Source organism: Strix aluco, chromosome 3 (genome assembly GCF_031877795.1).
Source record: "Strix aluco isolate bStrAlu1 chromosome 3, bStrAlu1.hap1, whole genome shotgun sequence".
In the NCBI taxonomy this organism is placed as follows: Eukaryota; Metazoa; Chordata; class Aves; order Strigiformes; family Strigidae; genus Strix; species Strix aluco.
The window spans coordinates 24,913,662-25,024,720 of NC_133933.1; the positions used below are offsets into that span (position 1 = coordinate 24,913,662).

Consider the following 111,059-nt stretch of genomic DNA (forward strand, 5'->3'; position numbering starts at 1 on the left):
GGTGCTGAGCCGTGCGGCGGGACGGGACGGGACGGGCAGGGAGCCGGCAGCTGGAACCAGGGCTCTGGCTCAGCGGCTCCGGCTCGCAGTCTCCTGAGAGTCGGCGGCACAGCGGGACAGCCCCGCCCAGCCCTCGCCCTGCCCTTCTCCAAGCTGTGAGCAGCAGCAGAGGGAGGCTCCCTGTCCCGCAGAATCACGTCCGGCGGCCGCTGCCCAGCGGGTGTCCTTGCTCGTCCAGGTGACCTCCTCCCTTGGGGTGCCCAACCTGCGGGGTGACACTCAGGGAAGAAGGGAGCACGGCTCCTCCCGGCTCTGGCCGAGGAGCAGGGACTGAAGGTTTTCCCAGCTGGGGCTTTGGACACCAGAAACCTCAGCATCGTTTCTGGCAGGGCTGGACATCAAATGTTGTCCTCTCAGCACCATTTGTCCCATGGCCTCTCTTTGACCACTGCTCTCGGGACATGAATGTTTTGCTCTTCAGATTAGCTTAAGCCTGCATACATGGCATCATAGGGTTGAAAATAGAACTGTTAGGGTTTGGGTGGGTTTTGCTTTAGCTGTTGTTCGCTTTCAAGAAGTCACTTTGGTGCACATGGTTTTGCTTTCCTGATCTGTGTTTGGAAGAGAAAAGTGTCCCTGCAATCATAGCAGACACCAAGCATCAGGCAGAAGCCTTGCTGCATGCACCCTCATCTCTGCTCGATGTCCTCACAGAAGCTGGGGGAGATATGGTGGTGGAGTCTGGAATGGGAGATGTATGTCAGCTCCCCAAACACAGTGACAATGTGTCTGGTGTAGGAGTGGAGTTTCTGATGAGACCAAGTTGGTGCTGTGCCTCTGTCTGGCAGTAGAGCTGGTGTGTGTTTTGGTTATTCCTCCACTTCCCGGCATGGTACATAGTAATGGAAACTTGCAAGATTGTGTCTCAAATGCGTTGATATTGTGCTCAACCAAACCATAGGACCACAAAATACATACAAAAAAGACAGAGGGGAGTAGCTGTCAACTTCAGAGGGGTTTTGCTCAGGACCTACTTCATCAGAGCTTCCTCAAGTCTATTTTGTGCGGGCGGGAGTACTGTCCAAAATGTGACTGATGCAAACCAGCCAAAGGAATCTCCTCTGGAGAGCTAAGGTGGTAATTTGGCCAAATAGTCACTTACCACTCGAGGTCGTCTCTTGCCATCAGTTAATTCCAACCTTTCCAGTTTAGGTACCTCCAGCTTTGCCTCCAGTCACTCCCAAGAATGTGGCAGACTCTCTGGGGCATCCTGAACAACTGACAAGGCTTTCAGAGGAAAGAAGGCAAAATGAGCTCACTTTGGTTTAAAACAGAACTGGCTCCAGTGGATCGTGGCTGTCCCTGTCTAATCCCATTGTGGGATGAAAAGGTTTGCAGGCTCTCCCCAGGACAAGGAGAAAAAGAGAAACCAAAAAAGAAAAGAGGCGTGGGGAGAGGAGAGTGAAAGCTGCATGGAAAAGAAGAGGAGAAAGAGAGAAGAAGGTTTTGGGGATGGACCAATGAAATGATGCAGGAAGGTCCAACAGGTCAGGAACCCCAGGTGTGTACCAGGCTCTGCTGCCCATCTTTCACCACTCTCAACACTCCTCTAAGTTAGTTGAACTCACTGGCAAGGGATGGCGAGGGATGGCGCTGTGCAGGGTCTGGAAATAACTCCATGGCAGTGCTGCAGGGGCTCCCAACTGAGCCCTGCTGCATGGTACAGGGGCACTGTGCATCTCTGCACATGTTCAGGGCACTAAGGACATTACCCATGGGGATAAGGTGTCAGAGCCACCCTGTAGCCAATGCCAACAATAGCTGTCTCTTCTGGGCCATAAGCAATTCCTCATAAACAGTGTTCTCCAAAGAGAGGGCAACAAAACCCTGCCTCTTCCTGCCTTTATGAGTTTATCGAAGCTTTCTGATTCTGTTGTTGCAGGTGCTGATTCATTTTCACCAGCTAAACCACTGTGATTCCGGGGCCCCCGCAGTTGGTGTTTACAATAAAATGATCTTTTCTCTCTTCTGACTGAGTCTGCCACAGGATATTCTGCAGTGGGGAGCTGTTGTTTTGTGATGAATCCTCGAGGAGGAGTTTGGGATTGTCCCTTGTCCCAGCATTCTTTCCAGTGGGCATCAGGGCTGAGTTGAGGTGCTTTAGGAGTGAAACCAGCACAGAGTCACACAGGGGGGTGGAGATTGGAAGGGGCCTGTGGAGGTCATCTGGTCCAACATCTGCTCAAGCAGTCTCACCTAGAGCAGGTTGCCCAGCACCATGTCCTGGTGAGTTTTGGGTATCTCCAAGGAGCAGCACCATGAGGTCAGAGTGAGGGCAAGACATAGGCAGGGCATGGTGGCCAGGAAGGGCTGAAGGTCCTTATGCATCCACTGTCACCTGCAGCCGTCATACTTGCACACTGATTGTTGGGCATTTTATTCAGAATTCCCTCACTCACAGCAATGGTATAAACCAAACTAGCACTCTAGGTAGTATAAATACTCCCCTCAAATGATGCACCCCCTATTGATCACATAGAGCTGCAACAGGAAGATTTCATCCAGTTTGCTCAGAATGACTCAACTAAATGTTCTGTTCTCTACAGAAATGTCATTTTTAAAAGGAGCTTAAAAAACCTGAGGTCTTGGGAACTGCACTCCATTCTTTCCCCTTGGCGAGAACAGGAATGCTCTACACTTGAAGTGAACCACTGTCAGGGTGTGCATACTTTACTTGTTAATTGTCCCAGACACTGGCAATAAGAAGTGATGCACAGTAAATATCACTTCTTTCCTGCCTTTGAGAACTTACAGTCAAATTAAGACATGGCAAGGGGAAATAATATGTAACAGAAACAAAGCTATAAGGGTGCTGAGAACTCAAGCTAGTGCTGGGTGAATACAAAATACAGGTGCTCTGATTGTCTGTCATTTCATACCCATTGTGCATTTTGTATGAGTGGCTTTGAAAACAAGAATCAAGGGAGAGAGTCTCTGGCATGAAGGCAGAGAACTGATGTATGAATATGACTTTCCCCTGAGAAAGAAAAAATTACTGTTGCCCTTGGCAAGCAATCAGGAGGATGCATCTGGTACATTATTAGGAGATGCGTACATGGTATAAAATGAGACTAGATATATGTGAGACTTTGAATAAGATGGAGAAGCCAATCATGGGTGGAGCAGTTGCAGAGGAAGACCTTCATAACACCATTTTGCACAATGTTATGTGTGAAGACAAGGAGGAGGGCGGGACAGGGCTGATTTCCTGTTAGATTCAAGATTTTGGGGCTCTTTCTGGTCTTCACATCTGGGGGTCTGCTGAAACCTCTGTCATGTGAACATGGAGAGATTTTCATTGAAATGCTGTACCTTTGAAGGCAACACAAAGCATAGTCTTGTACTTACAGATATGGTACAAAGCATAGAAATAACAGACTTTGAGAATGGCCATAGTAACCAGACAAGACACAAAGAGTTTCTAAATCCCAGTAGCCCAATGGATAATAATGCTGGAGGTGGGTTCATGCTCTAATTTGTATTCAAAGCCTGAACACTACAGAGACACAATTCGTAGTACCTGGAATTCAGAACAGGCCCACTATAAAGATATGGCTGGAGGTTAACAAATAGATGTGATCTCTTATCACCTTAATATTTCAGATAAGTCAGTTCAAGGTTTAATTTTCTCCCAATAATACACAGCACTCTATGGGAGGAAGTGAAAATTGCAAAAATGAGTAAGGAAAGATTGTTCACTCTTTCTTATAACACAGGAATTAGCAGGCAACACATGAAATTATTAATCACAATAAAGGAAAGGAAGAACATCTGCACACAATACATAATTAAACTGTGCACCTCCTTGCCACAGGATGTTTTGAATATCACAAGTATGAACGGGCCGAAGAAGCAATTAGACAGAATCAGAGAATAAAGGTCTCTCATGGGCCATTAAGCTCTGGGAAGCAGGAACAGCCTCCTGAATCCCTGAACTAGTCAGTAGATATAGGGTACAGCGGGGGAAGGAGCATCACATTTCTTACACTTTTTTCCTACACATCTTTCACTGTTCAGACTCAGAGACGGGAAGCTGAGCTAAACGAACCTTTGGTATGACCCTGTGTGGCTATTCTCATGAATTATACAATACATGCTACGGATGCAATTCACATTCATGCAGAGCATCAGCTTATGGCCTTGCAAATTCTGCTGAATATTTACAGTGAGAATTTAAGCAGAACCTAAGTGGCTGAGTTCATGCATTCACATGATCCCATTTCACCCTATCTGAATTTATATACTGCCTCTTCTGTGACTGGTTTTTGGCTTGGGTGCAATTTGATATGCAATTAGTCAAACATCTTCTCCTGCGATATCTGTCCTGTTGTGAACAATTAGCGTTGCATAAGGGAATATGTTCTGAGGCTCGAATCCCAGGGATTCCTGTCAATTTGCATTGACAGCATGCTTACAAGAAAGGAGCTGACAGGTCCAGCTGGAATTGAGTGTTAGCAGACACAGAGGCAGCCACACACCAGCCCACAGATGGTCCACCTCTTGCTCACATTCTTAGCTTAGCCTGCCTTGAACATCCTTTTGTTTTTATATTAATGTTATGCAAGCTATTGAATGTGTTTGAATGTCCAATGTTCCAGCTATGGGCTAAGGCCACAAGCAGAGTTCTTCGATATTTTAATGTGCAACCCGTGTGAAGGAAATTATTGAGTACTTAGTTATACACAGGACAGTTTCTTCTTGTCGGAGAAGAGAGGACCAGCTGGTAGGAGGCTGACCTGATGCTGTTCCCAAGGTGGTCAGATTGTCTGAGAACAAACTCCACTTGAAGAAGAGACAACTTGACTTTGCAAGGAAGATCAGTTTGCTTCAAACAGTGGTTCTCAAAAAAATCCTTATTCATGGTGATGAGTTTTTCTCCACATTAAAGCCTGCTCTGAGTAACTGGGTATCTGACAAGCCCTTGCAGAAATTATTTATTTAAAAAAAAAAAAAAAAGCAAAACCCCTCCCAAATCTGTTCTCATCTAGAACTAAATTTTCTGGGGAGAGCAAGAAGAGGTCGTTTTTTAGTGATCAGAGCTCATGTGTTGGAAAAGCTATCAGATGCTGTATTTTCTTGGCTTTGTAAAGCCATTTAGCTGTGTTCTGGAAGTAATTGGCTTTTAGTACTCTGGCTAATCAGATCCCTTCTTGGTTTACCCTGAACTAATTAACTCTCTTCAAATTATTCCCAGTGCAGCTGATCACCTGAAGACCTCTCATCCCTGTGCAGCAGCTGCGGTCCATTGCTGATAAGAGGAGACATTCTCCATCACAAGATGTCTTCCCAAACAGAACTAGATCAAAATGCTAAGCAGCGTCATAATATTGTACCAAATAACAGCCTTTTCTCTACCTGTAATTTTTTCCTCTCCAGGGGACCCTGCCTACAGTTCTGGATGCTGCTTTTCTATTATAAGGGCTGCAATGTGTTACCAGGAAACACGACTCCACGCACATGTGACAGCTCAGCTTGATCGAGCATCTTTGCCCTTCAGTGGCTGATCTGTGTGTGGTAAAAGACTACAGCCCTACATGGGTTATAGGGTGCAGAATGCAGTATCATTTTCCAAGTATGAACGGCATCCCAGGGTTATATGTCATTGTGCTCCTCTGCACCTCTTAGGCAAAGGCTTGGATGCAAAGAATGGTTAAATTAGTTGAGATCATAAGAGGAAGCCAAAGCCACACACCAGTATTAAAGCACAGGATTTGTTGGTTCTAAGACCTTTACAAATGCCGGGCACAAGCAAACACCAGTTATTTAATTCTGAAAGATATAATGAAGTGGGATGTTCTCTGGACAGAGTGAGCTGAGACAATCAAAGGAGTTTGAGTTAAGAATGCTTATGAATGCCATCACGGGGGTTATGTATTCCCAGTGTCATAGCTGTGAATGTATCACCAGCAATTCCCTCAAAACATTCAGAAGAGTCACAAAGAAGCTATATAAGTTCATTGTCCAGGAAGCTTTTGCTAATCTTTTCATCTCTGATGCTAAAGGAGAAGCTGTAACCTGCCCATGTTATTACTTGTACCCGAATTCCAAGCCTGAGGCTCAACATCATGTAAGAGAATATGTTTAGCAAATATTGGCTGAAGTTGTTTGCTGGTCAAAGCGGCCTCGGGTGGTGTCCATCCAGGAGACTCAGTTTCTCTCTCCACACAGATGGCCACAGAAAATCACTTGTCATCCTTTCATGTTACTGTTGGTCATTATTTACATGCCCAGCATTAGAGTCGTCAACATTAGTGTCTCCAGCACCAGAATCAGTCCCTGTTAAAGCCTTGACACTGAACCCAAACTTTCAGAAGGGGCTCTTTCTCTGTGAACCATCCCAAAATGCAGATCTGAACAGCTGCTGCAATCAGAAGTGTGTGAAATTCATCTTTGGATCTGCATGTTGCAGCATGGGCTGCAAATCTGTCCGTTATTAACCTTCCAGATGGCGAGCTGAGGAGACATCCTTCAATTGATGGGTGTACAGTGAAGTTTTAATTAACAGTCACTGACCTTTAGGAGCAAGGCATAGTGATCTATGTACTATGCCAGACTTCATAGATATCGTAGGAAACTGCTGGAGCATTGGAAAATACCTTCTTCTGAGGTATTTTAAGGTAATTCTAATTAGAGATAATTCTAATTAGATTTCAGCTATCTACTTCAGATTTGAACTGTTGCTTACGTGCTTTCCTCTCAAGTATCTTAAACACCTTCTCAGACCTTCAGCAGACCACATCAGGGTGCTTGGGTGGTCCCCCAGTGTAGATTGCTCAGAGTCTCCAAATCTGTCCTTCAGATTTACTTGTCGCAGAACACCCATAAGAAGTTAATCAACTAATTAAGGTTAAACAGAGAGGAATCTGAGGGGAGAGCTAATCGGGAGGAATTCTTTAATCTTACATTTTGCTTTTCTTGCTCACATGCTTCCATTTTGTGTCATCTAAAATTTCAGTCACAAAAATTACTCTTCTGCACTGAGCTTCATGAAGTCATTAGGTTTGAATGATGATCTTGCTAATACTCTACTGTTTCCATATTCCTGTGTATCTTGGGTATGAAAACAAAATCACTTTGCAGACAAAGTTAGTAAGCAACACCTTCAGCTCCTCTCCTGAAGATGTTTATATCATTTTGTCATGATCTCTTGTCATTACATGTCCAAGTGAAGAGCAGTTCTCGACTTCTTCTTGAGTCAGACTTGTAGTGAAAACCCAGATGCCCAGGAAACTACCAGTGATTTCTGTGGTAAATAAGTGGGTTGGCTCAAGGTCCTTGTTCAGAGGGAGCTAGCATTTTCATCATGTTTGATGTGGCCAGAGTGTGTCTACTTGTTCTTGTGTGGGTGAGTATGACATAACTTGTCTGGTGTTCAGACCTGTCTGAAGCCTGGGCTAATGAAATAGGCCTGTATTATTAAATTCTGCTGAGAGATAACACCATGCCTCCATGCTAGCTTGGAGCATGAGTAGAGTGGGTTTACTCCTGCCTAAGTGAGGACTTCGAAGACATATGGTACAGACCTCTCCCAGTACACTACGGCATTCTCCATAGCTGCTGGTGATCCACTCTGCTGTGTCAGAGGCAGCATCCAGGCTGCTGGCTGAATGATGTGACCCAAGACTCACACCTTTAGAAACAGCCATGTGTCTTCTTGAGTAGGCCAACATAGTAAAGGGTAGTTCAGAGGATGCTTTATTTGATTTTATTCTCCGACTCTATTCAAAGCTGCCTCTTACTCCACATCTTCCACACATGTCAACCACAGGGTCTGAAGTTTCTCAAGGTCAGTGATTCTTTTTCTTAGGGTTTTGCTAATAGAAGTGTCCAGACCGCAAGAAACCCATTGGGAGTACACCAGTCTTGCTATAAGTGCTGGGTTGCATGCCAGGTCTGGTGATCAATGCCAAAGAGGAGAGAGAATTTCTGCACATGAATCTGATCCCACCTGTTGCACTCACAAGGAGGCATGAGCACTTTGAAGTATTTGGTCTACTGTGAACAGCTCCACTGATGTAATTTACCTTGCATGTTAGCTATGTGACCCTTGAAGATGCAGCCACACTAATTTGACAGTTTTAAGTACATGATTCCTCTTGGCTGCAAATTTCTTGGATAAAGCAGATGTAATTTGCACAATGCCATGATGTAAAAAGGATACCTGTTCAGATTACATCTAGTTACTTTGAAATTGCAGGAGGCAATGTGAAAACTGGAGTTTGGGACCATTACTTGATCCCTAGAGCAGTAACTAGCTAGAAGGATCTGAATGGATAAGATTTCTGCTGTCATTTAGTCATATTCACCAACCTTTGCCCAGAGAGATTTTTGATCTATGGCGAAGGCCAGGGGATAATTAGAGTTCTGCTTGCTCAACTTTTGAATTGTTATGACTCAGCATGGCCAGTTCAGCTGAACTGAGTTCCCCTGCTCTTTAGGGATTCGACTAAAGAAAACTTAAGCATATTATATAAAGGCAAAGTAAAACACATTATCAATTGATATACTAGGCTTTTTCACCATGAAAAGGAATTAATAACATGGAAGCTCATCCAGTTATCTTTCTATTGAAGTGGTTGTAACAAACAACGTTCCTGTTATAAATACAAATTCATCTCACCGTACCACTGTGGCATTCTCTGTTTAATCTATTTAAATATAAAAGACTTGCTCTGTGTCATATAATGCAGTCACACAGATTTTGAAAGGAAATGAACGGTCTGAGTACTGAGCTATTCAGATTCCCTGCTACAACACAGAAAAACATTCATGTACACAGTGAGTATTCTCATAGCAATGGGAACAGTGATACACACCACAAGAAGCTGGAAATGTATCTCCCAGTCCAGAAAATCTGCAGGACATTATCTAAGAGAAGACCAAGATCTCAGCACTAAGGGAGGATGAGATCTTCATTATTTACTGTAGACAAAATATTAAAGATGAAGAGGGAAAAAGTAAAAATTTTCCAAGATGCCTGATGACCCTGTATGGATTTAAATTTTGGACATTCTGTTCAAGAAAATACCTTATTCTCTTAAAGCCCAACTAGGTAAGACTGTTGAGATACATATGAAACAACCTTTTTACTCTTTGTGCTGAATTCACAGTAGAATGTGGGGCAGTGTTTTCAGAAGTTATTTCAATAAGTGTTAGTGAACTGCACATGCATAATGGCATTCTTTTCTGCCTGGATGTGAGTAATGATTTAATTTTTATGTGTCTTTTTAGTGCTGCTGGATATGACAGCTTGTAAGGTTTAAAACAAATCCTTATTTAAGTCAATATAGAACTACATATGTGTTTTGTTTAGATTTGGGGTTTGAGTTGTGGGTCTTTTTCTATTATGTGTTTTAGACAGTGAGGAGAGAGTCAAGAGAGAATCAGCAGCTTGCTGGCTTCTCTCTCACAATAAATGCATGTCAGACTGCTTCACAGAAGATGACACATCCACTTTGCTGTGATAGATCAAATTCTTCAGTGACTGCACCCCAAACAAGACATAAACCCAAATATTACTGCAAAAGAACGCCATTCTGTAGTTTGTTGAGTTTTCAGTATCAAACTTACCATTCCATAATTGAGTTTGTTCATTTTCCTAAGAGAATAAAGCACTTTCAGATTTATCTCAAGACTTAGTTATTTGTAGAAGAAAATGAATGTAGTGAGCTGATGTCAGAACTGGTGTCTTTCAAGCACGCTTCTATGTTGTTTTCATCAGAAACTGGTGGATCATTTCTATGAAAATGAGCACATAATCATTCCTCCCACAGCTTTCTTTCTCATCAGAGTCAAACTTTATAGAGAGCAAGACATTTATGCAAGACATAAGCATAAACACTATAATGTGATTTGTTTTTAATGTATTTCCTCCTTCTGCAGTTTGGATGGGATTGCAGATTATTTCTCCTACAAATACTGTACAGTGGTCAAGTATTTTGTCTGTTATGCATAGAAGCTTTTACTTTACTGGTGGCTATGCACAGCCTTTAACTTTCCAATTTGTAATACTAGGCAATTGAGCATGGCAGGAAGCCTTGGTTTTTAGATTCACTTTACATGGAAATGCCCACTCATGGATTCTCTGGACAGGCAGCCGACTCTCAGACTTTCTTGGTGCCCACAATGGCAATGCCCACTGGGGTTCTGCTTTTCACTTCACAGCTGGAGTCTTCCCTCAAATCCTTAAATAGGTTAATCCATCATCACTGGAAAGCAATAGGAAATTAATTATTGCAGTCTCTGATAAACAAAGCTAGCAGCAAACTTTCCAGTGGAGAGCAGGGCCAGTCTACATACCAAGAGAATTCAGCCAGGAGAGACACAGTCTCAGGGCGTTAACCAGTTCAGCTTCTCAAAGTGCAGGAACTCTTCTGGTTTAGAATTATTGACAAAAATTGCACCTGAAAACCAAGAAAGAGCTTATGATGACTCCAGAATTATTATCACAGGTGGATATGTAATGTATCAGCCAGAGGTGATAGAGATACTGCAGAGGCTGAAAAGCAAGCCGTTTAGATCAGAAGGCCTATGATGCTGTGTTTCAGACACATGCTTAGGACCGTGCTTCCTACAAAGGCAGTCACACCTAGTAGGATACATTGGCATTTTGCTTTCAAGTTTCTGTGTTCAACTTGTCACATCAGAGTCCAAACAGATCTAAAGTGAGAGCTTAGAAGGCGCCAAAGATAATGACCAAAGATCAAAGATCTAGAAAAAAAATACATATAAGAAAATACTGAAGGAACCAGGGATGCTATTCTGGAGAAGATTAAAGTAAGACATCGTAACAGTCTTCAGTTACTACACAGGGAGCAGTTGCAAAGATGCTGGGAATGATCTGTTTTCCACATCCACAGTGAATGGCATGAGCTTCTATGGGAGATCATGGAATCACAGATCAACGATCCAGAAACGTTGCAGAGGACCTCTTGGGGTTCTTTCCAGGCCTATTTTCTATGATTGCTAGGAGCAACATGCAGGTGTATGAGATCATCCTCTTTCCTATCAGTAGTGTGTAATAAGCTACTATTTCGCATCTTAGGAGTTGGCTTAATGATAGTTTTCCAGTGAAGTAACTCTAATCACTTCTGGGGAGGTTTCCGATTTGCTCTGCTATTAGGAAGATCAAAAGCAACTTTGTATTTCTCCTTCCTTAAAGCCATTCAGGACATTACTTGATCAGAGCTGAAGTTAAATTAGTGCTAATGTGAGTGAGCAGCACTATGGATGCTGCTTAAGAAAATGCTAGGACTATGAACATCTTTTTTCTTGAAGAACCAAAGTAAAGGCCAAATTCAGCAGCAGCTAAAACCTTGCCATTGTACAGTTGAAATTACAGATCTGTGGGCAGTGTTGAACGGAGGTGTCATTCCTCAACAGTTTTAAACAGCAACCATGGCAGTGATGAGATGAGGCAGATTTGGGTAACTGTCTAGGAACTAAATCTGCTCTGATCTACTTGAGTGTAAATCCACTTACTTCAGCTGCATAGCTCCAGAGAGTGAGTCCAGGGTGAGAAAACAGAATTTTGCCCCGCTGTACTCCCTTTTTGTAGCTGTGTTTCGTTTCTTTACGATTTGTAAAGACTACAAGACACATTCTTGTAGTCAAAGCAGAGCACGGATAAGGCGAAACAGTAAATTGTACATTCTCAGCCGGGACTTTTCTGTTTGTAATGCTCGTATGTGTACTTACCTCTGATCAGACATCGGAGGTATAATCATCAATATGACCTGTGCAAGTACAAACAGGGGCAAGCAGAGAGCCTAAAGATTTCAATAATGATCCTTTAACTACTGAGGTCAAAGGCAAATCCCCATGAATTACAGAGGATCTGTGATCTTGGTTTCCAGCAGATGCCTAAAGCTGTCATGGCAAACCTGCCTTTGCTTGGATAGCAGTGACAATAAACAGACTTCTGAAGGCATCAGGAAAAGAAAGCCTCTCTCTACCAGGACAATTAACCAGTTGTTTCTTCTTTTGTGCACGTTGGTTTTACGCGTAGAAGCCTTTGCATGTTTTGTGTGGCACCAGTGGCAATGGCTGGGACATTTGTAGCTCTGCCCCAGCCACAGCCAGGGACTGATGAGGGAGACAGAGAGAGATGGGATGCCTGGGGTGGGAGGGGGCTGGAGGGACATGGGAACAACATCAGTCCCCCTGCTCACAGAACAACTTGTCAGATAATTATAATAATCATTTGGGATGTATTCTGAGTAGCCCATAAATTCTTATGAATGAAATTGCCCTAGTCAGCACCGCAGCATGTTGGCATTAAATCACCATGGTATATAATCCGGAAGGTAAAACCTCTAAATCTTTTGAAAGGTTTGTTCTTCTGACTAGTAATTTAACAATCTTGTAAGAAGCTGAGATATAAGAGCTTTCTGGCAGAGAAATAAAGAAGAGGCAATGAAAAAAGTGTCATGTACTCTTCTGAATCAATTGTAGTGTCTAGCTTATGTTTCTAATGAATTATGAAAGGTGAGATGACTTCTCTCTTTTTCCTTTAAGCTAACTTGGGACCAGACACTGTGATTAAATCTGTAAAGAGCCCTGCTCCCTTACATGTACTTTTTTGTGGGATATGCAGGGGTTTTGACAGGATAAAAAAAATATAAAATCAGGATTTTCATATAATGCATGTTGCATTTGTTTTCCATGTCCTGAGCATTCTTATGGAGATGACTGAATGATTATCAGTATCTGATGAGCAACTTACTTTCAGTGTTCCCTTACATATCTCTCAGACTTTGCCCAGTTTGGCTTTCTCACTGGTTTTGCAGATCATAACCTAAAAGCTTGACCCAAAGCCCAAAGAAATAAATAAGCATATTTCTTTGACCCTGAATTACTGAAGGACTAGACAACAGGCTAACTTGGTACAGCTCCTGGGTCAGGCAGGTTTTAGTTTTCCTTTTCCTATGCTGATATTTTTCCTCGGGGAATTCAGTAAATGTTGCCTAGAAACACCTGTGCCTCAGGAAAATCTGAAGCACAGCAAAATAGCCATAGAATCAGGTATGTGCAACAGCCCATCTGCTCCCACCAAAGTGAATCTGGGGAAACAATTCCCATAAATATATTTGCACTAATCAAAATGCTGTTCAACTGTTTTTCTCCTCAAAGCTTTTAAACTACAGCTTGCATCACCCACAAATTTACTAGTCAACCTTAAAAATTTAATAAGCGCAGTGCATTAGTATAATATTCTGCTTGCTCCTGTATCAGTATAAGTAAAGGTTTTAATTACTAAAATTATGCAGTTATAAAAATAATTTAATGGAATTATTCTTCCCATTTGCATTCATGGGCTGCTTGTATTCAGGCATTATGAGACGTGGTAAATTGCACTGAACTGTGGTGGAATAATTCTCAGCACTGTAACTCTGCCTGAGGACTGTGCACCTTAATGGTTTCAATTCCTAGCAAAATCAAACCGCAGGGAAGTGCCTTCAGTATATTGTAAGGAGGATTAAACATAACGTATGGCTTTTGAAATCACTATCCTTTGTCTTTTGCTGATGGACCTATGACCTACACACAGGTAAAATTATTTCACCGTCATAACCTAAGAGGACTGGTTTCTGCTTTCAGTGAAGTCCTTTGCATAACATCTTTTGCCATCGCTAGTGCAGAATGTGTGCCTTGCAGGGGAAGGTTCCTGGATGATGCCTTAATTAAAGTGCATCCTCTCTAATCTGAAATGATGTCTGTTTATTTCAAAACTAATTACTTCATTATGCTTTCCTCAGCTAAAAATCTTTGGTGGCTGAATGAGACTGCAAACTCTTTGGGGCAAAGACCACATGTTATGAGATAATGTTATGTTTGCTAAATAATATATTAGGAAGGAAGCTTGTGAATAAAATATAGGCTGAAGTTTTGTGCTTCAATTTTGGATATAGGTAAAATTTTACAATTTATCCCACATTTCCAGTCATAAATCATCTTTTTCCTCAGATTCATAAATAAATCATCAGCTGAAATACAATCTGCTACCCAAACAGTCTCAGATGCTAGGAAAATAATTTCTGACTCGACTATGATGGACTGAACAAGAACTCCTGGATTCAAATCAGTTGCAACAAAATTTCGCATATACAATTCCTCTTTTCTTCACAAGCTTTGTGCATGGAAGGAACTGCGATATCCTCTGAGATTATTTTGAAGGCATTTTTTCTAAAAGTTACAAAGGTAACTTCCTAACCTAGAACACCCACCCCACACCAAATCTATTCCTGACCCTTCTGTGACAGGTAAAGCTAAATGGTCAACTAGGGAAATTTATTTACTGCTTGATAATATTCAAAATGGGCAAAAGAGAACAGGCTTTTACACATTTTTAGTGTTTCAGAAGGACTAGTTTCCCAAAGCTGAAGAAAAAGTGATGAGACTGATAGTGAGAAAAAAAAAAATTCAGAAGGAGCAAATGTGATGGAGAACTGTGAGCTCTTTCAAGAAGAGCTCATTAAATAGCCAAAAAGCTGTGATTCCAGTGCAGGAAAGATGACAACGTTGCCTGAAAGGCCATCCAGACTCTGTGAAGAAAATGCAAGCAGAAATTAGGAATAAGCAGTGATGTACAATCAATAAAAAAGGGTAACATATAACAATCAATTATAGATGAGAACTCGTGAAGTGTGGGGAATGGAGAGGGGACAGAAAGGCATGGCAGTGAATTCTTTCAGTTCCTTTCTGACTGGGCATAAGGCAGTTTGGGCTTTTCATTAGGAGATTTGTAGGGAGCTACTGCTGTGCAGGACAGTGATAGCTCCCCACAAAGCCAGCATTGGTGTTGGTAGCTGTCATCACCCAGCATGGAGTAAATCCTTTGAAAAGGGTCATGAGCTACTATGAGCTTCTCAACAGTGAAAGCAAGCCTGAAGTTTGTTGCTCCAAAGAAGAGAAGGAACCACCTTCCAAGAGGACTGTCCATTTCTCCCTGCCCTTTCTCACAGGCCTGAGCAAAGACTTTTCCACCTCTGCACAGGCTTCTCCCTCCCTTTGCAGAGGAGCTCAGCGGAACTGAGCTGGTGGCAGTGGCTAGCAAAAGTGGAAACTCAAAAGTCCCCATCTCCTTGCTGCTTTCAGGGCAGGAGCAAGCTCAGCCAAGGCCATTTCTGCCCAGCAGTGCTTTTCCCTTACTACTGCAACAGTGGGGAGCACAGTGGTGGCTTGAGCAGGTCCAGACCACATGGACCACCATTTCAGGCAGCTGGGACCAGGCAGCCTGTCCCTGTCATCTGGGGGTCCTGCTCCTGCTCAGCCTCTCCTTGTGCCAGTTGGCCCTGGAGCTGCTGTTCAACACTCTTGGAGTGAGAAACATAGAGAGCTCTGTCTGCTGAGCTTACTTTACAGAATCTCGTGAAGTGGTTCAAATGTGGTATTGAAATATTTCCATGGGAAAAAGTTCAGTTACAAAGGGACTCTTAAGTCCAAATGAAAAAGGCTCAGAGAAATCATTGTTTGGGACCTGAAGTTGACAAATTCAAGTTGGACGGTTGAGGTTCTTATTTTCACATGAAAAGTAACTAACGGTTTGAACAAACTGCCACAAGACAACCGGGTGCCCTTCTGGAAACTTAGGTTTAACCGGACACTAATACACTTCAGCATACAGAATATACTGGGGCAACTGAGAGAAATGTAATGGTGAGGGACACATAGAAGGTCTGATCAGGTGAAGATCTAATTAGCATTAAATTTTGAAAGCTTGTCACCTGAAGCTCTTGACATCATCGCCACCGTACGTGGCTCCATCCATGTATACAATACCTGATGTTTTATGCACCAAAAACATGTTGACATTGCTATACCAGAGAAATTAGTTTATGTTTCAGCTTGTGTTCTACACTTTAAAGAAAGCAATCACCTCATATAAATAATATAACCTTAACATCTAATTACAAAAAAGGACAAAGCGTTCAAATGGCACTAAACTTAATAAAAAGGAATAATTAATATTATGACAATTAACCTGTTGATGAAGACTAGACCTGGATGGATTCACTTTTCATTAGCAAGCATGAAGAATTAGACAGTGCCCATGGGGATCCAAATACCTGAAAGTCATCTTAGTCAGAAAAACAACAGGAATCCTTCATCTGCATAGCTAAGCAGGGTTTCAGCCCTTGCTCAGGGGAGCTGTTGTCTGTGAAGGGTGCAGTAGACCTTGTGTGGAGAAAGCAAGAATGTGAAGAAGAGAGGAAGGCAGCATCATTTCAGAGGCTTTTCCAATCCATGCTGTTGCCACAGGCAAAGTGTCATTGGCAGACTGCTGCCCTCTCCTCCTCCAGACTCTCTCATGTCTTCTGGTCCCAAACAGATTGTCACAGGGTAACTAACCTCAGTTCCAACCATGCCTTTATTTCTCACCCCCCTCTCCTGCCTTCAGTTGTCCAATGGCTCTTGACCCACAGATTCACAGAGAGGTTGTGGATGCCTCTTCCCTGGCAGTGTTCAAGGCCAGGTAGGATTAGGCTTTGAGTAACCTAATCTAGCGGAAGGTGTCCCTGCCCGTGGCAACGGGGTTGGAACTAGATGATCTTTAAGGTCCCTTCTAATCCAAATCGTTCTATGATTCCATGATTCCCCTCCATGGACTACAGAGGGGAGGGACTGCTACGCATCCTGATACATACCAGAGGGCTGACGTGGATTTATCCTGACTTTCTTTAAGGTCCCTTCCAACCCAAACCATTCTATGATTCTATGATTCTTGCACCACCACTTTTAAGAACTGCTGATGTTATTTTTTATTTATTTTTTGTTGTGTTTTGTTTAGGAGTTTTTTTGCTAAAGGAGAATAGCTAATCCAACCTAATCTGGTTTAGTCTTCCCTTTAAACTAATCCTGTTGATTTTCCTGTTGAATTTCAGGGTGGCAAGGGTATGCAGTAATGGTGGTCATGGTTCTTCTAGACAGCTTTAGATTTGTTGTCTCACCTGATGAGAGCTGACAGATATTCAACTACAAAAATGCAGCACCAAAAAGGAAGAAGGATAACATGCAGGGAGAAACCTGAACAAACCCGAAATGTTGCCTGTACTGAGAGCCAAATGAACAGCTGATACAATTGGCACAACTCAGTGGTAATGTGGCGATAGCTGAATCGAGTTATTTTTGTGACTACATGAAAAAAAACCCAGAAAATAAACATGGAAATTAAAGATGAGAACAGTCAGATCCAAATCTCTGCTTCTTCAAAGTCTGCTAATGCCGATCACTGTCTAGTAGGATTTTTTCTGGTCCCCTTCTTTTGACTACACTAATTCACGCTACATGGCTGTTGCTTTACATTGTGGATTTTTCTAAAAGTTTTGCAACCTGATACGGTGGTCTTTGATGTGTGCATCAGAACAGATGCCCAAGAACGTTACAGAAATTCTAGTGTAACAAAGACACAACTATATTTTTGTAGCTTTTGCATGGCTTTGCTACAAAATGAACTTAAAACAAACTGCTATATCTCTATCAAGAATCATAAAAATGCGTAGATATGGAATATATAAGATGCATGTAAATCATTTCTTACCAAATTCATATTTGATCATGTGTTATGATCAAATGAACACGTTAGTAATGCATTCTGGCATGGCATTTGGTTAGGACTCAAAATAAAAAAGTCTCAGCAACTTAGAAAGCCATTATGTAGTGCTATAAAATTGTGACATTTTGCCTTTTTCTGTTATTCTGCTTTCCGTACTGTAAAGGTACGGGTGTTTGCACTGGAAAGGTTCTCAAACAGCAGCTCTCTTCATGCCACAGCCTTTCAAAGAATGTGTGTGAACACATCTGCTCCAGCTCTTTCATTCTCCTCTCTCACGGGGACTCCACTCTGATTCCTCCTTCTTCTTTCCTTGTGTCCTGAAGGAATATATAAAGCTGCTCTTTATGTGAGGAAAAAGGTAGAGCACATTTTTTTACTTTTCTACATGGTTAGTTAAATGCTTCTAGCCAAATACACTGTGTCTATACACACCCTGCAGAGACATGAGACCCAAGGGCCTGAATCCCCCTGGGCCGTGGATTTCTTCTGCACGTGGGTGGAAAGCTCAGCTGCTCAGTTTGGACAAGGGAAGGCACATCCCTTCTGGTTTGAAAGACACCCTTCTTATCGGAAGCATCTTGCTAGCTTACGCACTCCTGTCAATCCAGCACACGGAGGTACACCGCTTCCTAGGCAAGCGCAAGATCCCTGCTGCGGAGGCTGAGCTCACAGCCTGAAACACACCCCCAAACCCCTGGGAATTTTTACTAAGAAATAGTGAAGTGCCTTTGAGTTAAATTGCAGCTGAGCAGGTGTCTGGAGATTGCAGTTTTGAATTTAAGTACCCTTTGGGGGAGCTGAGTCCAAGGGACTTGCTTGTAGCTGTAAAATCAGGCAGTGGCAGGAAGGAATTTGTGTGTTGATGTCCCTGTGCAGTTCCCTATGTAATGGGCTGTGTCGCCCACCCCAGAGGTGCATGGCACTCGGATGTGTGCTTCCTCATTCCGCTCTTGGCTGCCTCTGCCCAACTGGTGAAAAGGGCCGGAAGGTGTAGGATTTGGAAACTTTTCCAGTGGGAAAATGGATGGGGCTGAGCACCTTAAATTACACAGACCAACCTGCAGTGAGTAATGAATTTGTGAGCTGGAGGTGAAAGACACTGGATCCTCTTATGCAGAAAGAACTTCAGGTATTATAATGCAAAGAAAATGAACTGTGTTAAGTGTGCTGTGGGCATAGAAAAATTTATCGTGAGTTTATACTTAAAGGTGATGAATACCATTCATGCTTAGAACGGTGTTTCAAATCAAACACTGCATATTGCATTTTGTATTTGCTAGCCTCTTCTTATCCAGGGGGATGAAAAGAAGAGCACTCATAACCGATTTAAATTGTTTCAGGTCCTGGAATTGTTTCACTTCACATTCTTCTGCTGGAAATTACTGTCTAATGGAAAGCAAGGGCCAAATGTAGTCACAGGACGAGCTGCAAGTACAATTTGGCTATAATCAGAAAAGTACAAAAATCTCCATGTGTTCAGCTGAAGAACAGACCTCCCAGTAAGTGAGATGTAGTCCAGTTCCCCAATTAGCCAGGTATGATTTTTTTCTGTAATCTCCTCTAAACTATATTGAAGAAAATAAAAATGAAGTATAGTTTTCTGTTAATTAAAACTTTTGATTAGTTATGTAGGTCAGTAGGAAACAAAAAAGTAGTTCAAACTCCACCCTCCCTATGCTGCCAGTTTTTCTAATGAAATGTAATTAGCACTAATTGGTAAAACTACACTGATGGCTGGTTATTAATGTTTATGTATTGGTCCCAGATGTGGTTTTATGGCTGTCAGTGCTAATGGCTCAGTGAAGGAAAAAGAATTCTCCTTTCATATTCCTGTCATTTTTTTCAGGGTGCCTCCCCTCCCTTCGAACAAGAGTGGTTAATGTTTAGGGAAGGGAAAGCCTCTTCTTAAATCCTGAATTTGTGAGAAATTGAATGCCTTCAACTCCCATTTGAATTTGGTAGGAGTTGAAAGCAACCAGCACTTAGCATCTGCAGAATCAGGACTCAACAATTTTAGGGCTGCTTTTATTGAGCCATCATAATTGTTAGTGGTTCAGAATTTATCAAAATAATTATCCTCCTAATTGCATACCTGTTCTTGAAAGCACACTTATGAGGCAAGCCTCTCTTCTAAGCAATCACCTTAAAGTATTCTGTTTAGAATAATTGCTTTCCTGCAGTCCCTGCAATTACTGAGTGGACGGCAATCACCTTCTTCAGGCAGATGTAGGTGAGAAAGCTGGCCTTTTTAGACAGGGATGAAACGAAGTGATGAAATCAAGACTTCCAATACAAATCTACCCAGAGAGGTGTGGGGGGTAGCCTCGTGCAGAGTCAAGCAAAGGCAATATCACGATGAAGAGGAGGGTCTCCAGGCATGCTCTGGTACAGACCAGAACACACTTGGAAATAGATTGGAAAATACTCAGGAACTCATTCACTCCTGAATATTAAGACATCAACATTAGCACTTAAGAAAATAAAAACCTTTATTTGAAAAGCATCTGTGTATTTGTACATGGTTTAATAATTACGACTCCCCAGGTCATCCATGCACACCTTATTTTTGTGAAATTCCGGCTCATTAATATTTCTAAGCTAAAACAGAAATATAGCATACTCCAGGTATGAAGAAATTGCCTGAATGTCTTATCTGATTTTTAAGGGGGTTTAACAAACAAGTAAAATCAGCAGTCACGTGTTTATTTGAAAATGCTTGAAAATTTGAGCCTGTTAAGAATACAAGAAATGCCACATATCTTAGGCTATTATCTACTGTAAGGAGATGACAGGGTCACTATTAAATCTTAGCCCTTAATAGTTTTGTGCCTTACAAGGCATTCAGAATTCCCTTTACCACCGCCCTGCATTTTGTTGGATGATTCTTGAATTATTTTTATTAATTTTACATGCAGAATTGTGTTTAACAACATGATACCTGTGGGTTGAGGGGTTGGGAAGCAATAGTTCTTCCTTGTGGCCGATGAAAAAGGAAGCTGGTCTGCAGCCAGGAGGTCTGGAGGATGTATCACAACAATATGTACTTAGAGCCTGGAATGATATTCTGCCAGCAAATCTCAATGCTAGTCACTGGCATTTTATATCTTAAAATAATTAATTGCAGACTTCTGTGTTAAGCTGTTCTTTTCCCCATGGACTGACCACCCTTATACTCATTCAGCTGCAACTAACCTGCCCTGGTGTCTTTTTTACAGTCTCACACTGCCACAAATAAATTCTCTCATTAACCTCAGCAAAAATCATAGCTACATCCTTTTCACCTTTGCTGGAATCTAACTAAAAGATGAAACTTATCTACCAAACAGCCACATCACTAGGACAATTCCTTCTGACCTTGTTTTTGAGCAGGTAAAATATGGAGAAGGAATATCTTAATGAGATAAATAAAAAATCCCAAACACTTAATCCCACAGAGGCACAGTACCCAACATTTTGGGTTACATTTTTGCTAGCAAATGAAAGGTGCCCCTGACCACTCTCATGCACTGAGGCCAACTGGAGTGTTAGGTAGCCCACGCTAATGCTGTCATAACAATTTAGCAATACAGAAAAATGAGATTTGGTGGCCTAGAACTGTTTAATGTACTTATGTAGATGTAGCTTCAGTGTCTACAGTGTCTGTACACTGACAAAAAATACAGGTTTGAGCTCCTTCAGACAAGGGAATTTGGTTTCCCAGCTCCTGGATGAGAGCTCTAACCGTTAAGGTGTCCAGCAAACGTGGGCAGAACCACATTACTCTGACCTAGTTGGCAGAGTTTGCTCCATGGAAAGCCAGAGCTGCTTGGCATCAAGGAGTGCCCCAATGGGGCAGGTCACTCGCAGTCCCATGTGTGTCTCCTGGTCCTGGGCAGGCTCAGACACTTGAGCTACTGAGCATGGGACACTGCTGGAATAACTGCAGTATTGGGTGTCCAAAGGCTTCAGGTAAAAAGGCAAGAACCAAATGAATTTGGGCATATCCCAGGCTAAGAAATAGCTGTTTCAGTTATGGGAGGAGAGCTGTATCGCAAATTTGGACTTAAAAGCCTCCCTTCCATCTGACTCCTGCCTTAGATACTGAGCAGCTCTTTGGGTGTGTCTGCCCTATTTTCACTCACAGGTCTTGGTTCCACATTGTCCACTCTGCACTCGTGTTAATTCACTCTTTTTTGGAGCGAATGAATTTGTTCCCTTTGAAACAACACTTGTCTGCACTTCTGGAAATAGTTTATTCCAGACACAGTCCCAATAAGCAGTGTGAATGAGACTACACCAGGTTTGGCTTCTGTTGTCCCCTTTTTGTCCTAGCTTTGCATCCTTGAGCATCCTCAAGCACTTTCCCATGCTGCGGCACCAGCCATGCAACACCGACCATCAGGTTCACACTGCAAGAGCAGCACTCGGAGTAGCAATAACACAGGCTCTCGCATTGCCTTGGATGCTTTGGATGGCACTTCCTACACCTTTACACCAAGAGAAAATGATTATATAGTATTAAGGACCCAGAGTCTAACACTGTGTGGAGTGGGTATGGTCTTCATGTTGTCTAGTCCTGAGCAGAGTCAATGTTACTGCTCTTGTCACTTGGCTTGGAGCGAGGGACCACTTTTGGGGTTGGATGCATTTAGCTGCATTTTTCAACCTAGCCTTTTATCCATCACAGACCTCAGAATAAGATAATCAAATAAATGAGTGCACATGGGAAGGTAAAAATAAGAGAATGAAATAGATGGGTGTGTATGGCAAGATAAAAATGAAATCCTGTGACTTCATATATAAGCACAACATTTTACTTCATATATAAGCACAACATTTTACTCGTGAAGAAGATTATGAAGAGAAGGTCCCACAAACAGCCAGAAACAGCCCTCAAACAGCCAGAATCTAGCTGGGATGTGCACCCTACACTTGCTAGAAGCAGCCAGGAGCCTGCTGTGCGCACCAGCTGAAGGGGAGCTGAAGCCCTCTCCCTCTGACAAGGGTGAAGCTGGCCAGAAATGCCTCCTCACCACATGGCAGCACCCATGACCCACCGTGAGGAAGTGGAGACCTCCCTTCGCTACCGGCACCACCTCGATCTTTACGTGCCAGAACAACAGCAACCTGCTTCTGGTGGGTGCAGATGAGCGCTGGCACTTTTCGCCTTCATTCTGGGGGACGGCTGCTGACAAGAGGCATTTTTAGCTACAGTGGCAGTGCAGGGAGATGGAGGCAGCTCTGAGAGGACATATGGAGAAAAAAAAATTCAAGTCATCTCTCTGAGCTGTTTCCAACCCATCTGCACCAGTGCTGGTGAGGGGTTATCCCCACTGGAGGCAATTTAGGATTAGTCCCTACAGGTTTGAGGCATGGCTGTAAACTTGCTTAAAATAAATAGTGGAGGGGCAACCAAGAGTGGGAAGGCACAAAAATCACAAAATCTGTGGCAGGCGAAACACTGAGGGGGATCGTCAAGGGACCAACCCTCCCGTATTTTACAGTCTGTGCTGTGTAACGGCAGCTCAGAGCTTCTGGTCCAGTCTGCTGATCACTGCTCTGGCCCCACTTCAGCTCAGGAGGATGCACAAAAATTGATTACAGATGTCAGTTTTGGTCACTGAGCTGTTGTATCCCTTCAGGCAATCCACCCCTTCCAGAAATGAAGTCCAAGCCAAAGCAGAGCAGCTCCTTCCTCTCTGCCTCTCTGAGGTCAGGCTTGCCTCAGGCTCCATCCTCCTCCTCTTCTTGCCTCTCCTCACTCTCTCTGGCCTTTCCTGGGTTGCAGGAGCCCTTCCCTGCTCTTGGCTGACAGGGATGCCCGCCAAACTCTTTCACCCACTGGGGGCCAGGCCCCCAGCCCTTCAGCCACCATCACCATCTTGCATCCTATATCCCCATGCTGCTTGGCAAGAGGTGAATTTTTACAATTCATTAAGATTTTGAAGAAGAGCTGCTGCGCAAGTGAACATTGATTTCCCAGTGCTGTTTGGAGCGGTGGCACTCCCACTCACCAGGGGTGGCTGACAAACACCCAGAGCCCTTGGTTGTCCTTCCTCAGGCTGAATGGCATCAGGAGCACAGCCACACACACATGGGGATAGGAGCAAACGGCAGAAACAAGGGTTAAGTAATACCCATCAACACTGACAGACATTACTTCATTCATCTCTTCCTCCTTGGAAGGTCAGTATATATCTGGGTGTATTGCCCCCATCCATGCTGAAGGCAGACTTTGCATCCAGCGCTTTGCATTTTAATCACTGCAAAACAGGAATAGCACTAGCTTGCTAGGGACATTATCTTTTGCTATTTTGATTTCAAAAATTAAAGCTATCAAACCTAAAAATGAAGATCCTTCTATTACAGATAATAGGAATTGCTGCGTTATTTCGCTGTCCTGCCACTTGTAGTAGCCAACAGCTTATTGCCTCCAAAGAATCATCTCTATCATGTAATTGTGCCTGTGTTGTATTTACTCGGCTTAAGAGAGCTATTACTAACTTGAACTCCCTCTTTGGACTGGCTTGGGAGGTGAAAACTCACCTGGTCAGGAAATGATGCTTGGGTGAAAAGGCTCTATAGTTTCCAAATTTTCCTATTTAAAAGGAGCAGAAAAGGTACCTCAGAGATAAAACACTCTCTTAGCTGAAAATTGGCCACATACTTTTCCTTTCTTAATGGAAGACCTGTATTTCACTACGAGATACCCATTTCCTCCAGGGGAGAGTAAAGAGATAAAGAACTACACTTCTTACACTGCTCTTTGAACTGATACACGATGCACTGATTTGAGCTAAAATCCCTCTTGAATAGCCTTAAGTTTTAACTCAGAGGAGACAGCATCAGGTAGCTGAGGCACTTGAAAGCATCTCCAACTGCACGTATACCTTTACCAATATTGACTATGAACTTCGAAGCACCAGGATGTGCTATTTCCACACACTGTTTGCAGGAGCCCCTGTATCTTTGGGTAGGGGGTTGCACTGAGTTCAGGCATGTTTTGTCACAGATCCGTCTTTTCTTGTCCCTGGTTTTCTTCCCCTTGCTGTGTCCCGGGAGCGTGCTGCACACCTTAATCTGCTTCTCAAACACCAGCTCTACAAGCTCCTCAGCCAGCGGAGACCCTCTGTTGCCTCTGAGCAAGGGAAGGCCTGCAGCGCCCAGCTGAGGGTAAAGGGCAATACCCCGAAGTCAGTGCGCGGTGAGAGGCACCAGGACACACGGAGCTGTACACCAGCTGTTTAAGCCACAAGACAGTGTCTCCGATTCAGTGATTCGTGGCAGTTAATGTCACAGATTGACTAAATCCAGCTGGGTGCCGCTTTCCAACAGGCAAGTTGCCTCAGCCGGCAGGCCTGGGCGTGCTGCCTTTGCTCACGGCAGCTGATGGGCGACAGCACTCTGTAATCCACCTTCTGACCCCCCAAACCGCGAACAGTGCGGCGCTGGCACCAGCACTGATAAACCGCCTCTCACATCTCGCGTCATGCCCCCCTGGGGAAGCATCGGGCGTCTTAAAGATGCTCCCTCAGCGCTGCCCCCCACGAAGCCCCTTTTGAAGTGACAACGATCAGAGCCCCCCCAGGAGCGAGAGCCTCAACTCCGCCTTTCTCTGCCATTGCAAGTGTTTGGGTGCCCCCGGTGCGGGGCAGGGAGACCCCCCCCCCACCCCCCGCCCCGCCCGGGCGCCCCGCCGGCAGCCCCCCCCCCTCGCCGGCTTGCCACCCGGCGGGACACCCGCGCCGAGCCACTCCGCGCCGCGCCACGCCACGCCACGCCGAGCGCGGAGGGGCGCCGCAGCCCTGCCCGCGGCTGCCATGCGTGTGCGCCGCGGCGGGGCTGCCCGCGCTGCCGCTGGGCGCCGGCGGTCCCGCAGCGCAGGGCTCCCCGCGGCGGCGCTCCGCTCCGCGGCCGCGGACGGGCGGGCCGGGCAGGTGCGCGCTGCGGCTCCCCGCTGCCCCCCTCCCAGGTAGGGCCCGGCGAGCCTGCGTGTGCGGCGTGGGTGTGCGCGGGGTGGGGGGGGTGTGGGGGGGGTGTGCGCGGTGTGTGCGCACCCGGCCGGCCCCGTCAGGCTGCCGAGCCGCAGCGGCGGAGGCGGCGGCAGCAGCCGCGGAGGTGCCCGCCGGCGCTGGCGGGGCGGGGGGGCCCGCAGGTAGCGGCGGCAGGGGCGGGGGGTTGCGGCGGGGCAGCGCGGGGGCGCACGGCCGGGGGAGCGGCGGGGCCGGGAGGGCGGCGGGGCGGGCGGGTGCGTGCCCCGGGGCGGGCGGGGGGGGGGTGGGGTGGGGGGGGACGGGGACGGACGGACGGACGGACGCGGGGCGGTGCGGGAGCGGCGGGGGGCGACCCGCGGAGCCGGCGCTGAGCCCCGGGCAGCGGCGAGGCGGAGCGGGTCTCTCGTTGCAGGCGGCGGCGAACCGGATGCCTTTGGCGGGCAGAAGATGTGTCATGGGAAGCAGGAGAGCGGCGGCGGGGCCCCCCCGGCGGCGCGGCGGCGGGCGCTGGCCGCGGCGCTGTGGCTGCAGCTGGCGCTGAGCCTCGGCCCGGGGCCGGCGGCGGGCGGTGAGTGCGGGGCCCCGGCCCCGGCCCCCTCCTCCGCCCGGCCCCCGGGCCCGGCCCCCCCCTCCCCTGCCGCCCCCGCAGCCCCGGCCCCGGGGAGGGGGGAGCGGGGAAACTTCCTCCCCCTGCGCCCGGCGCCCTCCGAGGGAGCGAAGCGCCGCTCCGTCCTGACACCCCCCCCCCCCCCCCAGCCCCCCCGTGCTCGCAGCCTCCGGCCCCCCGCGTGGGGACCCCCGGGGGGAGGGAGCCTCACCCCGCGCCCTGCTAGGGAGCAGTAGCTCTGTGTAAGTACAGCACGATTTTGAAACGGCGTGATTTTTGTAACTGAAAAGCGGGGTGGGGGGGGGAAAAAAAAAAGAAAGCGCCTTCCCCCACCGCGGTCCGCTCGGACATCTCTCCGGTGGCTCTTAGTGCTAAATCCCCATGCAGCTGGGAGAAGCAGAAATTTGGGGAAGAAGCAAGCGATTTGGGGCTGAAAATGCAACGTCCTTCAGCACTCGCCTCGTGGAGGAGCGACCCAGACTTATTTGGCCTTTTTCATTTTAATTACATTTTTACACTATCATTTTAAATTATTGAGCCTGTGAGATATTTTCAGCAGGTACGTTTAATTACAAAATTGCTCTAAATTGATTCCATAATTAGACTTGGATTGCTGGAAAAGTCTTAAAGTAAACTGCTTTGCTGTAAAATGAACTTAGCTGTGATAATGAGAGCAGCTTCACATTTCTACTCCGGCATGGTATTATATATTTGTGTTGGGGGAATAAGCCATTTTATGATTGAATCACATCACTAATGGCAGGCAGAGTCCAATATAAAAATTGCCCAGGCTTCTCATGCCAAAGACTTATGCCAAAATTTCCTAACTTGAATGCCTAAGCCCAGGCAGCTCTGATCCAGATGTGTTTTGTGTCACTGAACGTAGACTTACAGAAATACGGCTGAAGAGGACCTCAAAAGGTCGTCTTGTCCATCCTCCTCCTGATGTGATTCACTCCTAGTTTTCTATCTGGAGACGATAATGCCATTTTCCAATAGAAATCCCGTGACTGCAAATGTGATTCCAGCTAAACAAGCTTTTAAACTGTTGCAGTCCCTAAGAATCCCTCTTTAGAAATCAATGGCTTTTTTTCCTGCAACTGCGTTACCCTTGGTTTCCTGGCCGGCTCGCGTTTCAGCGCGGTGGTGCCATTCTGCCTGTCCTGTGCCTTCCTTGCAATTGGACTTGTGTGAGCCCCTGTCCTTCTCTAACCTCCTTCTTATGGCTCCATTCATAAAAATGAGGCTGTTCCAAGGCCCCCTCCTCCCTGAGGCTGTGTGTATCCCACAGTTTGATTGTCGGCATTTATTTAGCTGATTAGTGAAAGAGGTTCTTCAAAATATGGTTTATGTCTCCCTTGAATGTAGTAGGTTTCATCGCAGCCTGCAATAAATTCTTGTGTGATGTTGATTGTTATTAACACCGCTGTCTTTCACCTTGGTAGTGTAACTAATTCTGTATCAAATTCCATTTGTAAGGCATTTTAGGATCTTTCAAGAATTATTTTTTTCGGCTCCAGAGTCTAGGAGAAGGCAATACACTGAACGATTGTGCATGGGTAAAATAACCAGTGAGAAGTATTCGTTGCTGTTCTTAAGTTATTATTGCTGTTATTTTCCAGTGTGGTTGTACTCGGGAGTTAGGCACTGTATATATACCGGTAAATGTACAGAACTTTCACGTGGTAGAATGTATGGTGGTTGGGGTTTTTTCACCCTGAGTCATTTGAGTGGTAAAAATAATGAGCTTTGTAATTAGAACAGAGGACTGTAAATTAGGATGTCTCCTATTTTAGGCTCTGTCGTATCTGTGAGCGAGCTTACTGTGCTTACACAGCTTGCTGTGAAGGCTCAGCTTTTGGCTCCCCAGCCTGTGACCCAGAGTTTGAGAACTTGTAAGCAGCCTTTGACATCAACCAACGTTGTACTTTCCTGGGAACTTTGAAAATTCCGTTTCTGTAGGACTCTTTATTTTATGGATTTGCGTATCCAGACAGAAGGCACCCAGCATTACTGACTGCTTTGGAAAATGTAGCCCCAATCTCTTTCTATCTTCTCATTATCTGTTAAATAAGGATAATCATACTTCTCTCAGAGATTTGAAAAGAGCTTTGATGACATTTAATGAAAATACTATGGAGGTGGAAAGATTTTGTTTCAAAAGCTTTAGAAAAACAGCAGTGACAATATGCTGAAATAAAAACCATCTCATATTAAAAAATGAAAATGAATAGTTTAGGGTTATTTTTTCTATATTTTTTCTATAAAGCAATCCAAAGCTTACATTTTGGATCCCATTTATAGCTTCTTCCCTTCCTTAGCTGATACCAGGATTTGGCTCCTCTAATAATCCTGTCATGACTTGTGTGACTTCTTCTATTTTATATCTGACTAAGCTCTATTGATTGTCACGTTCTACCATTTCACCCCAAATCAATACTACTTATAACTCTTTTTTTTTCCTTGTCAATAACCCTACAGAGAATAACTCTGTTTATTACATTCTGACTTTCTCAAAAGTGGATCTAGCAGAAAATTTGCTGTAGAAGTGAACTCAGATGAACAAACCTTTCAGCTGTCAATATATCTCATTCCTCCCTGATGTATTTAACCCTGCTGATACCAAATCTCTCATACTTCAGCTTGTGGCTTTCATCTAATCATCTTTGTTTATCTTGCTTTTTGCTGTAATTCCATAGTGTAGGGGGAAAAAAAAAATAAATATGAAAGTAGGAGTAGGGTGGGAAGGCTAGTAAGTGGAAAAATGAAATGCGCAAGTGGATGGTGCTGATGACAAGTTGTTTTGGAGTTTTAAGGCATTGTACGGAGTTCGCTGTTAAACCTGTAGTATGGAGATCATAGCTGTAAGAATATATTTTTACATATATTTCAAAATCCTGGAATTATATTAAAATTTTGGTGGAGAGGGGGAATTCTAAAAGGAGGGGGAGAAAAAAAGTTCAGTAAGATTCTGGTTTTGAGATTTGTTATGTGGCCTTAGAATTTTGTCATTGTACTGGTGTGTCTCCTGGGCACATGTCTGCTTTATTGTCCTAGGTCAGCTGGGTGAGCTCTGTTCTTCCACAGTGTCCTCTGCATGGCCCCATGGAGAGGCTCAGGGATGCAACAGCTCTGTAGGCTCGGATGGGGCCATGGACTGTCACCTCGTCTTGCCTCCTGGCCTCAAGCAGGATCAGGTGTGCTCATGTTCTTCTTGCAAGACATTTGTTTAATCTTCTTCTTAGAAAGTCTCCACCTCTCTTTTAAGCACCCTCTGCCAGTGCTTCATCAGCCTTTACGCTAGAAAGTTCTTCCTAAGGTCTAACCTAAAGCATCCTTGCTGCTGTTGAAACCTGCTATTTCCCATCTTGTTCGTAGCAGACGTTCAGCAGAGCTGCTGCTCCTCAGCTTTCTGGCTGTCTTTCATGTTCTGTTCCATCTCTTTGGTCTTCTGCTGCAGAAATGCAGACCCCAGTTCCTCCAACGACTGGATGGCTCCAGTTTCTCTAAACTTTTCCTAAGTCTACATCGTACCTTCTAGACTGCTGGTCATTCAGACCATGAGTTTGCTCCCATGGAGCCATGTCTCTGCCGAATACACTGCCCAGCACCTCGTCAGTGCTGAACAGAGCTGAGAAATAGCTGCCCATGCCTTAGAGGCTCCGCTCCTGCTCAGACGTCCTGGGTACCTTTGCTGTCATTTTATGACATACGGTGTATATTCAGCTTCTGATTCCCTGTAGCTGCCAGGCTTGTTCCTGCAGGGCTGCTACCTGGCTGGTTGTTCCCATCCCACATTACTGCTCTTTTTGGCGTTGCAATCAATTTGCTGGGTTTCCCTGTCCTGCAGGCAACATCCTTCATATTGGTGTGCGCCTTTAAGATGGGAAGTACTATACATCATGCATGATGGTAAAGAAATCTGGCATGTTGTGAAGCCTTCAAACATTATATTGAATGTTAGTGATACTATGCAGAACAGTGGTGGGGTTTTTTTTCTAGACCAAAGCTGAATTTTTACTGCTCTGTGATTTTATTGCATTTGATTGAAGTCTTGGTTATGCCTTGGTTATAGTATCTAACCACTGCCTTTGGATGTACTGGCTACCAAAAACACATCCCTCCGGTTTCTGAGGGTGGTGGACTTGTTTCCTTGGAGTAATACAAGTTTTTGTGTATGCTGATGATGCAGGTCCACCACAGGGCTTACTTTTTGTCAACCTCCAGTTGGTTTTGGCAAGAGAAGCCAGCCAGAGAGTCCCCCTAGCTGCCTTGCATGCACTTTTGAGATTATAAAAAAGGTTTTCTGAAAAATCAGGATGTTTTCTGATACCCTCTCGGTAAGTCTGTAGTTAATGTTAACTCACTCCCTCTCAGTGCGTCTGCTTTGCTTGTCAAGCAAAATAGACATTTCAGCCTCGAGTTCTCTGTATATTTGATGAAATCATCAGTTATTTCGCAAGATTGTTTTTAACCTCCAGCTTATTGGAGAAGCATATTTTTCCCACTGTGACACGATCTTATTCTCAATCCCACATCTGTCTCATACAACCTCCATTCTCGTCTCTGCAGACTTAAGTTAGCAGTTAAGTACCATTTTGTAGCCGTTCTGATTGCAAGTGGCAAGGCCAGCGACATCGTAGGATGGCAGCTCATCATTTGTCTTAGCGGCACATCCTTCTGCTTACAGCCTTGAGAGAGGTGGGCATATTTGATAGATTAATTTTAAATCGGTTTCTTAGCACCCTGCAAGAGGGAGCCTTATCCCTGATTTACCATGGGATTTGGAGACTGGGGTTAACTTTTCTTCTCTGTTTTGCTCCCTTACTCCCAGAATTACACTAATCTTTGATCTCTGTATTAGGGATGATTACAACTTTAGAAGAATAAATTAATTATGCTTTGCTTGATTTTCTCATCTGTAAAGCAGATAAGTGATCTATTTCATGGGCATGTTATGAGGTAGTTTGAGAACCTCCCAAAGAAATGTTACAGGAGTGAGAAATAGGGATTTTAACAAAGTATAAACTGAAGTTTACCAAAATAGAAGGTTCTTTAACATCCATGATTTTTGTTGTTGCTATGTGGATTAATAATTAAATATTCTTAACAGAATTAGGAAGATGTTATCTTTTTTGACTTTTACAGCTTCTTATGGATTTTTTCTACAGCGTTGATCATGTACTCTGTTTTTTTCCCAAATATTGTCTACTTCTGATTGTGATTCTTTTTTTTTTTTTTTTACAGCAAAATACACATTATTAAAAGTAGAAAACCTCAATTGTGCTGTGCATTTCAGTGAGGTTTTAGGCATGAAAAAGGTAACAAAGTGTGGCCCAAATTAATATTTGCTATATGCCAGTGCAAATGTGAATGAAAGACTGTGCTGCACTTAGTGGTGAACATAACTTAGTCAGAAAATGAGCTCGAGGGATAAAGCAGTGTAGTGTGTACCATTTGGTTCAGTAAGTGTAAAAATGTGCCTTGCTAGCATATTAAGGGGACCAAAGGTACATGTATGTTACCAAATTCAGTAACTTAACTGTGAAACCAACATCTCCTCACTTGGTTTTGCATCTTCTCAGCTACTCTCTTCGATGTGGCACAAGCATAGCATTATGGAACCAATTACAGGCTGTACATCTATTAGATTTCACAGTGGAGTGGTTTATAGCAGCAGTTTTCAGTGTCCACGCTTACCTTCTGACTGTTGTAGCCCATTGCTTCTGTCAAGTTTGGCCGCCTGGTTTTCAGAGGGTGCTCCCAGTGGCTTTTCCTGAACAGCTGGGCTGCTGATAGGATTTATCTAAATCTGGGTGTGTGTTTCTCCATGTACTGAAAACAGTGAAGAGGTTGTTGGTGCCATCTGTGCTCACTGAGCTTCTGGGGGGAAAATGTGTCGGACGTGTTTTCACACTCATGATGGGTGACCCCTGAATCGTATCAACATTAAATTGGGTAGTGTCCATTCTGGGTTGCTTTTCTGCTCATTATTAAGGGATTATACAAAGCTTTTGCTGTGTAGGGAAGTTCCAGAATTTATCAGGAACATAATGTGTTAAACAAGCCTTGTTTTTGTCAGTATGACCGACTTTAGAAAGTAGTGTATGCTTCATATATATAGGCTTTTTTATATGTATAGGCTTTTCTGCAAGTGTCACTACTTACTTTTGATAAGCATATCTCATTAAACCCATAATTTGACAAATATTCTTGCTTGTGTTAGGTTAATAGTAATGATAGTGATAAAAATGTGACTTTTTTCATATAACCCTTCTCATCCATAGAGTTCAAAGCACTTTATAAAGGAAAATATGTTATGTACCTTCATAGATGGGGAGGTTACTATAGAAAAATTAAATTACTTAAAGACACATTTTATGTAAGAAACAGATCTTGCCATAGACAGGGAAGAGATCCTCTGGATCTCTTCTCTGGAGGAAGTGCTCCAGCCACACTGCCCAAGTCCAGAAGGCAAAGGCAGGGACTGGGAGAATGAAGAACTGCTCGCTGTAGGAGAAGGTTGGGTTCGAGACCATCTAAGGGACCTGAAGGTGCACAAGTCTATGGATGAGATGCATCCACAGGTCCTGAGGAAACTGTCAGATGAAGTGGCTAAGCCACTATCCATCATATTGGATAAGTCATGGTGGTCTGGTGAAGTTCCCGCTGACTGGAAAAGGGGAAGCATAACCCCCATTTTTAAAAAGGAAAAAATGGAAGACCCAGGGGACGACAGGCCAGCCAGTCTCACCTCTGTGCCTGGCAAGATCACGGGAGCATTTTCCTTCTGAAAACTATGCTAGGGCACATGGTAAATAAGGAGGTGATTGGTGACAGCCAACATGGCTTCACTAAGGGCAAATCGTGCCTGACAAATTTGGTGGCCTTCTATGTCAGGGTTACAATGTTGGTAGATAAGGGAAGAGCCTGGCATTATCTACCTGGACTTGTGCAAAGTGTTTGACACTGTCCTGCACAACATCCTTATCTGTGAGTTGGAGAGACATGCGTTTGACGAATGGACCACTTGGTGAATAAGGAATTGCCTGGATGGTCACACTCAAAGAGTTGTGGTCAACGCTCAATGTCCAAGTGGAGAGCAGTGAGAAGTGGTGTTCGTCAGGGACTGGTGTTGGTACCGGCGCTGTTTAACATCTCTGTTGGTGACATGGACAGTGGGATTGAGCGCACCCTCAGCAAGTTTGCTGACAACACCAAGCTGTGTGGTGCGGTCGACACGCTGGAGGGAAGGGATGTGCCATCCAGAGGGACCTGGACAGGCTGGAGAGGTGGGCCCGTGCAAACCTCATGAAGTTCAACAAGGCCAAGTGCAAGGTCCTGCACATTCGTCGAGGCAATCCCAAACACAGATACAGGCTGGGCAAAGAGTGGAATGAGAGCAGCCCTGTGGAGAAGGACTGGGGGGTATTAGTGGGTGGAAAAATGACTATGAGCCAGCAATGTGCACTCACAGTCCAGAAAGCCAACTGTATCCTGGGCTGCATCAAGAGAAGCGTGGCCAGCAGGGTGAGGGAGGGGATTCTCCCCCTCTATTCCACTCTCGTGAAACCCCACCTGCAGTGCTGTGTCCAGCTCTGGGGCCCCCAACATAAGAAGGACATGGACCTGTTGGAGTGGGTCCAGAGGAGGCCACAAAAATGATCGGGGGGGCTGGAGCCACCTCCCTTATGAGGACAGGCTGAGAGAGTTGGGGTTGTTCAGCCTGGAGAAGAGAAGGCTCCAGGGAGACCTTATAGCGGCCTTCCATCGCTTAAAGGGGGACTACAGGAAAGATGGGGAGGGACTCTTTATCAGGGGGTGTAGTGATAGGATGAGGGGTAACAGTTTTAAACTGAAGGAGGGTAGATTTAGATTAGATATAAGGAGGAAATTCTTCACTGTGAGAGTGGTGAGACACTGGCCCAGGTTGCCCAGAGCAGTGGTGGCTGCCCCCTCCCTGGCAGTGTTCAAGGCCAGGTTGGACGGGGCTTTGAGCAGCCTGGTCTAGTGGAAGGTGTCCCTGCCCATGGCAGGGGGTTGGAACTAGATGATATTTAAGGTCCCTTCCAAACCAAACCATTCTATGTTTCTATGATTCTATGATCTTCATCCAGCACTTTCTTCTGTAAATAGAATTTAGGGAAATTCCTAATCCACATTTGTGTGATGCAGCCTTTATAATAGGATTTTTTGGCTGTGCGTCTCTTCTAACTGAAATGAGCAGCAGATTTCCTATTCACATAAATTGCTACTTAAGCAAATCACAGAGGGAGTTTTTCCAGTGTGGTTTATTTGCCTCACTCCTTTATGTCTGAGATAGCACACAGCTTTTTTCCAGACACTGAAAACATCTTCTTCGGAATAATAAAAAATAAGAAAATGTTATAAGTTAGTGTTGAGCACTGAAAAATGGTATCATGCAGTTTCTCATAGTGCAAAGCATTTATTAATAGGAATGATATTTCTGCCTTGCTCGATCATGTGGTTTGTGATCATAGTTTACATGAAAGGGTAACTAGAAAAGCATTGCATGTGATTTTTAAATAACTCTAATACACTTGATCAGTTAGAGAGAAGAGCATTGCATGACCAGGTAACTCCATGCAGACTGTGACATGAGTGCCACTGCCTTATACTGCCCATTGCAGTTTAGAAATCAGTGGATATATACTGCACTCCTGTAAAAAATGAGTTCATCTTACACCTATTTGCTCATGAAAACATAAGGTGCAATGTAAAGGACCTAGACGGATGAAATAAGTATAGTGCGTGGTACCTCGCTGTTTCATTTGCTTACTGCAAATGGTGGTGAAGCTGTGCAAAATGCAGACCTGGGAAGCACACCAGGGCTAAGGGTGCAGCAGAGTTTCTGTGTAAAGCCAAATTCTGCACTTAGTAAAAATTTACAAGATCTGGAAAAAAAAAAAAAGTTTGCTTGGCGACCGAAAAGGAAAGACAGGGCTTACAATAGATTGAAGAAGAAAATAGGTTAGGTTACTAAGGGTTAGATTATGTAGAAGTTGGGTTATCAAGGGTATCGTGAGATAGTGTCCTAAAAATAAACTCTTGTACACTGCTAAAGAAAAAGCAGGATACAGCACGCACATGAATCAGGGGAATTGTTATATCACTGGACTCCCATTCCGGAGACCTAGAGAATGCGCTAAAAAGAAGAGGTTGTCTTTGAAAATGCAGAGCCTTCAGATCTTCTCTTTTGGTACTGCAGAAAGGCAGCAGCACGCATAGTTGTTGATCTGTCAGGAGACTGGAGAGCACCATACAGATTCAAGAGAAAAGCTTCCATACGTGCTGGGAGGGAGGAGAAGATGCTCAGAAGTGGAAGCCTGTAAACGTGGCATCCTGTTCTCTCTTCTGTCATTAGCACGAGTGAATGCATACACTAAAAAAAGTATGGAACAAAAAAATTGTTTCCGTCTTTCTGGAGGTGGGACAATAGACTTGAGAGCAGAGTTACAGAAATAGGACTGGAAAAGACCTCAGAAGCACCTGTAGTTTGTCCTTCTGCCCAGAACAGGACCCACATATGTACCTCAGGGAAGTTATCATTCAAGACTTTATGTTGGAAACTCTACAGTCTCCCTGAGTATCTGACCCAGTGCTTCACTCACTTAAGCATTAAAAAGGTTTTCCTACAGTCTAATTCGAATCTTCTTTGCTGTAATGTAGGACCTTCTGTGGTTTTACATCTCTAGTGTGGCATTCCCAAGTGATACTTCCTCCACTGTGCTGCCTGTGGGCGCAAATCCGCCAGAGCTGTGTCTTTGGCCATCCTGACTGCTGCTACCACCTCCCTGGGTCAGGATGGGAAGAATCCTGACTGCTCCAGCCCGGCAAAGTGTCTCTGAAAAGTTAGATCTTAGTTAACAGTCTGGGAGCTAAGGTTTAGCAGTAACTGCCCTATTTTCATATGTTGCTACCAACGTAGAAGGAGCCATTGTGATTCTTCATGGTGGAACTTTGATTCTTCTAGCTTAGTTAAGGTCACAGCTAAGTCTGTGTTTAACATGAGATCACATATCTTACCAGCAGCTATCAAAAAGGTCAGCTTTGACTTGCTAGTTTGGAAGGGCTTGCAAAGATAAGTCACAATTGGAAAGAATCAGGAATAAATCCCAGAGCCTTCCTATAAAAGATGCTTGTTTACACAGTGTGTTCTCCTTTGGGATATTGGACCAACTCTTTGTACTTGATTGTGATGTAAACAGTATGCTTATTGCCACACTAGATTGCACCCAAGTGAATTTGTATTTTACTTCTGTAGACTGAGTGAAGTTGTATATACTGAATAGCCCATGGTAATAGATTAGATCCACACAAAAAACAGTCAGTAGCTTAAGACTTCCATGTGTGTTTGCAAATAAACAGTTTTAACTGGAATTTTTAGAAGCAGCTACTTACAGCTGTCACCACCAGTGCCTGAGTTCCCATTCCCAGTAAAATGGGTACTGATGGTGGATATCCAGAAAGATTGTGTCATTCTGGAATCTGGATTGGCCCAGAGAGAGGTGGGGGATATTAGGGAGTGTGTGGGGAGGACTTGCTTTTTTCGGCTAAAATTAAAGTTCAAGAGGTTTAGAGCAATGCAAAGAGCTGAATTAGCAAGAGGAGGACTGCGATGGTGTGAGGATTGAAGTCAACAGGACTACTTGCTTCAGTAAATCTTTTAGCTGTAAGAACTTCATGGTATATAGTATGTCTTTTATCTATTACTAATTCTCTGTAAGCCTACCATGCTATTCCTGTGTTTGTGTAATAATGATTTGTATTCTGAAAGCCATGGGTACTTAGGAGACAAACAGTCATTTTTCTGTATCGCTCCACTTAGTTGACATTTTTAGGGATATTTTGTACACATCATATTACTCAGAGAAAACACAAACGATCCACTTAGAACTGAAAATAAATAATAAATAATTTGGTCTCCTGAAAATTGGACTTATAAAATAGCTTGATTGCAATTACCAGCTTTGCAGTAATCTTGAAGGAATTAAGATAAAATGGCGTTATCATGAGCAATAGTAAAAAAGAGAATACACAGACATTTGTCTTGGTCTTGTAAAATGCAGAACACCCTTCTTGCCTCTGAAGAGGAACCATGACCCCCAAAAAGTACAGTCACAGCCATTCTGGGGGAGCAACACACTGCTGCAACTGCAACACTAATACCCCTTCTGTCCCTCCTGAGCTTCAGAGATAATCATCCTGGGCAGTTCTTCCCATCACTGACTCATACAAACACACACTCTCTTTTTTACCCTCCTTTTTTGCTCTCTTCTCTGAGACCTGAGGTTCTTCGATGAGGCCAGGGGAGAAGTACGGAGGTTACAGCCTCTCTTTTCATTATATGTAACTCCAGGTTAATACCACCAGGAGTTACACGGGTGAGCTGGTTGCAACAGCACATCCCTCTCACCCCCCATGGCAGTAGCTAGCCCAGCTCCCTTTGGGACACCTGGTGTCCCACCTCCCTTTGAGCTCCTCAGCAAGTCCTTCAGTCACAGTGGCAGGCAAGAAACAAAACAAATAAGCCCTACTTCTGTCTAGAAGCATCAATGGTGTAGATCTATCAGAAGCAACAAAATCCTTAATTTCCAAATATTATCCTGATTACACCCCTCTTTTATGTCTTGTGTTCCCCTATGTAAGTTACACTGCCGTAGTCTGGTCTTTTGACAGCATTCAGATACCTCTCCCAGCGCAGTACCCACGTTTTAAAACTCTCCCTCTCTCTCTGCTATATGATTCATGTCCCAAAGAGCAGGGTTGTTGTTTCAGGCTTTAGCCCCTTCTCTTTTTGAAGAATGACACTCAGAAATGGTTGCCCAGATGGAAGAATCCATCTTTCAAATCTAGCAGAGCCATTCACTGCTGATAGCCTGTGCATCATCTGTCACTGTTGCTCTTATCCAGTGCATCTGTCTTAGAGACCAGCACAAGAAAGGTACAATCTAGGTCTGATTTTGCCAAGACTAGGCTGGTTTGCAGAGGCTAGGATATTTTAGTCCAAAGGAAATATCGTAGCGAAAATACTCACCAAACAAAATGCATGAATTATTGCAAAGTATGCATAGATGAAGCCCAACTCCTTTATATCTATGATCTCTTGAAACTGGGTCATGATGGGACACACCACTGCACACCAGCTGTAAGAGGTGCAGTGGAAGAAATTGCAGGAAAGGGCATATGGACTAGCAGGGGCATCTGGTTATAAAGGAGGGATGAAGGAGGGGTACATAACTGTCTTTGTATGCCCCCATGCACTAATGCACCTAAGCGTGTCCTTATTAATCTTAGAGAGAGAGAGATGTGCATATATGCTGATAAGAGTAAGAAACTAAAAAAAAAAACCAGCAAAGAAATTCTGAAAAATATACTACTCTCATTGACAGTCATTTCAAGGTTCTTATGCTTGTTCTTAACATTTACAAGGTTGTTTTTTACGCTGCAAAATGGATGAGCATGGATAAGCATTGCCTCTTACACTTCTCTGGGTGCAAGAATGATATTGGATTCATGGGAGGGATGGAGAGCAGAATAGTGTTGGGTATATTTAGATTCTATTTCATTTTTATTTCATATACAGTAACATTACAGAGAAGGACTTCATTCCTCATTTCAAAGAGAAATCCATTAGATAAATTGCATTCACTGTGGGGAGAGGAATTTTATCAAAACCAGGGTGAAAGATGCCTTTTTGCAGTAGCCTTGATGTGATAGGAGGTGTGTTGCTGGGATGCTACTAATGAATGCATTTTTTAACTCTGAGTTCTGCATGTGGTGGAGTTTTCTTGGTTCTTCAAACAGGCTGTCTGAGAAACCTTGTACTTGGAGCAAGTAGATGTGTGCAGTTCAGAAAGTTAGTATGTTGGCCAGGCCACGTTTACAGTGATCTAACTTGATAAAGCAGACTGAAAAGAATTGTAAATATTTTTTTAGAATGCTAGCATTAATAGAATATAAAAAAATATAAGGGGGCACTCATTTAAAGTTGCTCAGGATTATGTCAGCTAAAAAGATTTTGCTGCAGTGCATTAGTATCGCAGATAAATGATTCATTACATTTGCCAGTCTGGCCTGTTTAAAGGTGTGATTTAAAAAAGCAAACTTCCAGAGCAAATCTTTATAAATCTGATCTGAACTCTGATAATTATTTTTTCCAACAAAACAGTGTAACAGCTCCCAGTTGCAAATGTGTAGTCATTTTAGCATTTGCTGTTTATGGTCACTTTTTGCCATACTTAATCTCAATTTAATTTTTCGGTTGTTTTGATGGAGAGGAAAAAGTCCTTTGATAGTGTATCTGTACATATAGTGTTAGAAAAAATGATTTGCCATATGCCATTTTTTTTCTGTCTTTGCAGTCAAGTGATTCTGTTATCATAAAATCTCCTCTGAAGTACAAAACCAAAGCAGTACGGGGAGCTGCAGCAGCGTTTCAGGAGCCAATGAGACTGGCAGCTTACTGTGAATGTTAACACGATACTGCTATTTGTTAGCTTGGAAATACCATTTGCTGTTTTTTCCCTGATCCGAATGTCTTTGGAAATAGGGTGATGCAGGGATTTTCCTATTCATCAGCTTTCCATTTTTTCCTGTGAATTTCCTTTCTCGCTCTGAGGCAGTCATTCAGGCCATGGGGACTCTGATTGCTAGCAGCGCTGCCAAATTTCCTACAAGAGCAAATTTGGATCTGCTGTTTTATCTTCTACACTTGCCCTTGGGAATGAAGGAGGTAGGGGTGAGTGGGGATTGTATGAGATGATTTGGCCTTATGAAACAGTTCTAAAACAATGCCTCAGTTTACATGTAGGGGTGAAAAAAATCTCGTATTTCTAGAACACAAGATGATGCTGGTCCTTCAGGTTGGATATACAGCCTCTCCTTTCACCATCTGAAGACTACTCGTTCTTGCTCCCTTACAGCCTTGTCAGTCTATACTTATCTCCTCCTCTGACCTATTTTCAAAAGTACTTACCTGAAAATAAAACGAACAGGTGAACTGATGCCTTTTCTGGGAGATTCTCTAGGAAGCTACAAGGCACTTAAAAAAATGTTTAATGTGCTTCTTTTGTAATTTGGCTCCTGTGCAGCCTTCTACAGATCATCTGGTCTATCTGTCTGGATCAGCTAGCTTTTAAGAAAATTCTTCACAAACACTTTATAATCATTTGCCTTGATCTGAAATGCCAAAAAAAAAAGACAGTAAAAAAAAGACAGGGATGTACAGATGGGGAAAAAAGGGATGGAGGGATGTGTTATTCAGAGGGTTTATGTAGAGCTTCCCTTTCTTCCTAGTTGTAATGGTAATTTCAGTCTTGATTCTCTTATTGAACTTGACTGTATTAGTTTTGTTTATTCCAGCTGTCCTACTGAGTTTTGAAACCAAGGGCTGGTTGGTGCCCAATTCCAGCATGCTCATGTCCTTACTATCATTTCATGGTCTGTGGTAGGAAGGGAGTGATTCTGTATGTATAAGCCTAATGACCTGAATTTGTAAAGATAAATAGCAACACTGCTACTGGCATCACTCACTATCATTTTTAGCTCATCTTTCCATACCAGATGCGTCTTTTGTTGAACAATCCAATATTGCTGAGGGGTTTTAACCTTCATGTTTCTGTTTTTAATCAGACTTCTGCAAGGTGTTAGGCATCTGTTCAGTTTCTTTTCATAATGGGCTCACTCCTTGAGAGTGAGAAAGCTCTCTGCTTTTCTTGTATGGTATGGGTCCTTGCTTATATTTCTAAGGACAGACACTTCGCAACTTGGACTGTTGCTAGAAACAGCCAAAGTAGAAAAGGTGATTGGCTTAACTGAAGCAGCAACACAGAAGTCTTTGGATCGGGTTTGTGCTAGTCAAAGCATAAATATTTTCTCCATTTCCCTTCAGAATGTTAATTATTTTATATTTAAAGAATAATTTTCAGAGGTGAAACATTTGGTAGTACTGATACAATAAAGAAAGAATCACATTTTCCTGTGGGTTAACTGATCCATATTCAATTTGGAAAATTACACTGATTTCTGAAAGCTTTTGCTCCTGGTCTTGTAGAGTGCTGCAAAGCCTAGCAGGTTGCACAGCCTCTGCAGTCCTGCCAGGGTTACCTGGGAAATGAACTGGTCATTAAAATCCCCTGCAGCACCCAAGCAGTTCCAGTTTCTAACGCTGAATTTCTAAGTAAAGGTGAGTGGTGGTACTGTCAGATTTGAAAGAAAAAAACATGCTTACATCTTTTAAAAAACAGTTAAATGACTTTGGAAGTTAACTGTGATAGAATTGGCTTAGGCACTGAAGTAAACTCAAATAAGTCCATAAACTTTCAGTGAAGCAAAGGCCCTGATCTACTGTGAAGGTGCAGGACAGACCAGAGAGGTGCTACTGCCTCTGGGATACCTGCTAAGAGTATGACCAAAGGTAAAACCTGCATTCAGATATATGGGGTTTAGGTCTTAGACTGTAACTAGAAATGGTGTTGCAGGATATTTGATAAGGAGATTACTGATTGTACATTAAGTTAAGAAAAGATTTTTTTTTTTTTTTTAATCACAGTGGGAAACTGCACATACAGAAACCTTTTACTGGAAAAAAACTTACCAGTGTTTAATTTGAATTATTTCTTAAGAAGGACATGTGATGGTGAATGTCAACTGAGTGATACTAGTATGTTCTCTGTAATCAAGCCTCAGTCTGCTACATATCGAAGATTTATCTGAGCCAAAAAGGGAAGTGAGGGCAGTGAATAAGGAATACGGGGGAAGAATGTGCCTTGCATTGTCAGGGGATTGCAAACTCAGATAAGTAAGACACAGACATTTTGTCAAAGAAGTCGGGTATGTAAGTTTAAAGCTTGCTTTAGGCAGTTTTAACTCAGCCAGCACTTCCCAGCAGCTGATAACCTAAAGTGACGCTGACCTTGTCAGACTTACAAGGGTAAGCTTTGCACAGAGATGAATTATTTCTTGATCAGTTGCTCGAGTATATGAGGCATAGTCCAGCATTCCTTGTATTGATTATGGATGTTTGTTTTATCCCAGAGCAAACATACTGATTGCAGATAGTGAAAGTAGAATCAGTCTCTCTGTATATTTGAGCTCTTCTGTATTCATTATATGATATCCTGGGGCACAGTGATGCCACTGAGCTTATGCTATGCCCCTCTCTCCTTGCTTTTTTGACTCATTCATTTTTAAAGCTGTAATGCATGAAATGGGAAATACTGGTTTTGTTCAGTAACTACCTGCACAGACAGGGTTTTTTGCCAGGTTGTCTTTTTCCTGGCCTTGCTGCGTTCATGTCCGGGGGATGCTTCATGACCTTTGCTTGTGGACATGCAATTGCAATTGCACAGGAAGTTTTCAAGTATCATAAATGGCTGCTTTGAGGTTGTTGGTGTTTAAAGACACAGTGGAGGCAATTTAGCCACGTCATCACCATTTTTAATCCCTCCTCTGTGTAATGAATCACTGTACCTCTTTGCTAAATCTGTCAGGGTCCGTGGGTGTTAAATGCTGCTAGGATGTAAATCCTTTTTCTTGTGAGGAGCTACCCAGACTCAGGAAATAAAGGACCACGGTGGGAACATTGCTCAGCTGCACCCTCCCCGTGCTAATTGTAGTGGTTTCTATTAGCTCTGGAGTCACACCATAATCCAAGCCATTTTCTTGATAGTCATAAATTGTGACCCAGTGAACAGAGCCTTTTGGTTAGTTGGACTAGCAGAATGCTGTCAGTGCCAGAAGTCCCACAGATATTCTCATTTTAGGCTTAATATATTAAAATGCCTGTGATTAAAAAAAAACCCACAACAAAAAAACAGCACCAAAAATGTTATCTGATACCTTAGGGAATGTGACAGCTGAAGTGTCCCTTCTAGGTCTTCTGTTGAGTGACTTGCTGGGTTCAGAGATACTTTTGCACATGCTACTTCGCCCATCTGTTCTCCCTGCTTTCTCAGATCCCCTGAGCATGCAGAGAAGCAAAACTCAGAAGACTTCTGTTCTCTCTGCTCTTCAGAGAAAAGAAATTGTGTCAACTGTAATACACTGCTAGGACGCAAAAAACCTGAGCTGGCAGAAAAAAAAAACCAGATAGTATCCCTGATGTGTAGGGCTGGTTTCAGAAAGGCTCCCAGCCACCTTGGTTTTAGCAGTGGTCACTGAGTTACAGACCTGGATGCTAACAGTTTTGGACAGCTGCATTTTTTGTTTGTTTCTTTCTTTGTTAGACATTTAAATAAAGGATGTCATACTGTGGTGAGAAATTACTTAATTTATATCTTTAACAGCATGGCCTTTAAGGCAATAACATGTTGTAAGACTCAAGCTCTTTGTGAGCTAAATCTCTGTTGACAACACATGATTGATTCAATTTTGCAGATGGGGCAGATTTCCTTGTTGTGTCTCAACCTGTCTTTTGATTACTTGTACACAGACCTAGCCACTGACAAACCAAAAATGTTAATATGGATGAATGCTCACACATACGCCTTACACATATGTGAACGCCCACTCCTTTATGCATTGCTTGAGGAAAAAATATAGTTGCACACAATAATCCTGTTCTTTATACATGTGTAATACAGAATGCAAAGTTATGCAGCCAGGAATAGGAGCTGGGGTTTGAAAAGCTGACTTGTAAAAAAATTGAAAATTACTATTGAATGGTTCTATGTTCAAGAGGGCTGAGTACAACAGGGATTTGCACTTGGTCATCGATCCTTCTTCCTTCAATAGGTCATCACTTGTTAGCTCCAGATCTGAAGTTGCTTTCACCTGAAGGCCTTCTCTTACTGTACTCTTATGGGATACCTATCTGTCCTATAGTCCCAGGTCACTTGACACTAATTCCTAATAATTGCTGTCAGTTTTGAAGGAAAAGCCAGTATTGAACAGGCAAAGAGAGTGAATTGTTCTCCTGTCCCAGACAGTTTTACATTTAGCAGCCAGTTGTTCATACAAGGCTGCTGCTGTGGCCTCTCCTATGTATTTTCTGAATGTTACCTGATTCAGTGAAGACCACAGGATTTATGCTCTGGATTGCATTAGAAGTAAAATGTCACAGTTAAGTAGAGGAATTCAGTTTCCAAATTCTCCTTGTAGGATCATACTTCTAGAGATACTGTAGAGACATTTAAAGCATTTTAAAATAGAAACTTTATCTCACTTTTCCATTTTCTTTATGCCAATTTAGAAATTGGTATTTCTGTTCAGTAGACTTCAGTTGTAGTAACCTAATGCCATACACAGAAATTTTTCTGCCCTACCTGATCTGTAACTTATAAAACTGAGGAGGGGAGACCCTTCTCTCTGAAGACTATATTGTGACTGCAGCTTATTTGGACAACAGATGGCTTGTGTTTCTTTTAGGTTCCACAGTTTGTCCTCTAAGCATTTATTTTCCCTTTTAATGTAAAATCTTTGACTGGGGCTGAGCCCTGACACATGAGGTGGCACCCCAAGATCAAATGTTATTAACATAAAAAGTAGTGGAGACCACCAGTTTAATCAAAGGACTTCATTTTCAGAGGTAGTCTACCCCAAATTTCTAGTAAAAGTCCATGAAAGTTGTGGTTTTGTACCATCTTTCGAAACTGGATCCTGACCTAAGACAACTTAATCGCATGGTACCAGTAGTGGGGAATGACTTCTGGCTGCTGTACTGAAATCTCTTTAAAATGTGACCATCTGCCCAGTGTTCTGCAAAGGCAGGAAATGTTAATTACAGAATATTCTGACAGCTCTGGATTTATAACAGAGCTGAATTTCGCCCGTTATGTTTATAAAATGAATGTTGATCAGAATTTATGTGGATGAAAAACTACATAGCTGAATAGCGCTTTGTTTTTGGAACTGTTTTGCCTTTGTATAAGAATATTAGACAAAAGGAATATCTTTTAAAAAAAATTCAGTACAAATTTGCATGAAAATGGTACTGTTGCTGCAGGGTTTATTATGAACTGTTACATAAATAATCTGCTTTTAAACAGACTCTAAATATCAATTTATGCAATGTAGCAGTTAGAAAAGTTAGTATGTATTTTAAGACTGACAGTAGCTTACTGTGTTCAACATCTTTGGTTTGTACAGCAGAACATTTTTCACTTAACAACATATTTAAAAAAACAAAGCAAATACCAAAAGACATACTGTGTGCATGCACTGTATTTAAATATAAAGTTCAAGTTGCATAATGAATCAGATACAACCAGGGAAATACTAAATCTGACAATTTGTTAACAAATGTTCTGTGCCTATATGTTATAAAGGTTATTTGTCAATAGATAATGCTGTATACACTACGAGTTGAATGAACTGAGACAGAAAGGTTTCTAAATGGATAAATTTTAAGAACTGGAAGAGCTACAGTCTGATCCCCTTAGCCAGGCCCATGAGAGGACTCATCACTTCTTCAGCCACGCTGTTCAGTTCTGCTTACTCTATCTGCAAAACTGCTCACAGACTTGGGTGCCTGCTAAACAAGGGCAGTGCCTGTATCGTCTTGCTCTTTTAACAGTAGTGGCTCTTAATGTTGGCCTCTTGCTTTTGAGTCCAGCTACTGACTCTTGGCTTTGCCCTCTGGGTGCTGACTCTGAACAGAGAACCTCTACCACAGCCTCTGCACGAGGTCGTGTACCCCTTGCTACTGAAAACAAATGTGCCATATGAGTGGATTCACTTCTTATTAGACCATTAATGAATCTTGCCCCAAATGTCATGTTTAACAGCAAAATTACAGGTTTTTAATATGCAGTGAAATAATCTTAACATTGCTTCAGGCTTGGGTTTGTGGGGTTTTTATGCAATGTACTTCTGGAATGGAGTGGAATATTGTATTCTACCTACTCATTCTTCAGTTCTTCATGTAAATATATACTCAAGCATTTGCTGGAGGCAATGATTTCTTAAATCAAACAATTTATATTTGTTTAAGCGTGGATCTTCTATGCACTCTGCCAGAGCAGGTGACAGTTCCTAAGACTGATTATTCAGGATGAACACCTCTCCCTTACTCAAAGCCTACATGAGTGTGTCTTCTGTAAATGTAGGAAAGCATTCCCTCTCATTCTGAAGTGGTCACCACTCTTGCTCACAGATATTGTCCCTGCTGTGGCCTCACCGCCTGGATTCTTCAGGCACTGCTTGTGCCTACGGGTACCCTTGGAATCCATAGCCGTAGTGTTGGCTTTGTCTTATTCTACAGCTTATATGACCACACCGAGAAGCTGCTGTGTGAAGTAAAGGCAATGCCTGTCCATAGTTCTACCTCAAATGAGCTGAGCCACTGTGATTCCACTGCATGTTGGACTTGTCATATAGAAGGAGCTGAGATGTCTCTGTGCACCCCGGTTCACTGGGACACAGTGGTAAGAATGTCACCTGTATGCCCCCTGCAGGGTGAGTTTATTTCAAGGGTGGAAAGCCATGGCTTCATGTTTGAAATCTGGAGGAATAAATAGCTGAAGTAATTGTTACCAAATTGTATTTCTATGCAGTTTTGAAATAGATTTATGTTTTTTCAGTGATGTGCTAGCATTGCCAGCTGGGAAGACTCCTTAGGCAAAAGATCTAACTGGCTCGAAATTCTAATGGTACAGAATAGATATGTAGAAGATGATAGTTTCGTCCTTCTGGCATGTGTCTGTGTAGGCTGAAGAAACTAGTGGAGGTGGTCTCCTGCCTCAGTTTCCTTAATGCCCTGTATATATTTTGTACAACATTTTGGTTTTATACACAATCATTCACACATCTGGTTTCTTTCTGTTCTGTTTCTGACTCTGGAAAGTTCTGCCTTGTATAATGGGTCTGGAGTTGATGAGATATTAAAGATTTAAATTGTGAAATATCTGAAATAAAGCACATTTTTCTTTAGAAACATCCTCAAGACTTAAGATTCAAGCTATTCTTTGTTTTGAGTGCCTCTTGAAGACTAACCCTGTCTATATCACTGTCTTCTAAATCTCCTGGAAGGAGGATCTGATCACCTGTAGCTTCCAGTCTGTCCTTGTACTACGTACAGTCCTTTGAGATGCATTGAGGTCATCGGTAATCAATCCTGCATTCATTTTCCAACAAAAGAATTAATCTGACTGATTTTCAGTAGAATTTTGCATTGAGAGAACTGCAGAAGTAATGTGAACCATGCACTTTGGCTTTCACATTTTTAACCTCAGTTTGCCCTTGTGCATCTGTCTAATCTGTAAGCATGTGCAATACTAGAGCTTTTTGTGCAAAAAAAGTCAAAAAAGCAATGACTGACCATATGTATTGCCCCTTTCCTCTGTCTGCAGTGCATTAAGCAAGAGTGCAACATAGCTGAATTTTTTCTTGATACTTTTTCCACTTGTTCCCATTGGGAAAATTCCTATAGAAAAACCTAGATTGTGACATGAGTCTTTTGTTTCTTTCTGGTAACAGTAAGTTTTGAGATCACAATCGTATTCCATACATGAGAGCTCTGCAGAAGAGGTGAAATTCTGACACCCTTTGCACCTGCATTTGTTGTAGTTACAGGTCTTGTCTTTTGCATCTCAGTCTGAGGAACACTGAGAGATTACAGCTGCTGTGGCTGTAAAGGGGCAGTTGCAAGGTGAGGGTGGAACCTTCTCACTTCGAGATTTGGAAGATCAGTTTGATTTTGGGTCCTGAAACAAATGTAGCATGCTGAGTCTCTGGGACTGTGTTGTTCTTTCCCTTAGTTATAAACTCTGGAGCTTCCTTGCCTGCCTCCATGCATAGTGTGATATGGTAGTTGAGCCAGAAGATGAGAAAGATGTAGTGTGCTTTGGCCGTGACTTCAAGTCATAAGTGACTTCACAGTGAAAGAAGTATTTATTATTACAGAAGCCATGTGGATATCAAGTAAAGAATCCAGAAGACACTCCAGACTGTAACAGACTACCTACCACTTGTCTTTGATTGAAAGCAATATTCACAATATAGCAAAATCTTTAAAATACTTTCCTTTTCAAGTATTCACTTCTTCCTTGGCCAGACCTGGGAATCAAGATAGCTCAGTGAAAGTTTCATCTGTGTGCTTGAAATGATGGATGTACAAAATAGAGGATCGGTTGTGTTTCATAGAAGACCTCATAAAACCTTGTGGTGTTCACTGGAAATTTATCTTCTCTTGTTGTACAGGAGAGAATTGAATCTTATCAAACTACACCAGGGAGATGTTTCCAAAGCAGAAGACTAGCTGCCTGTTCTGATCCTATGTGAATGTCTGAGAGGAATGTTTTAAGTCAGGGTAGTGGAAGCTGCGCTCTCCACTTTAAGTCTCATGTTTGGCTCATCAACACTTCATAGTCAGCTGTAAGAAGTTCCCCTGCCTGGCCTAGTCTAAAGTACCTTTTTTTTGCTATTTATGAATCTACATCCAAGTCTGGTGTTATACAGGCACACATTTTAAAGGGGAGTTCATTTTCAGATTCTTACAAATCCTATTAGTCAGCTTGGGACCGACGGGATGGAAAGCAGCTCTGCAGAGAAGCAGCTTGGGGTCCTGGTGGACCGCAGGCTGACCATGAGACAGCAGTGTGCCCTTCAGCAAAGACAACCAACAGCATCCTGGGCTGCATTAGGAAGAGAGAGAGTCTGGGGCATGTTTCATGTGAGGAAAGGCTGAAAGAGCTGAGACTGTTCAGCCTGGAGAAGAGAAGGCTCGGGGAGGTCTTACTGATGTATAAAAATAACCTGAAGGAAGAGGGTGAAAAAGACAGGGTCAGGCTCTTTTCAGTGGTGCCCAGTGGCAGCACAAAAGACAACAGGCACAAACTGAAATGCAGGAGTTCCCTCTGAACATCAGGAAACCCTTTTTCTCTGTGAGGGTGACTGAGCACTGGTTACCCAGAGAGGTGGTGGAATCTCTGTCTTTGGAGATATTCAAAACCTGACTGGATATAGTCCTGGGCACCCTGCTCTAGCTGATGCTGCTTGAGCTGAGGCGTTGGATTAGATGATCAGAAGGTCCCTTCCAAACTCAACGGTTCTATTGTTCTGTGACATACCACATATTAACACACATCAGAGGAAGCCTCCCTATCAGACTTGTCTATCAGTCCTGTCAAGGACACGCTCTGTTATATAGACATTATATAGTTGTGGAATGACTGAATATGATGCGCAGAACTTGCAGCAGGTTGGGTGCAAGGCTGAGGTGTGTTCCTAACATAAAGAAGCAGCTAAATATCTGAGACCTGCTACTGGAATTTTTTAAGTGTATCCAACAAGATTTGCATGTATAATACACACATGTGGACATTTTTGCTTATATTCAAGACCCTGAATGATTCCAGCCTAAAAATATGGCCTAAGAAATATTTAATTCTGGCAGCATGTAATCGACCATTCCTCCGCTTTCTTTCATATCTCTTCTAACTTTAGTCCAGAATAAATGTACTTGATCAAGGTGAAACAATTTAGCAACCCTTTCAATACAGAGTTAAAGGTCTATAGTGCAGTGTAAGTAAAGGGAATGACCATTAGAAAATAAAAAAAACTCTAGAGACATTATGTATGGCAGTGCTATTGTGGTCTGTTATTACTATTATCATCACTGTTATTTCTATTATGACTGACATAGTTGTTTTTAACATAGTCTGGCTACTATCCTCAGCTGACACGAGGAAGAGTTTGTTGCGTTGGTGTCTTTATGAACACACAACATGACCGTATGCTGCCTTGGCGCAAGTAGGACCAAACTGCTAAGGCACAGCTCACATTCTTCAATGTCCTTGTGTTGTTGCTTTCATTATAGGAACAGATGGCTTAGCAGGAGTGTTCCCGGTTTAAACAAAGATGCAGAAGGTCATATGAACTGGCTTTTATTGGAATATGCTGGATATTACAGTTAGGTGTTGTTTAACAATCAATCCTAAGTATTTCTCCTCCATTGCAGAGATAGGATCAAAGGTCTCTCCAGTGTGGAAAGCATACAGGGCACAGAAATTAATTGAATGGTTTTAAGAAGTAAGATGCAAAATGACTGATGTCATAGACATATATGCATTTTGAGACATTTCTTCCCATATCTGATTCTGAATGTGTAGAGACAACATTTTTGTTGTATAGCAATAAAATGACTGCTCTGTTGGCAGTGTCTCATAGTTGCTTACATAAAAGCCACGATGGCCTTGAAACCTTGAATCTGGACAGACAGATAAAGAAACAGTTATATTTTAAGCTCCTGATTCAGTGTCCTTAGTTCAACAGTGACAAAGAGTTGCTGACATCTAAATAGGTATTAAATGACCTCACAAATGTAAAATGGATTTTTCGGTTGCTCAGGTGTCTGCATCACACATTGTCTCCTCATGACCTTTCACAGTCTCAGCAGAGATGCCAGTTATGGATGGGATCTGGGAAGTTGAACTGTATTTGGTTGTAGAAGTTAACTACTTGGGGCTGGAGAGGTACTGTTGGGGTCATGGAATAAATTTGCAGTCCCCCTCTAACTAAGCGTACTGTTATTTTACTTGCTACCACTTTACATCCATGTCAAAAGGGAAATCCTTTTTATGCATTTTAGACTATATTCACTGATATTTTCTCACTGTATTTTGGCCTTGCATGTATGCTACTAGATGTAGGCTAATCTATGTCGACGTGCGATTGATTGCTGTACTTGTTCCTGAAACTGGGGGGGCAAATGCTAAGAACAGATCTGCAAAGTGATTTTATCTCATTTTCTCCTTTATTGCTTTTGCGTTAGATTGATCTACATTATTTTCTTTGTTCTGACATGTATTTCTTGGTCTCTTAATTTTCTGCATAAAGCTTAGTTACTCATTGATCCATATATATATATCAAAAGGTGAAAGAGGTCCATAAAGAGACGAATGACAAGAGAGAGAGGAAAGATGCTTTTGAAAATATATTTCTAGTTTGATTAGATTTTGCTCCTTGTTCTAAATATAAGATCTTTGCAAACTTTTAACTCCTGCAACCTTGTTAGTTTGTATTCCCAATCAATTGAATCTTCTGGCCAGCATGCCATTAAATGGATATTTTCTAGTTCACAATTGTAGTAGAGACAGTACAGCAGACTTTGTGAGGAAGGCCTTGTGTGACTGAGAGATGGTCCATTTTTTATAATTATCTTAATTGGTCTAGCAAAATATATTCTTTTCCCTACAAATGTTGCCTTGGTGTATCCTGAAGGCAATCACAGATACAACAGTATTACTGCTGCTCTGAAAGTCACAGCTGAATATGTCAGTGGGAGTCAAAGTAAAAGGTGCAATAGAAATGTTATGAATTATTATTAAGATACATGAGAAAGCTCTGCAGGGAGGAACTGGAACATCTTGGGAAATGGTCTGCAGTCAGCCAGCTGGGAAAGCTGGAGACAGCATGTTAATAGAAATGTTGTTTTTAAAAATCACTATGACATCAACATTTATATCAAGTGCCTTGTGCTGGAGCTGGTTATATAACCATGATTATATTAGGTGTGATGAGCAGCTGTGTAGTGGAGAGGGGCTGTGCTGTGCTGGGGAAGGTGGAGTTGGTAGTGATGCCTGTAGCTAAAGCTGCTTCAGTAGAAATCCTTGTTTTCAGTGCCCTATAACTTTATAACCATTTAGCTGAAATTCTTTGTGCTTGTTTTATCTCTGGCTTCATAGCTTTGGATTTCAGGAAATGTTAGAACAAGATTTTTAAACTACCTAATTGTGCCCAATGTGTTACTTTTTGCATTAATTATCAGAGTTTGCAATGCTCAAAAGGCATTTAGGTGCTTGCGAAAGTATCTCAGTATTTCTACGCTGCATGTTATCCTGCCCCACGCATTTGGAGCTTCAGGTTGCAGGAGAAGGTGTAGCTTCCCCTTTGTAACCTAGGGGAAGGAGTAACTGGGCTTGAGTCTGAGGCAGAAGCTACCCTTTTGCCCAGAAGAGTGTTGGTCAGAATGGAGCCACATGAAGGAAAGCATGAGTTTGCCTTCTTAAAGTCATACTCAGTTAAAGACATACTAGAAGAGGTTGAAAGGACACTGGACTGCAGAAACCCTTAGGTTACAGAACGCTAAAGTTAGGCTTGCTCGTATAGCCATTCTTCTAGTCCTCTTATGTCTGAGCCCACTATAGACATTTGTGGTCTTTCTCAAGATTATCACTTATTTTAACCCAGGTTGCCTGTGTAGAGTTATTTTGGATATGTGAAAGAAAGATAGCTTCAAATGATCAGTGTTACCAGTGTGCAGTGCAGTAGGATATTTACTTCAGTTATAGAAAAAAATCCAGAACGAAAGTCCCCTAGCATACAGGAGAAGCATCTTGAGAGAGTATGGTAAGTACTATGCATCATCTAGCAATCAGTCTGGTATTTGCTTGGCAACATTTTCCTCTGTCAGTAGGAAGAGAAAGGGAAACATCCCAGTTCCAGCCTAAGTAAACTAAAACATAAGCTCTTGCCATTGTGAAGTAGAGCCCCTCTGGCTAAATTTATTGGTTAGAAGAATGATAGTTAAGGATAACAACATATAAAGTCTTTGTATGGCAAGCATCTTCTCAAAAATGGCATAAGCAATTCAGGAGTAGTTTAGGGACTAGAACAAGTAATGAATATTTCAATAAATGAACTGTTGGAGATACCAGATACAAACATACTATATCCTTTCTCATTCTCTAAACAATATATGCTTTAAAGCAGATTTCTTCTGAAGAGCCACGGAAGGAATAGGATATAAAACACAGATGCTACTCTGCAGTAGCGTATTTTTAATATTTCATATTTTTAATGACATTTTGAAGGTCAGCTGTCTAGGGATCATGAGAGGGATTGTGCAAGATGTTAAGAGGTCTGAGAAAACTCTGCTGTCTTTTCTGAAAAACTGCTTTCATCCATCTGCTCGTCAAGGCAGCCATGATGCATATAAAACCTGTATACACACAGGCTTCGTACTAGGAAACAAGCTATATGATTTCTTTTGCAAAATCCATTAAAAAGTTTACATCTAGATAGTGAAAATCTGATACTATTCTACTACCTTAGTGTATTTATATATTAATATCTGGTTGCAAAAGGCTAACTCTCTTGAGTAACCTGAATTGCTTCTAGCTACTTAACGAGACTGAAGAGTTGCTGCATTTTCAGATGAGGCAACCGTTAATCAAAGTTGTTCTCATCCCAGTCTGATTCTTGTCCTTCCTCTGCATGCTTTCCATATTGAAAGGAGCCAGTTATGCTATAAATTACGTCTTTTTACAAGACCTTACACTGAAATAGAATTTGGTCTTAAGGCAAAGCTGCTGCTTCTTGGAACTCAATTTCTTAACTATAATTATTTTCATTAATTTCTCTGTCACTTTTAATAGTTTTTTTCTTCTCTAGCGAGATATCAGAGGCTCCCTCTGGTGGCTATGTTAACTTAATTTGGCTTTTGGTTTTTTTGGAAAGAAAGATGAAAAAAGCAAAGTACCCAGTAAGATTGAAAGCCCAAGCCCAAAGAAGCAATAATAATAATAATGCAGCTGTTGTACAGAGGCAGCAATGTAGATTCATGCTGAAGAGGGAAAAGGTAATTTCTTGTAGGGATAGCTGAAGGATTTGCAGCACAATATGAGCTAAAGCTCATATTTAACACGTGTACACCGTTGCTATTGAGCAGTATGCTCAGATAGGAGCAGGACATGAGATCTACTGAGTGAAAACACAGCCTCTCTTTTTGAATTAGACCTGTTATCTCACTTAGCATGGGAAACTACTTTGACTTTTGACTTTTTTTTTTTTAATAGGATTGTAATGTACAGAGGTTTTTCAAATAATGATGGAGTCTGTTGCGCTCAAAAACGCATCATTCAATTCTCATTAGTTACTTCTTTTGTGTTCATTTTTTCCCAGGCTTTCCAAGCATATGTAAAATAATTCAGCAGTTCAGTTCTGCTGTTTGTTAGGAATCCATCTGGCAAATAGTCTGGATGCAAGAAGTTAAAGCTAATTCATTTCATTTCATGGGCGAAGCGTGTGCACAGTCTGTTGCCGCAGCTCAGCTGCCACACGCTTCCTAGGTATGCCACAATAGATTGATTGTACAGACACCAGCTTAAACAAGGCTCCAGGCAGCCTCTGACAGCCTAAGAGACAGGATTGACATCTCTTCCAGTTGCCAAAGCAAGGACTGGTTTTAAGTAGTGCCGTTCCCATTTGTACACAGAGAGCTTACGCTGTCCGGTTCATCCATTTTCTGTAGGTCATGAACAAATACTTGGAAAGTTTCAGTTTGAAAGCTGCACTCCCTGCTCTTCACATTCTGCCTCTCCCCTTCCACTCTTGGGTACTGGAAGCTGCCCACAAATGTAGCAGTCATAATTTACAGCAAAATCCCTTTAAATGGCCCACTGGGTTATACACTTGGCATATTTCTGCTGGTTGGTGGAAGTTTGAAGAAGCATAGTATCTACAACATAAATACAACTAAAATGGAGAGATGATTGTGTGTTATTACTGGATTTATATACAGTCCTGATTCTTTTGAGGATTTTACAGTTTTGCTGAAGTCTGTAATGGTATATGAGACAGATTAAAATACTTCAGAAGCTTACCCCCAAAAGAGAAAATGTCATACAATGTCATTACCAAAAAGAATATACCTCTTCATTACTGTTATAAATCACACTAAAACAATTTCCTCCGTCTTTTGGGGATGCTGTATTTCAAAAGTAAGTGTAACAAGATGTGAGGTTTGGCATCAGATTAAGTTTACCTGATTAGTGATTAAATGAATTTTTAAAAATGCTGAATTCATCCCAGTTTGGACTATCTGTACTTGTACTTCCTCCATACCACGTAGAACAGCTGATAAAGTTGAGACAGCATCCCTTGCCACCTAAGAGAAAGCTGCGGTGTTTCAAGCCAAACATGCATACAGAGGCTTTGAGAAGTAGCAGTTTCTTCAAGTTTTCCATAGGATACAGTCATTTTACATCAATCTTCACTCCATTTCCAATTAAGCTTATGTATGTGGTGTACTGTATGCATAATTGTATCTATGACATAGGAAACATGCTGAGTTTTAAGATGTGCAAGGACATATGTATGTATAGTTATTTTCATTAAGATAACTGAGTTATAAGGCATTATGTCTAGTAAGGCATCAAGTAAGCTATAGGGTGGATTGTTTTATGAAGTGCTGGGCATGTGAGAGGAACTTAGCTTTTGTATTTCCCTCAGAGAATCAGGCGCAATCAATAATGTTGCCTTGTTGGCATTTTTTCTGAGAAAGTCCCTTTTCAACCAAGTTTAAGAAGTTTAAATTTACAATATAAATGAATTAGCTAGGCAGGAAGAAGGGTGAAGTGTCTAGAAGAATCCTTCAACCTTCTGTTTCAATTGAAGCTAAAGCCCAGGGTAAGTTTATATATGTGAATGTGTATATGTGCATCTGGTGTGTAGGCTCTGTCCTTCATCACAGCTGCTTTCTGAGTGGCACGCAGGGTACGCAGGGTTGTGCTTACTGAGTCAAGCCTAATCCTAGCATAGCAAAACATTCAGGTTGCTTCTCCAGCAGACCACTTTTACAAGGGCTAGTAAGGACATTGGTTCTTCCTTAAAGGCTGAGTAATAGCTGGGCTAAGGGGGAAGTTGCCAGTCCCATGTTTAAGACAGGTACTAAACACGAGGTTGGCATTTATCCCCTTACAGTACTGTGTATATGTCCTTTAGCCTTTCATTTAATTTTAACTTTAACAAAACAATATAGTTATCATTTCCATATCTGCACCTAGTTTCAACATGATGCTGATAGGGCACAAGATGCTGCACTTTATGAGAGCAGTAGATCTAAACACATGGAGGATAGGCATGCTTTGTGAGTGGCAAAGATCTTTAGGTCAAGCCATACGCTTCACACATAGAGATATCTCAGTGTGGGAACTTGTCACTACCTGTGGCGGTCACTCCTGACTGATGTGTGATGATTGATGCATCTTTGATGAGCAGCATGTGGGCTATGAAATGGCTTGAGTCAGAAATCAGGAGCAGAGCTACTTCTTTTCATATTGGGAACAAGTATTTCTTAACAATAAGACAAAACAGATCAATGGCAGTCTCTCTGTTTTTAGGTACAGCAACATATTCACAGAAAATTAATTGTAGGTGAAGTAATTCCAGAAGGTACCTGTGAGGTTTTTCCAGGAATGTAAAAAAATAATTAAAAGATGAAAATTTTCAGGCCACAGTTAGAGTAGACTATGTAAGAGACCACAAAGTGTGACATGATGCTTTCTTGTCTTTGGATTTTATAGTCTAAACTCAAAGGCCTCATGGGGAACAACCCTCAAAGTGGAAAGCAGCTGTGCCTGGCAAAGGATAAATGAAATAAGTGGTGTTTTGAGAAGGGGTTTAAAACACAACTGGACATGAATGGGGAAAAATGGACGGATAGGGAGGTGTTATAAAAAGGTAAATTCAAGCCTGAGAAAAAACAAAGCAGCCAAAAGTATAAACTGGAGAGAATGTAGAAGAAAGGTAGGGCACAGAAAGAACTGAGAATAGGGATGTATGGTGAGGAAGAACAGGATGAGGGGCTTGAACTTCACAAAGAAAGGAAAGGAAAGCAGCGAAGGGAACTGGGGCTGTGCCCTCACCAACCAGGGCACAGTCCCACATGGTCTCAGCAGATCTGAGGGCTGGTAGTGGGCTCCATCAACAGCCCCAGAAACAGCCAGGGGATGAACCAGGTCCAGGGCCCACCCAGTCACAGCAGCAGGAGACAGGGCTACAACATGGATCCAAGGTCCACCCAGAAGACAGGGCCAGGCCCAGGGATGGAGACAGGCACACCTACAGCATAGCCCAGGCAAGGTCTGGGAGTCCAGGCTTGAGCCACCTGGGGGTCCTGGGCCACGGGCAGAGGGTGTGAGTGGGGGTTCCAGGTGAGGTCAGCCAGTGCCATTAAGGCCCTCAGGGTCCTGGCAGAGATTGACATGAGAGCAGAGACGTTACTGGGAATAACAAGGAGACATGGGATCTGAGACAGTTCTAGAAAGGCAGTTTTGGCACCAAACACTAGATGCCAAGCCATGGTGGGTGACTCCCGTCAGGTAGAATGGAAGGGAAGAAAGGAAAAGATTTTAAGAGAGATTTTTGGAAAGTGGCATCCAACAGAGCCACAGAAGAAAGCTGGGTGAGAATAGAGGAGATATGGAAAAAAGCGTTGTTATTGTTCTCGGGAGGACAGTAAGACTGGTAATGATGAAGAGCCAAGGGGTGAGATGGTGTAATGGTCAGGAAACTGGTGCAGAGACCTTATCAATGTTCTTCTTCTACCAGCATTATCAACAGCAAAGTTCAGAGTTTTATCGTGAAATTGTGTTTGAGTTATTGGAGGCAAAAAATACCCATGAATTTTATGCATAATAAAACAATGCTGTTAGTCTTGCCTAATCCAGCAAGGCCTGCAAGAACTGTCTGACCTTCCTAAAGCAGTTCATCTCTAGTCTCAAATGAGGTTCAAGATGGTGTCAGATTATGAAAAAAAATCTTTCTAAGGTGGTCAAAAACTGCAAGTGGCAGTGTATTTAGGCACATTCAGCTCACTTTTAACCTTAATGTAGTAAGACATATTGGACTTACTGGCTGGCTGGGATTTGGCTTTCTACTCACCACTATGCCATTAGCCCATGCTGTTTATGACCTACTTCTGTTTGTTTCAGTGGCCCTCATGTAAACTGGTAATATATATGCCTGGCTTCATTATAAGGTAATCTGTCGTCTGCTTACGGGAGTAAAAAATAATTTATAATCATAAGATTAGTACTGGCATGCTGTAGTCACAATAGCTACTGAAAGGCCATGCCTACTTAATAAGCTGCTTAACTAGCTCAGTATTTTGGGCTACATTTATAGAAAGAGGCTGTAGATGTAAAATGTAGATATAATAATTAGGAAGAACATAATTGTCTAAATAACCCAACTGCTTTTGCAAGTCAGGAAGCTTGATGTGTTGCTTTTATCAGTGGAGACTGCAATTCACTGAACACTGGAAGGCAGGCTCGAAAATCTGTGCAGTTATAAAAAGAAATGGCTGAGCCAAATATTTTGTAAAAACAAAGTAAGATTTGAAAAGAGAGACCCTGAATTAAATCAGGCAACCCATTATGTGCATGGCTGGAGTCTATGATGTAAGGAGGGAGCCAGACTCCTGCATTTATTTAAGGCTGCTTACTATATAATTCAGGGTAGTGAGGTGAACTAAGGATGAAGCATTAGCTTCAGCATAGAATTTTTATTCTGATCACTGGAGCCTAAAGTTATTAAAAGAACAAACACAATTATGACATCCTAAGGGACTGGCACACATATAAATCTGGATATGCTTCCTGTTTCTTGCAAAGCATATGTATGGATCTGTGTATCGCCTGCTTTTTATTTTAACTAGGTTTGCTGCAGCTGTTGCTCTGAAAAGAACCATTTAACACTCTGGGGAAAAGGAAGCTGAAGAAATCCTCAAATTAATATCTATTAAGAAAAATAAGTTTTAAATAAATTGCTTGTTTGTGTGGTTAAAACTCTTGTCCCTTGAATAAGAACAAAGAACCATCACTTTGCTAGTTCTAGACCTTTCCTAGTTCCCAGCTAATCAACTTACAGCACCATAAAAAAAATTTAATATCAGCTTATTCTTCCTCTTCCTCTAGTCCTTCAAAATGATGAGAATCTATTTTCATGATAGGTAGGGATGTGAATACTTTCTGAAGAACAAAAGCCCATAGCCTTAAAATTTAACCAGTATATGTGATTTTCAAATTGGCTTTTATGAAAATATTTTGAGCATCAGGTAGCTCAGCATTACCTATTATCTGTGCACATGAATGCCATAACTCTCAATCTTCCAACTGACTAATAGAGATGTGTATATATTGTATAAAGTGTATTAGATTTCACCTGACAGTCTCAACTTCAGTGTTGTCAACGCAGCATACATTATGGAGTCTGTAGTTTTTAGAGGTGTCAGCAGAAAAAAAAATCAGGTTCTTCTGGTCCAAAAGGATAGGCCATTAACCCTTGGGAAGGCTGTCATAGCATATTGCCAGCCCCAAAAACTGTCCTGCCAGGCATCTTCCTGACACTGATGCCCGGTTAGTGCTTCAGGCACTGCCCACCCTCTTAGCTCTGCTGCCTGGGGCAGAGGGTTTCCCCCTCTTTTCCCTCTTGTCTCTCTCCAGTTCCCCATTTTAGCCTACTGGGAACCCTGCTGGGCTGCTTCTTGTATTCCCATCTCCTTCTCTCTTATCTTCTAGTGGTTTCACCATGCAAACAGCTGTCAGTCAGCTTCCAGGCTAACATATTTTTGTATGTCACTACATCCCATCTCTGTACCTTTGCCAAGTCGCTCCTGCTGTTCCTGCTCCAGTTTCTTTGGTTTCTCTTCTGTCCTCAGCTTCCTCGTCTTCTGTGTAAGTTCACTGCCATATCCATAACTGAAAGAGAGCGACTTCCAGTAGTGCCCTAAAACACTATCTGTAATACCCACAGATTAAAGAAAAAAAAAAAAAGAAAACCCTGTGATCTGGGCAATCAGGGAGTTGGTTCTCTCACTTCAATAATTCACAAGATTTTAGAAATTTTTTTAAGGTAGAGAGATTAAAAGTCTTGAAGGTATGATATAAAATAAAGCATAGATGTATTAAAGAAAGATCATGTCAGACTAATCTGTTAATCTCCTGAGACGACAGCTGGTTTCCCAGGGAAGGGAAATGCAGCAGACATTGTCTGTCTTGACTTTCATAAACTGCCACCAGGGAAAGTAAATGTGAAGATTTGGATTAATAGAAGAATTGCAGAATTGATAGGAAGCTGGCTAGAGAGGAAACAGATTGCATTGAAAGGGGAAATACTGGGCCAGGGGGGACTTTACACACCAGTGGTTCTTTGACGATGCCACAAAAATTGAGAGTGTGCCAGTGAAATTTGTCATTGCTGTTTTTCTGGGATTTTTTTTTTAGGGGTTAAATATGATGGCTCTGTAGTGACACACATTTTAATTATAACTGTTTCCATCTTGATAACTAGCTCTTCTGTGACTTTGCTCCTTGAGTTGCTTGTTCTGATGCTGCAAGCAGCCTGCCATCGCTTTCCAGCCATTGGGAGGTCCTTGGGTAGGACTGCACCAGGAAAGTGGGCACACGAGGATTTTTAGTGGAGACAACCCCGCATGCTACAGTCCCCCTCCTGACCAACTGTTTAAACAGAACAAATTTTAGGGGAGTTTTTACCCTGTATTGAGGAATTAAATTGAACACAATTATGAATCAAAAAGAAATGAAAAAAATATGCTTCTGCATCATCCTAACCTACTACTGATTTTTCCAGTCTTTTCAGTATGGACAGAATAACTCACAGGACAGAGCATTTTAGATGAGTAATTTAAGTACAAAGCGTTTTGGTATGATGACAGTGCTTCATTATCAGTGCCCAGCTGCATCCCTGCTTCCTTTCTATACAATTTTGTGGGTTTGTCTCATTCTTGGAAAACAACAATCAGTCAATACATTCCCTTGAAGGGAAACAACAGACTAAAACCTGTGCTTAATGCTAACAGTACTAGCAGAACATAGGAACATAAAGTCACTTTTCAATATAGAAGGAGATCAGAAGCTCTCCTTGGGTCCAGATTAGGACCAAAAGCAATCAGGGTTTTTTTTCCAGTGGATATTATCTGCTTGCTTTCTCAAAGCTTTACTTGTGTAGAAGTGTGTTGTGGTGTTATCTGAAACAAATGTGAAAGGTGCATTGGCAGTCCTCATGTGGAAAATACCTCATGAACCCACAAAACTGCCTTGTCCTCCTTTACATCTTCCAGACCTGTAGGTAAATAATGTCCCAACTTTGAAAGGCCAACCAAATAAGTAGCAGCACGCAAAGCGTACACAGAGGAAAAGGCAAATAAGAAATGGATGGCTACAATGAAGTCCCCATGTAAGAAAGCTCATGGTTTCATGGGTAGGTGCATATAGAGAAAAGTCCCTGTAGAGCATAAGAGCTGTCAGAGTATCCAAAAGCATCAGAGGATTTGTGATAAGGAATCAGGTACAAAATCTGGAAATGGTGTTTATCTGCTCTCCTGCTTTGAGTATGTACCAGCTTTTTTAATCCCTTGTGTCCCAGTCTTCTCTAGTGTGCACTTTATTTAAAAGTTTAATATTATAATATTCACACAGTAATCCTGATTGTCCCTATATCCAATTCAGCCTGTTCTTGGGAAAGTATAAAATCAATTTCTATAGCACAGCTGAAAAGCAAAAATTGTTGCATTAACATACTGTTGTGTGCAATAAAAATATAACATTATCTAGGGAAGTCTGTATTTGATTAGAGCATAAATATCAACCCCCCAACTCATACCTCTGAGTATTTGATTCCTTCATCTTATAGAAACAAGGATCTCTGCTGAACAGTGTGACATTTCATTACTTTAGATTTGCTATGATGAATAATATTATATGCTATTGGCCTAGAAGAAAAATTACTATAGTAACTAGCTCATGATTCATTTTTTATGTTTTTTTGCTATATTTCCTAAGGGATGCCTGTCTAGACTAAAAATGTTTAAACTAACTCTTGGTAACGGTAATTAATTTTTTCCAGAGTACTAAAAATATGGGACAGATAAACAACAATACTTAGATACTACTTTTTAAAAACACAGCAGGCCCATAACATTCTTGAAATTATGGGAGTATAGTTTTATTTTATTTGGTGCTTTTTTATTAGTAGCTTTCTGTGTTGTTATTAATCCTCTTTAGTGACCTAAGGCTGGATTCCCACATCGACAATATTGCAACTCTAATGAAATCCTTAGACATAATATATAAAATGTTACATATGAGGATGAAAGTATAAGTGGGGTTGGTTGATTTAAATAAAAGTAATGAGCTCACATTAATTTATACCAGTAAAAAGAAAATCTTTCCATAAGTGATATATTTATATTTTGGTTCTGTACATATTTAATTCCTTATGATGATTCTTATGGGTCACCAGTCAACAAGCACATGTTGGCAAATATCATCTTTATTGCAGTGCCTTATCAGCATATGGAATAGGAGGATGTGTTAGGTATGTGCCCATTTATTGAAGCATATATAGAGTTTAACATGCATTTACTGCATCCTTGTTTTTATTATGTTTAAAAGAGGTTATTTGATTTTTTTTTAATTAGATTGTTTCAGAAACTCATCATCTATGTCAGAGTGTGTCTGCAATTAGAACTCATAGGTACTCAGGGTTCAGGTAAGAATTACGGAACTACCATTTTAAAGAAGAATTATTTTAAAGTAGTTAGAATTACCTGAAGTATAAAAAATATGCATTAAAAAAGTTTATTTAAGCACATTTTATATCTTAAATTCACTTAGAAACATGAAATATTACCTGTAACAAGGAAATTGGAGAAGACAGTCATTCTCACCTGCTTCTTTTTCACAGAATAGAAAAGAAAAACATAGTTTTATACTTTTTTAATTCCTGGTAGAGTTTGCAGCTTTAATAGAACTAGTCATGAAACTGAACTAGCTGAATCAATGGAAATGAAGAAAATATTCACCTTATATTTGCAGAAGGCTGAACAAACTCTGTCTTCAGGTTTTTAGCTATTTCTGCCTAATGATTGATTTGCACTGGACTCAGTTTAGGCCTCAGCATGCAAGTGTTACAATTTTCGATGGCTTTGTTCGAAAACTAAATATCCAGTTTAAATGTTTAGGAACTGGGAGGAGGTTGTGGGATTTCTTGTGTGACAAATTGGCTTTTATTCACCCTGAATCATACCCCAGGATAGCCATGGTAACTTTCTGTAATAAAAACATAGAAGAACGGAGCTCTGTCAGCAGAACCACCAGCAGATTTACTTTCTGCCTTTTGTTTTTCATTTAAGTGATGGGAAGTTCCGAGGATCACCCAGTAGCATACGACATTTCATAAGGGTTCATAAATTATGCAGTCAGACTTGTTGGATTACAAAAGGCTGGAAGCAACAAGTGCATCTTGCATTATAAATGGAATGGTTTATTTACATAGATGACATAGCTATATTAATTGTGATTAAAGGGACAGGCCTGCACTGTTTAAGATGTTAATTAGAAGAAACTGATTTTTGAGAAGGAACAAATGTATCTTTTTAGTTTGCTGTGGGTTTACTGAGGTGCTCTGCAGGTTTACTGAAGTACATCTTCCTTTTCCAGCAATTTTAAGTGGTTTTTCCTCATGCATTAGCCTAATGTCAAGGCAATAAAAGAATCCAGTATCAAGGTTCATATTCAAAATTAAAAATGGTGATCACCTCCATGGGTAGAAAATTCATCTTGTTCCCTGCTGCATGACACTGGTCAAGCGCCAGCTGGAGTGTGCTATCATCCCTGAGTGTTGAACAGTAATTGGACTAACTAATTGAAGCCGTGACCCCTGAAATAGAGATGCTGTTATTACATCTGCAATCATCTATGCAGAGCCCTTGAACCTGCCCTGCTGACGCTGCGGCTCTTCCCCCTTTCTCCCTGGCGAGGCTCCCATGCAGAAGCAGCTCCAGCATGGCTCCTGGAAGACCCCTTTTGCCCTCCATGGGTGCTTTGTCCTGCTTATAGCTCCTCTTGTTCCCTCCCCTGTGCCCACTGTGGAGGGAGCCGCAATCCCGAGGCTTTCCAGGGAGTTGTCAGTTTGATTTAGCACAGAAGTTCCCAGGGAGTTGTCATGCCTGAGTAGGGATTTTAAGGTTGAGACCGTCGCTCCTAGGAGCATCTCTGCATGACTGCTCCTTTCCAAGCACACACTGAGGAGAAGAGAAAGAGGGGTCATGAGCATGGTGGTGGGCAAGATTTGGGATCATGGAAGTCATAATAGGAGGGTGCAAGGGCAGGTGGTGAGTTGGCTTTGGGTGGGTTGAGGTGAAGGAGGATGGAGAGCACAGGTGGGAGGCCAGGGTTGGGGGAGAAGAGGGCATGGAACAGAAAGATAAGAAAAATGGGGAATTACAAATGAGGCAACCTTTCAGCCTTTTGAATCATCAGTTGCCTCTCTTGGAGCCTGTTGCTTTTTGTGCAGGGCTTGCATGTTCATTTTTTATTGCAGATGGGTGATTTTGGTGCTCATGAACTGCATTGCACACCGATTTTCTTATTTTTCTGCTATGACACTTTTGGGTTACATGAAGAATAATGAACTTTAATGGTGCTCTTCATTTTATAGACCAGCTTGTGGCTTAAGCAAAGTACCCAGCCCCTGAGGTCTTATTTGCTGTTCTGTTTCTCCTAAAAAGTGATTTGAACTTCTCCCTCTCTTCCAGTGGCTTGTTAGGCTGCCCTGGATAAGGCTCAGCTGAGTGAGGAGGGATATCCAACAGCTCTGGGAGTTGGGAGTATGTTCTGCAAGGATAGCAAGGAAGGTTGTGATTCATATCTTAAACAGGGCAGGGTTTTACAAAGATGCTGAAGTCTCAGGAAATCTTAAACATTAGTGACCCTTAAAGAATTAAAGAGATTTTAGATTTTAGCAGGCATTTCACTAGTGAAATCAAAGGTTTATAATTTCATTTTACTTCCAAGGCTAGATGCTAATCGAAGCACATCCTTCCTTTTCTTGTTACAGTGGTATGTGGATAGTTCAATTAACATCATCAACAAGGAAGCATGAACAGCCAAGGGCACAAAATTCTGTGCATGTGTGGCTTTCACAGAAACAGGGCGGAAACTCTCAAAGGGATGAAAATTACTTTTCCTTTGTATGAGGCAAGCGAGCCCTCAGCATGTTTGCACTTGTGGCCCTTCTGCTTTAGTCCTAATATGGCTTTATACTAAGAGCTGGCCTAAGATAACCTGCTCCTGCAGTGTTTACAGACTGCTTATAAAATGTGCATGCAGGCAGTCTGATCCTGCCACAATGATCCTGCCACAAACTGCAAAGCCTCTGCCTCCCTCTACCCCCGACAGAGATAGGAATAACTTGATGATTTACTGAACCCAAATGCAGGTGATGCTGTATGAGAAGCCCATTCTCCATCCTACTGAAGAAAAATATTGAAAATATTCTATATCTTTAATATTATTACACATTATATGTCACTTTTCCTTCATTGTGTGTATGTAACAAACTGGAATGAGAGTGATGTCTCTGTTCAAGACTGAGCGCTGCCATTTCTGAGCTAACATGCATCAGCAGTGTGTCAGTGAAATGCTATATAGCAGTTTTAGAGGCAAAGAAGTCCATCAAATCTAGATTAGAAGTCACCTCACCAGCACCATGAATTTACAAGGAGCTGTAAGATATGGAGGTGAGGGAAGAGGGAAGCAAGGAAAACAAAAGAGGAAACTGAGAAAAAGGTGTGAAGGAATAGAGAATGATGGGAAGAGCTGAGGGATTCTTCCTCCTGCCTTTTGTCAGGCATGTCTGAAGTTCAGTTGTGGCTCTCATGATTTCTTGTCATCACAAATATGTAATTTTCCTCTGGCTTCCGATATTTCAAGTTTTTCATCAGGGACATGATGAATCATTGTATGTTTGAGAACTTATAACACAGAATTCTAGAAATACAGTCCATTCAAATGAATTACAATGGTTCGGTTTACACCCCAAGAAGGGCATTGCTTATTTTTTAGTCTTCTGATTAATTTGACATCATTTTTATGTGACTGACAATACCAAGTAATTTAAGTAAAATAGGAATCCGTATAAACTGCTTGTGTTTTATCCAGGTTGAGCATTGCTATTTTCTGATGACCTCATGTTGGTCCAACAGTAGAAATATGGTAAATACCAAAACCAATATATATTCTGTATCATGCAAAACCAGTGCATGTTTTACTGGTGATGATGACCTTATGTACTTATTAACCTTATCAGAAGGTATTATTTTTCATTATATTTTACACAACATCTCTTAAAGGTGCAGTGATACAGAAAGTCTGCAACTTAGACTAAATATTAAGCTATTTTGATTACTGAAATAGTCAGTTCCAGCAGTAATTGTGTAGTCTTTACTTCAGGGATTTGAAGCCATACAATAGTATCCAATAAAGTTGTTCCTAGTGATGCAGTGTTGATTATGATGACGGCTGCTGATCTTACTAAATTTTTACTATATAGGTAACATGAAAATTTACTGTTTTATTTGACAAGTGTGTTGTATAGTTTTTACTAGTAGGTGCTGATGATTCCTCCTTCCCTCTTTGTAACCATGAGAAAAAGTCCAGTAGTCAAAGTAAAATTTCATTCTTCTCCCCAGAGACTCATTGAAGGGTTTGTAAAGAAGTAGAATCCATTGTAGTTCTAAGTTATTTTTTTATCTTATTTGATATACTCTTTCCTGCAGGATAATGCCTTTCTATTATAACTAAAAGATTAGCTTTCCCATTTATGTAACTTTTGTGGTTCTTTCCAAAGACTTACTTTGTGGCTCTGGCTGAAAACTTTTGACTGGTTTTATCAGGTTCTAAAGGGACCAAAGCAAAAGATGTCCTGTCTATAACGTGAGGTTAGTCCTGCCATTATAAAAATACTGTATCACAACTTTGAGTAGCTGCTCTTAAATGCACCACTTTGAAAAAGGAAAGAAACTAAAGATCATGACAAAAAAAGACTTAATTTATCAAGCCCTATTTCATTGAAGACAGGCATTGAGTCATTTTTGGTAAGGTGGAGCTTAACTAGATGAGATTATATGAAAAGGTTTATTATGTGAAGGGTCCAAGTCTGATATCATTAAGGACAACTGGAAAATGGCAATTTTCAGGGATGTTCCAGCATTGTTGTTCTTGAATATTGTACCAGAAGTTTCATACTTAAATTGGAAAAGACTGATGGACTTAGCTCTCAGATAAATAAACTGTCAAAATACTCAGCACACCTCTTGTGTGCACCAGGAGTAACCCTGGTGAAAACCAGAGCAGTTCCTGGCATCTCTAGATTGTAATGACCCCTTCAAAACACCTGCGGTGCATTCTGTGCACTGGGGGTTCCTCAGCACAGCAGCCAGCCTCACTATATGTCCCTTGCACATATCCTTGCCTCCTTCTCAGCCAAAGCACAGGAAGAGGTGGCACAGCACTGGCTTCACTGCTTTGTGCCTGGATCATATACCTCTTCAAAACGAAGCTTCAAAAAGAAGTGACTCCCACTGATTTTAGTAGGACTAAGATTTGGGTCAAGTCTACTGTTGATATCTATGGAGAAAAGATGGGGCTAGGGTTTTGTTTGTTTAGCCTCTATGATCTTACCATGCAATGTTACTGTATTGCATGTGTAACCCACCTAACTGGGTATTCCCTGAGGCATTTTCCTTCTTCCTTGCTTCAGGAACATGCAATGGAAATGCTGCACAGAAGCAGTGATCCTGTGCTGATTCCATGTGTCATCTCTTATTCAGTAGCTGAATAACAGCTGGCTACTGGCTCTCTAGAAACTAGAGGGTACATAATTCAATTTTTCCATGTGTGTTCCAGTTCCTTCTTGGGAATTCCCCTTGGGGATAGATGTGTCTGCTCACAAACTGCACTCGAGAATAAGAACCTAAGAGACCAACTTACTGCAAAATGATCCCTGGGAGGAATGGAAACCTTTGCTTATGAAAGGTCACCAGAAAAGTGGCAGTAGGGTGACAGAATTAGGCTGCACTAGGGAAAATAACATTCTTGCCTTCTATATTGGGTTTTGTGCTGACTGTCCCAAAATCTCTAACTTTGCATATTTAACAATGAAAACTGAGAAATGAGCTTGGCTCTTTTTTTTACCAGGCAAATTTTATGTGACCTCAGGACCTTTCTTTTATCTGTTGTTGCAGAGGCATAGTGTTAGGCAGTTGTGTACTTTTCCCTGATGCAGCTAGTAAGAAAGGATACATATTTCAAGGTGGGTTATAATATTCTTTGCTTGACTGCAAATTCTGAGATTACTGAAGTAACAAAATTGAGCTAAATGTCATGTTATCCCTTGGATTAATGGAAAATAATTAAGATCATCACTGACTTCATTGAAGGATGTGGGTTTGCTGCCTGAAGCATAAGAAGCTTCTTTTTTATCTTCCCTAAAAATGGACAGCCCTTCTCTGTTATTAAGTGTTGCCTACAGTGTGTAATCCCATGAACATAATGACTGTATTTCTCCTTGTTCATCATGTTAGCAAATGATAGAGAGTCTTGGGCAATTTGCACTGGAGGTCTTGAGCCACGCGACAGATGAGCGGGCGTGAAGTTCAGAGATTTGTTTGACTTGGCTACTGCACTGACACTTCAGTTCCCATGCATCGCTACAGGCTGGGGGAGGTGTGGCTGGAGAGCTGTCTGGAAGAGAAGGATCTGGGGGTTCTAACTGACAAGCAGCTGAACATGAGCCGGCAGTGTGTCCAGGTGGCCAAGAAAGCCAACGGCATCCTGGCTTGTATTAGAAATAGTGTGACCAGCAGAAGTAGGGAGGTGATAGTCCCCCTGTACTCTGCACTGGTGAGGCCACACCTGGAGTGTTGTGTCCAGTTCTGGGCACCTCAATACGAGAGGGATATCGAGGTGCTGGAGCGAGTGCAGAGGAGGGCAACGAAGCTGGTGAAGGGCCTGGAGAACAAATCCTATGAGGAGAGATTGAGGGAGCTGGGACTGTTTAGTTTGAGGAAGAGAAGGCTGAGGGGAGACCTCATCACTCTCTACAGCTACCTGAAAGGACATTGTAGAGAGGTTGGTGCTGGTCTCTTCTCACAGGTGATTAGTGACAGAACAAGAGGGAATGGATTTAAACTGCAACAGGGAAGGTTTAGACTGGACATTAGGAAAAATTATTTACAGAAAGAGTGGTCAGACAGTGGAATAGGCTGCCCAGGGAGGTGGTGGAGTCACCATCCCTGGATGTGTTTAAGGGTCGTTTAGATGAGATGCTGGGGGATATGGTGTAGGGGAGAACTTTGTAGAGTAGGGCTGATGGTTGGACTCGATGATCCAAAGGGTCTTTTCCAACCTGAATGATTCTATGATAAACTTCACTGGGTGGAGGAGTAAAACCACATAGGAGCAAATGGTCTGCTGCTCTTGTGCTACTTCAGCAAACGGAGGAGACACTAGTGAATCCTCTTTAGGTGAAGTGCCCTGGGTATCAGAGGTCTGCAGAGGGGCAGAGGCTGGGTGTAGGTGGTGGCTCTCTCCAGCACGCATGACACATAATTATTCGGGCTGGGTTCTGGCCCGTCAGGTCACCTTCTGGACATTGTAGCTTTGTGGGAGAGTTCAGTGCAGTGACTTGGACTCACATAAAATCAGCCATGTATGGAGTCAGGAAAATGCAATCCTCTCTGGTGACCCAATGGTGTTCCCTGCCTCTGCTAGTGCAGGCAGGTAGTTGGACATACAACACAGTGACTTGGCTTGTGCTTCGTGTATTCTCCACTAGCAGCCTTCAGCCAGGTAGCTGAAGGGAGAAATTCAGTGTTCAAATGCGAGAGCCTTTTACCACCTTCAGTGCTCTCCATTTGGCTGCCACAGTGTCACACCAAGCCCTTCGGTGGACGGAATGATTTGGCCTCCTGAAACGGAGATTTATTTTGAAAAGTCTTCTACTGTAATATCTTCAACATCTCTGACTGTACCATGGAGGCACTTCATCCTTATCATGAAGGAAGTAGCTGAGGCTCTCTGATACTATTCTTTTAAAATCAAAACATTAAAGCTACAATGCAATGATTTTCAAATTTTCCAGGCATCCCTCCCACTGGCATTAATTGCCCCCCTGCTGTTCCTGTTGCAAAGCTATTTGCTCTTTCAGTATGCAGTACTTGTTCAGTGCTGCACTAAACCTTTGTTGCTTTGCAGTAAAAAACGCTTCAGTTTATGCAAATGACATTGAAATGAGTTTGATAAAGTGATAAACAGTCACATTTTATGATTGCAACTTTTGGGTTTTTGTTTGTTATTTTACAGTTAATTTTGTGGAAGTTAAAGGCTTTACAAACTCCCTTCTGGCATCCATGCAGTAATACAGTGCTCCCATAACAGCATTTTAAGAATTTGGTAGGGCCACCAAGCCAACACGGTAGGGGGATCACATACATCCAACATCACAGTGTCCCTTTTCCCTGTGGTAGGGCTCCCTCCCACCTCGAAATCTCTTTGTACCTAGCAGCTCATCTTCTGTTGTGGTTACTATGTCTTTGGATGGCTCCTAGGTTTCATGCCCTTTTCTTTAATTCCTCTTCCTTTCTGCTTCTGACACATTATTATTCTTTCCAGTGACAGTACCAGACCTCCAAAATCCCATAGTCCCCAAGAGTAATTAGACATACGTTACTGTGCAATTCCTACTGGTAGATTGGCTCAAGTGCTTTATTTTTATCCAGGTCAGCTGCTGAGGAGTGTGGTTGACGTTGCTTCCTCAGTAGCTGCACGACAAGATGGGAGTATTTCTGTCACCTGAGTATTTCTGCTGTAGCTGGAGGGTTGTCCTCTCCCGAGTTCGGAGTACCCAGTACACAAGTAGGGTTGCTAGTGGTCATTAATGGAAGATACGAGGCCCCCATTAAGATTAAATATCAAATGGAAAAACCTAGAAAAAGTGTGACTATGGCTGCATGTGGACTAAATGAACACAGTTTGATTCTGTCTTTGTCTGACATAGGGTTTGATGACCTACACGCTTGTGCTGATCCTGGAGCTCCTGAACATGGATACAAGACACCCAATGCAGGTGTTTTCTTTGAAAGTGTGGTAGTCCGGTTTCATTGTCAAGAAGGATACAGGCTTAATGGTACTTCAAAAAAACTTTGTGTGAGACACTTTAATGGCTCCCTGAGCTGGAAACCAAGTGATAAACCTGTGTGCCTACAAGAAGGTAAGTTACTTTTCTTAAAGCGATTCACCAGCGTCATTTTTTTCTCACTTGTCCATGTACCATGTCTGTGTGTCTCGGTACAAAACACAAAAGATTGGAGTCCATTTCACTGTGTCTCATTTGACACATACTTGAGTTTCCTATCCATCCCATCCATAATCCCCATTTGTCAGTTAAATTTATACCGTGAGAGGCTGTGTGTGTGCACGCATGCATGTGTTGAAAGGGACATAAAGAAATCTGAAGAAAAAAGATAAAACATTCCTCCTTTTAACTAGTTACAAATTGATGCAGAGAGAAAAAACAACCTCCGGTATGTGTAAACTGTAACAATTTATTAAAGCTGCCCACTTAATACTCCTTTCTGCAATATATTACTAATCAGGACTTTTAAACAATTCTTGTTTATGACAGGCATGACTCAAGTAGGACAATCAAATACGCATGGACTGCAGAAGTTTAAAGTCTCAGTAGAAGTTTACTTTGAGATAATTCAGACTACTATGACATGAACGGATTTATTTTTATTGTATTACATTTTTGAAATTGGATTTGGTTTTAAATAATTAGGACGGTAAATTACTTTCTTCTTCTAGGAGTTAGATAGAGCAGGATTAATTTGAATATCATAACTGTAAATTTTGGCCAAAATACATCCAAGCATCACAAACAATTTATTTCACCAAGTATATTAAAGATATAACTTGTACTTTTTGTTGATTTATTTTTGGTCAACATAGCTATTAAAATCAACAGGCATGAAAAGTATTAATTAAATCAAGTGTGTACATTTTAGTGTCGTGACTTCTCCACTGAAGTCATTAGCCATCGCCTTGTTGTCTTCAAGGTAGAACAAGATAAATTCTATTTCAGAATGCCTTCCATCTTTTAAAATCAGATAATTATATGGACTGCATTCAAAAGTAGTGAAAGACTTATGTGGCTCATAAACACACTTACTACATAGGATCATGCATCACTCTGCGTGTATAAAAATTGCAAGTACTTGTTTATGCTGATGGGTGGATGGGTGTGAGAATCCTGTGTCGGGACAGGAGTGCATGAAGGGACATGCCACAACAGGAGCAAGCAGGCCCTGGGAGTGCCATGCTCAGGAGGTGCACGTGAAGGGAACAACCCTAAACAGTGGTCTGTGTGGAAGTGGTGCATGAGATACTGGAAAGAGTAGCCTGAGGCAGCTGGTAAGTAGTCCGAGGTTTTTCAGGTAGCTGCCCTGTTGGCAGGAGAGGTCTTGGCAAAATACAGGCTCCTGGACATGTGTGAGGCCACAGGCTACAGAGCTGTGAAGGGCACAGTTGTGAGCTGTCTCATGGTATGCACTGAGACCACAGCTGATGTGTAGAATGTCAAGGCCATAGGGCCAGTAACACCTGGTCATAATGGTGGCATGGGTCAGCTTCAAAGAAACAACATGATGCCTTTAAAAATAATGCATGTGTGAAAATCATGCCCTCTTCTGTAACAGCCCCCTTTCATAAACGCCCTGTCTCATGGTTATTTAAGAAAAAATACATGTAGATTGACAGCAGCATATGTCTAAACTGGGTATTTGAACAACCAGAAAAGGCTATAATGCTTGGAAAATCTGTTTTCTTAACCACTACAGGTAGCTTCTAGGAATTTCGATGTGCATCTTTGATGCGCACCTGTATCATCCACTGCAGTTGTTAAAATAAGCATTAACATCTTTCACTGAATATTCAAATGTCCTCCCAAGCCCCCCAGTCCAGTGGAAGTCTGTGGAGGAAGTTTCTGACCACAATGCCAGCAACAGCAAAACTTCCACTGGTATCAGTGTGATCAACACTTGAGCCAGGTGTTTTCAAAAAAGAAAGAAATTGGAAGATGAGAATGTGATGGATGATGTGACAACAGTTGCTAAAGAGATAATCATTACTCTACAGCACAGAGCATTTAAAAAGGATTGCTAGCCAATGTTCTGATCAAGCAAAGCACTTAAGCTTGAGCATAACTGTAATTATGTGATTAGTCTTGTTAAAGTTCTGTGCTCAAAATTAGGCATACACAAAAATGCTTTTTATTATTGGGACTGAAGAGTAGGACCCTGATTTAGGATTTAGTGAAGCAAGTGCTTAAGTACTTTCCTGATTAATGGTATAATAATACCTCAGGTATTATTAAAACAAGCCTAGGGTTTAGCAATAGGAAAAAAAAATAGATGACAGAATTAATTTTTCTTTCCAATGCACAATACAACCACTGATTCAGAAGAAATACTAAGCAAAGGTTCAGTGGCAATCCATGAGACCTAAGCATCTGCTTAAGTGCTTTTTAAAGTGATCCTTTTGTGTATTGGGAGCAGAATCATGAGCGAGGGGCACAACAGGGAGGTAGGCTGTGTAGGAACATGGCACATCTGGAGGACAGTTAAGGAGAAATTATAACAGGGTTTGTAATTCTCAGCTGTCTAATGACATACATAAAAGACCTCATTGCAGAAATTCTGTAATGACATATAAAAAGAAATTTGAAATTTGTAGCAAGTACTGGAGAAGTAAGAAGTTAATGTTTTACCATTCATCATTAGCTATCACAAGGCAAAATAAACTTTATGTTGCATTTACCCATTTAAGGCAGGGGCTGGCTGCCACGTGTGCTATGGTATGCTATACACGCCTCTCATCCCAGTATATGTAAATGTCAGATATTGCCAGCTGAGCTTGAGCCGTAAAAACATTCAATACATTGGAGTTCATTTTAACTTAATCTCAGGAGTTTGGATTCAACTAAGGGTGGTTACATATCATTTTATGTCTACGTTATGCACATTTAATTGTTGTTACGTGTTTACTAGAACAATCTCCAATCACAAACAAATGCTATTTACTAAAGGAAGTAAAGCAACCTGTTTCAGAATGTAATTGATTTTAAAACTAATTCATTTGCCTGAAGCTCTTCATCTAATCAATTTGATTTTATAGGTCTGTCATCTCTTGTTAAGAGGCAGGAGATTCTAAGTGTCAGCACGAGAATTAAGTTGCATGACCAGGTGCCCAATAAATGCCCTGTCAAAAATCTATGTGCTTAGAGTTACGTTGTCATGTTGATCTACTGCATGTTGTGACTGTAACTTCCACCAATTCTAATACAGTTATGCACATAAATACCAAAGCTCTAAGGTAGGAATTTTGTATTTACTGTTTAAGAGCAGTATGTCATGTTGTTCACACTTTAATCTAATCTTCTCCCACTGTGATAATGTGGCTGCTGAGACTGTTACCCTACTTGGAACAAACGCTACCTCTTTGCTATGAGATTGAATCTAAATTTACAGTCTACATGGAGATGGCAACCAAGCGAAGAGCTGTGCCCTTCTCTCCCAGTGCTTCTGCAGGCAGACGCCTTCGAGATGTCCTCCGTGCCTTGTTCTCCTGCTGACAGGGATAATAAACCTGCAGTGAAAGTAGTGGACTAGTACATAGTTTGGCTACAGTTTTCCTGTATGACATTAGCACTCATTTCTCTTTGCTCTTGTCTCTGCATCTGTGAGATGACTGAAATATTTTTATTTCTCCATCTCTTATCTGTCCTACCCAGTGTTTGCTGATTCTTAAACCTGGTTACAAACACTGTATGAATTTTGCAACCTGTGCTTAGCACAATGGCCACAGATCTTAGGTGAAGTCTCTGTGCACTGTTGTAATACAAACAAAGACAATAAAGCGAAAGTGTTTTTTAATATGCACTGAAATACTGTGTTTGCCATCCACAGAACTATCCTACTAACACAGTACTATGGATTTAACACTAGTGAAAAAAACAGGTGATACTGATCTTAAATATTTGCTTTTAAAAGGACGGAGTCCAGAAGAGCTGTCCCTGCATTCAACTGATTCTTCATGATGTTCCTTTTACCCTTTCTCCCTGTTCCTTTCTGTTCCAGCCTGTCGGTGTTGTGGTTAGATATAGTCAAGGCTAATTCAGACACTGCTCCACAGTGAGATACACAGGAGCACTGGACCTCTGCATTTGAGTTTACATACAGACTAGTAAACAAAACAGTGCCAGAGCATGGGCCAGGGCACTGCTCTGCAACTGCACATACTGTTACAGTATTAGAAAGGTCCCTGACATGTTTTTTGCCAATGCCAAGCAGTAATCCCCAAGCAATTCCTACAAGCACCTTCTGGATTGTCATGGACCAGGGACAGTTTTTGGAGGGTAAGAGTTCGACTGCAATAGACACAAGCCATACCAAGGCAGCTGGTACCCGTGGATGGTGTGGTTATCTCCATAGTGTCTAGGTCATGCCTCCCTTATGAGTTGCCTTTATGGTCCAGGTGGTCCTCCTTCCCCATGGGCTGGAACAAACAGTTTTGAGAGATGATGCATGATTTGCACATAAACTAAAGCACTATAACTATAGTGTTTAACAAATTTTACTCTTCAGACCAATTTTCCTGTGATGGAGGACACACTTGGTTTGCTAAAGCCAAGAACTCCTCATGTACAAAGCTGCATCTTCATGAAGGTTAGGTCAAGATGAGCCCTTGCACCTGGCAGGCTGTCAGGCCTGCTGGCTGCACCCCACCTCTTTGTGCTTCTGCAAGATAAGAAATGTGTTCTTTTGGCTGTCCCATTTTAATATTCACATGGTTGATATAAGCAGATTGTGTAAAACTGCCAGAAAGGAGTGTAAGTCATAGCCGTTGCTGTTCCATGCTGGTTAAAGACCATGTATTCCCTTAAATGGTTTAGCAGCTTCCACAGATTTGCTGAAAAGTACTTAGAATAAAGCAGTTTATTTTCTAGGACAGGACATTTTAAAATCCAGTCACTTATTCTCAGCTTTTCCAAGCAGAATTTGTGCCAGCTAATGCAGTTGTTTGTGGAGAGGCGGCTACTGCAATTTATGCCTGACTAAGTGCTAAACAATACAAAATCAGCCAGTGGGAAAGCATTTGCTCGCAAGGCATCAGCAAAAAGAGCTGTAATACTGTGGTCCATTGGTCTTGCATTTAGCTGGGGCTTATAATAGACCTGTTATCAAAGTCAGCCAGGATGTTGTAGGTGAAGGATGGAACAGTGAGCAACTTATCACTGTTCTCTGCCAACATCTAGCCGATTAAAATGATTCGATCTATAGCTGTTACTTGGAATAATGGGCACGAAGTCGCTGTAATAGATCATTGTTACAGAATCAATTTCCCCCGCTTTGAAAGTGAAATCTCATATTTTACTGCAGTGTATGTATACACACCTCTTTTATTTGTATAGCAACAGAAAGCTGTTATGCCAAGAGAGTGAGCTGTTCATTGACATTATCTTCTGGCATCCATCTCCAACCTCCTCCTGCATGGCCATGGAGCAGGATCCCCATCTATCTCATCCCATCCTCAGGGGTGCCCAGGGCAGCCTCTTCTCTTCATGACAGCATTCAAGGCTTAGCATCAGGCATTTCTTATGGGGCATCCTGTGCTGTCTCCTTTGCTGATTAACTTGTCAGAGAGAGAGAGAAAAAATGGTCCAGTTTTTGAAGGTGATGTCTGCATCCTCAGCCCAGTGCATTTTTATAACCTTCTGTTAGGGTACATATCCTCTCAGTCTTGGGCATTTATAAATTAATAAATTATAATAAAACGTCTTGCTGCAGGTTCTCGGACCACCTGGCAGACACCCAGCCCTTCCTGTTACAGGCAGCAGGAGGTACCTGCTGCAGCAGCCAAGGAGCTAAAAGTAACAAGATAAATGGAAAAATTTTTGACTAGTATGTCCAGACCCCATACTAAAAGTTAGCTAAGTACGTGTTTTAGAAAACATTCCTATAATGGGAAGGTACAAAGGAAAATATGTTTTAACTGGGGAAGTAATGCTCTTCAACTTCACATTAGTAAAATTTAGTGATGGAGTCTCAGAGTAATAGATCCCCTAGTTTGCCTAAATAAATAAATACATTATGAAATGCATTTGCTCTTAGTAGTTTGCGTGAGCTATGCTAAATGACAGTTTATCTTGCTTCTAGTTGTACTTCTAAGCAAACAAGCAAGCTGCTGCTATTGCTTTACTTTGTGCATGCTACAATTAATTGCTAAATACACATTTAGAGCTGCCTCTTCCTCTTTAGCAAAAATTAACCATGAAAATGGCAGAAACTTTCTCTTTTATGCAAGTCTCAAGGGACTTCTGAAATGTCGTCTTTTTTATAAACATTGCATTCCTAAATGAAGTCAATTGTCTCTTGTGGTAGAAGTGTTGGGAAAAAAAACCCAACATAATCCAGGCTTATAATATTTTTACTCTCTTGCTTTTATTTGAAATACTTTTTAGGTTTTGATGCCTGGAAACTTTTATTACCATTTCTGTCATGGATTGACTGCTGGCAGACAAACATAATTTTGATTATATTTTCCCAATACTTAATCTTTTCCTCTCTTCTGTTTAATCTCACTTTGCATTTATGAGGAGGATGAACTTTGAGTCACCTGGATTATTCCTTCATATCCTCTTGGCTTGTCTCTTAATTATTCAGTATTAGCAGAGGGATTTTTACCCTGCCTCACCCCTTCCTTCCACTTTCCACAACATCTTTCATTTTTTTAGTCTTCTGGGGTTTATTTTATATTTTGGTGTCTTTGGCCCCAGTATATACAGTGAGAGGACTGTCCTATACATGTATCACGGATAGGTAATAGAGCCCATGCCTGTGTATCACTAGAGGTCTGCAGTCATTTCCCTTGTTGAGTGTCTTCTACAAGCACTTGAGATGCTGCTCAGGGCCTTAGGAATCAGGCCCTCTAAAGGCATATGAATTCAGGCACATAAAATTACCTGATTTAAAACAGAATCAATGAGATGGGAGTGAAGACATTCCCATAACAAACTCTGTGGAATGGATCTGGATAAACCCTTGTAAATGTACCTGATTTTCATCTGTCTCTCTGCTAAAACTGCAGTTTTTCTGTGTTCCTCATCCCATATCTGTATTTTATCTTTTCTTTTGTCCTGTCCTTAGTGCTGTCAAAGAGTCTGCCTTCTCGTGGGACTTTGGAATAGTTAGACTGTGCAGTGTAGTTTGCACACATGATGAATGGAAGGGCAAAATTAAAAAGTCTTCTTAAACGCTTTTAATTTTGTTTGTTTAAAAAAGTCTGGGGGAATGATCCATTATTGTAGCACATCAGCTTCTACTACAGTGCTATGGACTTTGTAACTGATGGTTACCTATGGAAAGGACATATTTACTGAAATGCATGTATTTTCCAAACAGTTTAAGCAGAGCACTTAGATTAACTGATAACTTTTGCTTAAGAACTTGATTATCGAATAGTTAGCCATGTTTTTTTAATTAAGTTACTATTTTTTTTTTTCATGAAGTCACAGATTGCCTTGTTCCACATGTTGAAGATGCAGAGATTCATAACAAGACATACAGGACTGGCGATAAGTTAATAATCAGCTGTCATGAAGGATTCCAGATCCGTTACCCTGACTTAGACAACATGGTTTCAATATGTCAAGACGATGGAACATGGGATAATCTGCCCATTTGTCAAGGTTTAGTACACCAGCACATCCTGTTTTATAGCTCATGCACCTTGTGATAGTTTGCCAATATTTTTTTCTACAGTTGTAAGGATGTCAGTGATCTGATAAGCTCTACTGTACAGTATTTGAATAGTGCTGCTGCTAAGATTTTTTTGATTTCTCTTCCCTGTTGCTTACTGCAGGAAAGAAGATGCCACTTTCTGAACATACCCACACTTAAAATGCTACTTTAAATATTGCTTTTTTGTTTGCTAGTCTAAAATCTGACACAGATGCATTGCATTTAAAAAAAAAAAAATCAGGGTTAAATCAATCAGAAGTTCAGCAAAAGATCTGATGGGCAATTGACATTTTTGCACCAATTAATTTCTGGAAAGATTTAAGCTTCTAGCTGCAATTTACCTTTCCTTCCCTTGTGCAGCGGGCAGGGGTAGAGGAGAGAAGCTGGAACCTGTTCTTCTATCAGAGTTTTCAGCAGAGTTGTTGATCACATTCACAGTCTGTTAAACCATAGGTATTGACTGAAAATTCAGGGTATTCACAGGAATGATTTTGGCCAGAAAAGCCATTAGCTGTAGAACTAGTAATATTAGTAGCATGGGATCCCAGCTTCGCTCAGACTGCGAGAAATGGCTGGGGGTAAGCCAGCTTTAGTGAATGGAAATTCTGTAACCCTGGGCTGCTATTACCTTTACATTTCTAACATGCATGTTTTAGTACCATTGACTTGTTTTTAACCAATTCACATCTTGGTAAGAAGCTTGACCAGCTGAACGGCATAGCAAGATTTTAACTGCCTGTGCTAAGACGACTGGGTTAGTATTAACTTTCCTCAAACCCGTATGTTGTCTCCTAAAGCTGACAGGTCTCTGTAGGCACTTAATTACACCATCACATCAATTTGCAGAGTCGGGGCAGGCAGACAGGGGAGCTGGGACATTCTTAGGAGTGACAGTGGCAGGGTGAATCATGAAAGTCGGGGCTTGGCGTTTCTGCTGTAAAGTGATGAGTTTGGTGGGCACCAGAGTCAGAAGTTACAGGGGCTTAGTTCTCATGGGTCTCCACAGCTAGGACCCTCAGTTTGGGCACATCAAACTGTCTCCCAAGGTCTTCTCTTAGACTATGGCACAGACATGTAGAAATTTAGGCACATTACAGGGCTAGCTCAGTGTTTTAGATGCACACATTGTATCTGAATAGGGCTAAAAGAAAAGGAGAGTTTGTACAAACCCATAAAAAAATGGACACTAGTTTTGGGGTATCTTATCAGCAATGGCATCATGTGTGGCAGCATGAAGTATACAGCCTATTTTTGAGAGTGGGTACACCTCACATCTGATTAAGGTAGATTAAGACTCTTGCAGTTAGGTGAGATGAATCAAAATATTAATTTGCAGGTACTGTATTTGCCAAAGATCCAGGTGGAAGTTTTGTGACAGCCAGTATTACCTGGGCAAGCAAAAGTACCGCAAGTACCCCTTGGCTTGTCACTTTCTTCTGTTGCTGTATTTATACTATGAAATACAATTAATTGCTGCTACTCAAGATTTGATATAACTGCTTTTCAAAATAAAAGCTTTAAAACTGCTTTTCAAAATAAAAGCAGTGCTAATAAATGTTAAGAAATCAATTGCACAAGAGCCAAGTGCTGTAACTACCAGGCAGGTAGAGAATAGGCAATTCAGATTCAAGTATCTGCCATATTTTGCCCAATTCTATAAACCTCTTCCAAAATTGTCTCCAGAATTTTCTTTTTGCTACGTCAAGAACTAATAACACCAAAGCCACTTGTCTACTTGCACTAGGTTGGCTGACAATTACATTTCTATGGCCCTTTGATTACAACAGGCAGGGGAGTCTCATGACACTAAGATGCCTTTTTTTCTGCCATAGCAGTGCAAAAGGATTGTAGAGCGTATAAGAATCCAACCTCTAACTATTTTTGCCATGAGATAATAATGATAATTACTGATCTGAAATGATGTGAACTACTTTAGCAAAGAAAATGTCAAAATGAAGTTTTCAAGCAGCTTGAGATGTTTGGAGACCTAGGGATTTTCACAAAACCCTTGGTTCTCCAATGAGTTCAAGTAATTCTCTGTCCTGCATTACAAGGAACCCAACGAGCATTAACATTCTGAACCAGCAGGACAAAATTTTCCCTGATACAGTTTAGAGAAGAGTAAGCTTGGTCTTGCTCAGGCAGTCTGTGCTCCTTCTGTCCCACTGGAGGGTGCTTGTATCGTCCTGCTCAGTGGGCTGCTCAGTTTGCAGGAACTGATGTGTTATGTGTGGGGCATTCTTGATCAGGGGTACAAGCAGTAGCCAGTAGATAGGATGCTTGAAGCTTTATTTGAGCAGGGAGATAACCAGCTACTAAAACAGCTATCAAAACCATTGCTCTGGTAGTACAGTGTACTGTAAAAAGCTTTCAAGCTTTTTCTGTTGTTTTCTTTTATTTTTGTTCCTCTCCCTCAAAAGACCATTGCAAGAAAATAACTACTTGAAGTGCTGCTGAGACTTTTTCTGTTAGATGCCAGTATCTTACAAGTTCTCAGGCTGATTTTAGTTTCCCCTCAGGCTTAAAATTATGAGAGTTGTGTGAACATCCTTCACAAATTCCTAGTAGTGGCAAGAGACCTATTTATGGATTGCCATAATGCAGTTCCTATTAGCCTCATAACTTTATAGCATTATTTTTCATTCCCTGATTACTAATCATCTTTCCTCCACATTATTGCAAATTAAAAAATCAACAGTATTAAATATTATGCAGAGGGACATTTCTAAGGCCATGAGGAATTTTTTTTTCTCTAGTACAAACTCTTATCTAAATACCCACTCAAAACAGACTCTGAATGTATATGAACGACTCGTTATAAAGTCATGTCATCTATTAAATTCACTGCTCTTTCTTGCACCAAATATGGTTGGTGACCATTTAACTGTCACCACTCAGTACCACCCATGGTACAAATCCCTCAGAAGTAATTCCAGAAGTAGAATGTAGTCTCTGACTACATTTACAATTTTTGGTGATAACAGGTACCTTAACTTTTGATAACCTAATCTGAGACCTCGTTCAGTGTTTATCACGGGACTGCTCATAGGAAGTCACGTCTTTAGAATTTCTCAAACTGGAATTTCAAAATCATCAATTCTGCCTGCAAATCTTTTATAGTTGTGTGCACTTTGTCACAGGAGCAGTTTTAATATTAAAGATGGTTTACATGCCTGTCAGTTTTAAGAGGAGGAATAAAACTCATGGTTTATATAAATGACAATCTTTATTTATTAAAGATTCTACCTCAAAAAGAAATTGCCATCTGCTAAACCAGTGAATGTTTGTGAAACAAAATGCTGTCATTTTCAGTAAACCTTTCCTGGATCTGCTGAGAGTGGATCCCACGCTAGCAAAGAGTGTGGGCTAAACAATGAAAGGGTTTGAAGCAGGATAATGAAGCATATGTATCTGAGGGAGATCATGCAGGCATGGCATTCATAGTAGAGAAGACGAAAAATATCGCACTCCTCAATTTAGGAATTGTAACCAAGATGTATGAAGATGACTGAGATAAGCACTTTATAATAAAAGATACCTCCCTCTTCTTAATTTGCAGGTTGCCTGAGGCCATTGGTTCTTCCTCATAGTTACATTAACATATCTGAGTTCGAGTCCTCCTTCCCCGTAGGAACAGTGGTGTATTATCAATGCTTTCCTGGATATAAACTAGAAGGGGCAGAGTTCCTTGAGTGCATGTATAACCTTATCTGGTCAGATAGCCCACCTAGGTGCCTTGACGTGGAAGGTAAATGTCTTATTGTTTGTTTATCTTTCAATTTTGCAAAACCAGCATGCTCTATATGATTTTAACTCAGGGCTATAACCACAGTTATGCTATATGTAATGTTTCCACAGGCCATGCGGAGTGTATCTGGGTTTTGTTGCATGCAACCTACTGTGGTTCACTGCACCGTTAGCCCTTGGTGTTCCCTAACTAACATTTGCTCTCTCGGTGTCCAAAGCGCAAGAGAGGAAGCTCTTAATGATGATTGCTTTGCCCTTAAAGAGTAAATTCTTCACAGCTTTTCTAATGAAAATGCTGAGGAAGTTACAGAATTCACATTCGTGCGCAGATGGTCCGAGTTTCTATAGATACAGTTAGATATCTATGAAAAACTAAAAAATACTCTATAGAAACTCTTAGTTTGGGCTGTGCCAGCTGCGAACATTATTCAGTGCTACACAATGCTGCATGCTTGAATATTTGTTGTCTCTCGTAGTAGTTAACCTTAAAGATGGATTTGCAACTGAAATGACTGAGCTCATTTATTGATTAGGAACATAAAAACTGTTCAGTGTGAAACAGAGGTAAATTGTACCAGGCCAAAAGGAATAATCTGTGACTATAGCTGCAGCGCTGGAATGGAGGATATTGTAGTGCATTTATGTTTGCATCCCATACATTTAAAACAAAGATACCGAATGTATTGCTCTATGCACTGTCAAAACCTTGTGAATTACCTTCCTCCATCTTCATACTAATCTTGAATGAAACATCCTAGGAAGTCATTAGAATCCAAACACATCCTCTACATTTCATTCCCCTAAAAGGACTACTTTTTTGCTCTATTTCAAGCCTGTAGAATTTAGGTAAAAGCAATTATAGGGATTCATATGTGAGGCTTATGTCACTGAGCTAAATGCTAAGCATTCTGGAAGAGCAAAAAATTGCCAACAGCATCACCAAAGTGACATATACCGCACAAAAATAATAAACTGATCCTTCTTTTTAACTGAAAATTCAAGTTCCAAAATTCAAAAATGCCTCTGCAATTTTGGAATGACATAGCAAAATGATTTTTTTTTCATTTAGCACACCATAAAAGATTAATCCCAAATCAGCTCTATGTAAGCTATTTTTGGAAGGTTTGTTTGTTGTTGTTTATAGCATGGAAAATACATTTAAAAAACCAGAAGGGCCCTGTTAGGCTTAATCCAAACATCATAACTGTTTTGAAAAAAATTAAAATTCTCCAGTTCAGGAAGATAAGAGCATAAAAATACAGACACTGAAGTGTATGAAACAGAAAAATTTGTGTCTTACCCTCACTTAACACAGGTGAGAATTTCAGCTCCTATCAAAATACCTGGGAAAACTCATGTGCTCATTGTTTATTGCTTGTATTATAAAGTCATGGAGAGACTCTTTTTTCCTGATAATTTAAAATATGGCATAAGGACTGCTGCCCTGAAAGTTCTACATTTTAAATAACATGTCAAAAGTTATCATCCCCAGTCAACTATGATGATCTGTGATAGAGGGGATCAGTGTATGCCAGCCGCTAAGTCACGGCCATCTGGGAGGCCTCCTGAGTTTTGATTTAGATCCAGCCTCCCTTTTAATTGCTTGCTTATTACTCTCTCTAAATGTTAAAACTTTCCATGGTGATTTCATGTTGGCATCCCATCTGTGCATGTATTGAGTGAACCACAGGAGACCGAAGTCTAGAGCATAACGCTTGCAGGAGCAGGTTCTCCTCAGCTTTGGGGCTGTCCCTACTTCTGTTGGGGCAGAGGAAAGAGCAGCAGCACTACAAGGTCACCCCTGACAACCCCCCTTGGGAACTCTGTTGTAGGGATGCTTCAGCTGGTATGCGGCAAACTTCAAAATTAAATCCAGATAAGGTAAATCAACTTGAGATGTCCTCCTTTGAAAGTGTCTGTTCAAGTGATTTATGCAAGGACTGCCAGTCTCCAGGAATCTTGTTACAATCCACTACTCTTAATTAGCAGACAAAACTCCCTCCCTGCATATTTTTTCTTCTGCACCTTGCATCCTGATGTCAAACTCATTTTTCAACATTCCTTTTACGTGTGAGACATAATCTCGCCAAGCAGTATTTTTCACAGAGGAAATCTGCAAATAACAAATGCATTCCATTTATTTATTTCCATGATCAACTCAATATTTATTCTAATGACATTTCCTGCTTAGTATTTTGATATGGTAATGATTAAAAGGAAATGGTTGTTTGGAAGCTATAGTAAACCATTTAGACCTTTTATTCTGCTATAAACAATGCTGCTTACAGCTTTCTCATTTTGATATATGTTCTTGAAACCTTCACAGAAGGAATTTCTTAAATGTGTGTGTAATCACACAAATACTATATGTCAGTCTTGTGAGTTTTTCCCTCTTCGTTAGGCCAAATAAATTCTGAATGAAGGGTTTGTAGCTCCATTTAAATAGTTACACCAGGGACCACTCAGCTCCCATTGTACAGCATGCTTTCTAATGCTCAGTCCAGTCTTATTCTCAATATTGCCAAGCACAGAGCTTCCACCAGCCCTGGCAAAAGACTAATTTTTGCTGATAGGGAAGACAATTTTTCTGATAATTAAAATGACTGTTGTTTTATCACAGCCGTATATAATAATTGTTACCTGGTACTGAAGTGCAGCCAAAACTGCAGAGTTATGCAGTTGCTTCTCAGAAACAGCTGTTTGCATCTGATCAGGGAAGTTGTTATAGCTCAGGCAAATAAGGATGCCTCTAGCTCAGATTGCCAAGCATTTACTGGTATGAGATCCACTTCTTAAATGCTTGTACCTTTGCCAGATTTAAAACATTCGGATGGATTTTTGAGTGTCTCCCTCAACCTGAATCATTTGGGAAGCTTCAGTTGAAATGGTTCAGCTATATCTGAGAATGATGGTAGAGGAAATGATATTGTTTTACCAGTGCTAGAAAATTTTACAGTCATTTAGAGGATAAGATAAAGCATCTTAACACTGAATTTTCTTCTCCTTTAAGTCCTCGATTTACATCTTTAACTTTCTTAATATCCTTTTTTCTAGTGGAATTTCATAATTATGCAGTTTTTTAAACTTTCTTTTGTACTGAAACTCACTAGACACTTCCAAAGATACATGAAAATCTAAGGAAATTTTTTTTTTAATTTATATTATTTTTTAATTACCAGTTAGGGGTTAATCATCTATCTGTAGAAACTGATGTAAGTTAGTGATTGCCTTCTGTAAAATCAGATATGCAGAAGATGGGTGGAAAACACCTTAAATTTAAGATTACTACATGGGGTATAATCATTAACTGTAAAATCAGATGGCTTCCAAAAACATTGGAGGAGAACAAACACTTGAAAATATATTAGTAGGGAACTCTGTGAAATAAAACATCTAGAACTCGAAATGTTTATGATATGATACTTTAATGTGAACAAAGACATTACACAGGATTTGGAAAAATTTTTAAAAAACCCAAAACCAAACAAAAATGCCTGGTCATTAGTACTTTGTAAACATGATCTGTATATGATTACACACCTTGCCATCTGGACTCTGTATTTTAATCTTTCATGCCCTTTGGAAGAATTCCAAGAAGATGTAAGGAATAGTTCTTATAAAGAACTGGGGAGGAAAACAGGCAAAGAGAGGAAGGGCTGGAAGAATTTGATTACAGTGCTAATGCTAGAATATAAAGCAGTTGTATGGATAGTGCAACTGGGAATTCCCAGCTTTGTATTTAAAAGGGAAAACAGGTTGATTGAACTTGCAAAGAACAGACATGATCCTATTATATGGAATGTCTGGTTTCAGCATCATCCCAGCTGAGCAGAAAAGCTAGTCCTGAAGGAAATCAGATATATTGCAATATCAAAACTTCATTCTGCATGCCAGAATCAACAGATTCTCCAGCTGAGGTTAAGCTTGAAAGAATATAAAATAGAAAATATTTCAAATTTTTGTAGGTAGATTCAAAATTAAAATGAAACAAACATGAGGAATAGACTTCAAAGGGGAGTTTTGATAAGTAGAAGAGAGGAAAAACATAGAAGAAAACTGAAGGCATTTCAGAACTCTGGTATATCAAAACACCTCCTTCTGAGGGGAGGTGAAAAGATACACTGCTAAGCAACCACCAATTACAGACAGGATCCTGAAAATTATAGAAACTATGGAAGAAACATAGGAGAATGAAGGAATTAAGAAAATTGCACAACAAAGCCAGAAGAAGTGCAAGGGAACCCAAGAAACCCTACCTTGGAGCACCAGGAAATTTCTGAAAAATAAAAGTTAGTCATATGAAAATTAAAACCATTAGAATATGCTACAAATAAAAAAATATTCTGCAAAGACAGGCAAGAATACAGGACAGAGCTTTAAAATTATTCTTCTCATAAACCTAAGGACAGACACTTAGAGGGAGGTTCTGGTAATTCTGACATAGAACCTAGAAGGTAAAGCACATGAAAGAGCACTGGAGGAGGCTGATACTACAGGTGAAATGCCATAGCTGGTTAATATTTCAAAATAAACTTTCTAACCAATTATACGCAGGATACTTTGAAGGAAACCTTATAAAACCTTCATTCTTATATAACAATTGCTAATGCCATAAACAGTGGTTGACACGAGCTATAAGTTTTATAATCTATGCCCTTAAAATATTTTAAATTCTTGATGGAACATACAGCAATACACTGAGAAAAAAGATACAAGTCAGCCTGTAATCAGTTTATGTTCAGGAGTCAGAATAAAGTAGGCAATCCTAAACCTGAGATACTCTACATTGGTGCAAATGGAATTCTCTCTGTGTTTCCTTGCTGACATTTTAGATAAATTCCAACATGACAGACTGATGCGTATCATGAGGGAAGATAATGTTGATGCAGCAGATCTCCAACAGATAAAAATCCTGTAGAGGGAGCAGAGGGCAGCAATACAAGCAAGTTGTGAAACACTGTGGTATTAAGAAATTAAGAGAGGTAGATACCAGGATTCTGTTCTATGTTTACACGTACTCAGTTTGGAGGCAGGAGGCAGAATAAATTAAATATTGCTCAACTGCCAAAGAGGTCATCCAAGTTAACTGAGTTAATGTTAACATAAGACGCATTGATAGCCTTGTTTTTAATAGCTCTGACTAGAGTGGCATTTCAGAATATACTCACTGCCTACAGCAATACTTCTTGCAATTCAGGAATGACAACCAGCAACAAATGCTCAAATAGCAGCAGCCAACAATATCTGTAAGCACCTTTACTTGGGCAACACCTTTATATCAGTGACACCTTTAGCCTGATATCCAAAGGATGAAATGGGCTGACAGTGTTTCACCCTGAGGGTGACTAAGTTTTAGAAAGCAAGTGTGATGAAGAAGTTTAAAAGGACAGGTATTTTTTAAAAAAAGTAATTCAATAATTCTGTATGTTTCTGCACTGTAGACAATTAATTTGTTCATCACCCAGGAGCGCAGAAACGATATGCATCTGGCCACCCTGTATGAGCGTGGAAGTCGAGCATTTTAAGGAGCTGCTCATAGTGACTTGGAATATCAGGATTTTTGTGCTGTTGGAGAATGCTGAAATTCATCTGTACACATTCACCCACAGCTGAAGAGGTGTGGAAAAGAACTGAATTCAGAAACAGCACAGTGCCATAAAATACTAGGCAGACAAATCATGTTCTGTGGATAGACTGCTTAATAATCATCCAATCTTTTAGCTCCAGCAGGTGTACTGCAAAGTGAAATGGAAAGAAAACCAGACCACATTTCAAGACAGAATGATACACAGAAGTGGGCTTTTTACAGCTCTCGTTATGAGGGATGGGGCGGTTTAGAGAACAGTCTCCCAGTTGAAGACATTGTTTGAAGAAGATAAATACCATTATATTTCTAAGTGACTACTCCTTTTTTGCATTGCAGAAATCTTCTTTGATCTTGGCTGTGATTGAAATAGATGCCTTCTCCACTGTTCATAGCTTTTCAAGAAATCAACAGAACAACTTGTAATCTGTTTCTTTTATGTCTTCTGTTTCTGCTTGATGCACAGGACTGTCACAGTAGATCATTGTTTTACACCTGCTTTATCACCTGCGTACCTTTCAGAAACTCCTTAGTATTTCCAGAATCAGCCAGACATCCCAACTTGTTTATGGAGCCATAATTTCTGCCCTGAAGTTCCATGTTAGCTGCCAGATGCATGTAGTGTTTTATCCATGGTGCTTTAAATATGCTAATGTTAGGTGGGGGAAGGCAGGAAAAATTTCTCCCTGAGGGCTGTTTCATAATATTTATCTTTAACTGTATCTGTCAGGGCTCCTCAGAAAGGATAAGCACACTACATTGTCTACCTTGAAATCAAATATCTCTGTGCTTTATGGACACGTTCATTAAATTTGGCTACTTCTTCAAATGCAATCACAGAACATCTTCCACAAATGGAGGAAACTGTAGCTACAGACTCTATGCATTAGAAAGTCTACTTGCTGTTTAGGTTTGTTCAATTCTAGAGATAAAAAATGTACTTAAAGGGTGGCAGTTTCACCAATCAGTGTAGGCAGGCACTTGATAACTAAACGTAAATAACAGAAACTGATACTCTTCCACCCCTTCCTAGTCTTGTAAGCTGGTTTGTGGTATTACAGTGCTAAGATCACCCGCTGGTTTTCCTCCCCCTTTTTTTTTCCTAGTAGCACTCCACTGAGAATGGGACCTTGTGTTTTTCCTTCTCCCATGTGGTATAGCTTGATTTCCTCAGCCTTCACCTAAGCCCTGGAATACAGCTTGTCTATTCCAGCATTCCTTCTCTCCATCGATACCTGATGACTCATGTAGGTGACACACACAGGCTCAAGGGATTCTTGCTTATAAACAAAGAGGAAAAAGCTATTAAAGAAAGAGGGATTAAAATAACATAAAAACACTGATATGTCCAGCTCACAGTGAGCACTGGCTTCTTCAGACATCCCCATCAGGTGCTTTTTACCTGTCTGATTTTCTTAGCCAGCTTCTCAACAGCTCTCTCCCCCTCCTCCACCTCCATTCTACTGCTAAGCACTTCGACCTTTTCCAGGTCTGGGGATATCCTGTGACGCCTGTCAAATACCCAAGCCTTGACGAATTTTGAAGCTCTCTGATTCCTTCCTGTTAGGTGTCTATGCGGTCCCCAGCATCTGCTTCTCAAAGTCCTAAAAACACCATTACTGATCATAAAGTCAACTACTCATGAGAAACAAAACTAGAAGCAAGTGATGAAGAAAGCTGAAACAGTCTGCTGTAAATGAGACAGACCACAGTGCTCCAAGCACTCCCATGTGAATAATGAGTATAAAGATTTTCTTAAAGATAATTATGGGCCTCTTGCTAAAAGAACTCCTAGCTCTCCGTTGCTGCAAACTCGTCATCAATTTTTTGTTTAAATGAAAATTGTACTTTTTATCTTCTCATTTATAGTAGAAAGATCACTTGGGATGTGTTTCATTCTGTATCCATTGTGAAATGCATTTGAAACTAAAGACTTTGGCATTAAGATCAGTGTTTCACAAGTTGCTGTGCTGGGAATGTCAGGATTGTTGAGGATGAGTGTGAATTTGGCGTGATGCTCCTGCAGGAGCTCATCTGACTGGAACTGCAAAATGGGCTCCATAATTTATAACTCCAGTAACAAGGAAGCTCTGTGTACAATAAGTGATTGTAAATCACCTTCTGTTTCCATTTAGGAATCAGCTAATATTAAACTATTATTAAAATAGGCTTGAAACTAGTTTTATACTGCTTCATTTAGACTCATACAGGTGGTGTCAGTGATAGAAATTTTCAGCAAGATGGTGTTTGTCAAAGGTAGAACAGAGAAGCAGCTTTTCATTAAAAACTTAATTATTCAATTCATTTCACACTTCGTAGAAGGTGAAAAGTGCTCTCACTATGTGCACACTGAAAGGCTTACCTCTCTATTGTAGCTGGTACAGAATTACCCAGGGGTGATTGTCTAGGGGTAGAGCAAGCAGCTTGGAGCCATGAGATCTGGGGCATGTTCCTAGTTGCTTGAACACTGACTTGCTGAATGGTGGAGAAGTTGCTTAACTGTTAAGTGTCTTATCAGAAGAAAACATGGAAGTGACATTGTGAAGGTTAAGTAAGTGAGGAAGGTTAAGATTGAAAAGAATTTGGAAATTATTGGCTAAGAATACAATATTTTTAATAATTCTTGTTGTAGGCTTTAAGAAATAAATTTGCTGTCAACTTCAGAGTTCAAAATAAGCATCTTGTATCTTCGTTACTTTAAGTCTTGTCTACTGTCAGGCTTAATAGGAATTACCTTGTATATTAGTGCTCACTTTGTTGTTTCCACTAAACTTTCTATTCTGGTATTACTATTGGTGCTGTTGTTTTGCTGTGGGAATGAGTAATCAGAAAAGTTCCTCCAAGCATGTCTTCACTTTCAAAACACAAATTCCATGGTCTCAAAGTTTTTCTCACTTGTTCCAGAGCAGCTGTAATATGCACTAAGTCTCCCTTCACAATGCTGGCAGCATTTATTATAGGAACGTATCCTTAGGATATTTTTAAGCTGATGTTCATGATAAATAAAAAGTTACTCTAGTAATGCTTCCTGTTCTGCTTACATTTCCGAAGAGTGTCTTTAGAAATAAATTCTCGTTAAGCAGCTGTTCTAGACTGAGATGTTTTGACAGGCCTTATTTTAAAGCAACTGGGTTTGCTACTTCCTTCCTTTTACAAACCTCTTACTTTCTTCTTCAAGCTCTCAACTGGATATGAGTGGTTGAGTCCAACAGTTTTTCTTCCATCCTACTTACAATACTGGACAGTTGAATGGGGATTTTTGTCATGCAATTTTAAGAATTAAAATAGTTTTGGGTTTTTTTTTTCACATTACTTTAAACTGAAATCTAAGTATAGAATAGAAAAATCCTTTTTTATAAAGTGCAGAAGTAATTTTCTTTGCCTCCTCTTCTTCCTGTTGGCCATCCACTCCCCCTCCCCCCATGCATTTCCCTATTTGATATTGCATTAGAAATACCAATTTTTGTCTACCAGTTTCTGTATTGAGATCTTTTTGGCTAGCAAATTAAACAGTGTAGTATCTTTATGGTTTAATAATCCACAACTAACAGCTACATTTTTTAACAATACTGATTTATTTTCTTTTTGTTTGTTGTTTTTTACAAACTCATAACTATTAAGAAATATTTCCTTTGTGAAAGATGCTAATACTGATGCTCCATCAACTGAACATGGTATATAGGCATTACACTATCATACAACGTGTTGTTATGTGTGTGTGAGAGGACGAGGAGCTTGAAATTAAGGCTCTGTACTGTGCAGTGCAAGTGTGATTCATGTTCTGGCAATACCTGTGGAAATGGCCAGGTCTGTCAGGTGAACTGGACAGGAATTGTTGAGATATATGAGAGAGAGGCTTCTTAGTTCGGTATTTGTTTTAGTCTGAAAGGTGATGACGCTGAAGTAACCAAGGAACCAAGTTTTATTAGCATAGTGTTCATAAAAAAGCAGGAAAAGGAACAAACATAATCTTCATTGTCTATGTTCCTGTAAAAACATGAATTTTCAGATCCTGTGTACACAAGCATGTGTTTGTATGAAGGTAATATATGGAAAAGGATCTTTACTGAGGCCCCAGAAGCCAGTCGATAAAGCCTCAGGTGGGCACTAGGCCACCTTAAGTGGGAAGAGTCAGACCTGCTGGGACCTATACTGCTGCGTCTCATGGAGTAAATCATGGCTCACATTAAACATTGGTTGGAATGCAGTAGCCAGATGACAGGTGTCCAGTTTTCTGGTGTTAATTAGTATCCTGATATGTACAAGAATGACAATGAGGGTCAGGAGAAGCTCTTGTTCTCTTCCAGTTTATGCATAAACCAGATATTGTGTCCACCTCTCTGCTTCCTATCTAGCGAGATGCACCAGCGTTTCCCCGCACATTGGAACTGAAAGTTTTTTATCTGTGTCTGTCTCATCATGAAGTTTCATCTTAATCTTTTCTCATTCTTTGCATAATGAGCAGGCATTCATGGTGGTTTTGGAAGAAGCATAATTTTTGATTAGCTGCAAATGTCGCTAACCCTGTCCATCCCTATGTCAAACAAAAAAAGACTGGCCTTACACTGGGTTTTCCTGCTAACCCAGCTAACCAAGCAACTAATGTTCTACATGAAAGGCAGACTAGTAGCTAGAGAAAAAAATATACTATGCAAAAAAATCAAAGGTGGAAAATAAGCTTCTTGTTTATTCCTGGCCCTTTTTAATAAGTAAGTTCCCTGCATTTCAAGACATTTTTGCTTTTATTTTTTGGCTCATGTACAAAAGCTGGGAAAAACCTGGATAATTTACCCCCCGCCTACTTTGACCAAAGACTAAACCAACTAGCCATTGAACTGATTGACTAAAAAGAAGGTTTTGAGCACTATAAATATCTGTAACTCCGCTGTTAGCTCTCTACCAGTGGCTTTTAAAAAGTGGCATGACATCTTTATTCTGTGCCATCAACGTTAATTGAGAATATGCTAATGCAAAAAACTCTTCTCTCCCTCCTACAGTTCCAGTGTCAACAGTGCAGTATTACTGCAGTATCCTCTGAGCAGAGTTTAATAAGCTTCTTGACCATAATAAGTAGGAAAAATTACTGGGTGAACTCCATTTAATCCTCTAGTGTCTGAGCACTAAGCGTCCACAGCCTGTGTCACCCTTGCTGTGACCCTGGTCCAAGGTATGCGGCTGTTGCACTGTGGAGGCTGCCATGGAGGGGGCACGCCATGGGGCAGACCTGCCTTTGCCTCTGCTCCAAGCCAGTACGTGACAGTGTTTGTAACACAAAGCTTGACTCCCCAGGTTTTAAGCTCTTCCTGAGAGTGCTAATCTTTCATTAAAATCAGTCAGAACAGAAAGCCCATAGCTGATCTCAGAGGAGAGTCCTCACCTCCGGCAGCTCCTCAGAGCAGGCAGGGAAGTCCATCAAATCAAATAAGGAATACCTCCCTTCAACTTCCTTGAGTAACAAGCGCCTTGAGCATCCCGGAAGGGATTTGTTTGCCAAATAAACACACTTGTTCTTTTTGAGGAATGATTCAGCTTTACAGCTGAGAATGCTGAGCTGTAAAGTTCCTGTAAGTCCCTTTACAGTCTGTGGCCAATTGCTCTACAAAGACAGATCTGGAGACCCAGGATCACATGCTGCAGAACCACAAGCATACACTGCTTGAATTATGTCCATCCCTCTGACAAGCTCCGAAGTTAAGGACACATGCATGTTGGTCATCAGAAGATACTACTGGATTATCCATGCTGGATGTTGTAATTAGCACATTAAAGTCTCAAAAGCATTATAAAATGAAGATGCTGAAAGCTATGGGTAATAAAGATTTGGTGTCATATTTAAGAACAGCACCTAGGGCTTTTTTTAAGTTGCAAGAACTTCCTGAAATAGAATTCATTTGTTTCTATGATTATTTATCATTCATACTGCTGTCGGCTTTGACAGTGAAAATGTACTTGTCAGACACACTTTTATTTTAGTCAGTTTATGGCTATTTTCATTCTGTAAGTTTGATGCATTTCCCTGAAGTCCATGGCCTGTAATTTCCAAATACAATTAGGGTTGATCACTGGGTATGCTAGAATTTTAACTTTCCTAGAAAACTTCAGTGGGCTTAGGTTTGGCACCTGAGTTTTCCTCCATACTTGATCTGGCACATTCCTTTAATCTGTGTAACCAGTATCATAACACTGGTATCCAGCATAAGTAAGGGATCTGACCCTGTAAGACAACTAGATCTGCATCTTCTGTCTTTGAGAGCCAAGAGTGTTCAGCAGCCCTCCAGACTTTCATAATCTTGCTTTTCTACGATCAAAACTAAGGCCACTTCATGGCCGCCCTTCCACTGACTTGAAAGGATCTTGGGCCAGGTTGACCATGGGAATGGATCGAGTTGAGGAAGAGACAGGGTGTATGACTAACTGCATGACTAACTGCCCAGAGCTCAAAGCGAGTTCATTTTTGGTTTGTGATGTATCTTATTTGACTTGATTTGGGAAAAAGGCTCTGAACCTGAGTGTTACTGATTGTACATGGGGGCCAGTTTGCCCATACAAATGTTGAGGGATCCTGAAACTGGATGAACATAAAGTTTCCAGGAGGTGGTGAGGCATACCCCAAGTGAATGAGAACCCCTGACTCTGACAGTCCGGTTGACGTAAGAATGAAGCACTGTTTCAATTGAGCTAAACACCCTCATTTTCAAACCCGCTCCATTGCATCTGCTGATTGTAAGAATGCTTAATGCAAGAGCTGTTGGCAGGTATGACTGCTTAAAAACTTGACTAATTCATGACTAATGCTCAGCAGTGCATTAATGAAATGTTTGCATAAGTTTCCAGGCAGCAGCAATAGATGAGCATTTCCCTTGAAATATGGAGGGTGTCAGTGGAAGGGGTGGCACTCTTTTTTAGCACTGGGGACATACCCTACACAAAGAGAGATGCTCTTGTTTTCAGGTTTTATAAAATACATCTCCATTTGTAAACAGTCTGACAGCTCTGTATCTGGGTAGTCCTCACAGTGTATTGTTTTTAATCTGCCTGGAAATGTGTCATTCCAGAGCTGATCCACATTGCTGGGAGACGAACTTTGAGGCTTTTTTTATTCAGCAGGCTGCTTTGGCTCTTAATGACATTAAGATGTTAGGGATGAGGCAGCAGGTACATTGCTGGAGAGAAAAATTTCTTTCTCTGAGTCTTGCTCTTTGTGATAAGGTGTGCTCTACTTGCTCATTGCTAGAAAGGTACTGGGCATCTACACATCTCTTGCAGCCTGCCGTAGCTTGGCAAAACTCAGTTGCAAAGAAGCTTAACTTGCTGTTTTCCTTTGTTCTCATGCCCTAAGCGTAGATAATAAAAATATAACAGGTTTCCTTATGGCAGGCCAGAATCGTTGCTTTGACTGATCATTTTCTTTTTAATAGAAGAATGATCCCTGATATGGACAAAAGGTGCTTTCTTGCTATTTCAGTCTGACACCTTTGCCCTAGTCTTAAGAAAATTGTTTTCAATCTTGAGTTGACTTTCCAGTAAAGCATTCCTCTTTCTTATGGGCCCAGAGACTTTGAAAAGTATGTGGAGTATTGAGGATCTGAATTTTTATGTGAATTACTTGCTCTGATTTCAAGTTATTATTAAGCTTGCCAGTGAAAATGCAAACAAAACCATGTCTCCAGGGGATGGGGAATAGACATTGCTGCACATTGTAATCAGCCTCTCTTGAAGATTCATTTAATATCTTGTGTATTTTTTTATGAAATGCATTATTCATGTAACAAGATTCACAGAGAGAAGCAGCTGAATTGTAATTTCTGGGAAGATTCTTCTTCCGAGAGATGGCATTTTCATTATTTAAATCAATGCAGTAGGTCTTGCCTGCATAAGGGAGGCATGAAGTGAAGGGAACAGCCTGTAGATGGGGCACTGAGCCAGTTAGTTACTACCTCTGAAGGGAAATAAAATCAGCCATCCAGTAATTTAAGCCCTTTTTGGGTCAGTGTGTAGCCATTTGAGACATCATTACACTTTGCAGGGTTTTTTTCCTCTGTGTTAGAAGCACTTAAACAAATAGTAATCAACTAACACTTACTCAGTGGAAAAGTTTCCTCTCTTACAAAAATACTGCTTGCGAGCTGCTTCTCCTGATGCTGTTTCCTAGGGAGTGCTCCCTCAGTTCTCCACTGAGTTCATCTGCCCAGCCATATGAGAGGACATTCCGTTTCAGGGCCAAAAATAAAAGTTCCACATGTTTGTATTGCAATTCTCTCTTATTTACCTAACCTTATGTAAACCACTGTACTTAATTAACACAGGCTCAGCCTCTGTAATATTTAAGATCTCACTCCACCAGCGGTCCCACTGAGATCAGTCAGGCTGTTCAGAGATAACAAAACACAAATAATACTGGTAGAGTTTAAGTTCAACTCAATAATATTACTGCAGTACAGACTGTAAGTGCTTAAGCAACGTTGTGTGCTGTGCATCTCTTGCAGCACAGTTGATGGTAAACTTATTTTTAAAAGTGAATATTTAGGAATTTAATTAGTGCATATAACCATTTAATTATGTTAGTGAAACAAGAAATAGGACATTACAGGTGAATTAGAGATGCATAAGGAGAGGGATTCTCCTTATTTTGACTGTCCCCTTCCATCCCCATATAGCCATCTTATAGGCATATGTGTCCCCTTTGGTCTTCCTCTCACCCTCCCCTTCCCCCAGAGGATGGGAAGCTTCCCAGATCCCATCTCTCAGGCCTTTAAACAAGCAGGTGACAGCAGAGCTTGCTGGTGTGGGTGAGAGCCGAAAGCGGCCCCCCCGGCGCAGGTTGCCGCCCAGGAGGTGTGTGCATGCATCCGCTGGTGCAGATGGGTGCCTGGCCTCCCAGCAGCAGCGGTCTGGGACTGCTGAGACAAAGCCAAAACTGCAGGGAGCTGGAAAGGGAGCCTGAAGCGAGCCCTGTGCATTTTGACACACTGAAGCTACCCAGCAGTGGTTTGCTGGCATTAATGTCTTTCTCCTTTTCTCTTTGTTTATTTGACCAAGTTTGTCCACTACCTCCAATGGTGAGTCATGGAGACTACATCTGCCACCCACGGCCTTGTGAGCGTTACAACCATGGGACGGTGGTGGAGTTTTACTGTGATCCTGGTTACACCCTCACCAATGACTACAAGTATATCACCTGCCAGTACGGAGAGTGGTTCCCCTCCTACCAAGTATACTGTGTCAAAACAGGTAAGGGAGCAGCAATGACATTTCTCCTATCCTCTTCTAGTCCCTCTTTTTTAAAGCAAACTTGTTGGTCTGTAATACTTGGTGAACTTCATCTGTTTCATGGTTAAGTGATGAACATTGATTTTAAGATGCTATTAAATATAGTACATTTCCAAGATTCTGAATGATCCTAAACCATTTCAATCATTCGCTCTTCAAATATATTTTTCAACATCTTCTGGATATTTTTATATGTGTATAAGCAAAGGTCATGATTGCATATATAAAATTTTATAAAGTCAAGGGGAAAAAGCAAGGTCCAGCTCCTGTGGCAGTTTAAGGTTGCTTTTGGTATATGGCATTGAGTTCATGTGTGTTTTTACAACATCGGTGTGATGTCTTGTCCTAACTGGCACTTCTGAGTATTGTTGAAGTATTAATACAAAATAACAGTGGTAATAATCAAGCACAACTCTTGTATTGCCTTTTTGTTACAGAACAAACCTGGCCAAATACACAGGAGACCCTCCTGACTACATGGAAAATAGTGGCATTTACTGCTACCAGCGTTTTATTAGTACTGCTACTGGTTATTTTAGCCAGGATGTTCCAGACCAAATTTAAGACACATTTCCTTCCAAGGTTTGTACTGATTTCTGGTTTTTTGAAGATTGAGAGCCTTGATTCAGTTCTCACATTCAGCACTCCTTGTTGAGGAGATGGAGTGCCTCACGAGCCTTGCAGATACCTTCTTCTTCTGCTCTGAGCAGAAGTCTCTGAACCAGCAGTGTGGAAGGGCATCCCTAAAAACTCACAGTAGTCCTTTCTGCAACTAAGATAAGAGGCAAAGTTTGCCAGATTCGCTTTGGGAGTAATTACAGCTCTGCTACTGAGAATTGCTGCTTCTGCATGTAAAAATAGCTGACAATATTTTTAAATACTCATTTTCAGGTGCTGGGGTAATTAATTTTTTAACTACTGTAGACTTAGTAATGTAAGTTTTAAGAAAGAATTTCTTTTTTCTCTATGGACAAATTTATATTAAAAGTTTGCTTTCCCTTCATGACTATTATTTTAATCATGATTCATAAACATCTCCTACATCTTCCTTTATTTCCATAAAATACTGTGCAGCTATGAGCATTTATCATTGATTCTCACAGCACTCCTTGTGAGACAGGTAGGTGGGTATTATTATTATCAGCTTACAACTGGAAAACCAAAGGCAGCAATGCTGAATTTTAGGTAAAGCTAGTACTGTATTGGGGTTTAGACTTGTTTCTAGTCTTCACTCTGCTCACTTTGCTATGGATCTTGACTGTGTGACTTCTTTCCTGCGCTTGCTTTTTTTCATGTCTTTATTCTACCACATGTAGAGAGGAGAGGTGAAAAAGCTGTATGTCAGCAAATATGTCCCCATGCCCAAGGACTTGGTGATCTTAATGTTAAATAATTATGTGCACATAAAAGTATACATATATATAAGTAATGTGTAAATTTATATACATGTATATGTGCATATATAAAGTATATGGGGAGTAGTATACATATACATACACATATACATAACTAGGAAGATCTTTGGGGTAATGGGTTGCACTGTGGATAGCTTTATAACCCATATTTGTCTAGCTTCTTGAAATGGCTTTCTGTCCTCTGCTTTTCAGACATTTTTATGTCCTACAGGTACCTGGGACCAATTCCCTCCCACTAGGGCTATATTGTGATTTAATTGGCTACTAAACAGATACTTTAGGGTTTAGCAGACTTCCCCAATTAATAGAAATGTTTTGCTTAAAAAAGAAACCAGCTTAGTACTGGTTAAGGAAACCTTCATCCTTTAAAAGTAAGACCTGAAGAAGGCCACAAATCTGGCCACCAAAGCCCTGTCACCTAGTAGTAGTCATCTCAGTGCCTGTTTACATAGGCTGTAAATGCTTTTGTGCGCTAGCACGCAGCTTTCCAGGGGTTCAGACACTTTTGGCTGGTGAACTACATCTGTGATCTTATATCCATGATACCTACTGTGCACAGCACAGCAAATTGTGCTCCTTATCTCTTCCAAGCACCTGTTTTCCTTCCCTTCTTGAAATTGTTTTTCACGTTACTGGTTTCATTTTTCCGATTGTAACAGATTCCATCTGACTGTCAACCTGAACAGAGTTTTGCAAATCCACGAGACAAACATTTCTGTGAATGTTAATGACCCTGTAGCTTCATTTTGCATGACTAGGAAGTGCTGTATTTACTTAAGTTCAGTGTTTGCTCCGAGGTACGCCTGACATGCTCCTGCTCTCTGTGATAACTCGTCTGTGTTTGACGTAGAGGCAACCAGGAGGGCTCCATGGGTGACCCCGACTTTGTGGTGGTGGATGGCGTTCCTGTCATGCTGCCTTCCTACGATGAAGCTGTAAGCAGCGGCTTGAATGCTCTGGCACCCGGATACTCAGCTACCACAGACCAGGGGCATATTTTGCAGACAGAAGATCAGAATCCTCCTGCTTACCCTGGCCCCAGGATTACAGACACACTGCCTAGCGAATTTGAGACCTGTGACAGTAGGTCAGGCTCCTCTGAACAGCTCCAAAGTTTGTACCCGTCCCCAGCATGCCAAGCAGCAGCGCTTCCTGGATCAGATCGAACTGACGTATCCCGTAGCACTGCTGGGGAGGCGGCGTCCACGAGTCCGCGGATCGATATTGCAGATGGTGAGTCTTGCGTAGGTGCAATAGGTGAGTCTGTGAACAGGAGCCATCATTTGTTTGTACTGTCAGAGCAGTAATAAACCCACCTGGCTTGCTCGTACTTTCTCCATGTTTTTGTCCACATCTTAATCTGGACATTTTTTGAACCATACTACTCCATGGTCATAGAGCTTCATGTCTGCAATATGTCCTTGCTAGCTGTGGTGCAAGGGATTTGAATCCCAGGCCAGAAGGTTCCTGTCCAGACCCCGTAACAGCAGTTTCATCAACAGGGGTGTCAGCAAGCACCTGTGTACAGCAGCGAAGCCAACCATCATCTTGCCTGTGTTGGTGTGTTCATCTGCTCCTCAGCTCCTACGCTCACAACTCCCTCACATGCCATGGCTTTCACAGCAAAGAACAGGATTTTCTCCTTAAAATGGAAAGCAAATCATGTTTTCATACTCAGACAAAATTAGCAGCCTTTGTTAACAAACCCATCATGGCTGTGCATACAGTAAACGGTTCAGTCTGAGGCATGTACGCATCAAGCCATGGACACAGGAGTCACAGCATCAGGGGAACGTACTCACAGGACCATGTATGAGAACGGAGATTGCCATATATTATCATCTGCATTTAAATCGAACATGAGCATGCATTGATATAATTTCATTGAGTTCTAATGGAGCTATATGGTGTGTTAAGGAAACTAGATAGTTTTCCTCAGAGACATTTAGAAGGAGTGGCTCTGATCCTGCTCTCCACAGTCACTGAGAGTAATTAGGCAAAGAGCTGAAGCCCAGTGTCCTAAATTGAGTGTGGTGAAGGTCTGGATGGAGGAAGTCTTCCTGCTTTCATAGGGTTGGGGCTAACTGTGGTATCACAACGGGAAGAGGACAGCTAGGAGGAGGGAGGAATTATGCCAGTAAAAGTCCCTGACTACACTGAGTGCTGTTTCAGTGATTAATGTAGTAGAAAGGATGTTTGCATTTAGGTTTTTGCAGGCCTAACTTGTTTTAGAAAATCAGGGCAGTTTTAGTAGTTTAATTTTCATATAGGTGCTAGAAGGTAAGTGGGTCTAGAATTGGCGATACTGTATGTCTTATTCAGATTTTCGCAATGTCCATTTCTATTTCTACAGAATTGCTAATACTAATACTCTGCAAAAGCATAAAGGAAAGTTACAGTCAACAATCAATGCTATTTCTTCTTTTCCCCTAGAGATTCCTTTGATGGAAGAAGACCCTTAGCCTGCACAGAGATGTGTCTTCGTCACATTGCACTGTTGGGTGACATGAATCATGAGGATTTAGAGATAGAAAAGACTATCTGTGGATTTGGGGAGGGTATTTTCCTACTTATCAATCTTCCACGCGATGATGTCACCAGATTGGGTGTACATCTTAATCCTCAGCAGGGATAACAGCATCAGCATTTGGAACAGCAGTAGTTTTATGAATGAATCCTGGGGATTTGATGAGAGCAGATGTAGAAAAAGAACTGTGGCTTTTTAGAAATGAAATGTATATCTGCATCGCAGAAAGTCATATGGTTCTGTAAGAAATGCTATTGGATTTTGATACTAACTGCCTCACAAAAGCATGTCCAAGTATGTAAATTTGCTTATAAAGAAAGACTGCTTTAAATGATCTACGGACCTCTAGTTTATGAAGAATCCTTACGAGTTTAAAAAAATACTAGTACTGAAACATGAAAAAGAGGAAAGATCCTCTTTGGCTTTCCTATGATAACCAGGAAGCATTTGATTTAGTTGTCGGTGATTTTGTTTCAGACCATGTCTGCAGAAAATATAACAGAAATGATGGGATTCATATATACTTTGATGTATGATAGCAAATATATATAAATATATATATATATTTAAAAACTCTTAAAGAGAAAGAAAAGGAAAGACTCCCAGGTCACATAATGATCTGGAGATTTTTTAAAGGTAAGGCAGAATTTATATCATATACAGTATTCAAGGTAAAGTATCAATATTTGTATTTATGCAAGACTTCTGTGACTACATTGCATTTGATAAATCCTGCTACAATATGAGAGATCTAGAAAATGTTAAAATTATTAAATACGTGCTTAAGAAATGTTGAACGTCCCTGCTTCAACCTTTCTTAAGCTCTTACAAACGTATATATACTAGAGTAATCTACAGTCATAGCCCAGAGCACTGCCTTGTCCCTGTACGTTGTGGTAGTATTCTGAGCCATTATTGTAGAATACTTTTTAAAAAAATAATAAAGTTCAGTTTCAGTTCTTTTGACTTATCCAACTGTGTGTAGTTGGCCTTTTTTTTTCCCTTCCTCACTTCTTTCACCAGCTCCCACCTGAAGGCTGAGATGTCAGCAGAACACCTGCTTCATGGCATTTTCAGCTTTATATTCATTATCCAGCTACAAATGGAGAGAGTGGTTTTGGTTAAGCAGAGCACATGAAATGGATACAGCAGTGGCGCAGCTTCTGTAGATGCTACATGGCTTCTGTACAGGCTCTTCTCTCCTCTGCATGCTACGCCAGAGCATTGTGCTAAAGCCAGTATGAACGGTTCGCCTTTGCAGTGTTACAGGTTATTCGTTATTTGTCAAGAAAATTCCTGGCTGTTTCATATACTTATTGAAAGCCAAGCAGATTTTTCTCGTCTTATTTTTGGTATTGTGCAAATGAAACATATGTTAAACTGGCAGTGTTTGAAGGAAGAACTCACCGTATGCTAATGACAGAGATTGCCATCATGTGGGTTAATCTAAGCCAAAGGAAAAAATAAGACTGAGTTCTGATTTAATGTACAAAGTAAACCCATAGTATCTCTGTTGCTCTAAATAGAGGATCACTACAAGTTGCTCTGTTATTTTTTCCTGATTGTTTAATTATTTCTATCGTGGTGGCACCTAGTGGCCCCACCTATGAGTCAGGCTAGTAGAATGAAAGATGTGCTGCAACCATTCAAGAAAGTGTTTATTAGCATCCTGTCAGCAACTGTATATGACAGCAAGAAGCAAATGGAGACAAAAAAACTGTAATGGAGAGACAGTTATTACAGTAATCTCAATTATTCTACACTATCATTGATGAGAACGTAGTGATTGGTATTGAAAGATAAGACATATTCCACATTACTCTCCATTCTTGCTTACATAAGATTTGCATTTTTTTCTACTGAAATTGTCTCAATTGCAGTCGTATCTCCAGGTTTATCCCAGAGCTGTATTTATCAGGTATTAGTACTTTCTTTGCTACCCCTTCCTTTTCAGGTCCCACGCTTTCCAGAGGTGTTTGCACTACCAACTGAAGTTCAGGATTGTCACCTCAGCAAACAAGACAAGAGTCTGTAATATCAACCTTGAATTGAAGCACATCTCAAGTCTACAGTCAGTTAAGTGATTTTTGTTTCATAATGCCATTGAAAAGTATTGGATTTACTTTAGATGCCCTATAAAATATTATGAAATCTGTCTTTGCTGGTCTTTTAACAGCTTGTGAAATTTCATTCCTTATTAAATTTCTGGACTTCCATTTATTAATTTCTGTTATGAAAGCTTCTGATTAATATTTGGAGCTCTACGGTTTTACAGATTTACACTGCTGTATAAATTGTATTGCAGTCATTTTGTTAAGGGAGCCAGACAGGGTAACTTAAGAAATGTAAATTTATGGCTTATTAGACCATTTTTATTTTAAAAAGTGCAGAACTGCAAATACACTAGAAAATGCTGATGTATTAATGTTGCTTGATAGTCCTTTGATAGCACCATACTAAATATCACTTGCAAAGGTAGAAGAGAGGTTTTTACCATTTTTTGCTCATGATATGTAAGACTTCCTGAAACGGTGTTTTGGGGGGATTACTTGTGTGGTTGAGTTTGGGGTTTTTGCATGCTTGAGTATCTGGGGGGGAAAGAGAGAACTGTTTCTGCTGCTTTTTTTTTCCACATGGGTCTTGATTTCTCATGAGAGGTCTGCCTGCCCCTGGATCCACACCCATGCCCTGATCCCCAGGTTGATGCCCTGGGCTCAGGGCTGCCCCCAGGTGCCCCCCAGCCTGCCCAGCATCCTGGTCACCCTACCAGCCTGGAGAACCCTGCAGCAACCTGGCCTAAGACCTCAGGTCAACCTCGAGCACTCCCTGAGCCCCACATCCAAACCTTCAGGAGGGTGGATGCTCTTAGGGCCCCAAGAGACTAGAGAGCTGGTAAGATCATGACAGTATGCTTGCTGTGAAAATGAAACCAGATGAGAGGATGAGCATGTCTTATGCTGATCATAAGCTGATTTCACTTAAGCTAACTAGGTGTGAATAAAAACTAACCCAGGAAAATCCTTGTTGCTGAGGAGAGAAGCAGCATGTTAGTGAAGACGGACAACCCATGTGCCTTCAGCAGAGGGAGGAAAGGGTACGTATTGAGAACTCCAGGAAAGAACTGGCTTGTTGTTTTTCTGCCAATATTTCTAAAAATGAAAAAGGAGAAGGAGAAATGAGCAATGTGTCAGCCTTCAACACTCACTTATGAACAAGGGCTTGACCTGCAGAGTGCTGGGGGAAGGGTGGAGATCCAAGGTCTCGCAGCAGCTATGTGCGGAGTGAATCACAACCCAAGCGTGAGTCAACAGGACCTGGCTGCTGTGAAAATGTTAAATGTCAATACGAGGATGTTTACACAGAACTGTAACTTATAAAATGCATGAAGCAATCCTTCAGCTCCACTGCTGCTACAGCAGTGTCTTAAATGCTGAGCAAATTTTTTCCTCTTCAAGGGGAATGTGCAGTAGCTGGAGGAAAGCCAAGCAGAGACAATCAAGAACTATTAGAAGTTTGGAAGAGCCTGTCCTCACAGGTCATGTTAGTGATTATGTAGTGTTCAGTGTGAACAGCAGAAGACCAAAGGGGACACAAAAACTTGGTTTTCTCTAAGAAGCATATTTTGTGAAGAAGAAGGAATTTATCCATATAAGTAGGACAAGAATAATAGGCTTAATTGCAGTTTGAGGGAATTAGGTTAGATACTAGGAAAAACCTTCTAGCCACAGGGATGGTTACAAGCAGGGAGAGATGGTCTGAGGAAGTTGTCAAAAACCTCTGTTACAAGAGATTTTTAAAGACTTTTAAATAAATAGGGGTCAGGAAAACACTGGGGCAGAATGCACTATGGGAGCTTTGGGGACCCTTCTGATTCTCCTTCTGTGTGATTCCCAGCTTTTGAGAACTAAACTTGGCTGATGCATGGTTTTCCCCATATAGACTAAATCCAAACTGATGGTACTGGGCAAACTGGTCAGCAGCCATCAGAATCACAGCCAGAAATACTATCTATTCCACCAACAGAAGCTTTTCATGTAGTGAGGGCTGAACTCCAGTAAAAACCTGTGAATTAAACTCTGTTGCATTAAAGTGACATTGATTTCAGAATTTTGTTCTGTGACAAATCCAAATTTGGGATTTTCTGGTCTTCATGTCTATCTTAGGCAGTTAAATGAATGCAGGCCTTCTAATACTCCCTGTGCATTAGATGAAGTAAATCCTCTCTCAGCAGCTATCTGAAGACACCTATTGAGTTCAAGGAAAAACAGCAGCTTAGGCACTGGAGTGCAGAGACATTGTCATGTTTATGCAAAACTTGTTTCCCATGCCCCAAAAGCTGTTTGTTCTTCTCTGTGCTGTGCTGCAGTTGGTAGCACAGCTTACCACATCAGGTGTCAGAGGAGGAATAGCACAGATGGGAGAAGCACATCTCAAGCTCCCGTTCTTGGTCTCCTGTGGATTCCCAGAGAGGACTCGGGGGCAGGAAGAACTAGAAAGCAAGTAAACATCTGCCCCAAACCCAGGAGCGTCTCCTATTGTCAAGGGCATGTCCAGTCCCTTCGACATGGTTCCCAAAGGAATTGCACTTGGAGGGGAGGCTCTACAGCAGAGGGGAGATAGGCCCTGCTTTGCCTATTGCTCTCCCAGGCCTGGGTGTGCAGCCAGAATAGACAGACAATTCCTTCTCCCCCAGAATAATGTACATAACTTCCTTCATGCATTATAGATTTCTCTTGTCATTACCATTATATAGTAGCATACAGCCCATTCTTCCAGCCCTACCTTCTCCAGGACAGTAAAATATGTTATTTAACAATAACAGAAAGGGTGTTAGCTTGAGATTAAACTATTTGTTGTCCAGGTGTCAGAGCAGAGTTTTCATAACTCACAGAGACCCCATACAGAAATTGTACAGATAAGGCTGACTGGGATTCTTGAGGTAGCTTTCCTCAGCAAGGCAAAGGGACTGTCCCACAGGGCAGGAGGAGCTGGTACGTGGAGACATTTTGTAACCCAGGAAAACTGGATTCACCTGATAAAATATATTAAACAGAAACTTGGAGAAGAAAGAAAAGACACTTAAATTTTAGTAACATCCAGGGGACATGGTAAGTTACCCGTGTTCTCCAGTAAGAACAGAGGGAGCTGTTTTCTTAATACAACTGGTTCAAAAGAAAGTCAAGAGGCAGGGAGGGAAGACAAGCTTCCTGGTTTGGGGGTCCAGCAGCTCTTTTCCATCACCCCTGCATTTCAGTGGTCAGACTGGTTCTGCTTGCAATAAGGGCCTTGGTTTTGGTTTGGATCCACTTTTTCCATTTTATTGTGTTTTCCTTCTGTTTCCCCTCTGCTTATCCTTCTACTCTCTTTCTCCTTTTTTTTCTGTAACTAATATTGTTGTTCCAGTTCCATCCTGCCACCTTGGTCATGCTGGGAAGCGAAACAAGTTGCTTAATTGCAGTGCAGTACCCAGCAGGACACCTCCCCTCCCTCATAAGAGGTTGCTCTTATTTGCCTTCCTCATTTACATTCTCAGCAGAGAGGACAAGAAGGGACATGGAGCTCCTCACTCTGCTGACAAATGGTCCATGAAAATGGTTAGAGAGGAACACCGAGGGGAGCCCACACTGCTACATGCATGATGTATTGGTCTCAAGCCTGTCAGCTCATGATCTTTCATTGGCCCAGAATTCACAGGTGCACATGAATGCTCCTACACAAACGCAGTAGCCAAGATTTTTAAGAATTAGATAATATTTTAGGGTGTTTCAAGGTAAGACATTTTGAAGAGACCCTCCTTTCTGAAACTGGTGAGCTCACAGCTTCAGAAAATGGGCACTGATACGGCCCAGTTAGGGAGCACAGGGTGCACAGCAGGTCACTTCATCTGACCACTTCCTGGTGCTCCAGTATGAATTTCTTGTCCCCAGGATAACTGCTTGAACTAAACAGTTGCCAGTTGCTGAGCTGCCAGGTTCACATCTTTTATTTTTTTAACCTAATTAAACTAGATTTATTTTTAACGCTCCTTATTACCATCCGCTTCTGACTTCCATCCATCTACTGCTGAGTACATGCTGCTCTTGCCAAAGCAAGTGTCTTTCAGCAGCTCACTCAGCCCCCTGGAACTGTACTACCCTGCGGGAGATCACACTTGCCACCATTGTCCCTTCTACTAATTCCATGGCAGCACATGCTGTTCGTCTGCCTTGTTCAGTGCTCTCATGTTAATAACTGTGCAACCAGTTGTTACTTCTTTCATAACCATTACCATAGCTGCCCGTTGTTGATAATTCAGGGTTAATTACTTACTAAAAAGTTTAGCAGAACAATTTAGCTTCACTTAGCCTGTTCATCGATGAAGACTATAAATGTCTGCAGTCTATCACTGATACAGATGTTACTGGAGTTTGGTATAATTGGCTTTTACTGAAGTGCTGCAGCAAAAATTATGGTTAGTCCAACTGGCAAAGTCAGCTGCCTGCTTGTACACCTACTGCTTGGTTTTCCATTGGATTTTGGGCAAGCCCTTGGGTGTGCAGCGTAGACACAGCTACAGAAGTGCTGAAGCCCGGCACTAAAAAGGGTATCACGGCAGCTGTAAAGAGTCCAGCATTTCAATTAGGTTTACAGTGCTGGGCTGATCTATCACAAATACATTTTACTGGAGATAGGCATACCTATGACAAGACTTAGATAACGTTCTCTCTGTTTTATGGAAAAAGCAGTGGAAAAATTGCCAAGAAGAAGCATCATTAAAGGTAATGATGCCTCTCTAGTCAGTTTTCTCTGGTCTGGCAGTGTCCTGTTCCCTGAAATTTCAAATCTAGGAGCTGTTACAGTCAGAAGGCTCTGGATACATCCACTGCTCTCAGTTTCCAGTGAAATGGATGGAAACTGGGACCCCTTTCAGCAACAAGCTCTTTCTGACCATGCAGTCAGGAGTCCCTATCTCCTGATTCTTAGAAGCAGAAGAAGGGCCATGTGCTCCCATCCAAGGGGAAGTGGGGTTTAGCATTACACTACTTTAGAGCAAAACTGGACTTTGGAAGCTCCACCCAGCTCTCTGATTTTACGTCCATGACACTATTTGCAGTGAACTGAGGCCGACTTGGTGCATTGTGGTACTCTGCATTCATTTAAGCCTTCACAACACAGGGCTGTGCAACACATCAGCGATAGCCTTTGGCTGCTCTAGGCACTGACAAGCAAATGAAAGCAAGACAGTTCCCCTCCGACACTTTTTAAATCCAGCATGGTGCTGTCTTCTTCTTTGGATGCCTAAGTATGCTAAAAATGCCTAAATATCTTCATATTAAATTATGAGCAAGGAAGTGATTAATTGTTCCCCTGACCTTCAGTTTCTTCATTGAGACTGTGTCACCAAACCATATTTTATGTCACTAAGAGACAGCAGATGTAAATGAAATATCTGCCTGCTCTAGAATATCTAACAAGGGAGGAAATTACTTCCATCCGTTAACACAGACAGATTTTCTTGAGAGGATTTTCTGCCTTCCAAATTCAGTTTTAAAATGCGATTTCATCCTCACAGGTCTGTCTGTTGGTTTCCAGCACAAGGGGCATTGCCTCCGTTTGTTGGCAGCACTGGCAAGAAAAGCAACCTGCCACTTTCCTCATCTTAATGCTTTTTTCCACTGCATAATTTTAAAACTATAAATAATTTATAAAAAAGCTGCAACACACAAGATAAATTCAGATTTGGGGTTTCTTCAGAAGGCAAGGTAGTGGGTATTCTTTCTCAAGAAATTAAATTATAATTTAATTAGCTCAAAAGAAGACTGAACCCCATGCACTTTACTTTTGTGGTCCAAGACTGAGCATGTAGTAAGTAGAAAGGGGACTTTTTCCCCAAATCATCAGCAAGAAATGACAGTTGGCCTTAGGTCTGTGAGAGCACCCATGTCTGCAGCACACAACACTGGCACACCCTGTAGCCACATCTGTGGGTGACACAAGTACTGGGAGGCCAATGCCTTTGCACGCAAGGGGAGAGAGCAGTGCTCTGCCCCCCCTGCCATCTTGTGCCACCCGTGCTGCTACTCCTGCTTGCTCAGGTACGCTGGGCACTGCAGCCCCCCGCTGAACCTGGTGTATTTACAGTCTGTGGCAGAATGGGCCGCCTGCTGTGGCAGTGTTTTGTAATTTCTTTTCCTTTGTTTGTCCTCTTTGTATTGTCTTTTCCTTGGTTTGTCCTCGCATCAGCAGCTTTCAACACTATCAGATCATTGTATCAGCATGTTCTTCAGGCCCAGCTGTATGCAGTAGTGAATATTTTCAACTCACCTCAGCTCCAAAGCGAGTGCCATTGAAAACTAAACTAAGATAAAAAACCTTAAACAAAAAATCAAGCTTAGGAGTAGCCTTGTTGTTGTGTTGGCCCTGTGCATTCATTTTTCTGTTCAAATTAGTCATGCACTTGAAGGATAGGAAGTTCACAACAGGGCAGCCAAATCTCATGTTCAGAATCAGGACCCTGGAAGGAAAAAACAGCATGTAAACCAGAAAAATATTAGCCCATGATTGCATTGAAATCTCAAAGCTTAATGCAAGATGTGTTCATAAGTGCTTTTGCTGGAAAGAAACAGCCTCTGCCATGCAATTACATACTTAAGCTCTGTGGAAAAGATTTGTTTACTGAGTGAGAAAGGCAAACACCCCAGGCTGCTGGTCAGAAAGAGTCCTCTGTAATCATCACAGGCTGCAACACAAATACATCAGTTTGAAGACCTTTGACATTTGATTAGTATTTTTCTCATTTATAGAGTGAAGAGAGTTTGGACCTTAAAAGGAAAATGAGCTAAGGCTTTAATTAGTGGGGCCACAGAGAAAGAAATGAAGAATGACTGTGGAGAGCAGTAAGTATAAGCAGTAAGTATATGCTGAAAGCTTACAGGGAAACTGTTGCCAAGCAGATTGCGATAGATTTTAAATTCCAAATGTAGATGGACTCACATGGGCAGACGCCAAACACAACTGTTTCTGTATAATTCTAAGAAGGTAGGAAATGCAAAAAAATTCAAAAGCACAAATTTGTGATAACTGGGAAATGCTCTACCTGCTTTACCCCTTGGCACGGTCACAGAGAAATGATTCTGCTCTCTTAAAAACAACAGCTGTTCATTGCTGAAGGCTGTTTCTGGATTTGCACCATATACACTAGTGCAAAAGAGACACAAGTTTATGCTATTTTAGCCCATCTGTACTGGGCCTTGACCCACACAGCTCCGTCAGTACAAATACCATTGCACTGGCCAGGAAAACCAGTAGCAAAGGTGACTAGACACAAAATTCTCTCAAATGTACAAAGTAAACGAAGAGTATCAGCAATATGTGGGGATAGTGAAAATGGCAAGTGTGCTATTTTCAGGCAAACATGATTTGTGAGGTGATAGTTGCTTGACAGGCAGTGAGTCACAGAAGCTTACCCTCTCCAGCATCTCTTTTCCTTAGACAGCACTTTCCACAGCAGGAACAGGTGTAGATAAGAGCAGTGTTTTAGGGCTTGTGCTGATAGCATAAAACGAGCAGAAACTGCTGTCAGGTCAAAACAGGTAGGAGACATACAGGAAGAGGCCATGGAAAAGTGAAGCACATTTCATGTTGGAAAGGTTGGACTCGGGTGGATGTAGCTAGAAGCAATGTAACATCCCGCTCCAAGCACTTTCCCCAGTTACTCCTGGCTGGGAGCTGCTGTCAGCCTAAAACAGGAGTGCAAGCAGCACTGGTTGGAGCTTGGCTAAACCAGGCACCGGAATGAGATCCAGCACAACTGCTGTATTTTTCTACCTTGGCAGGTGAGACCCCAGTCGATGTGATTACCTGCTGTGGGGCAGGAGGCCGAGTGGCTGGCCACCTCTCCAGAGAGGGCTGGGGTGGCAGGGTGCTGCTGGGAAGCA

The 111,059-nt window shown here is 41.5% G+C and overlaps 1 protein-coding gene and 1 long non-coding RNA gene across 3 annotated transcripts; both read left to right on the forward strand.

Annotated features, from left to right (window-relative positions):
* The first annotated feature begins 25,529 nt into the window (after positions 1-25,529).
* SUSD4 (sushi domain containing 4) lies at positions 25,530-101,222 on the forward strand. 2 transcript variants are annotated; one of them, XM_074820626.1, is made up of 9 exons: positions 25,530-25,565; positions 26,000-26,155; positions 70,799-71,011; positions 78,368-78,547; positions 82,159-82,347; positions 96,970-97,161; positions 97,638-97,782; positions 99,466-99,848; positions 101,049-101,222. In XM_074820626.1, exons 2-9 carry the CDS (start codon positions 26,035-26,037, stop codon positions 101,075-101,077), a joined length of 1,452 nt encoding a protein of 483 aa, XP_074676727.1. In that variant the 5' UTR covers positions 25,530-25,565; positions 26,000-26,034; the 3' UTR covers positions 101,078-101,222. The 2 variants fall into 2 exon arrangements, with proteins under 2 accessions (XP_074676727.1, XP_074676726.1); XM_074820625.1 differs by lacking the exon at positions 25,530-25,565 and adding an exon at positions 25,660-25,748.
* Positions 101,223-104,003: 2,781 nt separating this feature from the next.
* On the forward strand, positions 104,004-105,235 carry LOC141921709 (uncharacterized). Its single transcript, XR_012622745.1, has 2 exons — positions 104,004-104,236; positions 105,082-105,235. It is a non-coding gene; the product is annotated as an uncharacterized LOC141921709 (long non-coding RNA).
* Positions 105,236-111,059: the final 5,824 nt, after the last annotated feature.

Bases quoted from the DNA above. Each gene is read 5' to 3' on its own strand.
- SUSD4 (XM_074820626.1), top strand. From the start codon at position 26,035: ATGTGTCATGGGAAGCAGGAGAGCGGCGGCGGGGCCCCCCCGGCGGCG. The intron at 26,156-70,798 runs GTGAGTGCGGGG...TGTCTGACATAG, and splicing joins CCCGGGGCCGGCGGCGGGCG to GGTTTGATGACCTACACGCT. The intron at 78,548-82,158 runs GTTTAGTACACC...CTTAATTTGCAG, and splicing joins TAATCTGCCCATTTGTCAAG to GTTGCCTGAGGCCATTGGTT.